The 144,179-nt window shown below is 40.2% G+C and overlaps 1 protein-coding gene across 3 annotated transcripts; it reads left to right on the plus strand.

The window, feature by feature from the left end:
* The first annotated feature begins 46,063 nt into the window (after window positions 1–46,063).
* fbxo38 (F-box protein 38) lies at window positions 46,064–118,907 on the plus strand. Of its 3 annotated transcripts, none has more exons than XM_072590919.1 (22): window positions 46,064–46,163; window positions 48,891–49,059; window positions 53,345–53,478; window positions 56,747–56,910; window positions 58,345–58,510; window positions 58,634–58,771; window positions 58,969–59,106; window positions 60,091–60,184; window positions 75,787–75,917; window positions 76,155–76,325; window positions 82,119–82,261; window positions 82,935–83,124; window positions 85,417–85,530; window positions 91,434–91,616; window positions 92,586–93,350; window positions 101,986–102,086; window positions 103,574–103,676; window positions 109,193–109,359; window positions 110,982–111,127; window positions 111,452–111,555; window positions 113,500–113,613; window positions 118,308–118,907. In XM_072590919.1, exons 2-22 carry the CDS (start codon window positions 48,932–48,934, stop codon window positions 118,484–118,486), a joined length of 3,573 nt encoding a protein of 1,190 aa, XP_072447020.1. In that variant the 5' UTR covers window positions 46,064–46,163; window positions 48,891–48,931; the 3' UTR covers window positions 118,487–118,907. The 3 variants fall into 3 exon arrangements, with proteins under 3 accessions (XP_072447020.1, XP_072447021.1, XP_072447022.1); XM_072590920.1 differs by having other exon boundaries at window positions 113,506–113,613; XM_072590921.1 differs by lacking the exons at window positions 46,064–46,163; window positions 48,891–49,059; window positions 53,345–53,478; window positions 58,345–58,510 and having other exon boundaries at window positions 56,793–56,910.
* The last annotated feature ends 25,272 nt before the right edge of the window (window positions 118,908–144,179 follow it).

Below are 144,179 nucleotides of genomic sequence, written 5' to 3' on the forward strand. Positions count from 1 at the left end.
GTACCTGACATGAAAGAGAGATGCAATGGCCAGCTTCCAATGTAAGGGGACAACAGGGAGGATGTACTTGGTGGTAAAAGTGTGTGCAACATGACATTCACAGTGTGGAGGGTGGGATAGGATCATTAAGATGGAAAGAACGTAAGGTGGGAAATGACTGTGCAGAATGTCAACTGTCAATCACTATGGCAATTTACTTCTTCCTTCTGTCAAAAATCCAATTTTTATCCTGCCTCTTGCTAATTTATTCTGTACCTGATATGACTTTGAGCTCATCTATGCAAATTAATAATTCCTGTCAGTAGTTAATTTTACAGTCTTTCAATCTGATTTGTTACAGATGTGGCTGTTTCCTTTGTTCACTCAGGTCTCAGATGCCCTGTGTCCCTTACCTGCTGCTTCTTATACTTACAAAAAATTTGCCATGCAATAAAAAATAAAAAGCTCGATGTTCATGACTAAGTCTAAGGAATGACTGTTTCAATTAGATGCCATATTACAGTACATTCTGGATCATTTAAAAGGGTTGTATACAGTGCACAGTTCCTATATGTATCACACATATTTAATATCTCCTTTAATTCAGAATAAACATGATTACGAAAATTGTTAGTATATAAAAAAAAGTAGCCCAATGAAGGAAAAGTTCCCACTTCAAGCACAATTTATCTCCTGTATGTAATCAACTGTTAAAGTAAAGAAAATGACTTTTTTAAAGAAAATTGGACAGAGCCGATTACTTACCATGTTGGGATATAATCATTAGTGTCCTATTCAGCCAAAAATGAATTCAGGCATCTTTTAAAACATGCCTACTAATAAAATTTAGGCCAGAAGATAAAAAATACATGTGTGGCCTCCTCCAAAGCCAAAATAAAATGGAGTACTTAGCAGTATATCCAAATGGTAATTAAAGCATCAGGAGGGTATGATAAGTAGATCATGGGCACGAGTAGTTTTCTTGCAGTAACCCAGCTGTTTCAATGACCAGAGTTGTGGAGAAGCACAGACTGGAGTTGCTTATTGAGAACATGTGGAATCCTCAGTACAGCACTCCATGGAAATTGCCTGGGAATTTGATGGGCAATTCCCCTGCAACTGGGACCTTCCCAGAGAAAATTATTTTTAAAACTAATGAAAATAATCATGGAAATCATGGAAATTTGTACTTAAATTAAGGTGATCTTTTGAGCAGGTTCTGTTGACAGGTTCTGGTGGTCCAGTTCGAGAAAATAAGTGCAAGTGAGTGGAAATGCAACCCAATATATTTTCAAGATTTAATTTCTTGTACATAACCCATCCAGAAAATAAGCATCTTTACTGCCACTTAAAATGATAACAGTCATGCCTCATTTGTCGTAAATTGTTTCTGACTAAATTTATTTTACTCTGCAAATGTAAACCAATTTCAGCCGAAAAATCATTTGTTTCGTGATCAAACCACGTGGACGTATATTTTGATAAATCATTATGTTGTTTGCTGCAGGATACTAGGAACATCTTTTAATAGAGAATTAGTACTTCATACAAATGACTTGCTTTTTTGTTCCACTTTTCTTAGTTTCCAAGTGTTGAGTAATCATCTGTGCAGAACCGGTGCTTTTTGAACCATTCAGACTCTGTGATTGATTGCTGTATGAGAACTAATAAACATAATAATATAAATCTTCTTGTCAGTGCAATCATTTGAGGTCAGAACATGTTGATGAAGAATTCAGCAACTAATTTATCTATCACTAAAATAAAATGGGAACTGTTGTTGAAACCAGTAATAAATGACACGGCTTCAGCAATGATCACTTGAGGTAACCTTGCTGTTTTTCTAGATGTTTTAATATCTAGAATGCCATGACCACAGCATAGTAGCTACATGGTGACTCAAAGGGCGACATGGTGGTTCAGTAATTAGCACTGCTGCCTCACAATGCCAGGGACCCGGGTTCAATTTCACCCTCGGGTGACTGCATGGAGTTAGCATGTTCTCCCAGTGTCTGCCTGGATTTCTTCCTGGTGCTCTGGTTTTCTCCCACAGTCCAAAGATGTGCAGGCAGATTGGTTATGGGTAATGCAGGATTACAAGGATAGGGTAGGGAATGGGTCTGAGTGAGATGCTCTTTGGAGGATCAGTGCAGACATAATGGGCTAAATGGTCTGCTTCTGCACTATAAGGTTTCTATGATTTTATATCTCTCTCAGTGCTCCATCTCCACCTCCACCTATCTACTCACTTCTCCCCACACCAATCCTTATTTTGTCTTCAACTTAAATAACAGTTTTCCTAACTACTGACAGTTCTGATGTAGAGTCACCAGACTTGAAACATTAACTTTGTTTGCTTCCCACAGATGCTGCCTGATCTACTCAGTTTCTCCAGCAATTCCTTTTTTTTGTTTCAGATTTCCAGTATCCACAGTTCTTTGTTTTATTTTACCTTTTTTGATAACACTGATATGCTTTAGAAACAGCAGTCAGCTCTGAAACCCCTTAATCCTGTTGCACCATGTACAGCTGACCTGTACCATCTCTGCTTTCCTAAAAGACCAGAAATAAGTTTTTGCTGCAGAAAATACATTCTATAACATATAATTCTGTTCAGTTAAGTGTAAATCTGAAAGTATCTACCATATTTCCCTGGTCTGGCAGTTTTGTGACTCCAAACCCACTGCAATGTGGTTGACTCTCAGCTGCCCACTGGGATAGGCAATAAGTGCTGACCTAACCAACAATGTCCTCATCTCATGAATGAATTAAAAATGAGGCACTGCACATGATCTATCAATGTTATTGGAGAAACTGCAACAAGATCGCCTACACATGAACAAAGCTGGAATCAACATTGATGAGAAGGCCAAAAGTAACATATATGACAATGTGGAAAGGAATTGAGCACTAGGTGGTGCCTTTTTCTTTGCTGATGACAGGGAATACACTGGCTAAGGCTATCAGCAGCAAATGGTGATGATGAGAGAATGGAGTGGACATGAGAGCTTGAGCAGTTCAGTAGTCTCTCTCTGGAGCCAAGGCCATCTTGGCAGACAGAGAACTGATGGAGAAATGGATTTCCCCAACTAAATATGAACTACAGGTTTAATTCAATGCAAATACTCTTTTCTTTCTTTTACCCTAATTTCTCTTCATGCTTTTAAAGACCTGATTATGGTAGAATGTCCCTGCTTTATAATCTTCAGACCTTCTTTGTGCTTAAATCTCACATTACCTTATCAGTACAGAAGGTAGATGTGGCCATACTTACTAATGATAGACTTTTCCTTTACTTGTTGAAAATACAGGGGATTAAAAAGCTTTACCAAAAAAGTTAATACTATGTGTGCTGGGCTGGGCTCCCATGGTAGCTGTCAATCTACCCATGGATGCTGGCAAACGGTTGTGTACATAGTTGCTCTCCTGCAGCCTCTGGGCAATGAGGGCCTTTGCACCCCATATACCTACCTGTCTCTCCTATGCCCCCCCTATGCTGCTGCAATGAGGTTTTCACCAGTTAATATCCCAAAATTTTGAAAGCTAACATTGTCACTACGTTGCCAACATCTGAGTGGGTGGGAGGTGCAGGTGGTAGTCTCGCTGGTGCTTCCTCTGAGGCCTTGGTACTCTCATGCCCAGTGGCATCTGGTGGACGTGGCCTTCTCTACACAGAGATGGTGAACTGGTCCTGCAAGACAAAAAAGAGACAAGGCAATGTGGCCAATGATTGGAAGTGGTGTGCAGTGAATGACACCTCTGATGGGTTTACCATGAGACATCTAGTGGAATGAAGAGTGGTACTTACTCAGTTGGTGGGACATTGATGTCTCAGCATTCCCATAGGTGCAGTCATGCTTTTCCCCTGCGAGGGACAGAACTGAGGAGTTTGATGTCAGGCAACCATTCTGCCCTGTTGTGGGCTAACTTCTCCTGGAATGAGAGAAAGAGAGGTATTGAGTGTGCCTAAATTGGGTGAAACAGCTGTTACTGCTGGTTCATGTGGTGAGGAGTCTCGGTGAGTAAGTAAGAAACACAGAGGACGTACAAGGTTAGTGTTGTGGAAGATTGGGCAGGTGAGAACAAGGAAGGGAAGATGTTGTATGCGGTAGTGAGAATGGCAGAGCATGTGCCTTTATGGGGGATGGGTGTATTTCACAGAGATAGAGTGAGCCACTTACCCTAGCAGAGCAGTAAAGGTCATTGAACTTCCTGCATCACTGCTGTCCCTCTATACTACTGAGGCAGCACTGGTTACCTTGGTAGCGGCTGCCAATGTCTGGTGTTTGTGACCTGTTCTGCCTGTCCTCAGGGAAGAGGTTGCTACCACGTCTAGCAGGACATCCAGTCCCTGTCAAGAATCACAATGCCACCTTCTCTTTCTCCGACAACTTTTGCAATGTGTGCATTACTGAATACTGCAGATTTGGAATGCCAGAGGTTGTCTAGATGGTACAGCAGCCTTTTCGATGTGATATGGAAGCCAGAGATAGAACATAGAACATTACAGTGCAGTACAGGACCTTCGGCCCTCGATGTTGCGCTGCCCTGTGAAACCAATCTGAAGACTATCTAATCTACACTTTTCCAGTCTCCTCCATGTGCCTATCCAATGGCTATTTAAATGCCTGTAAATTTGGCGAGTCTACAACTGTTGCAGGCAGTGTGTTCCAGGCCCCTACTACTCTCTGAGTAAAGAAATTATCTCTGACAGCTGTCCTATGTATCACCCCTCAATTTGAAGCTATGCCCCCTTGTGCTAGCCATTGCCATCCAAGGAAAAAGGCTCTCACTGTCCAACCTATCTAACCCTCTGATTATCTTATGTGTCTCAACTAAGTCACCTCTCAAACTTCCCTCTAATGAAAACAGCCTCAAGTCCCTCAACCATTCCTCGTAAGACCTTCCCTCCATACCAGGCAACATTCTAGTAAATCTTCTCTGAACCCTTTCCAAAGCTTCCACATCCTTCCTATAATGCAGTGACCAGAACTGCATGCAATACTCCAAGTGCTGCCACACCAGAGTTTTGTACAGCTGCAGTATGACCTCATGGTTCTGAAACTCGATCCCTCTACTAATAAAAGTTTACACACTATATACCTTCTTAACAGCCCTATCAACCTGGGTGGCAACTTTGAGGGATCTATGTACATGTACATCAACATCTCTCTGCTCATCTACACTACCAAGAATCTTTCCATTCGCCCAGTACTCTGTGTTCCTGATACTCCTTCCAAAGGAGTATCTTCTCTGACTCCACACACAACTTCCCACTACTCTCCTTGATTGGTCCTAATCTTACTCAAGTCATTCTTTTATCCCTTATGTACCTATAGAAAGCTTTAGGGTTTTCCCTGATCCTATCCGCCAACAACATCTCATGTCCCCTTCTCGCTCGTCATAGCTCTCTGTTTAGGTCTTTCCTGGCTACCTTGTAACTCTCAATTGCCCTGAGTCTTCACATCTCATCCTAATATAAGCCTTCTTCTTCCTCTTGACAAGAGATTCAACTTCCTTAGTAAACCACAGCTCCTGCGCTCGACAACTTCCTCCTTGTCTGACAGGTACTTACTTATCAAGGACACACAGTAGCTGTTCCTTGAATAAGTCTCACATTTGTATTGTGCCTATCACCTGCAGTTTGCTTCCCACCTTATGCATCCTAAATCTTATCTAATCGCATCGTAATTTCCTTTCGCCCGGCTGTAGCTCTTGCCCTCTGGTGTACACCTATCCTGTTCCATCGCTAAAGTAAACATAATTGAATTGTGGTCACTATAACCAAAGTGCTCACCTACCTCCAAATCTAACATCTAGCCTAACACTGGATTCATTACCCAGTACCAAATCTAACATGGCCTCACTCTTTGTTGGCCTGTCTACATGTGTCAGAAAACCCTCCTGCACACAATGGACAAAAACTGACCATCTAAAGTACTCGAACTATAGTATCCCCAGTCAATATTTGGGAAGTTGAAGTCCTCCATAACAACTTCCCTGTCACTCTCGGTCCTATTGAGAATCATCTTTGGTATTCTTTTCTCTAAATCTCTAGAACTATTCAGAGACCTATTGAAAACTCTCCTTCCCTGTTTCTAATCTTTGCCCAAACTACTTCAGTTGATGAGTCCTAAGAAGTCCTTTCTGCAGCCGTAATACTGTTCTTGACTAACAATGTCACACCCCCATCTTACCATCTTCTCTGTTCTTATTGAAATCTCTACATCCCGGAACCTGCAATGACTATTCCTGCCCCCGTTCTACCCATGTCTCTGAAATGGCCACAATATTGAAATCCCAGGTACCAGATATTGGCCTTTGGTTAATATCCAATGAGTGGTGATTTGTTCCAGGAATGGCATAAGGTAAGATGGGGATGGAATCAGATGTGAGAGATGCTATAAGAGTGGGTATACAGCTAATGAGGCGTGTTTATTCAGGTATGGTAAGAAATCGTTTTTGGCCTTGTTGTAAGAATCCAACAAAAGACTCAATACAATTCACCTGTAGCCAAATAGGCTAAGATTTAGCCCAAACATCTTTTTATAGAGTTCAGTATCAAATGTTATTTACCATGTTTCAATTAAGCACCTTGGGTTGTTTCATTAAGGTAATGACATAGATTTTTAAGGTGCTATTTGTCGACTGCTCCTGGTCGCCAAGCCACGAAAATTAATTTTAAAAATCTGATACAGAATCCTATTAAGTCATGGTGGCCTGATACCTATGAAACTCAGTCCTGTACATTATTTAAACTCAGCTTCTGTTGGATGATGTATCTTGTGGGTTTAAACTGAGCAACCAGCTTAAGATAAATCTGTGGCAAGCTTCCTCCCTTGTTTAATGCTTTGTATGTTTCTCCTGGTGGGTGAATGAAAGATTTCTATCAAATGGGAATTTTTTTCATGTTGTTGGAGCTGCAAGTGGAGAGAGTATTCCCATTACATTCCTGACTTGTGCCTTGTAGATGATAGAAAGGCTTTGGAAAGCCAGGAGATGAGAAAACAAGGCAAATCTTTTCATTCTTGGGAGCTTAAAAAGAAAGGAATTTTCAAATGTGAAATGAAACAATGTTCTTGCTGACTGGAATGTAATACTGAATTACAACAAATTGTTTTCTCTAGTATTCCTTCAGCCTCACGTGATCTAGAATTTTTGCTGAGAGCACAACGGCCACTTTGCAGCTGCCACATGCTTCCAAACTGGCGATTTGATGCAACTTAAGAATCCATCTTAATTACAAATCTAACTGCTAATAATATATGATGACCTTGCTCATCTAAATCATTGCTAACGATATACAACAAAAACCTCTTAACATAGATATATAAGAATCAAACTAATTCATCATCAAGAACCAAGAGAGACAGGAAGGAAATAGATCAGATAATGATGTCCAGATACTTTAACTATAAACTAGTTTAAAGTCATTGTTGTGTCTTTACAAAAACAAATTTTATTTATGAACCATAATATATAAATTAAGTATTATAGATTGCATTCATCAAATTGTAATTATTACTCTTAAAATTATGTTAATATGTTAAGATTATAACATTATATGTGATTAGTAAGTTTCATTTCTAGCTATTTCTTCTGCAGACTTTAGAAGGAAAACATGGAATGCACATTCTTAAACATGGCACATCGGATTAAGAGAGTGAATTCCAATGGGGCTTCACCCTTGCTTCCAAAAGTGCCTCAGGCTCCCAGAAAAAATGACAAACCTCATTTACTCTGATTTTCCCATGATTTCTACAGTTCTTTGAGCAGAGTTATGGTGGAAGAACAGATCTCCCACATAAATTCAAATACCAAATGTTAACTTGCTGTTTACCTTTTTCTCAGATATACTTGTAGTATTGTATTCTGTTGATGATTAAAGCCTGAATCTTCCATTGTCTAGAGTGATGATGTCTGAACTTAAGTGTTTTGCACATTGGGCTCCTCGCAGAGATTCTGATGTGTGCATGTGCACTATAAGGCTCTGGAAGTTTAAATTTCCAATAGGTTAACTTCTGCTGTCAAGGATACTCATGAGCATCTCCAACACTGAGCTCAGTGTCAAAGATTTGGGCCAATCACAGAGTTCTGACCTCCATAAAGATATATCCTGGCCATACCTGGTTTAAATCAGAGATTAACTCAGCTGAGCTTTGTAATGAAACAAAAGATAATACAAAAGATACTAACTTGGGATATGAATGCATGTGGCTATAAGCCTAGTTACAAAGACTAAGGAGTTTCTCAAATGAGGAAAATGCAGGAGAGAGGTTTACTGCTTCAGGGAAGGAATTACAAATTTACAGTCTGGTCAGCTGATGGCAGAGCAATTAAAATCAGGGATGTTTGTGTCACCAGAATTAGTGAAATGCAGCAAACACAAGGGGTTGTGATGTTGGATGAGATTACAGAAATAGGGAGTTTTAGGTTCTGATGACCTGAGACATCAAACTGCGTTCTCTCCACAGATGCTGCTAGGCTTGCTGAGTTTCTACAACAATTTCTGTTTTTGTTTCAGATTTCTAGCATCATATTAGGGAGGGAGAGTCATAAAGGGTTTTGACAATAAAACAGCATCAATCAATGAGCGCAGGTGTGATGGTGTGTGTTAGGACATAGGCCGAGAGTTTTGGAGGAACAAAAGGTATGAATGAGGGTTTTCTCAAAAGCTGAGCTAAGGCAGGGACAGAGTCAAGTGATGTTACATAGATAAAAGTAGGCGGTCTTTGTTGTGGCATGGACATGAGTGGGAGATCATCTCAGGGTCAAATACAGGCCTCAAGTTGCAAATAATCTTGTTCAGCCTCAGACTATAGTCAAGAAGTGGGAGAAAATGTTTGTTTGTGGCAGGAATTGAAAGTAGTGACTTAGTGCTTCCACGATTTGGCCGGAGGAAGTTGCCTGACAACCAATAGTGAATGAATAGAAATCAGTCTGACAAGAAAAAACCGGAGAAACTCAGTAGTTCTGGCAATATCCATGGAGAAAAAAAACAGAGTTAACATTTCACATCCCTCTGTGGAGAATGAGTTTCTCCAACACTTTCAGACCTCCAGCATTCATAGTACTTTGACTTTGAATCAGTCTGACAATTTGAAGACTGTAGGTGAGTTGGGAGAGATTGAGATACAGTGGACTTGAGTGTCATCAATGTGCATGTGTAAACTAATTTTTTTTCAGGTAAGGGGCATTATTTAGATAAGTAATCAAACACTGGTACACAACAATAGAAGATAAAAACATAAAATGTCTCTTTTCACTTCAAGAGAAGGATGCAATAATTGAATCATGCTAAAACAGATATTAACAGTATTTATCAATTAAGCTCTTAAATCATTGGCAAGAACTTGATCAATATATGTTGCCCTATAAGATCATTGTAGACAAATATACATTAGAACATTGCTCTTAAAGGCTTCACAAAACAGATAATTTTAAAACTGATATAGGAAGGAATTGTAAAGCTAAGATGGGAGATTTCCTTTAGAGTTTAGAAATTTTAAAAAATTACTTATTTATATTTTGAACTGACAGGCTAAGGAGCTATATAACATCAGTGTTCACAGAGGCTGCACAAAACAGCAAGATGCTTTAATGCCCAATTATAGTTACTTCAGTTCTCTAAAGATGTGATGTGCTATTGCAAATATACAATTAGTTTTAAAGTATCATGTGGATTGTTATTGGAATTCCAGGTTGAGGTAATTGTTTTTGTCTCAGTGAGATCATATTCAGAGATGACAACATAAGTAAAAAATACCAATTAATCCTAATAAAACTGCATATCTAGTCAAAGGGAAAGAAATATTTGTACTGAATGTTGACAAAATTACCAGTTTTAAAGAACAGAATGAAATGTACAATTCTCTGCTGCATGAAGCTTGCCAAGAACAAAAATCAATTACCTCAAGTTACAAACCATCTGGATGCACGTTGAACACAGTCATAGTGCTGAGAAGTAGTGTTTGTTAATTGTAATGACACTAAATTGTCCCTTTGTCACTGTTTGTCATAAAAACACAATTTGTGTTTTTAATTTAAGCAAAAGAGCTTTGATTTTGCTTTGAAAGACTGGGGAAGAATCAGGTCATTGAAATATCTCAAGTGGGAGAGTGAAACCAGTGAGAGCTTAAACCAGCTCCAATCTACCTCGTACTACGCCTCTGAATCACCTTTGGCTTCCTCTCCCTCATCAAGCATATTTAAATATAAATCCACTTATTTTTTTGCCTGACTTTGCATTTGCTAAAATTCTGTTCATCTCCACCACGTTAATTGACATGAAAGATCATTCATACTGGGGAGAATCCTGTTGTGGCACTGGCGGTCGTGCCTCCAGACTGAAGAGTCAGCAAAGGTCAAGAAATACCTCTTTCCCCAGTAAAGCCAGTCAGGCAGAAGCGAGGCCAGCAGCAGACACTCCCCTTGGAATCAAGCTCTGGCAGCTCTTGAGCTCAGTAGCATCAACAGGGAGGCTGTGACCAATACTAGAAGGACAGTTACCAGAGTCTCAAAATCACAGAGTAACCTGGGTCAAAGGGATGTAACGGGGTGGTTGAGATATGTTCAAGGGTGATAGGTATGGGTGGTGGGGTTGGGGTGGAGTCATGGGCACAATGGGAAATCTAGAGGGTAGCAAAGGCAGGAGGTGGACTCCCACTGAGTGCTTTTTATCAAGAGTCTGTCCCCCTCCCAATGGGAGAAGACAGGCTGATTGAATAGTTTTAGCTGCTGTGCATGTTACATCTTGAGCAGTACTCCAGGATTTATCCAAGTGGAAGCAAGATGAGGCCTTTAAGTAATCATTAATTGATCATTAAAACACCACAATTGGTAGTGGAGAAGGAAAGTCGATCCTAGTCCTCCTGTTTGGATCATAATTCTGGCAGAGGCAGGAAGGCAGTCAGGTTTAGGTACACCACCATCTTGCTTAACTGTACGGTCTTTCTGCCCTCAAGCAATCATGAGAGTAAAAGGTTCCACTCTATAACCCTATGCTTTGAGAGATTGTTAAGAGGGCAAAATAAATGCTAATTATTGTTGGTGATTCTCCACAAAGACTAATTGACCAGCTGAATATTTTCCAGCATTTCCAGTTGTCATTTTTCATCTTAGCTGAATTGTATTTCCAAAGGATGCAATGTTGAAGGCGTAGGTCACACTTGCAAAGGTTCAAATTATACACATTTCTGATAAACTCAAATGGAGGCAACAACTCAGCAAATCTGGCAGTGTCTGAGGAAAGAGAAAACCAGTTAACGTTTCAAATCCAAAATGATTGCACTTCAGACCCGGTACACTAAATGAGGATGCTCCAGAAGTACATTGTTGATGATTAATGAGTAGGATCAGAATATTTTACCTATGTTTTAATGTATAAGGAGGTAGAACATCTGTAGAAAGGTGGTTATGTGGGCTGTAAGATCAGTCACTTTGGCTCAAACTGCAACACTTGACCTGAGCTCCCAACTCATCACAATCCCAACTACTTCCTCTAACCAAAAACAAAACAAAAAACAGCAGATGCTATAAATTAGAAACAAGAACAGAAATTACTCAGCTGGTCTGGCTGGTTTTCAGAACTGAAGAAATGTGACTGGACCTGAAACGTTAACTCTGCTTTCTCTGCTGCCAGACCTGGTGAGGTTTTCCAGCAATTCCTTTTCTTGTTTCTACATCCTCTAACCATGCCAATCCCAAAACCACATCCTACCCAGAACTGAAACTTCAATCAATCCTAAACTCTTGTCCACTTTCCAGCCACCCTACCACCTCACCCACCTGGCATCCAACTTCTGTCACCTCACAAGGTTGATGGTCCCAGAATCCTATTTACAGGGCACCTGGATAGGCTTTCATTCCTTGCAGCCTTAGAGGATCAGTCAGGTTCTCTGAGTGCACTACACTGCAGCAAAACTTCCTGATCTTCCCTGACAGGATGCCGTCTGCTGCCACTTGCTGTTCAGGAGTATGTCATCTCTGAGACAATCAGTGGTCTGCAGGTTTCTTGATACCTAATTGCTGATTCTCCTCAGCGTTTCTGGGAAACGTGAGATGTCCCATTCCCAGCGTGGCAACAGGAGACCCTCCTGCCTGGCTGAGGTTGCAGCCCAGTTTAGCAACCCAATTACCTTCAACCTGCCATTCATCATCCTCAGTATGCATTCCATCATGACTAAGCTCCTCATAATTATACTCGAGTCTAGAGCTTTGCAAATAAGCTTTCTAGCATGGCCCTTGCTTCCCCCCTCAACCATCGAGCATCTATGGTCTTATGACATTGAAGTTCCCTGCATGATTTAGCATTCTTCCTCTGTCACCTAAGAAAAAGTCAGAGGACTACCAATTCCCTCTTTCCCTTGGACAGCCCTGTCTACACTGTTGTCTTTAGCTTGCTGCTGATCATTTGCAGTCATGGCCTATCATGAACAACTCTCCAGAAAAAAGCAGCGTTAGTCACTCCAACTCTGGCAAGTTGAATAACTTGCCTGCTGTGTGCCACTTAGGTGCAGTTGTGAATTTGAAGGCACATATTTCTTGCTTGCAGAGCACGTAGTATGAAAGGTGCACTTAATTCTGACAAGATTGTCTTTTAATGAACAAATGCATACATGCCAAAGGGTTTCTCACTACTTCCCATGAAGCCTTCCTTGTCATACAGTCATAGTAGAGAACCAGGCCATTCAGCCCATCGAGTCCACACCAATCCTCGAAAGAGCATCCCATCCAGACCTACTCCAACCCTGAATTTCCCATGGATAATTCACCTAAATGTACATCCGTGGACACCATGGACAATTTAGCATAGCCAATCCACCCAGCCTGCACATCTTTGGACTGTGGAAGGAAATCAGAGCACCCGGAGAAAACCCACGCAGACAGAGGGAGAATGTGCAAACTCCACACAGTGACCCAAGAGTGGAATCAAACCTGGGTCCCTGGCACTGTGGGCAGAAGTACCAATCACTGAGCCACCATGTCACCCCATCAAACCTCCAAATAATTGATCCATAGTATCCCCTTCACCGTCAGGACTGACCACCTGAAGGTGCTGGGTATTTGGTTCGGGGGGGCTGGGGCGTGCGCCAAGACCTGGGAGGAGCGGATCAGGAAGATGAGACAGAAACTAGGCAGATGGGGGCAACGGTCGCTCTCCATCGCGGGAAAAAACCTGGTCATCAGGTGTGAGGTACTCTCAGTATTGCTATATGTGGCACAGGTCTGGCCTATCCCCAGGACCTGTGCCGCCGCAGTCACCCGGGCCATCTTCCAATTCATTTGGAGATCAAAGATGGACCGGGTCCGAAGAGACTCAATGTACAAAGACCGGTGCAATGGGGGAAAAAACACGCCCAATGCCACCCTCACCCTGATGGCCACCTTTGTGTGTGGCTGCATCAAGCTGTGCGTGGATCCCCGGTACGCAAACACCAAGTGTCACTACGTACTGAGGTTCTACCTGTCCCCGGTGTTGCGAAGGATGGGCCTGGCCTCGCTGCCGCGGAACGCTCCGAGTAGTTGGACCGTTCCGTATCACCTGTCCTTCGTGGAGAAATTTATGAGGAAAAACACCTTTGACCACAAGTCCATCAGGAAGTGGTCAGCACGTAGCGTCCTTGAGACCCTTCGGGAAAAGGAGAGGGCGGATCCTGTCGAGCGGTTCCCTGAGCAGACTGTCAAAGCCATTTGGCAGAATGCCTCATCGCCAGAACTTTCCAACAAGCACCAAGACGTGGCTTGGCTGGTGGTGAGAAGGGCTCTGCCTGTGAGATCCTTTATGCACGCCCGGACTCTCTGCCGCACCGCACGCTGCCCTCGAAGTGGCTGCGGGGGGGACGAGACTGTCACACACCTCCTTCTGGAATGTGCCTATGCAGAGGAAGTCTGGAGAGGAATGCAGTGGTGCTTGTCGAGGTTCGTCCCGAGCAGCGCCGTGACGCGGGACTCCGTGCTCTACGGCCTGTTCCCCGGGACTCACACCGAGACGAACATTAACTGCGCCTGGAGGATCATCAACTCGGTGAAGGACGCTCTCTGGGCGGTCCGAAACCTGTTGATCTTCCAGCTGAAGGAGTTGACCCCGACCGAGTGTTGCAGACTGGCACATTCCAAGGTCCAAGACTACGTGTTGAGGGACGCGCTGAAGCTTGGGGCAGCTGCCGCCAAGGCGCGGTGGGGAAAGACCACTGTGTAAGATCGGCCTGCCGAAAGAAGAACAGGGGGCCCATACAGACGTTTTTTTGGGCTCTGCTGATGCCTCAGCCAAATATATGTATATATACAAGATTGAAAAAATGCACAGGATTGTAAAGGACAAGAATAAAGTCGAATCTGTGTTTGTAAATATGGACATATGTATGGCATGATCCAATGTACAGACCATCAAATCATTTATGAATAAAGTATATTTTTGAAATAAAAAAAAAAAAAAATAATTGATCCATAGTTGCACACTGCCATTGAGAAGCTGATTTTAAGCCTCCTTCACAATTAAGTTCCTCCAGGGGATAGCACCCAATAGTCAACCCAATACATTTTTGTAATATTGATTGAGGGGTAAGTATTGACCAGTACACCAGAGATAAACCCTTAGTTATTTTTTTGAAATAGCACCACACACACTTGAAGTGTAAACAGGGTCTCAGATTAACATCTCACTGACAGTTCAGCACTCCCAGGAATGTTAGCTTTGATTTTTCTGTTCAAATTCTGGAGTGAGAATTGAACCTACAACTTTCCAGTACAAAGGTGAGCACTGCCAGTGGAGCCACATGTCTAAAGTATGCTGTTCCATATGTATACCCCTTATCTAAGATCAATGCACAGCTTGCATCTTCAGTTAGTCATCTCTATCATATGTTAATCGAATTGATATCACATGGTCAATTATTTTGGGGGTAGGAAATAAACTTCAGTCTAAAAATGCAGCACAAAGTTCTGTTGTGCAAATGTCTGTTGCTTTTTAAATTAATTTTAATCCTTGTCATGTTTTTCTGCCATTTTAAAATCTATCTTTGGTCTGCTTATTTTATGATAACATTACAATTAAATGAAATAAATACTGTCACAACCATATCTTGTAGCACAATGCATTAAAATAAACACTCACCTGTGCCCAAACAGCGTACACATAGTTGCATAATGATGAAAAACAAACAATATGGTGGGAACTAAAGCTGTGAGGTTGGATGACTCTCCGAAATAGTTTACTATCCTTATTCCTTGTGACAGCATAGATGACAATATCTGTTCTTGTTTAAATAACTGCCTTGCTTTTCTGCCTTGTTGCAGCTTTCAATAATTGCATCTCAGGCTCAAACAATAATGGAAGACTTTCAACTGCCATTCAGATGCTGAAGTGGGAAAATAGTTGATTATTTATTGAAGCACTTCATGAAGACTTCCTCAATAAGATCTGACAGTCCTCAGTGGAGTTGAATGTGAAACATTTAGCTAGTTCAAATACTGGCTGAGTTGTTCAATAGATCACTACTGAGATTATGATGCAATATTGATGGACTATTTCCTTCAAGAGAGACAGTTGATACATGATCTACGATTTCCCTTCTGAGATTTGGTCACTGCAACATCTAGTGGCAAAATCAAGTACTGCAGAACATGTAATAGCACATCAGGAGTACATCCACTCTCTAAACATTAAAAATTTATAAGTGAGCACTTGTCGCAATGCAGTTCATAAGAAAACACTATTTTGATTCCCCAATTAATTGTGTTTTTTCAATTTAGAAGAGCTGTATTTTAAAATGGAAAATGGCAACTATGGATTTTCAGCTTGAGTTAATTTACTTCAGTGAGCAAAACTAATTATAAAGGAAATGAAAAAGTCTACATTTTAAGTTTTTTTATATAACACGGTCATTTATCAACTCACCTTATCTTCTGGTATTTAGTTTTTCTAAGCAAATGTTCAGTCTCTACAATCCTTTGATGGGCAGTTTGAGAGAACATAAATCAGGAATATTGAGAAGGCTATAATAAAAATCACTCTATTTATTTGATGATTCCAGAAATAATTTCAGCTAAAAGTATTTTATTGTAGTGAAACCTCAGTAAGGTGGGGGGGGGGGGGGGGGATTTTCATGAAGTTTTATTTGCAGGTGTTTTGGTATTAAATACAAATGATTGCCACATTTAAAAAAAGTCAAATGATATCGTGATTTAACATTTCAATCTGTTGATCTGCTGACGCACATAAATAAGCCAGTCAATGTATTGTCATAGGGATACGTGCTAATTAAACAGATTTGCACCCGCAAATTAATAATCTGCATTTAAAAAACTAATAAAAAGTTTGCAACCAGTGAAGAGTGACGAGACCACATTTAAGATATTTTGCAGCCATTTATGCAGTCTGTCTTTAACACAATACATTGCAAAAAATTTGGAGAGGCGATTAGTCAACTTTCAATATAAGAGGTAATTTAACATTGATGAGAGAGTGATTGAATTGAAGTAATTAACGCATTAATTGAATCATGTTGAAATACATTTACCATTCCTTTTATTTCTTGCGTTTCAATTTTGCTAATATGTGGTTTTCCACAAAACTCAATTTGAAACTCCAAACATAGCAACCTAGATGCATCCAATCTGGTCCAAATGTCTTATACCCAGCCTTTCCAGTATCTAATGTTCTGTCCAGCTAAGGAGAGATAAATTGCTTCTCCTCTTTTCAACCTCCACAGTTGGCCCCATCAAAAGAATATTGTTATTTTTAAGGCCATATCTGTTTTTTCAAAAAAAAGGTATAATTAACTAATTTTATTTGCACATTAAGAAGCCAATCACAAAGTTTTGAGTGGAAAGAAAAATGATGAAGACTTAAAGTCAAGCGTATAGCCTCTGTGAAATCAAGTGGGTTCTCACACTGATACAGTGTAAAAAGAGAATACTGTCCACTGTGAAGGAAAAGGTGGTTTAAGGTCCCTTAAGGTGCCCTTAACCTGAGACTATGGCTGTTTAATTAATGTCTTTGGCTATCAGCAGTTGTGAAGATTGAGAACTGATGGATAACTGCAATGTCCTAAATTTTCTTTTTAATCTGTATCATTCCTGAGCATTTTTTTTTCCTTGTGGAGCAATGGATAGGCAGTTCTCAGCCTGTGTTCAATGTTGTATCCTTTGCTTCAGTTCACGCTCTGCAAACAGCTTAATCTTGAAATACCAGTTTTTTTGTGTATTCCATGTCTGAAATAGGGGAGGCTCTATCAGATGGTTCATCATTTAAGCAAACAATTTGGATGAGAATATAAGAGGCATGATTGTAAGTTTGCAGATGACACCAGAATTAGGGCGGCACGGTGGCACAGTGGTTAGCACTGCTGCCTTACAGCACCAGAGACCTGGGTTCAATTCCCACCTCAGGCGACTGTCTGTGTGGAGTTTGCATGTTCTCCCCGTGTCTGCGTGGGTTTCCTCCGGGTGCTCCGGTTTCCTCCCACAGTCCAAAGATGTACAGGTCAGGTGAATTGGCCATGCTAAATTGCCCATAGTGTTAGGTAAGGGGTAAAGTAGGGGTCTGGGTGGGTTGCGCTTCGGCGGGGCGGTGTGGACTTGTTGGGCCGAAGGGCCTGTTTCCACACTGTAAGTAATCTAATCTAAGAATTGGTGATAATTTGGAGAGCGAAGAAGACTGTCCAAGAGTACAATAGGATCTTGATCAACTGTGCCAGCTGAGGAATGGCAGATGGAATTTAATGTGAGTAAATTTTGGTAAAACAAACCAGGGCAGGACTTACACAGTTAATATTAGGGCCCTGGGATGCATTGTCAAACAGAGACCTAGCAGTGCAGGTACATTGTTCCTTGAAAGTGATGTCAGAGGTTGACAGAGTGATGAAGAAGGCATTTGGCATGCTTGCCTTCGTCTGTCAGAGCAAGAGTTGGAACGTCATGTTTTGGCTGTACAGGAGGTTGGAAAGGCCACATTTGGAGTGCTGCACACAATTCTGATCGCCCTGCTACGGGGAGGTTGTTATTAAAATGGAAAGGATATTGAAAAGATTTACAAAACTGTAACCAAGACTAGGCAGTTTAAGTTATAAGGAGTGGCTGGTACTTCTTACCCTAGATCATAGGAGGCAGAGGGATGACCTTATAGAGGTTTATAAAATTATGAGAGGCAGAGATAAGGTGAATAGCCAAAGTCCTTTATCCAGGGTAGGGGAGTCCCCAGGGTAGGAAACTTGGTCAGCATAAACAAGTTAGGCCAAAGATTCTGTGTCTGTGCTGTATGATTATCTCTAATATATGAACACTTTCATGTAGGTGTAAATCAAAATGGGAATTGAGGTCCTCTTTGTGCCTCCAATGGGCAGCTTGCTGGTTAGTTTTACTGCCTTGGATAAAATATTAATTTTATTTTACCAACTTTTGCCTAACCACTTTGCTTTCCTGAAACTTGGTCACCTGTGTGGTCCAGTGATGACTGTTAACTGATGTGTCAGAATTGGTTGTCTCTCTTTTAATCCATTTGGGTCCATGGAAGTTCCTGGCATTAGATCAGATGATGGAATTCAAAAATCAATAATTCATATTTTATATCATTGTGACACTGCTCCTGATCTTTTTTAATCACACTGTAGTCGAGAGTGTGATGCTGGAAAAGCACAGCAAGTCAGGCAGCATCTGAGGAGCAGGAGAGTTGACATTGCGGGCATAAGCCTTTCCTAGGATGCTGCCTGACCTGTTGTGCTTTTCCAGCACCACACTCTCGACACTGATCTCAGGCATCTGCAGTCCTCACTTTCTTCTTCTTCTTGATCACACTGCATCCTGACAATCGTTTTGTTTACAGTAGCTTTGGTAAAGTCCTCATCCTTGTTAAAAGGTATTACAAAGTGTTCATTTAATCCCTCAGTGTTGCTTCTGCCTTCAACAGAAGGTTTCCATTTCAATCTCTACTTGGCTTTACAACTCCTTCAACAACTCTTTGACATTATTTAATTTGATTTATTAATGTCACGTGTACTGAGGTACAGTGAAAAGTGTTGTGTTACGTGCTATATCCAGCAGGTTATACTATACGAGTGCATTAAGGTAACAGAACAGAATGCAGGATATAGTGTTACAGCTGTGGAGAAAGTGCAGAGATCATTAACATTTAAAAGGTCCAATCAAAAGTCTGATAACAGCAGGGAAGAAGCTGTTCCTGAATCTGTTCATCTGTGTATTCAAACTTGCATATCTTCTGCCCAACAGAAGAGAGGTGGAAGAGAGTATTACCAGGATGGGAGGGGGCTTTGATTATGTTGTCGGTTTCCTGAGGCAGCAGGAAGTACAGATTAAGTCAATGGGTAGAAGGCTAGTTTGCGTGATGTATTGGGCTGTGTTTATAATTCTAGTTTCTTACGGACTTGGGAAGAGCAGTTGACATACCACGCTGTGATGCATGCTGATAGGATGTTTTCTATGATGCATCTATAAAAATTTGTAAGAGTTTTTATGGACATGTCGAACTGCAGGAGGCAGAGGCTATTTATTTATTATAAAGCTCAAGAATGACTAAGAATTTTCTTCCAAAACTATGAGATATCTCAACAAAATCAACAAATATCACATCAATGAATAGCCTGCTAATAATTTAACTGATTTCAGATGAAAGTTCATCGAGGGTAGTGACAATGTCATGTTTTTTTTTATTTTTGGGGGAGGTTCAGTAGGCAATAAACTTGATTTTTTGTTAACTTCAGAAAACCTTGCAATTTGCTCCTTATCGTTTCCAGTGAAGACAAACAGTAAATTACATTTTAATTGGGGAGAGGTGTAGCAATGTGCTGAGAAGAACAGAAATCTTTGTTAAAACCAACTGGGGAGGTGGACAAAAAGGGGCCCAATTCACCCATCTTCAGCAGTTCATAACAACAAACAACAAAACTCAGAATTCTCAAGTTCATGATGGCAATAATCAGCTAGATTCCCCTTTCTGATTACTATTCAGAGATGGATGGGGTATATTAATGTTAAACACAGAAATGTTCATGTTGGTGGTGGTTCTATCCCTTCCCGAAATAGATCAAAGTTCTGGCAATCTCAGTATTTTGGCTCACTCTTAAAGTGAGAATACTTGAATTTGTAGCAGATAATTATCTCAGCATTAAAGGTGGAAGAGGGAAAAATTGATGGAAAACAAAGAGATAATAAAATGAACAATCCAAAGGTAGTCACAAATTATTGCCACTCTGAGAAGATTATGCCCATTTCCTAACCTACATAATGTATAATGTTAAGTTAGAATATAATTACTGTACCTTGGACAACAAGAGATTGATACAGCCTTTTCTTTGGAAGCTGAATATCCTGGACACTGTCTGTAGCATAATGCATTACACAGGATCGGAGAATGGAATGAGAATGATGAATCCAATCACTTATTCACTGTTTTCTAACTATTAGCTTGATTTAATTATTAACACTCTTATCTCAGAGCCACAAGGTTGAACATTGAGAATCTGAGGATGGACTTGAACACACAGTCTGAATGAATAACCATAGCAGAATTATACATAGAAATTGTAACACAAGCATTGACCAGTTAGTTCAGGCAGACTTTATTGATGTTTTATTTAATATAAGCTCTTGTCTTGATCACAATTACCAAAGCTGCTTCTATGTTTCATTTGTTACTGTCTAATGTGGCCTGAAGGAATGCCTGAAACCTAATGGAATGAAGGAATACATGATGGATGTATTAATTAATGGTTAATTCTATATGTATTGGTTATATAAATAAGGGGTGCTGAAAATGTGTTGCTGGAAAAGCGCAGCAGGTCAGGCAGCATCCAAGGAGCAGGAGAATCGACATTTCAGGCATTAGCCCTTCTTCAGAAATGAGGAAAGTGTGCCAAGCAGGCTAAGATAAAAGGTAGGGAGGAGGGACTTGGGGGAGGGGCATTGGAAATGTGATAGGTGGAAGGAGGTTAAGGTGAGGGTGATAGGCCAAAGTGGGGGTGGGGGCGGAGAGGTCAGGAAGAAGATTGCAGGTTAGGAAGGTGGTGCTGGATTCAAGGGTTGGGACTGAGACTGGGGAAGGCCCCAAGGGATCCTTCCATATCCACCACAAATTCACCTGCACCTCCACACACATCATTTACTGCATCTGCTGCACCCTATGTGGCCTCCTCTATATTGGGGAGACAGGCCGCCTACTTGCGGAACGTTTCAGAGAACACCTCTGGGACACCCGGACCAACCAACCCAACCACCCCGTGGCTCAACACTTCAACTCCCCCTCCCACTTCACCAAGGACATGCAGGTCCTTGGACTCCTCCATCGCCAGACCATAGCAACACGACGGCTGGAGGAAGAACGCCTCATCTTCTGCCTAGGAACCCTCCAACCACAACGGATGAACTCAGATTTCTCCAGTTTTCCTTTCCCGCCGTACCAACCAGTACCCTTCCACTGCCTCATTTCCCCTCTTGTCTCAGTCCCAACCCTCGAACTCAGCACCACCTTCCTAACCTGCAATCTTCTTCCTGACTCTCCGCCCCCACCCCCACTCTGGCCTATCACCCTCACCTTAACCTCCTTCCACCTATCACATTTCCAACGCCCCTCCCACAAGTGCCTCCTCCCTACCTTTTATCTTAGCCTGCTTGGCACACTTTCCTCATTCCTGAAGAAGGGCTCATGCCTGAAATGTCGATTCTCCTGCTCCTTGGATGCTGCCTGACCTGCTGCGCTTTTCCAGCAACACATTTTCAGCTCTGATCTCCAGCATCTGCAGCCCTCACTTTCTCCTGTATAAATATGGGGAGCTAGTAATAAGTAGGATGTGAGATTTATGCAGTGTATGTAGTTAATTGAAATCAAACTGTCACTAAAAGTGGACTGGAGTTGTAGTAGAGGATGATTGAGTCAAGGTGAATATAATGGGACATAATTACCATCTTGTTCTTTGAAAATTAGTCATATAATCAGTAGAACAACGAAATTAAGATATGGAATTAGCTTAATTATTTACCAAAAACAAAATAAGGTATAGTATTAGCACATTGTTACAATACAGAGGGCAAACCCCTCTGCTAATTAAAACTAACACCCCAGAAAAGTTTGCCTCAATCTGCTAAAAGTGTGATTGTGTGAAAGAAAACCCCGAGTTCCACTGTTTAAAGAAAAAATAACAATTTATTTTTCTAACTCTAACAGTGAACACTAAATAATCTGATCCCAACTCTATTAAAATGCTGCTTCAATAACACAATTATTGAACATTAAATCAACTTAATCTCTCAAAGTCCACACAATCACTTATGTTGGCTTCTTTCCATTCATCCCTCCAATTGTATTGTCTTCTTAATTTTTTCTGCAAGTGTGGTTGTATACAATTTCTTGGTACCCTTAATAGATGATGCCTTCTGAGAGATTTCGTTTGAGAGCAAGATGTTTATTTCTTCAGGTGGCAGTTGGCTCTCAATAATTTTCAAAATGCCCTTCCTTTTTAAATCCCCAACATCGTACCCTCACATTGCTCTGATGTGGTCAATACAATTAGTTCAAATTTTTGGTATCCTGGACATAATATAAATTAATTGGTTAAATGCAAACCTGGTTGCCTTAACATCAAAACACAACCTCAAGGTGATTATTACATATTATCAATTCTCAGCACTCTCTGCGCCTGTCAGCTAACTATAACATATGTGCTATCCCAATCTCTCAGCTCAGAAAAAGCAAGTCTGCCTTAAAATTACCATACACTCTTTCAACATTGTAACAACTTTTATTACCATTCAGAAGCAAGATAAGAAGCAAAGTGTTTTTAGAACTGGAGGTTGATGATTTAAACATGGATGATGGTTGTTAAGATTGTGAACCGCACAAATAAAATTTATCAAAAAGGTGCTTATGAGATATGGTCAGAATTTGACAAATCTAGAAAGACTGCAGATAGTACTAATGAAGAATACGTAATGGAATTCAGGAGGTTCTTTGCAGAACTGCAGAAATTTCACTTGGAAATTCCCCAATCTAACATTTATGTTAAGACTGTGCCAAGGTATCAAGTATAGACCGACTTCTAGATTTGGGAATTAAAGTTGTAGATAAACATACATAACAGGAACAAATGTCAGAAGTACTAAAAAAAATTCTAGGAATGTATTCTGTTCTATGGGGTTCTGGTTTTAGATTACAGTGTGGAAACAGGCCTTCCAGCCCAACCAGTACACACCGACATTCCAAAGAGTAACCCACCCAGACCCATTTCCGTCTGACTAATGCACCTAACACTATAGGCAACTTAGCATGGTTAATTCACCTTTGTGCAGTGTGGGAGGAAACCGGAGCACCCAGACGAAACCCACACAGAGAGAACATACAGACTCCACACAGACAATCACCCAAGGCTAGAATCAAACCAAGGACCCCAGTGCTGTGAGGCAGCAGTGCTAACCACTGAGCCACCGAATCAGTAATTAGCTGATTTTTAAGTGGTTCAAATCACTCCAAGCTCTCTGGTTCTGGACACCAGACATATTTGGGAATGTGAAATGATGAGGCAGTAGACAGGAGTTTCAGGCCAAAAGAATCTCTGTGCTTATTTAAAATACAAAAGGTAAGTATAATACCAGAAAAATAGGTTAATGCAATAAACAAGGAAATTGTCACAATCAATTATACAGAGAAAATAGTACTATTAAATATGCTATTAGCTAGACTAATACTATTAGAACCTTATTCTACTGAAGTATAGGAAACAACAGTGTTTAATTTCAGACTCTTTAATCAGACTTCCTATCCTGTCACCACCTGCTTTCCCCTCTCTGCTGGCTAGGTCAGAACGTTAGAGTCTTGGGAGTTTATGCTCACCACTCAAAATGCGGCTTTGAAGTGCACCTGGCTGTTGAGGTTCTTGCTGTCAATTCTATTGGTTCCGGATAGAACCTTGTCTGGAAGCTCTTGTTTGGATAGTTCTCGGATTGTTTCTCTTGGGTCTTTCATCGGAAGCTGCTTGTTGGGGTGGAAGCCTGTGGCAAAGTTGTTCATACAGAAGCTTCTTTTGACAAAGGCACTTGGAGATTGGGACTAGCAGTTATACTGACTCTGAACCCTATTGTCTCCCTTCAAATCTGTAATTTTCTTTAAGCTTTAGATATTCTGTTCTGAAGTTAGTTGGCTTTCCAGTGGTTAGAGTTTGTGTGAATAGGTTTTGAATGAGGTTGAATGTCAAGTATCTCTGTAGGCCCCACACTGTCCTACCTGTCCACCTTCCTTCCCACCTATCCACTCCACCCTCCGCTCTAACCATCACCCCCCCCCCACCTTCATCTATCTATCGCATTCCCAGCTACCTTCTCCCTTGTCTCCCCCCCTCCCATTTGTCTCTCAGCCCCTTTGCCTCCCACCACAGTATTTTCAATATTGAAAGATTGTCCATAGTTCTGTCCAGTATTTTAGTTGCTGGAGATTTTTGCTTGATCCTACATTCCCAACTACATTCACAGCACATGGGGGCAATCAGTCATGCAGCAGAAAATGGAGGACGCAATATTAATAAATTGGTGAGGCTGCCTTGACACAGATTGCAAGCAACTGTACTAAAGGAGAACTGAAATGAGTTGAAATATTTACAGAAGTGCAGTTGATAATTTTTGAGAAGTGAAGAGAATTTTGGATTTACAATAAGAGAATGAACCCAAGAAACAAGAAGATAAATGGTGGATAGTGGAGAATCATGGCTGTGAGAACTGCTCTTGGTTTTGAGGATTTTTTCAGCACTCAGCTAGATTTACTCACTTCCTTGGGACAGAAATTGCTGTTTTTATTTTACAAGTTGTTGCATTGTTTTTGGAACTTTATGTATAAAAACACAAAGGTACCTTACAAGGAGGTAAGGAAAAAGAGTTTCAAGAGAGTGACCATCTGGCAAAGTCAGAGTCTGAGGAATTGCATATCACTCACAGATTGGCTTTTATGAAGCAGCCAATAAGTGTACAGGTCTTTCTGCTATAAGCGCATTTCGTCAATATGAATTTGCTGTAATGCAATTGACAAATTGTGGTACAGTTTTTAAAGTGCAAACTTTTTAACGTGTGTTGTTATCATGCTATAACATGATTACATCACCAGCACTTTAAGCGGTGTTTCTAGCTTAGATTGCCTACAGTATGGAAACAGGCCTTTTGGCCCAACAAGTTCACACCAACCCTCTGCAGAGTAACCCACCCAGAACCATTCCCCTACAGTTACCCCTGACTAACGCATCTAACATTATGAGCAATTCAGCATGGCCAATTCACCTGACCTGCACATCTTTTGGATTGTGGGAGGAAACCCACATAGCCACAGGGAGAATGTACAAACTCCACACAGACAGTCGCCCGAGGTGGTAATCGAGCCCAGGTCCCTGGTACTATGAGGCAGCAGTGCTAACCACTGAGCCACTGTGCTGCCCCAATGTGCAATTTTTCTATGACATGGGATTGCACAAGAATGCAATCATCGCTTTATGGAATATTAGATTAGATTCCCTACAGTGTGGAAACAGGCCCTTCGGCCCAACAAGTACACACCGACCGTCCGAAGAGTAACCCACCCAGTCCCATTTCCCTCTGACTAACGCACCTAACACTATGGGCAATTTAGTATGGCCAATACACCTTACCTGCACATCTTTGGACTGTGGGAGGAAACCCATGCAGACACAGGGAGAACGTGCAAACTCCACACAGACAGTCACCCGAGGCTGGAATCGACCCCGAGTCCCTGGTGCTGTGAGGTTGCAGTGCTAACCATTGCATCACCATGAACTGACTATAGATTCACAGCTGTCAGGATGAGACATTAAACAAGGGCTCTGGAAATCAGGTTTCACTAAAACAACAAACAAGCATTTACGTTTCATTGCTGATTTAGGAGGTCTGAATAAACAATCAGTGCCTGAAGCTACAGAAGAGGACAACCTTTGATTTTTTTTTAACCTAGTCAGCTTAGTGTTTGATTTTAAAATTTATAAGATTTCTAAATCTTAATCTGTTTTGTTTTTGTAAATCCGTAATAGTGAGTAAGGTGAGGGCATTTTTTTTATGTTTATACTGTGATCTGTCTCTTGAATGTCTTTTAATATTAAGGATAGGTATTAAGTGTTTTGGAGCAGTACGACTGTGCTAATGCTGCTTTTTGAACAAAATGTGTTGTGTTTGTTTTTGGTTGGACGTATTTGATTGAGAATCCTGTAGGATCACATGGATCGGCAGTTAGAGGCAATGTAGAGTGTACAAGAGCAAGGGGGTGTGATACCAGTTTCAGGAAGGTGGAGACACTGCAGAGACAGTCAGGTAGATGGTTGACCACTAGGAATGGTAGGAGAGGTAGCCAGGTAATGCAGGAGTCTTCTGTGGCTATCCCCATCTCAAACAGGTAGGCCATTTTGGATAATGTAGCGGGAATGACCTCTCAGGAGAGTGTAATACTGACAGCTAGGTTTCTGGTACGATGACTAATTCTACTGTAATGAGAGGTACATCAGGTTCCAAGGCTGCTTTCGAGTCTGGGGCACAGACAGTGTTTCTCTGGTCATCAGCGAGACAGCAGGATGGTATGTTGCCTTTGTGGTGCCAGTTTCAAGGATGTCTCGGAGAGGATGCAAAATATTCTGAAAGGAGAGAATGACCAGCATGTTGGTACCAATGGCTTAGGTAGGCAACGGAATGAGATTCTGCAGATAGAATATAGGAAACTAGGCAGGAGATTAAAAAGTAGGTCCTCAAGGGTGGTAACATCTGGACTACTACTGGTGTCAAATGCTAATGAGAGTAGGAGGATAAGGCTGTGTTGCTGAGGAGCTGGTGCAGAGGGAAAGGATTCACATATTTGGACCATTGGGACCTCTTTGGGGTAGAAATGCCTTCTATAAGAGTTCCACCTGAATTGGAAGGAGACTAATATTTTTGTGGGGAAATTTGGCAGTGCTACTTGGGAGAATTTAAACTAGTAAGGGGGTGCTGCGGGGGGAACCAAAGTGATAGTGAGTAAAGAGAAAAGGCTGAGGCTGATACAGTAGGTAAGGGGAGCAAGTTAAATAGTCAAGGCAGGCAAGAGCAAGGTAGAGAATGAGTTAAGACTGATAAATTAAACTGCATTTACTTCAGTGCAAGAAGCCTGACAGCTTATGGCATAGCTGGAACATGGGACTGGAATATCATAGATATTACAGAAACATGGCTCACAGATGGACAGGACGGGCAGCTTAATCTTCTGGAGCATAGATCCTCTAGGAAGTGTAGAAAGGGAGGCGAGAGAGAAGGGGGAGTAGTAGTTTTGGTTACGGAGAATAGTACAGCTGTATTTATGGAGGATATTCCTGGGAGATCATCATGTGGTTGGAACTCAAAAAGAAGAAAGGGATCATCACCTAGTTGAGATTATATTACAGCCTCCCCCCAGTAGTCAGCAGGAACTTGAAAAGTAGATCTGTAAGGAGATTGCAGAAAGCTGTAAGAAAAATAGGGTTGTAATGGTAAAGGATTTTGGAGTCGATAAACTGTGGAGCTGGAAATAGCATAGCAGGTCAAGTAGCATCAGAAGAGCAGGAGAATCAATATTTCGTGCACGATCCTTTCCAGTCCTGATGAAGGATCCTGTCAGAAATGTCAACTCTTCTGGTGCTGCTTGACAAGTGTTTTTTCCAGTACCACATTTTACCGACTCTGATTTTCCAGCATGTGCAGTCCTCACTATCACCATGGTAGAGGATTTTAACTTTTCAGACATAGACTAGAATTATGATAGTTTAAGGGCTTGGATGAGGAGAAATTTTTAAGTGTGTACAAGAAAACTTTCTCATTCAATATGTGTACGTATCTACTAGAGAAGGAGCATTACTTGATCTTCTGTTGGGAAATAAGGCAGGGTAAGTGAATGAGATACAAGTGGGAGAGCATTTTGGCGGAAGTGATGACAATTCTATTAGTTTCAAAATAGTTGTGGAAAAGAATAGAACCGATCAAAAAGTTAAAGTTCTAAATTGGAGTAAGGCCAATTTTGATGGTATTAAATGGGAACTTAGACAGAAAAGTTGATGGGAAAGGGGTTATTTGCAGGAATAGGAGCTGTCGGGAAGTGGGAGGCATTTAAGAAGGAGAGAACAAGAGTTCAAAGATAGTATGTTCCTGTAAGTGTGAAGGGCAAGGCTGGTAGGTGTAGGGAATGCTGGGTGACTGGAGAAATTGAGATTCTGGTCAAGAAAAAGGAGGCATATATCAGGTATAGAGAGTTGAGATTGAGTGAATCCTTAGAGTATAAAGGCAGTACATTTAAGTACACTTAAGAGAGAAATCAGGAGGGCAAAAAGGGAACATGAGATAGCTTTGGCAAGTAGAGTTAAGGACAATTCAAACTGATCCTACAAATGCATTAAAGGCAACAGACTAACTAGGGAGAGAATAGGGCCCTTTAAAGGCCATCTACGTGTGGAACCATAGGAGATGGGTGAGATACTGAATGAATATTTTGCATCAATGTTTACTGTGGAGAATTACATGGAAGCTAGGAAACTTAGGGAAATAAATAGTGATGTCTTGAAAAGAGTTCATATTCTAGAAGAGGATGTGCTGGAGGTCTTAAATGTAGATATATCCCCAGGACCTGATGAGGTGTTTCCCAGATCTTCATACAAAGCTTTGGAAGAGATTGCTGGGACCTTGCTGAGACATTTGTGTCATCGATAGTCATGGGTGAGGTGCTGGAGGAATGGAAGTTAGCTAATGCGGTGCCATTATTTAAGAAGGGTTGTAAGGAAAAGCCAGAGAACTGTAGACCTCTGAGTTTAATGTCAGTAGTGAGTAAGTTGTTGGAGGGGATTCTGAGGGACAGGAGTTACTTGCATTTAGAAAGACAAGGACTGATTAGGGATGGTCAGCATGGCATTGTGTATGGGAAGTCATGTCTCATGAACTTAATTGAAATTTGAAAGAGATTACAAAGAAGATTGATGAGGGCAGAGCCGTAGACATATGGATTTCAGCAAAGTGCTTGAAAAGAGTCTGATGGCAGACTGTTTAGTAAGAGTAGATTACATGGGATGAAGGGGGAGCTAGCCAGTTGGTTAGCTTGAAGGTAGGAGACAGAGGTTGGAGGTAGAGGGTTCATTTTTGGTCTGGAGGCCCGTGACCAGTGGGGTGGCACAAGGATCAGTGCTGGTTCACTGCTATTTGTAATTTATATAAACGATTTGGGTGAGAATGTAGGAAGGATGTTTGGTAAGTTTGCAGATGACAGTAAAATAGATGGTGCAGTCGTCAGTGAAGACGATTATCTCAGAATACAATGGGAACTTGATCAGGTGGGCCAATGAGTGGCAGATGGAGTTTAATTTAAATAAATGTGAGGAATTGTATTTTGGTAAGGCAAACCAGGGCAGAACTTATATAATTAATGATAAAGACCTGGGAAGCATTGCCAAACTCCATGAAAGTTGAGTCACGCATAGACAGAGTGCTGAAGGAGGCATTTGGCATGCTTGCCTTCATTGGTAATAATATTGAGTATAGGAGTTAGGATATTACATTAAGGTTGTAAAGGACATTGGTTAGACTGCTTTTGGAATAGGCTGCATGCAATTCTGGTCTCCCTCGTATAGGAAGGATGTTGTGAAACTTGAGAATTTGCAGAAAAGATTGACAAGGATGTTGCCAGGACTTGAGGATTTGAGCCACAGGGAGATGCTGAATAGGCTGGGGACTTTTTATCCTGGAGTGTCAGAGGCTGAGGGGGATATTATAGAGGTTTCTAAAATCACGAGGAGCATGGATCGGGTGATGGGCAAGGTATTTTCCCTTGGGTGGGGAGTCTAAAACTCAAGGCCATAGATTAGATTCCCACAGTGTGGAAACAGGCCATTTGGCCCAACAAGTCCACACCAACCCTCCGAAGAGTAACCCACACCGACCCATTCCCCTACCCTATAATTTACAACTGATTAATGGACCTAACACTATGGGCAATTTAGCATGGCCAATTCACCTAATCTGCACACCTTTGGACTGTGGGAGGAAACCCACGCAGGCATGGGGAGAATGTTCAAACTCCACACAAACAGTGGCCCAAGGTGGGAATCAAACCCAGGTCCCTGGTGCTGTGAGGCAGCAGTATTAACCACTGAGCCACCGTGTCATAGGTTTAAGGTGAAAGATTTAAAAAGAACCTGAGGGTAAAGTTTTCCACTCAGACGGTGGTGCATGTATGTAACAAGCTGCCAGAGGAAGTGGTGGAGGCAGGTACAATTACAACACTTAAAAGGCATCTAGATGGGTACTTGAATAGGAAAGGTTTAGAGGGATATGGCCAAACATTGGCAAATGGGACTAGGTCAGATTGGGATGTCTAGTCAGTGCGAATGAGTTGGACTGAAGGGCCAAGCCTCATTCCTGAAGAAGGGCTTATGCCCGAAATGTCGATTCTCCTGCTCCTCGGATGCTGCCTGGCCTGCTCCACCTTTCCAGCACCACACCTTTCAACTCTGGTCTCCAGCATCTGCAGTCGTCACTTTCTCCTCCCTGAAGGGCCTACTTCCATGCTGTATGACTCTGTCTCTATATGCTCAAGGTATAGTCAATCAATGTTTCAGGCATGATTCAGTGTATCATTAAGCCAGTATCTTAAAATATTTTAAACTAAACATGAAATGCAAGATTTGGAGAAAAAGGTTTGAGATAGAAATTAAAGAGAGAGCATTGTATTGGTCATAAGAAGTTTCAGTCCAGTGATGAACATGCTGGTGGCAGAGTCTTTCAATTGTGTATTAGATAGTGGATGCACATCTACAGGATGTGGAATAGACTAACACCTGAAATCCTACTTAGACATTGTGAGCAATAGCAATCAGAACAAAGCTCGGTCAGTTTCCAAATTGAGGATGATAAGACATTAGAATCTTTGAAAAGAGTGATTATTCCTTGTAAAGTAGCCAGAATCAATCATTTTATTAAATCAGAAGTCACACTATACCAAGTTATAGTCAACCAGGTTGGAGACACTGAATACTGCAAAGGCTACGGGCTTGACAACATTCCAGCAATTATACTGGAGACTTCTGTACCAGAACTTGCCACTGCCCTAGCCAAGCTCTTCCAGTAAAATTACAACACTGGTATCTACTTGACAATGTGGAAAATTGCCCATGTATGTCCTGCACATAAAAAGCAGGACAAATCCAACCCGGGCAATTTCCATCCTGTCAGTCTACTGTTGATCATCAGTAAAGTGATGGAAGTTGTTATCAACAGTGCTATCAAACAGCACCTCCTCAGCAGTAACCTGCTCAGTGACACCCAGTTTGGGTTCTGCCAGGGCCACTCAGCTCCGGATCTCATCACAGCCTTGGACCAAACATAGACAAGAGAACTGAATTCCAGAGGTGAGGTGAGAGTGACAGTCCTTGACATCAAGGCTGCATTCGAACGAGAAGGCATCAAGGAACTCTGGCAAAACTGGAAGCAATGGATTTCAGGTTGCAAAATCTCCAGTGGTTGGAATCATACCTTACAAATAGGAAGATGATTGTGGTTTGTTGGAGATCAGTCATCTCAGGTCCAGGACATATCTGTATGAGTTCCTCAGAGTAGAGTCCTTGGTTCAACCATCTTCAGCTGTTTCATCAATGATCTTCTCTCTATTATAAGGTCAGAAGTGGGGATGTTCGCCGATGATTGCACAACATTCAGCATCATTCACGACAACTCAGATATTGAAGCAGTCCAAGTTCAAATGCAACAAGATCTGGACAATATCCAAGCTTGGGTTGAAAAATGGCAAGTAATATGCGCTTATGCCCGAAACATCAATTCTCCTTCTCCTTTGATGCTGCCTGACCTGCTGCGCTTTTCCAGCAACACATTTTTAAGCTCCACACACATGCCTGGTTATGACCATCTACAATATGAGACAATTTAACCACTGCTCCTTGACATTCAATGGTGTTACCATCACTGAATCCCCCACTATCAACATCCTTGGAGTTAAACTCAACTGGACTCACCACATAAACACAGTGGCTGCAAGAACAGGTCAGAAGCTAGTGGTGAGTAACTCATCTCCTCAAAACCTGTCCACCATCCACAAGTCACAATGTGTGATGGAATACTCTCCACTTAACTAGATGAGTGCAGCCCCAGCAACACTCAAGAAGTTTGACACCATCCAAGACAAAGCAGCCAACTTGATTGGCAGAACATCCAAAAGCATCCACGCCCTCCACCGCTGACGCTCAGTATCCACAGTGTGTACCAACTGCAGAAGTTCACCAAACATCTTTGGAGGGCACCTTCCAAACCCACAACCACTTCCATTGAGAAAGACCAGAGCAGCACATAAATGGGAACACCATAACCTTCAAATTCCCCTCCAAGTCACGCACCATCCTGAGTAAGAAATATATTGGCGTTCCTTCACTGTTGCTGGGTCAAAATCATGGAATTCCCTCTCTAATGGTATTGTGGATCGATCGACAGCAGGTGGACTGCAGCAGTTCAAGAAGGCAGCTCACCACCACCTTCCCAAGGGCAACTAGGGATAGACAATAAATGCTGGCCCAGCCAGCAATGCCCACATCCCACAAAATGAATAAACTTTTTAAAAACACAGGTTTATTTGAAATCACGCAAGCTTTCAGAGCGCAGCCCCTTTGTCAGCTGCACCTGACGAAAGGCCAGTGCTCTGAAAGCTTGTATGATTTCAAATAAAGCTGTTGGATTATAGCCTGGTGTTGTGTGACTTCTGATTTTGTCCACCCCGGTCCAACACTGGCACCTCCACATCAAGGCAATCATTTTATTAGCACAGATGTAATGTCCAGAGAAATACTATTGTTCATAAATGCCATTAATCAAGGAAGCACAGATTAAACTGGAAAATGACAAAGCTATTTTATAGGGAAAATCTATGAAGTTTCCATGTACATAATTGGGACACTATTGTATTCCTTTAATGGAACATAATCTCTCCACTAAAGAAATTATTGACATCAGGGGTAGAAATTCAGAATACGAAAAGCCAGGTGTATTAAAGTTACATCGGCAATTTGCTTATTCATCTTCAAAAATGTTCAAATTTTAATAAAGGAAACAGGAATCAGGGATGGGAAGTATGATAAGTGATAGGCATGAGATTTGTTAGAAATATTGAAGGAGTCAAACAGGGCTTATAGTAACTCTGCCCTTTGCAACGAATTATTGGCTATGCAATTAAAAGTACAGAATAATTATTTTCATTTCACGGTTTGTTGCTTTAGCAACCAGATTTTGTCAATTAACAATAATACATAGCAAAGACAAGAAAGTAATTGTGAATAAGGTAATGGAAAAGTAGATAAGGACTGGACTTTGTTGCTGATCCAATGAAGAGTTTGGAGTAAATTCACCTTAACTATTCATGTTTCTTAAAAATGGGTTTGGTTAGCTCAGTCAGTTGGTTTTTAATGCTAAGTGACACCAAAAGTGTGGGCTCAGTTCCTGGATGAGCTGAGGTTACCATGAAGGATTCTCCTCAACCTCTCCCCTCAGCTGAGGCATGTATCCCTTCAGTTAAACCATCACCAGTTACCCATCTCGAAATGAGACAGCAGCAGCTCTTTCATTTAATGTCATCTGAAGGGATGTTAGATGCATAACAGAACAAGGGAATGGGTAATGGATACATTCACAAAGAGTTACTTGGGTTTAAATTGATTGCACAAATATGGGGAGCTAATAACCAATGAATATGAGTTTTATGGAGTGTGGTTAACTGAAATAAAGCTCTTACATAAAAGTATGCACTTGAATTCTGTTTACATCCAGCTATCCTTTGGAGTGTAATAGTTGCTAATGATGAATTGAGAGACAAGTATGCAAATATGAAAATAATATTATGAATACAGCAGCAGAAAGGCCTTTTAGCATTGGGGTACATGAAAGGAATGATGAAGTAATAGACAAATGCTTCATAAAATGTTGGCAGATCAACAAACACTGGTTTCTTGTCTTCATTAGTATGGGCTCTACATGCCAAGAATTTGTTGCAGATGCTTGGAGGATATTCATCCATATTGGTTGCATTTGGTAGGAGTTCCATCAGTAATATGATCAATCCCCAGCTTGGAAGGAAAAACAATTAGTTCTAATTTTTTTAGAGCATTTGAATACAAGGTTATGAGGCAGAAAGGCTTTCATTAAAGCCAAAGTCTCAAAGAATCTCGTGAGCGTTAAGATATAATGTAAGGCAATTGGAAGCAAGTGTTGATCAGAGAGATATGGTTTACTACAAGAGAGAAATGGACTTAAAAAATGGAGAGCAATGGAAAAGTTATTAGTTAAAATAGAAAATAATTATTGTGCAGTGTGCAACCAGACTGTACAGGTATTCTTCGAGGTTGCTTGGTATGGAAAACAAATTTGCAGCTTCTGAAGGAGTTATAGAAAATAATGAGCCAGGCAAGTCTCATACTGAAATGTTACACAGCTATAAGAATCAAACTAATACAACTGACATCAAAATAAAAGAAAGAACTGCAGATGCTGACTCATCATAATGGATAAAGTTCTCATGAAAAGTCACTGGTCACACAATGTTAATTCTGTTTCCTTTCGACAGATGCTGCCAGACCGACTGAGTTATTACAACTATGTCTGTTTTTGTAACAACAGTACCACCCTTGATTAAAAAGTTGGGTTGGATCTGACAGCACAGAGTGCAATCAATTCAAGGGAGATAGGTTCAAATGGGTGAGGGGGACAGAGAAATTAAGGCAATCGTTGCCATATTGACAGCTCTTAATGAACAAGTGGATTGCAGGTAAAAGGCCAGATGGAAGAGTCTGAATGGAAGGAGATTGTTGGATGTGGATGAAGGGGTTTGTGGGATGGGAAGAAGACTCTTTGTCAAAGAAATGGATATAGAGACAAAGATGACAAAAGGAAAGTTCAATGCCATGGCATGCCCAAAACACATTGAGGTGAGGATATGGAGGTAAAAGCTTTGCTGGGTACAGAACTTGCAGTATCATCAATGGTAGGTCAATAGTAAATACTGGACAAGATATGGGGTTAGGTGAAGGGATGGAAGCAGACGGAAGGTAAAGGGAGGAAGGTTGCAGAGGGACAAGAGAACCACTGAGTTGATTAAGCTTGTATACTTTAATGCCTGAAAGGAATGGAAAACGTTTCACATTAAAACAGCCAGAGAATGAAGTGGAGATGAGGAGGGGGCAGGGCAGTTCTGAGTCAGTGTGAGGTGGAGCTGATGGAGGGAGAAGTCAAGAGTGTGCACATGGTGGTGAATAGCACTGAGTGTGGATCTCAGAATGTGGCACAAAGGGCTTCCTAAAGAACATTATACCTCATGGACCAGTTTTTTTATTAGCATATTAAATGAGATTTACTGAAAGGAACAATCTATGGTGAATTTCTGCTGTGCATCTAGTAGATGGTACAGACAGCTAATATTCTGCATAGGTGGAGAGATTGAATGTTTGTGAATGTGCCAATCAAGTGGGCTGCTTTCTCCTGGATGCTATTGGAGCCGCATTCATTCAGGCAAGTGAAGCAGTCATACTTTTGACTTTTGCCAAGATTTGGGGAATTAGGTGAATTACTTGCTCCAGAATTCTAGGCCTCAGACTATATTGTATTGATTAAATATATTGACTAGTCGGTTTTGTCAGCTACGTGGAAAAGTCTTACTTCTGCAGTTACACTGGCACCACTCCCCACCTTTTCCTCCGCTACATTGATGACTGTATCGGCACCACCTCGTGCTCCCACGAGGAGGTTGAACTTCACCAACACATTCCACCCCGACCTTAAATTCACCTGGACCATCTCAGACACCTCCCTACCCTTTCTGGACCTCTCTGTATCCATCAGCAGTAACCTACTCAACACTGACATTTTCTACAAACTCACCATCTCCCACAGCTACCTGGATTACACCTCCTTCCACTTTACCTCCTGCAAAAATACTATCCCATATTCCCAATTCCTCCGCCTCCCAATTCCTTCCAGCTCAGCACCATTCTCATGACCTGTCCTATCTGTCCATCTTCCTTCCCACCTCTCTGCTCCACCCTCCCTACCCTCACCTCCATCTCCTTATCACACTCTCAGCTACCTTCCCCCCAGCCCCACCCCCATTCCATTTATCTCTCCAACGCCAGCGCCCCCCAAGGTTCCCAGCCTCATTCCTGATTAAGGGCTTTTGCCCGAAATGTTGATTTTCCTCCACCTCGGTACTGGAGGGATATGAGCTAAGCATCTGCTCCCAGGAGGACCAGTCCCACCACAGAACACGCCAGATGGCTCCTTCTTTAAAGACAACATATCCCCTCCCACGTGGTTGATGATGCCCTCCAGTACCATCCACATCCTGCACCTCTGCCTTCGAACCCCAACCCTTCAACCGCAACAAGTACAGAATCCCCCCCGGTCCTCACCTTCCACCCCACAAACCTCCGCATACATCATATCATCCTCCGCCATTTCCACCACCTACAAACAGACCTCACCACCAGATATATATTTCCCTCCCCTTTTTACTTTCCGTAAAGACCATTCCCTCTGCAACTACCTCGTCAGATGCACGTCCCCCAACAACCCACCGTCCCCTCCCAGCACCTTCCCTTGTCACTGCAGGAATTGCAATTTTTGCGCCCTCATCTCCCCACTCAGCTCTGTCAACAGCCCCAAAGGGGCCTTCCACATCCATCAAAGTTTCACCTTCACTTCCACACGTCATTTACGGTATCCGTTGCTCCCAACACAGTCTCCTCTACATTGGGGAGACAGGACACCTACTCACAGAGTGCTTCAGAGAACATCTCTGGGACACCCGCACCAACCAACCCCACTGCCCCGTGGGCGAACGCTTCAACTCCTCCTCCCACTCTGACAAGGACATGCTGGTCATGGGCCTCCTCCATCACCACTCCCTAATCAAATGACACCTGGAAGAAGAACATCTCATCTTCCACCTTGGGAGCCTACAACCCCATGGCATCAATGTGGATTTCATCAGTTTCCTCGTTTCCCCTCCCCCAACTTATCCTAGTTCCAACCTTCCAGCTCAGCACCATTCTTATGACCTGTCCTATCTGTCCACCTTCCTTCCCACCTCTCTGCTCCACCCTCCCCTCCGACCTATCACCATTACCCTCACCTCCATCTCCTTATCACACTCTCAGCTACCTTCCCACCAGCCCTACCCCCATTCCATTTATCTCTCCAATACCAGCCCCCAACCCCCCAAAGGTTCCCAGCCTCATTCCTGATGAAGGGCTTTTGCCCAAAATGTCGATTTTCCTGCACCTCGGATGCTGCCTGACCTGCTGTGCTTTTCCAGCACCACACTCTAGTCTAATACAATTTCTAGTTAATTATAATCTCAAGGATATTGATATTTGGGGCCAGCAATGCTAATGACATTGAATTCTAAGGGAGAGTTTGGAGGGATATGAGCTAAGCACCGGCAGGTGGGACTAGTTTAGTTTGGGATTATGGTCAGTGTGAACTGGTTGGACCAAAGGATCTGTTTCCATGCTGGATGACTCTATAAAGGGATTAATTGCAGGTTAAGCTGTGTTTAAAACAGTCAGCTAACCCCAAATGTAACAAAGAAGAAGGAAGCTACTTCTAATAAGAAGGCAAGCTAAATGTTTGAGGACACTAGAAGTATAATCAATGTTGGGATGAAAGAATCTAATAAATCATCAATAATGTTACATTACACACTTGAAAGAGAGAAAATTGTGTAAGAATCAAACACCACAACAATTCATGATTTTGAGACGCCAGTGTTGGACTGGGGTGTACAAAGTTAAAAACCACAAAACACCAGGTTATAGTTCAACAAGTTTATTTGGAAGCATTCGCTTTCGGAGCCCTGCTCCTTCAGCAGGTGGTTGTGGAGAATAAGATTGGAAGACACAGAATTTGTAGCAAACGTTTACAGTGTGATTTAACAATTGGTGTCATGTCAGCCCAGATAATGTATTGAAGATGCGAGCTTCCCTGTGTGAGGCTGTCTGTGCCACAATGGTCAGACTGATTTTAATCTGAAAAAATGGATTTACAGAAACTTACATGGATTCATGCAGTTTTTGAACAAAGTAAAATGTAATTCTGCAAGTACAAATTCATCCCACAAACTTATATGTATGTGTGAATGTGTATGTGTGTGTAGGGAAGGGTGGGTTATGAGTATCTGTGAAAGAGTGTGTGTATGTGTGTGAGTGTGAATGTAAAGGAGTATAAGTCTGTGAGAGGGCATGTGTGGGAGTGTATATGTGAGCGCATGAGAGAGAATCTGCCTGTGTGTGTATGTGTGTGTGTAGGAGTCTGTGTGTATGTCTGTCTGTCTGTGTGTGTATAATGCAATGGGGTCACCTGTAATGTGACATGAACCCAAGATCCCGGTTGAGGCCATCCCCATGGATACCGAACTTGGCTATCAGCCTCCTCTCAGCCACTTTTCGGTGTTGCCTGTCCCGAAGTCAACCTTGGAGGACTTGCAGTGTCTACCATGACAGGTTGAGGTTTGGTGGTTGTTTAAAGGTGAGAAGTGGAGGTGTGGGGAAGGTCTTAGCAAGGTGCTCATCCTCAGTGATAGTATGTTGCAGGCTGCAAAGAATATGCGTAGTTTTTCGGCTCCTGGGAAGTACTGGACAACAAAGGGTACCCTGTCGGTTGCAGCACCTGTCTGTCTCCTGAGGAGATCATTATGGTTCCTCGCTGTAGTATGTCGGAATTGGTGGTCGATGAGTTGAGCATCGTACCCCATCCTTATGAGGGCATCCCTGAGTACTTCCAAGTGCCTGTCACGTTCCTCCTCATCTGAACAGATCCTGTGTATGCATAGGCCTTGTCCAAAGGGGATGGCTGCTTTAATATGTTTTGGGTGGAAGCTGGAGAAGTGCAGCATCATGTGGTTATCCATGGGTTTGTGGTAGAGTGAGGTGCTGAGGTGTCCATCCTTGATGGAGATGCATGTGTCCAAGAATGAGACTGATAGTAGAGAGTAGTCCGTGGTGAGTTTGATGGTGGGAAGAAGCTTGTTGATATCACTGTGTAGTTTTTTCAGTGACTCCTCTCCATGGGTCCAGAGGAAGAAAATGTCAACAATGTACCTGGTGTATAGAGTTGGTTGGAGGCCCTGCATGGAGAAGAAGTCTGTGCATGAAGATGTTGGCATATTGGGGTGCAGATTTGGTCCCCATGACTGTTCCATGCATCTGGATGAATAACTGGTTGTCAAAGGTGAAGACGTTGTAATCGAGGACAAAGCAGATGAGTTGTAGTACAGTGCTCTGATATTGGCAGTTGTTGGTGTTGAGTACTGAGGCTGTTGTCGCGATGCCATCATTGTGAGGGATGCTGCTGTAGAGTGCTGAAATGTCCATTGTGATGAGGAATGTTCCCAGTTTGATTGGTCCGTGATTGCTGAGTTTCTGTAAGAAATCTGTAGTGTCGCAACAGAAGCTGGGGTCCCTCGTATAATGGGTTTCAACATGCCTTCGACATAGCCAGAGAGGTTCTTACACAGAGTCCCATTGCCTGATATGATGGGAGGTCCTGGTGTATTGGCTTTGTGTATCTTTGGAAGGCAGCCTACGCGAGAAGTACATGGGATGAGTGTGCATAGGGAAGTCTAAAGAACTGGATCCAAAGTCCTGATCAATGTATTTAGATCACGGGTGTGCTCTTTGGTCGAATCGGCTGGTGGTTGCCTGTAGTGTTCATGGTTGTTCAGTTGTTGGTACACTTCTTTGCAGTAGTATGTTCTATTCTGAATGACGATGGCTCCTCCTTTATCTGCTGGTTTGATGACAATGTTGTGATTCGTTTTGAGAGCATGGATGGCATTGCATTGTGATAGGTAATGTTCTGCTCTATCTTGTGGGTGCGGCTGATGAGTCTGACATTTATATATTTCCTGATAGTTTGAGCATACATGTCAAGCTCAGGGCAACAGCCCTCAGGTGGGGTCCAAGTTGACTCCCTCTTTGGTCGCTACTCTACAGATCCCTGTGATGACTGTTCAGGTTCATCCATGTGCTTATTGGGATCACTGCTGTTGAAATAATTCCTGGAGTCTCATTCATCTGATGAATTTCTCAGTGTCTGCTGCAAGCACCATGGGGTCCATTATAGGGGTGGGCACCCCACACGTGCAGACATGCACATATAAGTTTGTGGGGTGAATTTGTACTTGCAGAATTACATTTTACTTTGCTCAAAAACTGCATGAATCAATGTAAGATTCTGTAATTCAATTTTTTAGATTAAAATCAGTCTGACCATAGTGGCACAAATAGCATCACACAGGGAAGCTCACATCTTCAATACGTTATCTGGGCTGACACCAATTGTTAAAGTTCACTTGAGAGTGTAACTTTTAAAAAATCTTTTGCGATTTACATGTGAAAGAACTGAAACCAACATGGTCATCCTAAAAGATGAGAGACTTAACAATTCAGGTCTTTTTCAATCTATCATTTCAGTTACATCAAACTGTAAACATTTGCTACAAATTCTGTGTCTTACAATCTTATTCTCTACACCTGATAAAGGAGCAACGCTCTGAAAGCTAGTGCTTCTAAATAAACCTGTTGGACTATAACCTGGTGTTGTGTGATTTTTAGCTCAGAACAAGTCAGTGGAAGAGCTTTGAAGAACAGCAATGCACAAGGATCGAACCCTGGATACTTCCAGAATCATACACATTTGGTTGGAATCCTGGTTAAGTTCCAACATTCATCAGGTAATAGCCAAATTGAGTTTTTGGGCTTAACTTGCTTTCTTGAGGGGTTTTATTTTGGTTGCTACATGCAATAAAGTTTAAATTATTGTTTCAGTGCTAAATTGAGAATTTCTTAATAATGACCAAATTAAAGGCAATTTGTGGTAATTTACCCTCAACAGTATGAGGGTCAGCTTTCCCAAGGTCCTATACTCCCTGTGGGAGTCTGTGCCCCTCAAACTGAGCCACCTCAGGGGTTGCACATTTGGCTATTACCTGATTAATGTTGGAACCTAATGTTTGTCCCCTTTAGGGACGTAAAACGGCAGGCTATCCATTGATTGTTGCTGCAAGCACCATGGGGTCCATTAAAGGACCCCATCACCTCTTCTCCCTTAGCCACCGTCCACACACGCCTTGGCATGCCCATTTGCCACCAAGTGGTGGGGATCCCCAATGGAGGGCTCTCTAAGCAGGAATCCTCCCCCTTTCTCTCAGGGAACTCAGGTAGAGGGTGCTGCACATGGCAGTCTCCTGTAACCGCGGATTGTGGTGGTTCACGAACTCCCGGCCCAACTGCTTGTTCTATGGTGCTGCGGAGTCTATGGACCATGTATATATGGGGTTTGGGCATTTGCACTTCATTTTTAGTTTTCTGAATGACCTTCTCCTCAGCCCCACACTCCTGATCTTTGAGCACCTGGATCTCCTTGTGGGTCTGCTCCTGGGTTTGGCCAGGTTGGCCAGAAACAGGTTCAAGCATTGGGCTGTGGAGGGGGTCGTTAAGGCCAATTGCCTGCCCCACTTCTGCAATTACGTTCGGCCCGGTTGTCCCTGGAGAAGGAGCACACCGTGCCTACCAACACCTCAAAGTTTTCAGGGAGAGGTGGCTACCGCAGAGTGTGGAGTGTTTTATTTCCCCCTCGAACTCTATTTCGATTTAATCCCTTCCCTCCCTTTCACTTTTGTTTTGATCACTCAGTACTGCCCTTTGTTGAGAAGGCCACTGCTTGTCACTGGCCACTCGGGTGTTTTCCTTTTTTTCTGGTGACAGAATATAAATAAAGATTTATGGACTCATTCTTCTTCAGTGTCCTACTCCTGTACACACATGACATGCGTTCTGGGGAAAATAAGCACTACCGCTGTTAGGCAGTGGTGTGGGGGAAAGAGAAAAAAGCACAAGACAGCTGTTTATGTCAATACGCCCCACCAGAGCTGGCGCAATACTAGACGTAACCCTGGGAATAAAGCCAGATGGGTTTTCAAGGTAACAGTGGGGGAGCAACTTAGCGAAAGTAACCACAATACTGAACGTTTTAATTGTTTTACGGAAAAAATACATTTTTCAAAGAAGTATTTTGGATTTGTGTCACATAGATTCATTTAAAATAAGGAAAGATCTGGCCAAAATGGACTGGGAACAGCTACTTGAGGGTTGGAGGCATTCAAACAGGTACTTTTTAAAATTGACTTGTCGGACATGCATGTCACTGGCTGGCCTTATTGCCCACCTCTAGATGCCCTTGAGAAGGTGGTGGTGAGCTGCCTTCTTGAACCATTGAAGTCCATGTGCTGTAGGGTGACCTATGATGTTCTTACAGAGGGATTTTGATCCAGCAACTGTGAATGACTGGTGATATATTTCTAAGTCAGGATGTGGCTTAGAGGGGAACTTGCAGGTGGTGGCTTCCTTTGTCCTTCTAGATGGAAGTGTTCATGGATTTGGGAGGTCATGTCTAAGGATCTTTGGAAAATTTCTCCACTGCTTCTTATAGTACACACTGTAGCTACTGAGTATTGGTGGTTGAGAGAGTGATGTTTGTGGATATGGTGCCAATCAAGTGGGCTGCTTTTGCCTGGATGGTGTCTTGACTTGTTGAAGCTTCACCCACTCACCCACTGGACAGTATTCCATCACAATCCAAACTTGTGCCATGTAGATAGTGGTCAGACTTTGGAGAGTCAGGAGCTGAGTTACTTGTTCATAGCATTCCTAGCTTTTGTCCTACTCTTATGGCCAGTGTTTATGTGGTGAGTCCAGTTGAGTTTCTGGTCAATGGCAACCCCAAGGATGTTGATAGTGGGGGATTTAACACCATTGGTGATGGTTTAACATCATTGAACATCAAGGAAAGGTAATTAGATTGTATCTTATTAGAGATGACCATTGCAAATGAATGTTATTTGCCATTTGTTGTCCCAAGTCTGGATATTGCCAGGTCTGATTGCATTTGAACATGGGACTGCTTATTTATCTGGGGATAGTGCTGAATACTGTGCAATCATTGGTGAGCATCTGTATTTTTGATTTTACAATGGAAGGACGGTCATTGATGAAGCAGCCATTGATGGTTGGACCTGGGATACTACCTTGAGCAACTCCTGCAGAGATGTACTGGAGCTCAGATGACTAAATTCCAACAACAACGGTCATCTTTCTATGTGCCAGGTATGACTCCAACCACCATGGAGTTTGCCCCTGATACCCACTGATTGCAGTTTTGCTAGGGATCCTTGAGGCCATATTCTGTTGAAAGCTATCTTAATGTCATGGTCTATCTCTTTCATCTCACCTCTATGTGGAACTCAACTGTTTTTCCATGTTTGAACCAGTGCTGTAATGAGGTCAAGAGCTGAGTCGCCTGGCAGAACCCAAACTGGGTATCACTACGCAGATTATTACTGAGCAGGTGATGCTTGATAGCACTGTAGATAACACCTTTCATCACTTTACTAATGATCGAGAGCAGACCTATAGCGTGGTAATTGGCTGAGTTGGATTTGTCCTGCTTTTGTGTACAGGACATACCTAGGTAATTATCCACATTGTCAGGTAGATGCCACTGTTGTAACTGTCCTGGAACAGCTTGGCTAGGGGAACCGCAAGTCCTGGAGCACAAGTCTTTGGTACCAGTGCCAGAATGTTGTCAGGGCCATAGCTTTTGCAGTATTCAGTGTCTTGAACCTTTTCCTAGTATCACATAGAGTAAATCGATTTGGTATCTGTGATGCTGGGGACCACTGGAGGAAGCTGAGATGGATTATCCTATTGGTACTTCTAGCTGAAGATTACTGTAAATGCTTCAGCCTTATCGTTTGCACTGACGTGTTGGGCTCTTTCATTCCTCCCACTGACTTTTCCTTCTAGCCACAAACCAGATTCATTCCTCCCATCGATCAACCAGGTCATACCCTCTACCTGTCTTCACGTATCCCCACCTCACCACCCTGCCTCCCCCCACCTCATTTATCTGCAGCTCCCCTTACACCGACCCCAGTGCAAAAGAGTTACACCCAAAACATTAACTTCTCTACCTCCTGATACTGCCTGGCATGCTGTGTTCTTCCAGCCTCCTGCTTCTCTATGCTGTTTGGAATACAAGGAGTGCTGTTTGTTAGCTTCACCAGGCTGACACCTCGTTTGTAGGTATGCATGCTGCTGCTCCTGCTAGGCCTCTTACACTCTCCAGTAAATCAGAGTTGATCCCCTGGCTTTATGACGTATTATGTAGGGGATATGCTGAACAATGAGGTTGCAGATTGTGCTGGAGTACAGTTCTGCTGCTATCTATAGGCCCCAACATCTCATGGGTGTACAGTCTACAGTTGCTAATTCTGTTCAAAGTCTGTTCCATTTAGCACGGTGTTAATACCACACTACATGATGGAGGGTATTCTCAATGTGAAGGTGGGACTTTGTCTCCACAAGGACTGTGCGGTGGTCAGTCTTACCAATATTATCACGGACAGATGCATTTACAGCTGGCAGAAAGGATAAGGTCAAGCATGTTTTTCCTTTTTGTTGGTTCCTTCAACACCTGCTGCAGACCCAATCTAGCAGCCATACCCTTTAGGATCCATCCAGCTTGATCAGAGATCCTGCTGCCAAGGCACTCATGGTGGCAGACATTGAAATCTCCCCATCCAGAGTGTATTTTGTGCCCAGTTCTTCCTCCAAGTGTTGTTCAACATGTTAATAAGATTATAAGGAGGCAAGGACAGGGAGAATAGAAAGCAGCGATGTTCCCCTTAGTTGAGGAGTCAATAACAAGGGTGCATAATTTTAAAGTGAAAGATGGGGGTTTAGTGGAGTTTTGAAGAAAACAAGTTCACCCAGAGGGTGGTGCGGGTCCGGAATGTACTGACGAGGGTTGTTCAGTAGAAACCTCACAACCTTTAAACAGTACTTGGATGAGCCCTTGAAGTTGGGACAAAGACTTTCTTTACTCATTCATGGAATAAATGTGTCGCTAGCTAGGCCATCATCCATAGTTGCCCAGGGACAGTTCAGACTGAACCACTTTGCTAGGGTCTAGAGTCACATGTAGGTCATTTCCTTCCCTAAAGGACATTAGCTAACTAGATTTTTTTTTCTGACAATCTCATGGTCATCATTAGACTCTTAATTCCAGATTTTTATTGAATTCAAATTCCACCACCTGCCATGGTGGGTTTTGAACCTGGTTCCAGCAAAAAAAAACAGGCCATCACCTACCATAGACAGTAGTGTATTTTTGGCATTTTATACTTGATGGGTTGAAGGGCCTCTTCTGTACCCTATGATTCTGTGACCACCACGATCTAAATCCCATATAATCGGAAGTGTTGCTGGTCACAAGCGAAATAGAAAACAAGTTAACAAAAGATATCAAGAAATAAAAAGGAATACAAAGTAGGGGAATGGGTGGGGAGTGCAATGTCTTGAATAGTCCTGCCTGTCCTTACTTTTATGTGGGCCCAATCAAGCCTACTCATGTGACTGCCTCCCCTACTTGCACTTCCCCTCTAACTTGGCACTAACTTCTCTGTGATCCTGGTCTGGGTCACAGCTGCTACCGGCCCTACAGGCTTGTGGTGTGATGTTGACAGGAGACAACACACCAGGAGTGTCCACTTTCACCTGTCAAGAAGGCCACCAAGTACCACATTGACAACACAATAATAATGGAGCTAGGCAAAAGTGAGGACTGCAGATGCTGGAAACCAGAGTTTAGATCAGAGTGCTACTGGAAAAGCACAGCTAGTCAGGCGGCATCCAAGGAGCAGGAAAATCCGCAGCAATTTCTGTGAAGAGCAGAAGCGGACTAGGCCGGCAGTCACGCAAGCGCAATGGGGACACGGCCAGCTAACAGACAGGCGCAGTGAGGACGATGCCGGCAGGCGCAGTACGGACGGCTTCCTTTGGGGTGGGGAGAATGACGACACCGGCAAGAATGCATGCGCACTGGGAGGGGGGAATGGCGGACAGGCGCAGATGATGATGCCGGCAAATACGCAAGCGCAGTAAGAACGGGACGGCTAACGGATAGGCGCAATTGCGATGATGTCGGCAGGCACGCAGGCGCAGTGGAGAAGGGGCCGGTGCGGGGTCTTGTGGGTCAGCTGGCGGATGTTGATGTCGCCGGGCTTGAGATCCCGGTCTAGCGGCGGTGTGACTGCGGCGCAGGTGAGCGACGGGAGGAAGGGGAAGAGTATCCAACCTGGTTACGCTGTTTCAATCCCCGATAGTGAGGTGTCTGAGGAACTCTAGCTTCATTTATTGCCCTCTGTCGCTGGGCCTTATGAGGCCCGGCCTCTCCCGCAGCTCGATCGGTCTTCCGGGGGCAGGGAAACCGTCTCCAGAACAGCTTCTGGGGTTTGAGAATCAGAATAACCGCACACACTGGTCCCCTCCTCGGAGGAATGAACACCCGGGCCAGTTTTTATTTTGCGTGTGTTTTGTTTTGTTGTCGGAAGATTCTCGTCCATTTGTTTTCAAGGAATCTTATTATGTGATCTGACAATATAGTCCCGTCTGGAGGGTTTTCAATTAATATTTTTCCTGTTCCGTATAAAAATATCAAACGAACATTTCCTGCACTTTTGAGCACAATTTCTTTCGTGTCCTCCTACAGCCACCATTTCGGGTCTCCATTTGAAATTATTCTATTATGGAATGATCAAGTCAACATTTTGAATTATGCTGGGTTTGACTAGAGATATGACATAATAGATTCTTGACTGCCTTAGAGTTCGCATCTGGTTTGATTGAATGTACTGATTCCTTGGTTGCAATGTGAATTAACTCTGAGACAAGTCCCCAATCCATATTGTTGGAACAATTCCTTGTGTAGGAAGAGGAAATTTGAAGTGATTGGCTTCTGTGTGGATGTGATACTAAAATGAACTTGTCAACTTATATTAAAAAGGTAATTTTAAAAATTACAGTCTTTGCTCTTCTTGTAGCTTTCAAAGTGTAACTTGTTCACCTTATTTTCATTTCTCACTTAATTTCCAAGTGATCTGGTATACTGTTATTTCTAGGGAATTTCCTGGTGTGGAAATGCTGGTGTTGCAGTGGGGTAGAGAAAATCAGAATCTCACATCAGTAGATTATTGTTCAACAGGTTTATTTAAAATCACAAACCTTTGGAGTGCTGCAGCTGTATCACCAATGAAGAAGCAGTGCTCTGATAGCTTGTATTTTGAATAAACCTGTTGGAGGATAACCTGGTGTCATGTGACTTCTGAATTTCCTGGTGCCTTTATTCCGTTGTCTGAAATTTGCCTGTCACTCAAAGTGACAAGAATGTGCTGTAAGTCACCCAGTCTTGGTTTTTTGGTGCAGAACAGGTGGTCGGAATAACATGAACAAGTCTTCCTAGCCATCAGTTTTCACATATCTGCTGTATTTATTCTAAGCTCCACTCCCGAGCAATCTCTGGTGTCCCAACTCACAATCAACTACTATAGAAGCTGCCACCGTTCACGTTTATATGACCAGCTCAAGTTTCAAATATCATGTCAAAGTGTAAATCTATAGTATTAAAAATAATCTATTATATTTGAGGAAAAAACTCAGCAGGTCACATGCATGGAGAGAAACAGTTAATGTTTTGAGTCCAATGACCTCTTCAGAATTCTTAAGCTTTTTTTGTTGTAGACATCAGAAATTACTCCCAGGTTAACACATTCTGTTGTAGAACATAACCATTCATTCTGCTCAACAGCCTTAAACTTAAAAGAAAATGCTGGACTAACTGCCAACCAAAATACTTGGGCAGATTTTGTTAAATCGAAGAGAATGCTTCCAGCCAGCGGACAGAATAGTTTTATCATGCATAATGTAGAATGAGAGGTTTATATGTATTTTAATATCATTAATTTTTTATTTGAATTTTGAATTAGTGATATACAACTTTCTGTGTGTGTCTCAAGGGTTTAATGATAAACTTCTGAGTATTTCTGTAGCCATGATTACTTATTTTAAAACCGTATGGTCGAGAAGTAACCTCTAGGACTAATGATGTTTTTGTTTACATTTTGGAGAGTTTACGATTGATCAAGGTGAACAATTGGTGCCTCAAGGTTTCAGTTGGAAGCTTCTGGACTTGTTTTCCCTAAGCTTAAACCAAACCCAAAGTTTAAGAAAAAGAGTTTATCTTTTTTAGTTTGGGGCAGTTCTGCAAAATTTTGATGAAGATTGATTTGTAAAGCAGTGTTCCAGAGAAAGGGAAAAAATAGTAAAAATAAATTATCTTTAGAGCAAGGAGTTTAGTAGTAGTCGCTGATCAGAAGTGTTTGGTTAGTACCTGAAGAGATTATTTGAGCTAAGAATGTTTAGGCTCATGTGTATGACAGCTCTGGGAAAAGAAGGTTTTCCAGATTGGGACTTGCAGGCACAGTTAAATTCAACATATTGAGTTGTTAGAGAAAGTGTTTTTCTTTGGTGTGATTATTGTGCAAGGGGTGTCGTGAGGGTACTGATAGAACCATAAAGCAGTGTTGTTTGGGCCATTGATGTGATTATAATTTGTCTGTTTCAAAATTTTTAAATTTGTGTTATATGTAATTAGATTTGATCTACACTATTTTACCTTCACTTCTGGTGCTTAATAAACTTCTGTTTTATTGTTAAAACCAAATCTCCAACATTGTGCTTATGTTTCAGTATGCCTTGTTAAACAAAAACACAATGTGAATAAACCAGACTTCAGACATGGGATCTGACCTATCCAGTAATAATATTAGCTGGGATCATAATACATGTATAATGAAATTTGGGTTCTAGTTCCAAACATGTCAAACTAACATTGTACTATCTAATGACAAATTGAATTTAGAAATATTAGAATTCTTGAAGAAGCTAGTTGATTATTAATGAAAATATAATTTGATATATTTGAACTGCCAGTAACTTTACGAAGGCGTGCACTTCGTAAGCACGTGCTGAAGATGGGACCTCGACGGAAAAGCATCAAGAAGTGCTCAAGTGTGAATGAAGGAGGGGAAGCTGTAAAGGAAGATGAGCAGAGGGACTACATGAATCAGTTTTCACATGAAGTTTTATGTCATATATTCAGGTTTGTATATTTTAAATTATTCTTAAGCATATCACTGTAGTGGGGAAACCAATTCATATGTGTTTGACTTTATGTCTGTCTTTGTTTTCTTTGCACGCAATATCAATGGAATTTTTTTTTTGAAAATCTGGGAAGAAATCCTATAACTTCCACAAATAATTCCTTGATTTATTAAGTATGCCTTATAATGCAGAGCACTGAAGGGGATTGGAGAAGGAATGAAAGGAAAGCAGAATCTCCATTGTGCCTATGAAAATGTACTTCCCATTCATTTTTGTGCCAATGGTAAGGAAAATGCTGAAGATGTCGCACAGATTCTGCAGAGTGTTATAGACCAATTAAGTGAGTGAGCAAACCTTTGGAGTGTAATGTGGGATGTTGAGGTTATGTGCTTTGTTAGGAAGAATACAGGAGTCAAACATTGCTTAAATGGAGAAAGACTGCAAAAAACTCAGCAAATAATAGGAAGGCAAATGGAAAATTGAACTTTATTTCAAAGGGACTAGAATAGAGTCATAGAGATGTACAGCTTTGGTCCAACCCGTCCATGCTGAACACATATCCTAAATTAATTTAGACAAATTTGCCAGCATTTGGGCCATATCCCTCTAAACCCTTCCTATTCACATACCAACCCAGATGCCTTTTAAATGTTGTAATTGTACGAGCCTCCATGATCTCTTCTGGCAGTTCGCTCTATACAAGCAATGTCCTCTGCTTGAAAAAGCTGCCCTTGGAACCCTTTTAAATCTTTTCCTTCTCATCCTAAATCTAGTTTTGGACTCCCCTCCTTTGGAGAAAAAAATCTGTTCACCCTGTCCATGTCCCTTATGATTTTATAAACTTCTTTAAAGTCATCCCTCAGCCTTCAATGCTCCAGGGAAAATAGCCCCAGCCTTTTCAGCCTCTTCCTGTCATTCAAACCCTTCAACCCTGGCAATATTATTATAAATCTTTTCTAAACCCTTTCAAGTTTCACAATATTTTTCAATTTTCAATAATTTTGGGAGACCAAAATTAAACAGTGTTGTATAAATAGGGAATTCTTGCTAAGGGTATACAAACAAATTTGGAGCATAGAAGATAGGAATAGGAGGAGGCCATTTGAGCCTGCTATGCCATTCATCACAATCATGGCTGATCATCCAACTCAATAGCCTAATCCTGGTTTCTCCCCATAAGCTTTGATCCTGTTCACCTCAATTGCTATATCTCGCTGCCCCTTGAATGCATTCAATGGTTGGCATCAACTGGGTGAAGAAATAACTCCTCATCGCCATCCTAAATGGTCCAGCCCAAATCCTCAGACTGTGACCCCTGGTTCTGCCCTGTCTAGCTCTGTTACAATTTTATAAATGTCTGTGAGATAACCCTTCACTTGTTTGAACTCCAGCAAAAATAATCTTAACCTAGTCAATCTGTCCTCATATGTCAGGCCCTGGAATCAGCCTGGTGAACATTCAGAGCACTCTCTCAAGAGCAAGAGCATCCTTCCTCAGAAAAGGAGACCACAACTGCTCTCAATATTCTAGGTGTAGCCTTACCAAGGACCTCATCCTTGCTCCTGAAACCTCCTGCAATGAAGGCCAACATACCATTGACCTTCTTTACCGCCTGCTGCACCTGCATGCTTACCTTCAACGACTGATTTACAAGGAGACCCAGATCCCAATTTTCAATAATTTTGGGAGACGCCTCTCTGAATTTATAGCCATTCAAGTAGTAATCTGCTTTCTTGTTTTTGCTTCCAAACTGAATAACCTCAGACTTATCCAAATTATACTGCATCTGCCATTGATTTGCCCACTCACCCATCCTGTTCAGATCATGTTGAAGGACCTCTGTATCCTCATCACAGTTCAGCCTCCCACCCAACTTGATAGCATCTGCAAACTTTGAGATGTTACATTTTGTTCCTTCATCCAACTCATTAATATATATTGTGAATAGCTGGGGTCCTAGCACCGATCCCTGTGCCGTCCCACTAGATACTGCCTGCCAATTTGAAAAGGCCCCATTAATTCCTACTCTTTGTTTCCTCTCTGCCAACCATCTCAGTTTTCTATCCATCTCAGTACACTTCCCCTAATCCCATGCTTTTCACCTTACACAATAATCTGTTATGGGGGACTGCGTCAAGCATTTTCTGAAAGTTCAAATGCTTGAATACAAGGCTCTGGTTGGACATCAGCTGGAAAATTGTGAACAGTTTTGAGCTTTATATCTCAGGAAAGGTATCCTGTCATTGGAACCAGTCCAGAGAAGGTTTATTAGGTTGACCCTTGGTAAGGAGAGACCTTCTCATGGGGAGAGGTTGAGTAGGTTTGACCTACACATTGAAAATTAGAAGAATGAGAAATGTATGTTTCAGTAAGGACACGATTCTTGGGGAACTTGACAGGATAGCGGCAGAGACTTTGTTTCCCATTGTGAGAGGGTCTTGGACCAGAAAGGATATTCTCCGAGAAAGTGAAGCCCCTAAGAGTAGAGTCTTAGAGTAGGGAATTACTGTGCAATTCATTACCTCAGCAGGCTATAGAGACTGAGTTGTTAAGTTTACTTGAGGCCGAGGACAAATTTTTAATTGGAAAGAGAATTCCTAGTTGTAGATTATTAGATTAGCCATAATTTCACTGAATGCAGGAACAAACTCAACAGACTACTTCTGCTCCTATGCCTTATGGTCTGAAGGTATAGTATACGCAGCAGATTGAGTTTTGCTCAAGTGTGTGAATTGCGTTCTGTTTCTGTCTCTCTTGTTTTATAAAATGTAGGCATGTATTAAGTAAAATATGTTTTCAAATGAAGTGCCCAGCATTCCATCATTGTCGCTTCTGCTCTATTATTTATGCAACAGTAAACCAAAACCATGGAATTAGCTTTCTCATATGCTAATGACATGAGCTCACAATGCACCTCTTGATAATGTAGCTGTCTCAGCGACCAATGACCAGTCTGACATTAAGACCGGAATGTGATCAAGTTAATTGCAGCTAGACAAATATTTAAGATAGTGGAACATATTGTGTGGGGAAAAACCAGCAAAGGTACGATTTCCTCTTTGCAAATTCCAGAATTTTATAGTCTTTAATTTGATTGATATTAAGCTATGTCCTGTCAACACTACCGTGTTTCCCCAACCAGAATTTCACTTTTCAAGTGGATTACTTTAGTGTTCTTGTCAGCTTCCCCATTCCATTCAGTTATAAACTGGCAGTGCTCATCAGCTTCCCCTTATCAATATTCTTAATTAGCACCATTAACATCCTGTCTTCTCCCAAAAAGTTCGTTCTAAAATGTCTCCTTACTATAGCTTATTCTTGCCTCCAGTTCTGTGTCCTTCTACATATCGTATATCTTCCAACATTTTTCTTCACCTTTTTATAATAAAAGATGCTGTCTTCCTTTGTTTTCAAAAGCTAAGACCTTGATCTTCAGTTTTGCTTTCAAGATCAGAGATTTTCTTCACTCCCTCCTGGGCTTGGTTTCTACACAGCTAACTTCCTCTAAAGCATTCTGAGCTTATGTAACCTTTACTTAAGAAAGTTGTTCACTGATCAATAGTTTGGTTACTCACTCATTTGCCTTATCATTGAATTTGCTTGTTTGGCTTCAATCTTTCTCCATTCTCATCTTCCAATCATATTTGTTTTCCCAATATTCAAAGTCATTTGTCAATACTCCCTCTAGCTTACAACTGCTCGTTATAATAGTAACGCAATTATGAATCCCTACAGGCCATTCAGCCCATCAAGTCCGCACTGACTTTATGAAGAGCATCCCCCCCCCAAATAACCCTGCATTTCTCCTGACCAACCACCTAACCTACATATTGTTGGACACTATGGACAATTTAGCATGGTCACTCCACATCTTTGGAATGTGGGAGCAAACCAGAGCACCTGGAGGAACCCCACGCAACAATTGCAACATTTAAGAGGCATTTGGATGGTTATTTGAATAGGAAGGGTTTGGAGGGATATGGCCAGGTGCTGGCAGGTGGGACTAGATTGGGTTGGGATATCTGGTCAGCATGGACGGGTTGGACCAAAGGGTCTGTTTCCATACTGTACATCTCTATGACTCTATGTAGAGAATGTACAAATTCCACACAGTCACCTGAGACTGGAATTGAACCCAGATCCCTGGTGCAGTGAGGCAGCAGTGTTTACTACTGAGCCATTGTGCTGTCCCTAGAATCCACAATCTGATTTTTCTCAGAAACTGTGTTATTGATATTGACCATATAAACATTATTTTCTGTGTCCCAATATCTTGTTTGCAGGTATCTTCCCCTACAGGATATCATGTGTATGGAATGTTTGTCCCGAAAGCTGAAGGAGGCAGTTACCGTATATATGCGAGTAGTGAAGGTGGTTGACCTATGTGCTGGCTGCTGGTGGGAGTACATGCCATCAGGTTAGTAAAGTAGAAAGATGAGTGTCATATATTTTGCAGTAATAGTGTCACTACATATGCTCTGAATGTTCAAGTGTACTTTACTTTTGTAATCAAGTAGGAGGCCTGTGACCTGTGGAGTGCCACAAGGATCGTTGCTGGGTCCACTACTTTTCATCATTTATATAAATGATTTGGATGTGATCATAAGAGGTACAGTTAGTAAGTTTGCTGATGACACTAAAATTGGAGGTGTAGTGGACAGTGAAGAAGGTTACCTCAGATTACAACGGGATCTTGATCAGATGGGCCACTGGGCTGAGGAGTGGCAGATGGAGTTAAATTTAGATAAATGAGAGGTGCTGCATTTTGGGAAAGCAAATCTTAACAGGACTTATACACCTAATGGTAAGGTCCTGGGGACTGTTGCTGAAAGAAGAGACCTTGGAGTACAGGTTCATAGCTCCTTGAAAGTGGAGGTAGATAGGAGAGTGAAGAAGGCGTTTGGTATGCTTTCCTTTATTGGTCAAAGTATTGAGTACAGGAGTTGGGAGGTCATGATGCGGTTGTACAGGATATTGGTTAGGCCACTCTTGGAATATTGTGTACAATTCTGGTCTCCTTCCTATCTGAAAGATGTTGTGAAACTTGAAAAGGTTCACAAAAGATTTACAAGGATGTTGCCAGGGTTGGAGGATTTGAGCTATCGGGAGAGGTTGAATAGGCTAGGGCTGTTTTCCCTGGAGCGTCAGAGGCTGAGAGGTGACCTTATCAAGGTTTATAAAATCATGAGGGGGCATGGATAGGATAAATATAAAAGAGACTTCAGGGGTAACTGTTTCCCGCAGAGAGTGGTACGTGTATGGAATGAGCTGCCAGAGGAAGTGGTGGAGGCTGGTACAATTGCAATGTTTAAAAGGCATTTTGATGGGTATATGAATAGGAAGGGTTTGGAGGGATCTGGGCCAGGTGCAGACAGGTGGGACTAGGTTGGATTGGGATATCTGGTCGGCGTGGACGAGTTGGACCGAAAGGTCTGTTTCTGTGCTGTACATCTCTATGACTCTAAGTAAAAATATACATCAGACATTAAGAAAGAAGATCTATTAACCGTCAGCTTCTCCTTGAAAGTTGTTTCAGTAGTTAAGAATTTAAAGTTCAGATTTCAACTTTGTGTGTAAACAATATGTGCTAATTAAATGCTCGCTGCTGCAATGGTTGACCTAGTCTCAAATTTCTGTTTCAAGGCAAATATCTGGATGGTATTTTAATGGTGTTAGTCATATGGTACAAAATGAGACCATTTAGTCTATTGCACATTCACCGTTGGGTGTGGATAGATAGCACTGGAGTATTTTACCTGACCAAGACATCATGAAGATATAGTTCAATTCTGTAAAATGTGCCTTGGAAATCAGGTAATAGAAAAACCGGCACTTTTGATACCCATACAAGTATTGAAGCATAATTAATTGAGTGTTAGTAGATTGTGTAGGAGGATCATTACTATAATCAAAGGAAGAATGTTGGTGCACCTTCGCAGTTATAAACACAGATTTCCAGAAGCTATTTCTTGGAGGACAGTTACAAGTTTCTCCCTTGGAGGATAGTGCTGTAATGTTCGACAATGATCTCTGATATGGATCAGCGAATACCAGACTCCCTTCCCAAGTCTATTATTAAGATAACCTAAGCCCTAATTTTTATATATTCTTACAACTCAGTTGAAAGGAAGCAAAAAGAAGAATGGCATAATTTTACTGTATTGAAATACTTCACAAGATGATTTATTATTTAACCACTAGTCATCAACTGTCTCAATATAGGCAGCATCCCATCAACACATCCTTGACAAAACCAAGGTGCTGATTTGTCTATTATTCTGATGTACTGTCTCTCTAGTCCAGGAGAAAGAAGGCCAAAAAAAACAATCTGCCATTTTAATTTAAGAGGAAGCCTTTCTAAGTCTTCACTCGAGCAGCAGCGAACTCTGTCTTTCGGCTCAAGCAAAATCCACCAACTAACTGAAAATGAAACCAAAATGCTGTTGGGTCTGGTATGAGCCTGACCCCGCCCACTCATTCTTTTGTCTTGCTTTTAAAAACAAACCACATAGAACTCAAAGCTGTTTGCCTTCTACCTGTCAGAAGACGACATTTCAGCATGACTGTGAAAGCACCCCTCTGCTTGAGAAACAGCACGGTATCTTAAAGGCACAGTATAGTCACATCTCCAGAAGGAAATTCTTATTGCTGCAAAGTAAAAGTTAATTCAGAGAAAGCACTAATTTTAAGAAATTATTGTTTTGCACTGTTTTATTTGAAACAAAGGATGAAAATACTGAATCTGAAGCCATAATCAATGAATGTGGAATACACAACCTGTCCTTTTAGGAAAAGGACAACAAGGTCTTCAGTTAGAAGAAAATAAAATAACTATTTAATGTCTTATAATGGATGCATATATACCATCCGGTTTAAATGTACTGCGAAAGTAGTAATTTTGCCCAAAATGCAGGAGAACCCTTAAGTAAAAGCATAGTACTGTCAATGCTGAAGATCTGAAATAAAATTAATGCTGCCAAAACTCAGGTCTAGCAGCATCTGTGGAGAGAGAAATAAAGTTAGTGTATCAAGTCAAAAGACTCTTCTTTAGAACTCAGGAGAACAAGCAGGCAAGTACTGCAAATAAAAGACCATAATTATCATTGAACTTTCTTTAACAGAGTCCAAAGTAATCTTATGCCCAGATCGCTCGCTGTGCTGTGGAAATAGTACTATTGCCTGTTCATGGCGAAACAAAGAATATCCAGGTAGCCGTTGGTACAAGTAGAAGAATACCAAATACCTATTGAGCTTCCTACTACAAATTCTTCTTTAAAATCCAGTAGGATGGATGGGTGAACCCACAAATGGATGAGCCAGCAGCCATAGCCATGCATCGTATCTGATTCAAACTAAAAGAATTACACACAAATTAATTTTCTTAACAACAAAGTTTCTATTTATTGTATCCAAACTGATTTTCTTAGCATTTCTGTATCTTAATCAGTAGCACACACTAATGTTCAAGTGCAAAGTATCTTAATGAGTAGTGAAGACATTTCTTAATTAGATGCACAGTATAGATTACAGTGTTCTTGAGAAATGTTTCTTGAGAAAATTGTTTATCGTTAAAATGGTTATCATTAAGTGGAAAATTGTTTATCATTAAAGAATACTTGAAGAGTATTCTAGTTTATGTTTGTGTGCTGGATAAATATAATTTTTTTGTGTGTCTTTAATACCAGGTTTCATTGATGCCAGTTTTTTAACACTATTGAAAAAAATGCCTGACTTGGAACAGCTGTATGGATTGCATCCCCGACACTTGGAACGACGGCGAGTCAGAGGGCACGTTGCATTCAGCATTCCTGGTGTACTTGAAGCTTTGCAAGCCTGCCCAAATCTATTGGCAAGTGAAATAAACATTCAACACGCTACTTAAAGATTAATTGCTTTTCATGTAGAAAAGTGTTTTGTTTTGAGCTTGGTGTACCAAGGACAAACATTGGGTTTAGTGATAAATAGATATTTATAATTTGTTTAGAATAGACAAATAGAATAGAATAGGTATTTGTTTACAGTTGATGTTGCATTAATTCTAAATTAGTGGCACGTCCCTAAATACAATATAACCGGAACTCTTGTAGGCATTTTTAATCAACCTCTCAGAGATGCTGTGAGACCTGAAACCTCTCTGTACTCTCAGAGCAGGTGGGACCTGAAACCACGCCTTTTGACCGAGAGGTAGGAACCCTACCACTGCACCACAAGAGCCCAAACCTTATTAAGCAAGTTTTTTAAAAAAAACACCAAAAGTATTTTATGATCTAGTAATCACATGTACTACTTTCTCTTAGTGAGAATGTTTAATGCAATAAAAAAAATCCAAACACAACACCCCAATATTATGTGTGCTATTGCACCTACATCCAATGAAATTAGTAGCATTCTCGATGCATCTAGTTGTCTTATATACATTTAATGGAGCAGTAGTGTTTAGCTTATGGAAGATGAAACATTTTTAAACCTAGACTATGTTGGCAGTTGTTTTAGTATTGGAAGTAATATTACAAGTTCTTGAATCAAGATTATATGCTAGTTCCAGATTTCATTATTCAGAAATAAAAATGGCTGGAAATACTCAGGTCAAATAATATCTGATGAAAGGTCATCAACCTGAAAAATTAATCCCATTTCTCTTTCCTTAGATACTGCTTGATCTATGGAGCATTTTCAGCATGTGTTAAATTTCAAATTTCTAACATCTGCTTTGTTTTACACACATTATTACTCAAACAATACAATTGTAGCTGGTTTACATTTTAATTTTGATTCCAGGAGCCAACTTTTAATTTATGCTGATTGCTTTGGTCTGCTGTTGTGTAAAGATAACTAAAGCTGCCAAAATTCAGATGCATGCTGAAAACTAATATGACGAGGCTTTATCATTTAGTTTACTACTATTGTCAAGACAAGTATTTTGAATAAACCACATCTACATTTCAAGAATATATCTTAATAGTTGATTTTATATTTCAGTATTAAGTAGTAAGGTGTAATAAGTTAATTGTTAGGTTCAAAATAATCCCAGCTAGATTAGTTATAACAAAAAGAAATTAGAAAAAGCTCAGATTCTCCACTGCAAAAGTTCCTGAATGAACTTCCCAGAAATTTGGTGAGAAATTGCATTAATTTAAGTAAGTTCAATTGTATAATCTAGTTTCAAGAATTTTATATTTATATTTCGGGACTATGCAAATCTGTAAATTTAGTGAGCTCTCTGGCTGTTAAGTAAAATATGAAATTCTTGTTTCCTCAGTACCTTTATCATTTTTTTTGGTAGGGTGTAGAAACTTCCCATTTAGAATTAGTAGAAGCCATCTGGAATTACATGCCACAGGTCCAGATCTTGGGAAAGTTTCGAAATCGTAATGGTGCTTTCCCAATCCCTCCAGAAAACAAACTAACAATTCCAGTAGGAGTCAAGATACAAACACTCCATCTGGTTGGTAAGCAGAGTTTTATGCATTTGGTTTGCAGTGGAGAAAAAAGGGATTTTAGTTTCAAAATCTCTTGGCTGAAATGTTCCTGTTATTTTGAATTGATTTAGTTTAAATTTCTTTTTCTTTTAGGAGTGAATGTTCCTGAAATTCCTTGTGTCCCAATGTTGAGACACCTGTATTTGCAATGGGTTCGACTAACCAAACCTCAGCCTTTTAAAGACTTTCTGTGTGTCAGTTTACGCACTTTTGTAATGCGGAATTGTGCAGGTACAAAAGAAGAGTATTTTCAACATAGATGCTGTTATGCAAATAAATTGGTTATTTCTTTAAGCCATTTTTTCTTCATAAAATGCGCTATACTTGCACTTTTTTTAAACCACATGTAGTCAGAAATAGAGCATGATTTGTGCTTACAAAATGAGGAATATTTTTAACAAATACGTTTGATATGTTGCATTTTGTAGGTCCCACCAATTCCTTAAAGTATGTTCCACTAGTGACTGGGTTAGCTTCAGCCAGGAACTTGGAGCATTTGGAACTAGTTCGTGTACCTTTTCTTGGAGGATTGATTCAACATGTAGTTGAAGACAGCTCCAGATCAGGTATGTGACTTTTCATTATGCTTGAGAATAGGTTAATATGACAAGTTTTGATTTAGTGGCTGCATTTTTTTTCAATAAAAAGAAGTTATTGGATGTTGCCAGTCATTTCAAACCAAATTTTTGCACTGATCTTCTTTTTGAATGTGACGAGTTTGTAATAGTTGCCTGTCAATAACAGCTTTGAAGGGAAGTCTAGCACCAAACTTTCAAATCTGTACAAAATTCATGGTTGACCTATTTTTATTTGACAGTGCCTTTTTGAATTTTGTAAATCAATAAACTAAAAACCAGGAGGTCAGGCAAACTTTTGTGGAGTATAAAACAAGGGCAGTTATATTAGATTGAATAGTCAGAAAATCTTGAGTTTCAGGTTTGTAACTTGAAGAACTGTACTAATATTCTATAAAAACATTTGGCATGAATTACTTCAGGAGTAGTGCAGAATAGGTGACTGCCCATTATTACATCCTTTCCATTTTTCTTTGTTTGCATGGAATGTATTTTTTTAAAAGTTGATCTGTTGTTTATCTTTCTTTTGCATCTTTGATGTATTCCATTTTTCTTAAAATAAATCCTTTGAAATTTAACACTAGTCGCAATCTTGTATTTTTATCCAAGTTAGTAAGACTACTATAAATATACAATATTAATGTTAGATTATCTTCATTCTCCATTTACATAATAAATTCACTTTTGCATTAAATGAAGTCTCACATGATGCTCTACAGCTCTTGAAGATTGAAGTGAGATTTGTGGAGACGTAAGCTAGTCCAGTACATAAAAGCAACTACTCAGAAGGATCTGTTGTCCATTTATCCAGGTGCATAGATGGAATTTGACTGAGAGTGAACTAAGAACTAAAATGATCTAGGGTCGAAAGGTTAGAAAGACCTGATCAAAAAAAAAGAATATAAATAGCTGAACCGGTACTTATGCTTATGTTGAATTGGCCCTTTTTAAAAAAACAAAATTTTCTTAATATAGGTGGTTTCAGAAATCTACATACTATTGTATTTGGAGCATGCAAAAATGCACTAGAAGTGGACCTTGGCTACCTCATTATCACTGCTGCTCGTAGGTGAGTTTATGCAATGTATGTCATAAATGCCTTGTAGGTGTATTAAATGAATTAGTTTGAATAAGATGCACCTATGGAAGACAGTGCCAGAGAGTACAACACCATAACAAATTTATCTCTAATTCGAATTTAAAGGTTAGCAAATACGTCTTGGATACAATGAGGGCAAAGAATATTCAAGTGATTGGTAGTGGGAAATATGATTTGTGTAGGGTCAGTTCCCAACAATTTATTTCTGTTTCAGTGCTGTTCTGATGTTTTATGTATAATTTTTGTTACATGCTTATAACCTCAAAGTAACTGTTTAGTTAACATATTATTCCAGCAAGTTGAAAGATTTGTGGAGTTGCATAGGATTCTCTTTGTATTGTTTAATTTCCTTCAGAAAATTGTAGCGAATATGTGAAAGAAAGAAAGAACTGTTAGTTTGCTTTGTGAAAGAACAGAACAGGATAGGTCCTTGGATAGTAAACAGACAAAGAAAAATGAAAGCTGAATGCCTACGTCAAGTCGTAGCTTACAAAAACAGAGATTGGAAAGACTTTGAGTATTAGGGGGTAAGAAGTTTCTGTACATTTAATGTTCATAATAAAAACAGTTGGGAAGCAAAGATGAGATTGAGCCTTATTTTCTGTTAAATTAGTTTTAAGCATGACTTGATACATTCTAGGAATTAGGTAATGCTAACTCAAATGTTATCATTACAGATTATGGTAATAGAATAAAATTGTTTAGGCCTCACCAAACCACTGGAATTTTGTCTTGTGTTGCATTTTCTTCTCTTGTCCCCCTTTAATACCACCGTCAATTGATTATCTAGTTAACCCACTACGTTACCATTGCTATTTGGAGTAATTCACTTGCATTAAAATGATCTTTTACAAGAAAAGAAAATTGGAACATTTTACCCAAAATATCTACGAGTACTGATCCTGAAGTTATCATCCCATATTATTGATTTTTCATTGAGTAGAAAAATTATTACGATTAGTCTTTGAACACTCCATTATTGAATAAGCAGAAATTTTCTTGAGTTAAATATTGGGAAACCAAAGTCATTTATGTTTTAAAAATCCCACCGCAAACTTTGTTTCCTAGCCATTGACTACATCCCTTTCTTTGTCCTCTAAATTTCCAAGGTGTTTTAAATATTAATGCCCTATTGATCCTATGCTATGGCATTTCAAATATTCCTCTAAATGCTACTTAATTATTGTGATAGTTCTGGATGTGAGTTTGCTCGCTGAGCTGGAAGGTACGGTTTAAGACATTTTGTCACCATACTAGGTAACTTAATCTGTGAGCCTCTGGTGAAGCCCTGGTGTAACGTCCCGCTTTCTATTTATATTTTGGGTTGGTGATGTCATTTCTGTTCTTTTTCTTAGAGGATCGTAGATGGGGGTCCAACTCGATGTATTTCTTGATAGAGTTCCATGCTTCTAGGAATTTTCATGTATGTCTCTATTTGGCTTTTCCTAGGATTGATGTATTTTCACAGTCAGTGGTGTCCTTTATCATATGTATCTAAGGATACTAATGATAGTGAGTCATATATCTTTTTGTGGCTCGTTGATGTTCATGTATCCTGGTGGCTAGTTTTCTGCCTGTTTGTCCAATGTAGTGCTTAATACAGTCCTTGCAAGGTATTTAGTAAATGATGTTCATTTTGCTTGTTGTCTGTATAGGGTCTTTTTAAGTTCAATGGCTACTGTTTAAGTGTGTTGGTTGGTTTGTGGGCTACCATGGTGCCAAGAGGTCTGAGTAGTCTGGCAATCATTTCAGAGATGTCTTTGATGTAGGGTAAAATGGCGTTTTGTCCGCTTATTTGATTTTATTTGTTTATTGGGTACCCGTTCTTCTTGAATACACTGTATAGGTGATTTTCTTCTGCTCTTAGTTCCTCTGTGCTGCAGTGTGTGGTGGCTCATTGAAGTAATGTCCTAATGCAGCTTTGTTTGAGGATGTTTGGATGACTGCTTCTGTAGTTCAGCATTTGGTCCGAATATGTTGTTTTCCCATAGACGCTGGTTTGAAGTTCCCCGTTGATTGTTCACTACTGTGACATCTAGGAATGGCAGTTTGTTGTTGTTTTCATCCTCTTGTGAATTTTATGCCAGCAAGGATGTTATTGATAGTCTTGAAGATTTCCTCTAATTTGTTACTTTTAGTAATGACAAAGGTGTCATCCACATAGGGCATCCAAAGTTTGGGTTGGTTGGTTAGCAGAGCTATTTGTTACTGCTTCTGCTAGGAAGCCTGATATCGGTGATCTCATGGGTATTCTGTTGTTTTGCCTTTAGGTCTTGTTATTGAAAGTGAAGTGGGTGGTGAGGCTTGACGATGTTGTCTTTATTGAAGTTGGCAGTGTCTGGTGTTTATGTTTTTGGTTTTTCTAATGGTATAGTCAATGTTTCTTTTGGCCAGGTTGATGTTGATGGATGTGAACAGGGTTGTTTTTGTCAAAGGAGACCATTATTTCATCATCTTCTATCTTGGTGTCTTTGGCTTTCAGGAATTCTTGAGTGGAGTGAATGGAGTGATGTGAGTCCTCTAAGTGTTTTAGTCTTTTGTGGAGTTTCTTGGCTAGTCTGTACATAGGTGTTCCAGGTAGTGAGACTGAGTCTAGCGGGGGGGTCCTGGTTTGTGAATTTTGGATAGTCTGTAGAAGCATTGTGTGTTAGATCAGTCTGATTTTATTTGTGCTGAGAGTGTGGTGCTGGAAAAGCGCAGCAGGTCAGGCAGCATCCAACGAGAAGGAGAATCGACATTTCGGGCATAAGCCCTTCTTCAGGAATGAGGAAGATGTGCCAAGCAGGCTAAGATCAGCTCTGATCTCCAGCATCTGCAGTCCTCACCTTTCTCCTAGTTGATTTTATTTGTTGTAAGTCTGTCTTGTTTAATTCTCCTGATTTCTTAGCTGTTTTTGTGTAAGGCTGTGATTTGGTTCTCTAGTTATGGCGTTGGGTCTCTCACCACTTGTTGGTAAGTGTCAGTATCTGCAAACAGTGCATTCGCTTTCTCGCAGTAATCTGTTTTGTTTAAAATGCCTTTCAAGCATCCGTTTGTCTGCAGGTAGCATTACCTTTTTGAGTCCTTCAAGTGCTTTCCTTGTGTGTTATGTGTTTCCTTCCCTTTTCTTGCTTAATGTTGGTGCATCTGTCTGTCTCGTGGTTTGCTGAGTTTACTCTGAGAGTTTGTTGGCTTTCAATGTTCATTCTGATGCTGATAAGAAATCTTTTTTGTCCATATTGCTGAAGTTGTAATTTTAATCTTCTTACTAGGACAGCTTTTTCAGTGTCTATTAGGGGTTGGTCTGATAAGTTTTTTTATCCAGACTTCTGTGTTGTTCTCTTGTGAGTTTGTCTAGTTTTTTTCTGCAGGTTTAGTTTTCTTCATTTTCTGTTTGTCACTGTCTAATGCCTGTGGCTCGTTGTACTGTGGTGTACTAAAATCTACTTGCCAATATTCTGTCCATCTGTTGTCCTGTAGTCTGTTCATGGTATGTCACGTTGGTAAGTAAAGTTTTTCTTTGGCATGAAACTTCCTGGTTTTAGTTACAGAGGACTCAACCAACCAGAAACCCTAGCCACTCTCCCCTACATCAAATACATCTCTGAAATGACTGCCAGACTACCCAGACCCCTTGGCAACATGGTAGTCCACAAGCCCACCAACACACTAAAACAGCAGCTAATGAACTTAAAAGACCCTATACAAACAGCAAGCAAAATGAATATCATTTACAAAATACCTTGCAAGGACTGTATTAAATACTACATTGGACAAACAGGCAGAATACTAGCCACCAGGATACATGAACATCAACAAGCCACAAAAAGACACTATCCACTATCACTAGTATCCTTACATATAGATGAGGAAGGACACGAGTTTGACTGGGATAACACATCCATCCTAGGACAAGCCAAACAGACACGCATGAGAATTCCTAGAAGTAAGGCATTTCAATTGGAACTCTATCAAACAAACACATCGATTTGGACCCCATCTACCATCCTCTGAGAAAAAGAACTGGAAATTACATCACCAAACCAAAGAAACCTAAGCACATAAATAGAAAGTGGGACATGACACCAGCGCTTCAACGGAGACTCACTGACATTACCCAGTATGGTAACGAAACGTCTGAAACTGAATCTTCCAACTCAGTGAGCAAACTCACATACAGAACCTCAACCTGAGCTACAAATCTTTTCAAAACTCGCTAATATTGTGATTGTTCCTGCCTCTGCCACTTTTCAAACAGTGTTCCAGATTCTCACTGCCTTCTGAGTGGAAAGATTCTCCCTTAAATGCTTTTGAAACCCCCTATTGTCCCATTCCCACCGCAGTCAAAGCAAAACGCTCAGAGACGCAATATAGTTTTATCTCCTTCATCTTTATTCCAGGCCCTGGAGGGAGAGAGAATGATCGCCCATGTGCACGGGGACATGAATTCTCTGTTTTCTCTCGAACTACAGGTTGTTAATGAATTATATAGTCACTTGCAGGGAGGAGCATCCAGAGAAGGCAACATTCATGCAGCCTTCTTGACCAGTCTTGCATGTGACATCATGTCAGAAGCTTTACTGAAGTCTATGTAGATTACATCAACTGTACCAACCTTAATAAAAAAAAGTACACACCAAGCCACTTCTTTGTAAAAACTCAATCAAACTGTCAGACATGACTTTCCCCTGATGAAACCAGGCTGACTATCCTTGATTAATTCTTGCCTGTCCAAGTGAAGGTTGATTTGTTCCTCAGAGTGATACCACATTAGCTGTCTTCCCCTCCATTTGCACCTCTGCTGTGGCCAGGAAGGATTTGAAAACATCTCCTTACTGCTTCCCACAGCAGTTAGCAATATACCTAATCTGGGCCTGGACATGTATCCAGTTTTAAGTCTTCGAAAATCGCTAATATTGCCTCTTCTTTGATTGTGATTTGTTCAAGTATATCTTAAGTCCTCTTCCCTGATATCAAAACCTGATCACCTTTGGCAGATAGGATTAGTTTAGAATGGCATAGTGGTTGTCACAGACATGGTGGGCCAAAAGACCTTTTCCTGCACTTTACTGCTCTATATGCTATAGTTAAGGCAAACTACTCATTTTAAAACCTCACCTACATTTTCCAGTTCCCCGCACAGTTTGGCACTTTGCTCTCCAATGGACCCTGCTTATCTTCTCACCCCTAATATACTTATAGCATGCCTTTTAGATTTTCTTTTATTTTATCCACTAATATTTTCATGCTCCCATGCATCTTGACCATCGGTACCCACCAAAACTTCCCAGTTCACTTTGGCTATATAACGTAGCTTGCTAACTCTCCATGGATGCTGTCTGACCGCTGTGATCCTTATCATTTGTTGTTTTCATTGCTGATTCTAGCATCTGCAGTTATTTACTCCCTTACGTTAAAATTAGCCTGCCTCCCACTCACTTTTATTCCTGGTCCATCTTTGTCTTTTTTCCATGACTGCCTTTATTCTTATTGTGTTATGATCACTGTTACTGAAATGTTCCCTCAATGATACTTACTCCTACTTGCCTAGCTTTGTTCTCTAAAATCAGATCTAACACAGATCGGACTTTGTACACGTTGGCTTGAAAAGCTTTCCTGGATATTTTTAAGAGCTCCCCCACACCCCCAAACCTTTCATTCTTTGTCCATCCCAGTTAATAGTGGAAAAGTTGAAATCCCTTCTCACATCATTTACTTCTCTCTGGAATTTGCCTACATGTTTGCCCTTGCATTTCTCTCTGACTGTTTGGTGGTCTACAGTACACTCCAACCTTGTGATTGAGTCCTTTTTTTTAAAGTGGTACCTGTGTCTGTCTCAATAAGGGGGAGGCCATGTTGACTGAATTGAGAAGGAATTTCATCACTTGCCCAGAATACTTGGGAGAGTCAATTATTGAGTATGTTCAAGACTGATTATGATTTCTAATGTTCTTTAAGGGATACGGGAATAGTGTGGGAAAATAATTTTGAAATTACTCAGCCTTGATCTCAATGGTTGGAGCAGGCTCAAAGGGCTGGATGGCACATTCCTACTTCTGTTTTATGTCATTGTAAAGATAATGTCTTGTCTTTTCTATATTTTTGATTGTGGACTGAAATGAGAAAAGAACTATTTTTAAATAACCAGGATTGCTGGAGGTTTGCTGTATATTTTGGATGCAAGTAGCCTGATGCTGACTGAAAATTTTGCACTGCTGCTGCTTTTAGTAGTATTTTGAAGTGTAATTTGCAGATGAACTGGAGCTGGTACATGTCGCTGATTGGCCTGTGGACTAATAGCCAATTATTGTTGGCAAAGGTTTTCTGCCTGTTTGCAGCAATGTAATTGGTTCTCAGATAACTGAGTAGCTTGAGGCTGTGAACCAGATGCAGAAAAAACTTCTATTATCTCGAGTTTGTTTTTTCTCCAGCAGTTGCTGTAAGATTGGATTTTTAATTAATAAGTCAGAGGCGTTTTATGAATGAGACTGCCACAGTGTGCTGTTGCAAACCAGTGCAAGCAATTAGAAGGGGAAGGCCGCAAAGCACCATTCTGGTCAGCACAAGATCCTATGAACAGAGACAACTGAACTGTTTTCTCAGTTTTCCTTCTCATTACACCCTCCTTATTCTTGTGCATGTATGTATAAGGAGTTTATAAGGTGTTTAGTGTTTTAACTAATAGCTGTATGATAGTTCAGTTGTTTCACAATAGGTAGAATTTTATTACATGTAATAACTAGTAATTTTTAAGTACAGAAAATTGGTCCATGCTTTTTGTCAACCTGGAACTAAGATGACAGGTAACTTGGGGAAAGTTGCAAACGTTTCACAATCTTCAAATTTTCTGACAATGTTGAGAATAGCGGGGCTTGACTTCCAGCAAGCTGTCCCAGTAAGGCGTAGCATTATGAATGATGTAGACACCTGGTGATGTTCTTACCAAAAAAGGAAATAAGATAGGGTCTTGGTTTTGCATCTGGATGTCTGTCAATTAGACAGGAGTGAAGGCTTTTCCCTTTTTTGTTAAGAGTTCCAAGATGAAATTTGCAAGAAAGGTGATGGTTGGTACGTAGGGGAGATTCGGTAGTTGAGTGGAGGTGGTAAGAGATGGGCATTGAGTTGGGGTTATAGCTGCCTTTGTATGGTCAGTGTGAAAAGTTCCTCGTCATTAGCACATGGATTGTGGCATTGACTTCAGGTTCTGGACGTCACTGCCATGCATGGATCAGAGAGGCCTGTGCATCCAGAAAGAAAATGAGAGGGAATTCTAATTGGGGATCAGTTTTGTAGCTAGCCAATAGTTAAAGCAAATTTTAGTCCCATTGATATTTCCTAGGTAACTAATTGGAAGTTAGATTCAGAGACTGGTGGGTTCTAACTGAATTGTGAACTCATTGGAAGTTTCTACATGCTGGAAAATTAGCCTTCAGATGTTTAAATTTCATGAGTAATTGCAGTATAATCATTGCATTGGAACTTCCGAGAGGTCCCTGAATCTTTTGAGGTCTGATTTGACCTCCAGCTATTTGAAGATTTGGGTATACCCTTTAAATGTCTGTGAGGCATGGTTAAGCTTCATTAGGCTTCAGAGCAAAGATTGTCATTTTGGGAAGAACACTTCATGAAATAATTGTATAAAAGATTACCTTAATTTCATTTGGCGATCCTCTGATTAGTGCTTGCTCCAAGGCGTGCTTTATATGATCTGGCTTCTAAACCTAACTTGTATAGGTTCTTGAAGAAGGAGACTGTCTGCTTTCTTGGAAAATGTTCCTGCGACCATGATCGTTTCCCTCTTTTCATGGAAGCAATGGAATCATTCGTACTAGTGTAGAATAGAGGATTTGATGAAATTATGAAATTTCAAAATGCCCTGATGCTGTGTACATTGCGACAATGCAATGAAAAGATTAAAAACAGGCAGAGGATGAGGTCACCTTTTTAGTGGATCTTTAAAGTAGGAAGCAAAATTGAAACAGTAATGACAGACAAACATGTCCCAGGAATGTCTAATGAACAAACTTAAAAGTATCATCAGTAAACATTGCAAAACAGAATAGTCAGGACCTCAGAACTAATCAATAACAGAATAAAGATAGTGATAATTCTGAAAATATTGTACTGCTCACAGGAAATTTAATGCTTTGATGAATCGGTTGTTTGTGGACTCTTGTCTGGTGCTGCACTTGATCTTTGACAGTACATGGAATACATTTTTTTTATTCCTCCATGGAATGTGGGCATCACTGCTAGGCCGGCATTTATTGCCCATTCTCAAGTTGTCCTTGTGGTGGTGAACTGTCATCTTGAACCACTATAATCCATTTGGTGTAGGCAAACCCACAATGATTGATTAAATTTGTTACCTTGATGTATTAAGTGTTAAGATTGATGTGACATTTAAAAAAAAGTATCCCTTAGTTTTTGGCAATGGCAACATATTGAGGCCACTGAAGTGTTGTATTTCCATGTAAGTTAGCTGGAGTAAGTAAGTACTGATATAGATTCTTGCTAATGTTATACCTTGCCTTTGAATAAATCCTTGATTGAAAAAGACACAAATTAAACTGAGATCACAAGGCAACTGATTTAGAAAGGCAGTGGTTTTGCAGTTTACCTAATCAGGGTATCTCCTTAACAAAACCTCAGTTTCTTTTCATTGGTTCAGTGGTTAGCAATGCTGCCTCATAGTGCCAGGGACCTGGGTTTGATTCCAGCCTCAGGTGACTGTGCAAGCTCCACAAAGACATTCTCTCCGTGTCTGTTTGGGTTTCCTCCGAATGCTCCGGTTTCCTCCCAAAGTCCACAGATGTGCAAAATAGGTGATTTGGCCAAACTAAATTGCCCATAGTATCTAGGGATGTGCAGGTTAGTTGCATTAGCTCGGGGAAATGTAGAGCAATAGGGTAGGGGAATTTGTGGGATAATCTTAGGGTTGGTGTGGACTTGTAGGGCTAAAATGGCCTATTTCCACACTGTAGGGATCCTAACCAAAAGTAGTAATGACATCAGGTAATAAGAACAAGAAAGGAAAAAGAGCCATCATATTGAAGTTGTGTAGGAATTTCCTTGCCCTACTTGGCAAACAGCAAGCAAAGTAGCAGGTTAGTGACAAGTACACCAAGCTGTCGAGCTGTTGTGCGAATAGGGGATGAAAAGAAGGAAGTGACTACATTCTCTACAATCTTTCTATGATGATAGATCTCAAGGACGAGATCATTATTAGGGAGAAAGTCATGGAAAAACAGAGTGCAGATCTAGGCGACCCAGTGAGAAATTTTGAAGCAGAATTTGCAGTGATTTGAGAGCCATGTGAAATATGTATGTCATGAATATTCTTTTCAGGAATAGACTCACTATGATTGATAAAATTGTGAAAACTCATCTAAGCCGTAATCTGCAAGTTGACAACTTCCTTAGTATAGGCAATTCATGCAAAAAGTTCACTCCAAATGTTTGAAAGATATAGCTCCCATCAGTTAGTCTATACAAAACCCAAATTGCCTCCTGGACTATGTGGTAGCCTTTCAGTTTTAAAAGGTATCATTTTCTGATTAGTACCACCCTTTCTGAATGTTTGAATGTTTACTGTGCAGAGAGATGGGCTTTCATCAAAGCTGAGGTATGTGATAATACTGAGAGCTTTGAGACATCGTATAAGCTTGACTGAAACAGAATGTAATTAGTGAGATTTGGTGTATTACAAAATGTTCATAGGAAGTGGAAAAGCCTCTGGATGAGGTAGTGGATCATTATGGTAAAACTGTACTTGTTAAATATTGCGATCAAATTGTTCAACTTTGTTCATCATGATTAAGCGGAATTAATTCTGTGCAGCTGACAAGTGAACAAAGTCCCCTGTACCTGCTGAATGGCTATTTAGTGTAAGATAAGTGATTTATGATGCACAGGGCCAAGCTATCACATCCGCAGGCCAGTTACCCAATAGAGTCAAGTTAGTGGCGATGTGCAACAATTGTGGAACCTGCAGGAAAAAGTGCTGACAAGTTTAAACATTGAATGCTCAACTTGATGGCTCAAAACTGAGGTCCATAAACAACCAGAATAAGTTGAGAGTGCAGAGTAAGATAATGTACTGTGTGTGGAGAAAGTGGGTATGGAAGTGCTTTTTGCATCAGAAACCATCATGTACCAGAGAAGAAACTCCAATAAAGTTTTACCATCTAGACTTTACACACGCAATTAGACTTGAATGTGAAAAGAATTGTGTAAATGGTGCTTAAGGTTAATGTGAAGTTAACTGCTGAAAGATTTGAAGGGCGACTGGATTGTGCCTCATTTCATAGTTGCATAGATCAGATAACAAAGGCTGTGTTTCTCCTGAGTAATATTTTTCAGAGAGCTATTTCTGCAACCACCCAAAGAAGCAAATGGAAAGCTAGCACAAATGTCCAAGAATTAAACAATGATTCCAGTGCATTTTTTTATTATTGGAGAGATCGGTTTTGCTGAAAATGGGTGGTGTTGAACTAAAGGTGTTTCTTATTTTGGCATTCTGTCAAATGTTTTTGGCAAACTTTTAGATCTCTTCACGATGCATGACTTCTGGAAGTACTGCTGAATGAGAAATGTTATTGTTTAATTTAAAATTAGGTATCATGCTCATAATTTATTTAAATATGTTGGTTTAGATGATTAACAGAGGAAATCTGGGATAACTTTAAATGGATATTCTGATTTACTGTTACTTCCATCCTGATTGATCATACTATGGTGTCAAAGATGATAACTCAAAGAAAAAGTAGAAACCTAAAGCTTAATTGATTTGTGTAATCAGGTTTGAACATGGCTTCCCATAGTAGAGATTGGGAGCCCAATTGGGTTTGCAGGCTGAAAGTTTGAATTTGGAGGCTCCAAGGCAACCATGCACCCCTGAACTCTCACCGGTTGCAACCGTTCTGGAACCTTGAAGTGGGGTCATGGCAGAAAATGATTTGGCATGGAGTAGGCCAAATGCCCCATTACCCTCCCTATGACTTATAAGTATCTTGCCTCGCATTGAAGAAATCTGGTACAAACTTGAACCAGGACCTAATCAAAAGATTAAAAAAACTGAAATGAAAGCACATGTTTTTGGAAAAGCTGAGCAGGTCTGGCAACATCCGTGAAGAGAAATCAAAGTTAACGTTTCTGGTCTGATACCCTTCCTCAGAACTGATAGTAGGTAGGAAAATGCCAGTTTATGTGCAGGAGATAGGGGGATAAGGATTAAACATTAGGGAGGGATAGAGCCCAAAGGGAGAGAAGAACAGTTGGACAGATAAAGGAGTCAATAATCTAGCGAGGAGGGTGAATAGCTGTTAATGGAGATTATTAGACGCTAACAATAATGTGGAGGTGTTGGATTGGGGTAGGAAAGTTTAAAAATCACACACCAGGTTATAGTCAAACCGGTTTATTTGGAAGTACAGAGGAACCTTGATTATCTGAAGGACATGAGTGGACAGTATTTCATTCGGTTAATCGGAGTGCTGCTCCTTCATCAGGTAGCTAGTAGCTACCTGACAAAGGAGCAGTGGTTCGAAAGCTTGCACTTCCAAATAAACCTGTTAGACCATAACCTGGCATTGAGTGGTTTTTAACTTGGCTAGCAATAGGTGGTGTGTAATGACAGATTATGTAATAACAAGACCTGGTGTGTATAGTGTGGGGCTAGGACAAGGGGGAGTTGACGCCCTAAAATTTATTGAATTTGATAGAGTCCAGAGGGCTGCAGGATCACCAAATGGAAAATGAGGTGTTGGTCTTTCACTGTGCGCTGGCTTCGCTGAAGCACTGCAGCAAATATGAGGCACAGATGTTTTCCAGGGAACAAGGTGGTATGTTAAAGTGGCAAGCTCTCGGGGTTTATTTTGTGGGCAGAACCTGGATGTTCTGCAAAGTGGTCACCCAGTCTCTGCTTTGTTTTCTCTAATGTAGAGGAAACCACATTGTGGGTAGCAAATGCAGTAGATTAGTTTGGGAGAAGTACAGGTAAAGTGCTGCTTCACCTGCAAGGTATATTTGGGACCTTGGATACTGAGGAGGGAGGAGGTAAATGGAATATAGTCAGGCCTACTGGCCTGATCAAAGGATACTGGTTGCTTTTGTCCTCTGTCTATATTTATAAATGCAAGGAACCTACTTTTTTTTTAGAATCTTTAATTTGGCCTGCCATGTTTTAAAGGCTTGCGAACATAGATCCCAGGTGTCTGTATCCTCCACCTTGTCTTTAAATTTTTACAAGTTTAAATTGTCTCATTCTTGCCATCAAATTAATCACTTCACACATTTTATCTGCCACATTGGTCTTCCTGACACATGTCTATGTATCACCATTTGTTACATTGAGTTTTGTTTCATCAAACTTTTAAAGTTTTATATCCTGTATGCTCAAGTATACTTCATAAATATCAGAAAAGGCAGTGGACTTGCACAAATTACCCAGGAGAGACAGCACAACACATTTTCTGAATAGCAATTTGTTTGCTTTCTGTTCTTGAGCTAATTTTGTTTCATGCAGCAACTGCTCCTTTAATCTCAAGGCTACATCTATTATAGAACATAGAACAATACAGCACAGAACAGGCCCTTCGGCCCACGATGTTGTGCCGAACTTCTATCCTAGATTAAGCACCCATCCATGTACCTATCCAAATGCCGCTTAAAGGTCGCCAATCAATCTGACTCTACCACTCCCTCGGGCAGCGCATTCCATGCCCCCACCACTCTCTGGGTAAAGAACCCACCCCTGACATCTCCCCTATACCTTCCACCCTTCACCTTAAATTTATGTCCCCTTGTAACACTCTGTTGTACCCGGGGAAAAAGTTTCTGACTGTCTACTCTATCTATTCCTCTGATCATCTTATAAACCTCGATCAAGTCACCCCTCATCCTTCGCCGTTCCAACGAGAAAAGGCCGAGAACTCTCAACCTATCCTCGTACGACCTACTCTCCATTCCAGGCAACATCCTGGTAAATCTTCTCTGCACCCTCTCCAAAGCTTCCACATCTTTCCTAAAGTGAGGCGACCAGAACTGCACACAGTACTCCAAATGTGGCCTAACCAAAGTCCTGTACAGCTGCAACATCACCTCACGACTCTTGAATTCAATCCCTCTGCTAATGAACGATAATACTCCATAGGCCTTCTTACAAACTCTATCCACCTGAGTGGCAACCTTCAAAGATCTATGTACATAGACCCCAAGATCCCTCTGTTCCTCCACCTGACCAAGAACCCTACCATTAACCCTGTATTCCGCATTCTTATTTGTTCTTCCAAAATGGACAACCTCACACTTGGCAGGGTTGAACTCCATCTGCCACTCCTCAGCCCAGCTCTGCATCATATCTAAGTCCCTCTGCAGCCGACAACAGCCCTCCTCACTGTCCACAACTCCACCTATCTTTGTATCATCTGCAAATTTACTGACCCACCCTTCGACTCCCTCCTCTAAGTCATTAATAAAAATTACAAACAGCAGAGGACCCAGAACTGATCCCTGCGGAACTCCACTTGTAACTGGACTCCATGCTGAATATTTACCATCTACCACCACTCTCTGACTTCGACCGGTTAGCCAGTTTTCTATCCAATTGGCCAAATTTCCCTCTATCCCATGCCTCCTGACTTTCCGCATAAGCCTACCATGGGGAACCTTATCAAATGCCTTACTAAAATCCATGTACACTACATCCACTGCTCTACCCTCATCCACATGCTTGGTCACCTCCTCAAAGAATTCAATAAGACTTGTAAGGCAAGACCTACCCTTCACAAATCCGTGCTGGCTGTCCCTAATCAAGCAGTGTCTTTCCAGATACTCGTAAATCCTATCCCTCAGTACCCTTTCCATTACTTTGCCTACCACAGAAGTAAGACTAACTGGCCTGTAATTCCCGGGGTTATCCCTATTCCCTTTTTTGAACAGGGGCACAACATTCGCTACTCTCCAGTCCCCTGGTACCACCCCAGTTGCCAGTGAAGACGAGAAGATCATTGCCAACGGTACTGCAATTTCCTCTCTTGCTTCCCACATAATCCTAGGATATATCCCGTCAGGCCCGGGGGACTTGTCTATCCTCAAGTTGTTCAAAATGTCCAACACATCTTCCTTCCTAACAGGTATCTCTTCTAGCTTATCAGTCTGTTTCACACTCTCCTCTTCAACAATACGGTCCCTCTCGTTCGTAAATACTGAAGAGAAGTACTTGTTCAAGACCTCTCCTATCTCTTCCGACTCAATACACAGTCTCCCACCACTGTCCTTGATCGGACCTACCCTCGTTCTCGTCATTCTCAGGTTTCTCACATACGCATAGAATGCCTTGGGGTTATCCTTGATCCTATCCGCCAGGGATTTTTCATGCCCTCTCTTAGCTCTCCTAATCCCTTTCTTCAGGTCCCTTCTGGCTATCCTGTATCCCTCCACTGCTCTGTCTGAACCTTGTTTCCTCAACCTTATGTAAGCCTCCTTCTTCCTCTTTACTAGACATTCAACCTCCCTCGTCAACCAAGGCTCCCTCACACGACCATTTCTTTCCTGCCTGATAGGTACATACATATCAAGGACACGTCGTATCTACTCCTTGAAAAAGTCCCACATTTCCACCACATCCTTCCCTGACAGCCTATGCTCCCAACGTATGCTCCTCAAATCCTGTCTTACAGCATCGTAATTTCCCTTCCCCCAAAATTATGTACTACTTTATTATAGTGGTTCTCAAATTATCCATCAGTACCCTCAAGTGTAGGCTCATGGCTGGTCCAAAATGTCAGTCACTGACAATGAAGTGCTGTTGCTGAGGCCATATAGGGAACCAGACAAGAACCCCCATTCTCTCTACTGCGGTAGAGGCATACTTTGACAGGCTCCCCCTGTGCATGGCAAGACTTGTAATAAGTGCAAGCAACAACACTGTAGTTTTATAAATAATGTTATTGTTAGTTTTATTAAATTAATATGAATGCACAATAATTGTTTATCAGAATTATTTTCTAATTTTATTACATTTTTAGAATATTTCAAGTAAGTGCGCCTCTAATGAGATTTTACCCAGTAGAGAGTAAAGGCAGGTGAGAGAGGATTTGTAGGGTCTTTTGCTCAAGTGCTTTATTGGCAACTTGGTTTTGAGAGCTGCTGCTTTAGTAAAAATTTTGATGGTATTGTGCACAATTTAAATCTCTCTGAAGCCTTTCAACATTTTGAACATTTGAGAATATTTCCAAAATGAATGAAAGAGCTTAAATGCTCATTTTGTAGCTTTGTACATCAGTGAAAACAATGAGGTTTTTGTTTAATATGCAAGATTGCATATTTAAGGGAATTACAATGAGGACTGGCATAATCAAGACTCCCCAAATATTGGATATATGCAGCAACATGAAAGGAAAATGATGGCAGTAGGAAGAGTGTATAATTTTATCTCAGGACAGGAAGACAAATAAGCATGGCAATGTTTGTGACCTTTGTCCTTTTGAAAATCTGGTAGATTCTTATTTGTAGAAATGGGAGTATGCAAGTATATTTTTAAGAAGTCAGTAACCTGACAATTTTGAGCTGTTCTGTTCTACTTGCTTTAGGTTACATGAAGTTCGTATTCAACCTTCGCTAACCAAAGATGGTGTTTTCTCAGCACTAAAAATGGCAGAGCTGGAATTTCCCCAGTTTGAAACCCTGCACCTTGGATATGTTGATGAATTTCTATTGCAATGTAAGAATCTGAAATTATCTACTTTTTAAAACTGGCACTTCAATGGTGTGATTCAGAACAGAGCTGTTCACCAATGGTGCATAATTCAGTTAAATTGACTATCGTGCCAATGGTTCTTTTATGGGTTTTCGGTTTAACATAATAAACATGGATATTAAACACATGGAAGTAAAAAAAAAATTGATTTCCAACTATGCTAGTTTACGATTTACTAATGCATATTTTCTCTATTTCCAGGTAAGATGACAAATGCTGAATTAGTGAAGCATGGTTTGGCAGATGTGGTTGAGAATCCTGGTATTATTACAGACATTGGGATGAAAGCCGTAAATGAAGTATTTCCTTGTATCAAATACCTAGTTATTTATAACTGTCCCCATTTGCACAATGCACATAACTGGATAACAGGTACAGCAGTTTTTTTTGTCTTTAGTTAAGTGTTAAATAGAAATATTTGTTTTTGTATATGTTACTTAGGCTGCAATAGTTTGAACTCATGGAAGATTATGCAGTAGAACTTGCAAGAGGTGATCGGTGATATGGAATAGAGTTGTTACTCAGTTCAGTCATTTTGACGCATGTTTATTGCTAAATTTAAGATAGTTCCCAAATAATATGCATATCTATTTGAAGCTGTTTGCAAAATTATGATTTTAAAATTGAATGATGATGAATTCCATGAAGAGAGGCTTTCATTCCTGTTATACCCCCTTGTGTTTCAAATATTACAGCTTTTTAAAAAAAAGCAAGTTGTGCATTTATTTTGAAGTGTGGTGACTAATGTTGGCAAACATTTAATGATCATAACAAAGAAATATGGTTTCCTTCCTCAGCATTTTGAAAAAAAGCAAATCATAGTTATTTATTGCATAATCTCTGTATAGATCAAAATTCAAACTGTAGTGCCAGTAATGCAAGAATGAGAGTTGAAGTTCATTGTAGATGTGCATGATGTCAATTAAGTTTATTTGTGGATTTAAATCAGGTGCTTAACCTTGAGATCCTTAAGTATTTGTAGGGGATTCCAAACATGGCCAATAACAGCTTTTCTTTCATCCGTCATCCCCTGACCAATATTTACCAACTTATCACTTCAGGATTAGATGGAACCAATTTTTTTTGGGCTGCTTAGCTGGCCATTTCTTTATCCCTGTTGCTGCTACTTCAGCCTCATTCTTCAGTAATCCAAAGTTCACACCTGCCTTTCTCTCAGCTTTTTATATGTGTAATCAAAATCTTTAATATTACTAGCTATCTTACCCTGCGATGTCATTGACCCCCCCCCCCCCCCCGCCATTGTTTTTTTTTAGTTATTATCTGCTGATTTGTAAAGGCTTCCCAACCTTCTGGCTTCCTACTGATCTTCACATTATACATCACCAAATCCAGAATAGCTTGTTCCCTCATGGGTTTTGCTATAAGCTACTCCAAAAAAATCTCATAGACATTCCACAAATTTCTTTTCTTGAGATTTGCAACCAGCCTGATTTTCCCAGTCCAGCTTAATGTTGAAGTCCCTCATAATTATTGTAATAGTGCATTTCATGCATGCCTTCTGATCTGCTGATTTATTCCCCACATCTTGGCTACTGGGGTATGGCGGTAAACACTTCTGCTAATTAAACCAAACACAGAAAAGCTCACCTTTCTTCTTACTCTGTTAAAGTGTGAGTGACAGAGAGCCTTCGCTACCAAAATTCCACTATTAAAGAAAAAATATCAATTTTATTCTTTAACTCTTAAAGTGAATATTAACCAACAACTATTTACAAATCTACGCCTCCTTTTCTCTGAAAGGTTTGTTATCTACTTCCCACTCTAATACTATGCTGATCCAATAAAAGCCCCAATTAAAATTACAGCTACTTAATTTTCAGACAGTGGCTGTTGTCTCCAGTGTCTGCCTTCCTCTGTTTGTAGATCTCCCTGCATTGTCTTTGGTCTTCTGCTGCAAAGATGTTTTTAATTCATTCACTGGATGAGGGTGTCAGTGGCTAGGTCAACATTTATTGCCCATTCCTAATTGCCCAGGAGGCAGTTAAAGCTCGACAGCATTGCTATGCATTGGAGTCACAGGTTGGTCAACCTAGGCAAAAGTAAGGACTGCAGATGCTGGAAATCAGTCTAGATTAAAGTGGTGCTGGAAAAGCACAGCCAGTCAGGCAGCATCCGAGGAACAGGAAAATCGACGTTTTGGGCCAAAGCCCTTCATCAGGACTGAAGGCAGGGAGACTCCAGGGTGGAAAGATACATGAAAGGGGGGTGGGGTTGGGGAGAAGGTAGCAAAGAGTACAATAGTTGGATGAGGGTGGGGATGAAAGTGATATGTCAGAGAGGAGGATGGAGCGGATAAGTGGGAAGGAAGATTGGCAGGTAGGACCTGTCATGAGGATGGTGCTGAGCTGGAAGGTTGGAACTGGGGTAAGGTAGGGGGAGGGGAGTTAAAGAAACTGGTGAAGTCCACATTGATGTCCTGGGTTGGAAAATGAAGCGTTCTTCCTCCAGACGTCAGGTGGTGAGGGAATGGCTGTGGAGGAGGCTCAGGACCTGTATGATCTCGGCCGAGGGGGAGTTGAAATGTTGGGCCACAGGGCAGTGGGGTTGATTGGTGCGGGTGTCCTGGAGGTGTTCCCTAAAGCGCTGTACGCGAAGACGTCCAGTCTCCCAATGTAGAGGAGACCGCATCGGGAGCAATGGATACAATAAATGACATTGATGGATGTGGAAGGCTCCTTTGGGGCCTTGGATGGAGGTGAGGGAGGAGGTGTGGGTGCAGGTTTTGCAATTCCTGCGGTGCCAGGAGGGGAGGGTGGGTTGCTGAGGGGCGTGGACCTGACCAGGTAGTCACGGAGGGAACGGTCTCTGTGGAAAGCGGAAAAGGGTGGGGAGGGAAATATATCTCTGGTGGTGAGGTCCATTTGGAGGTGGCAGAAATGTTGGCAAATGATGCGATTTATGCGAAGGTCGGTAGGGTGGACGATGAGGACCGGTGGGGGGGATCTGTCCTTGTTACGGTTGGCGGGGTGGGGTTTGAGTGTGGAAATGCAGGATGTGAATGAGACGTGTTGGAGGGCATTTTCAACCACGTGGGAAGGGAAATTGCAGTCTCTAAAGAAGGAGGACATCTGGAGTGTTCTGTGAACGAGTCCTCCTGGGAGCAGAAACAGCAGAGGTGGAGGAATTAGGAATACAGGATAGCATTTTTGCAGGAGTTAGGGTGGGAAGAGGTGTAATCCAGGTAGCTGTGGGAGTCAGTGGGTTTGTCAAAAATGTCAGTGTTCAGTCAGTCTTCATTGATGGAGATGAAAAGGCCCAGGAAGGGGAGGGAGGTGTCAGAGAATCTAAGGTTGGGGTGGAATGTGTTAGTGAAGTTAATGAACTGCTCAACCTCCCCTCAGGAGCATGAGGTGGCGCCGATGCAATAATCAGTGTAGCGGAGGAAGAGGTGGAGAGTGGTGCTGGCGTAACTACGGGCGATGGACTGTTCTATGTAGCTGACAAAGAGACAGGCATAGCTGGGGCCCATATGGGTGCCCGTGGCCATGCCTTTGGTCTAAAGGAAGTGGGAGGATTCAAAAGAGAAATTGTTCAGGGTGAGGACCAGTTCAACCAAACGAATGAGTGTCGGTGGAAGGGTACTTTTGAGGACGTCGGGAGAGGAAGAAACTGAGGCCTGGAGGCCCTGTTCATGGCGGATGGAGGTGTAGAGGGATTCGAAGTCCATGGTGAAGATGAGGCGTTGGAGAAGTCTTGGAAGCAGAAGTCTTGGAGGAGGTAGAAGGCGTGGGTGGTGTCCCGAACGTATGTGGGGAGTTTCTGGAATGGGGGGATAGGACAGTATCGAGGCAAGTCGAGATGAATTTGGTGGGGCAGAAGCATGCTGAGACAATGGGTCGGCCAGGGTGGTCAAGCTTGTGAATCATGAAAAAGGGGGTAGAATCGGGCGGTGCAGGGTTCCCAGACTCTGAGGTTGGAAACTGGGTGGGAGATCTCCTCGTGAGGTGATGAGGCTGTGTGCTTTCCACATCCATCAAAGTTTCACCTGCACATCAACCAATATCATTTATTGTATCCAGTGTGGCTACCTCTACATTGGGGAGACTGGATGCCTTCTCGCAGAGCGCTTTAGGGAACATCTCCGAGACACCCGCACCAATCAACCTCCCATCCTGTGGCCCAACATTTCAACTCCCCCTCCCATTCAGCCGAGGACATGCAGGTCCTGGGCCACCTCCACCGCCATTCCATCACCACCCGACGCCTGGAGGAAGAACGCCTCATCTTCCGCCTCGGGACACTTCAACCCCAGGGCATCAATGTGGACTTCACCAGTTTCCTCATTTCCCCTCCCCCCACCTTACCCTAGTTTCAATCTTCCAGCTCAGCACCATCCCCATGACCAGTCCTACCTGCCAATCTCCCTTCCCACCTATCCGTTCCACCCTCCTCTCTGATTTATCACCTTCATCCCCACCCCCATCCACCTATTGTACTCTTTACAACCTTCTCCCCTGCCCCATCCCCCTCCCATTTATCTCTCCACCCTGGAGGCTCCCTGTCTTCAGCCCTGACGAAGGGCTTTTGCCCAAAACGTCGATTTTCCTGCTCCTCGAATGCAGCCTGACTTGCTGTGCTTTTCCAGCACCACTCTAATCTAGACTCTGTTGGCTAAATTAGTTCAGGATGTCAGTTTCCTTCCCGAAAGGACATTAGTGAACCAGATGGGTTTTTATTGACAATCAACAATGGATTTATGGTTATCATTAAACTGTTACTTACAGGTTTTCTTGATTAATTCAAATTCAATCATCTGTTGTGATGGGACTTATCCCAGGGTCTCCAAAGCATTACCTGGGTCTCTGGGTTAGTAATCCAATGATAATAGCACTAGGTTGTCACCCCTCTATTTTGGATCCAGTTTGTCAAATTGCCTTGAATTCCGTGGGCTTCTACCTTTTCAGCCAATTTTCCATTCAAGTCATTGTCAAAACCTAACTGAAGTCCATGTAGATTGCATTAACTGCACCACCCTCCTTTACATAACTGGTTACCTCACATCTGTTAGGTCTGATCTTCCCCTAACAAACCCATGTTGACTATAATTGAATCCTTACCTGTCCAAGTGAAGAATAATTCTGCCCTCAGAAATTTCCCCAATACTTTCCTATCACAGATGTTGGACTGACTGCTCTGTAGTTGCCTGGTGTATCCTTATCACACTCCTATACATGAAGGTACACCATTAACTGTTCTCCTGTGTCCAGATTATTTGAAAATTAATTTCAGAGCTCCTGCAATCTTCTCCCTTCCCTCTGACAACAGCCTGGGGTACATCTTATCAGGGCCTGGGGATTTATCACTTTAAGGCCTGCTAAAACCGCTAATACCCTCTCGCTCTTGCATGCACTCTTTCTTTTGCACTTTTGCTGTCTGACTCTAGCTTTGCTAATTCATTGAACTATATCTTAGCATGCCTACATTATCCTTTTCTACAGTGAGTTCTCATTTAAAACCTCAGCAATGTCTTGGCTCTGCACACATTGCCATTTGCCCAATAATGGACCTTCCTGTTTCCCTGGTTGTCTCTTGGCCCTAATACACTTAGATTTTCATTAATTTCCCATCAATTTTTTTACGTCTGTTCTTCGCTTTTCTGATTTATTTTTCAGGAACTTCCTGCAGTTTCTGTAGTTCTGTAGAGCATCTGTTGCTCCAGCATCACCCCCACAGCCCAGTCCCCACCCAAATCTTTCTTGTAGGACTTTTTAACCTGCTGGGACAGGAGGGAAGTACTTTTGCATTTGAACCAATGGTGTCAAAAGTAGTGAATTTCAGCAACTTGTATTTGACGAGATGTAGTGGACATTATTAATAAATAAGCGGCTTGACAAGTTGCTTTTACAACTTCTCTGACAGAACAGCTCATCATTCACTGCGGCGCTCTCATATCCATGCTTTCTCAATGCTGTACTGCCACATTACTGCATCGTAAATTGCAAACAATGTTTTAATCCTATTACATAAAACAATGTTTTCAATAACTTTTCAGTGCAGAAGAGGATATATGAATTATAGCAAGTTCATGGGGTTTTCAGAATTCATTGTGAGGGGAAGCTCAAAGCAAATTGAGACTCCTGATTTTAAATTAGGAGAATGAATATATTCTAAATATAATGTGATCTTATTCATATACTTTTATAGACCATTCACGATGGAGTCGCTTGGTGGATCTTACACTTGTTCGTTGTCACGCAATCAAGCTAGAGTCATTCAGTCAGTTTGTAGAAATGCTGCCAAGCTTGGAGTTCATTTCATTGGACCAGATGTTCCGGGAACCTCCAAAGGTGTGATTTGGACTTTGCAAAAACAAACAAATTTTGACAATACCTACAAATTTCTGGCATTATTATTAACAACCTTGATGCCCTTTTTTGGATTGAAACTCCTCTCTGATGCAATGCTTGGGTGTCTTAACTTTTAAGAAACATTGTGCTAACACATTAAGAAATTGAGGCATAGATTTTCCACAGTTTTATGTACTGAATAACCAATAGTTTCACAAGTCCTCAGCCATGCTTTTTGGTGGAATATCTTGAGGAAGAATGATTCACCCAAGCAGATTTTTGCAGGGTGGGGATAGAAAAGAGAAAAGTAATAATTGCATTAAGCTCCAAGGTCACTACGGTGTCATTATTCACTTTCATTATGAGGTATCTGAAGTGATGGATATTTTATTTCATCGGAAGAAATGAGAAAGAAAGGATTTTGCCAATAAATTGAATAATTTGAACTTCATTAAAATCCTTTCTTCTGATGTGGGGACTGCTTTTCAATCTTTTGAGTTGCATTTTGTGGTAGCTACAATGTGTGCTAGGTGAAAAATGTTTGATTTGCAATGAATTATAATCAGTGAAACCTACTACTGACAGATGTTACTGTGGCGCTTTTGTAAACTGCAATGATGCAACCTTAAACTATTGATAGTAAAATCAATGTCATGCTTATCTATCACATCAGGGCTGTGCTCGTGTAGGGTTGAGTGCTGGCACAGGAATTGGTGTTTCTTCTGCTCTTGTTAGCAATCAGAATTCCAACAATGATAATGATAATAATCAAAATAATCACGGCAATATCAATAATAACAATAACGAGGAGAATGATGCCCGACAAGAGAGAGCAGTTCCTGACTTACCAAACCCAGTGAATGGTAAGTTTTTAATGTCTTTAAAGATATTCAGAGTTCTCTATTTATAATACCTGTGGTGTTCACTCTTTAATCAACAGTCTTATTGTATGTTAGCTTCATGTTGTGAAACTTACTTTCATTTAAAGAAGTTATTTAGCACCTGACAAACTGTCAACTTTCTACACAAAGTCCAAACTGCCAGTCATTTGTTATGGAGTTTCCCACTACAAAAAAATTGAGAAACTAAATGAAGAGCTATGAGAATTGATTAGACAAATGAGCACACTGGTAATATGTTTGACGATATTCTTAAAGTTGGCAAGGACCAAATGAGATACTGGAAGTCTTTATTGCATTGCAGATAGTTACTCCACTGAGTTATAGTTTGAAATGTTTTTCTCTGTCTTTTTTCATCTTGCCAAATTCTGAAAATTAGTCAGTTAGTGACCCCTTCTTCCAGGCCTCTTTGCCTGGTCTATAAAGTTTGTCTGCTGTTGGCACAGTATTTCTTCCGTTTGTATAATTTAGATTACCAATACATGTAAAAGAAGTTTTGAATTGGAGGTAAATGAGGGATTGCCTTATTTGAGTATTGCAATGGGGAAATAAAAGCGTATTTCTTCAAAGCTTTTCATCTTGCATTCAGCAGGACCATTTTCAGGGTATATCAAAGTAAAGGGCAAGTGATATTTATACTATGAGAGAAGAGTGCTTAATTGGTTGGCACGTTGTTTCTGATTAGTAGGTGTGTTGCCATGAAGACTGAACCTGTACCAGAGCAGTTTGGCACTGCTGCCTCAGTTCCATGGACTAGAGTTTGATTCCAGCCTTGGACAACTATCTGTGTGGCTGTTATCTGTATGTCTGTGTTGGCCTTCTCCCCTCCAGGTGCACCAGTATCCTTCGAGTTCAGAAATTGCGTTAAGTGATCAACCATGCTAAGAAATGCCCCGTAGTGTCCAGGGATGTTCAGGTTAGGTCGGTTAGCCATGGTATAAACACAATGCGAGGGATGGGTCTGGATGGGGTGGTCTTCTAATGGTCATTGCAGACTTGAACCGAATGACCCCTTTCTGTATTACAGGGTTCTATGATTCTAAAATGCTGATTGACAGTTAACTGACAAGCTTTGTTAAACTTTTTAGCAAGGTAGGTTGACTGGTCAAGGCATTGACTTGAGGAATGAACCAGACAATAGCTGTCACCAATTTTGTTACATTGAAATGGGCACTGTGCACTTCACCTATCTGTCTGGAAAGGCCCTGTGTATTAATATACATTGAGTTCACCACAATTGAGTGCATCACACATCAAGCCGAATGATCATAATTTGGTTACTGTTTTTCGCCCAAACAGGAGTCTGTAGGAAATAATGTCAAGTTGCAGAAGTATATCTAATGTTGGACCCTGTGTTGTGAGATGTGTAAGAACAGTATAGTTGGATATGGTTAGTACCTTGCTTGCTGTGACCTGCCAAACCATCTGCTGTTTGAAATGCCTACCTATTTAGCATCACACTGGCAATGAAATTCATATACTGCATGTGTGATAGGCAGAATGCCTTTATGATTTGATGGCTGCATTCTGTTAATGGCAAATATCATTGTACTGTTACTGCATAGAAGCAGCATCAAGCTAGCTTCGCATGTTTCTGAAACCTCTGGGGTGCCTTATCCCTCCAAGGTAGTCTGATGTAAGTTGAGTACTTCTCAGGACCAAAAGAGATGACCATAGGCCTAACCCATTTGTGATACACAGTGAAGATTGATCTGATCAGCATAGCCATTATCCCACCTGTTATTTCAGCATTGTGCTTATATGGCGAGCAAATTACTTTTATCTGTTCCTATTTACAAGATTGTAATAAGGTCAGTTTTCTGTCGCATGGAACTGTAGGAAACCTAGCGTGCATGTTGATTTGTGAAAGTAGGTTTTTGATGAGTTGGTGTGTTCTTCATGAGAATACTTCTACCAATGAGCCAACCAATCTTTTCTCATACAGTATGAATGTTGGTTTCTCTTAACGTTGTTACTGTGAGTTGTCCTGATGAGTGCAAGACAAATTCCTTGACAAAATGCCTGTCTTCATTAGTATTCAGGTTCTGTACAACAAAACAAAAATATTGTTGTTTCGGGGGTGACGTATTAGCAACACCAGACAAGGCTTAATGTTAACTATGATGTAAATAAACTGCTGTTTTATTTTCACTGAAATTTTCAAATAGTGCGGTGGAGTTTTATTCATGATGCTTGTTCATTCCATGATTTTATTTTTAGATGTCTTAATCATTTGTAGGTATTTTGCTGTTTCAGATCAAGGACTCCAGGAGGCTGTCCAAGAAAGTAGACCAAATGGAGCTGAATGTAACTCTGACCAGAATAGTGGGCATTCTGTGACACCCATGGATATAGATGAAGAACAAGCAGGTAAAGTGTGCTGTAATAATGTTGGATTTATTGATAAAAGCCTTATCTTATTACTATATTGAGTTGTATAATTGGGATTACATTGTCGATCTTGGCTTGTATGATCTTAAGGTTCCATAAGGCAGAAGTTTATATTTTTGAGGAAGCACAGTAATACTAATATCTGGCTATCCTTTGCTTACTTGAAGGTTATTTATTTAAACCATAGCTTCATTAAGAATAGAAGAGAATAAATGAAATGACAGTCAGTGGATTAGTTACTTTGTTTTCGTGTGATTTTTGTTTTGGTTGTTCTTGTGATGTAGGCATCACTAATAAAGTGGACATTTTATTGTCCATTAGTTGTCATTGAGAAAATAATGGTGATGGGAATGATGCAGTCTTTGTAATGAAGATGTTTCCTTAATGATGCTAGTTGGGGAGTTCCAAGATTTTGATCATGACTAAAGAAATATATGTCCAAGTAACAGTCTGACTTGATATTGATCCTCATGCACCTGCCTTGTCTGTTAAATAGTATTCATAGGTATGGGTTTGTTATTTTAAAAATTCGCAGTGAGTTCCTGTAGTTCATTGCTCTTCCATGGTGGAGAAAATCCTTAACTTGATAACTTAAGCAATTGACTTTCCAAGAAATAGTGTATTTTCATGGTGATCCAGTTAAAACAGGTATATATTTTGTTCTTGAATGGTGATGTACTACTAGTGTTGTTGGAACTGTACCCACTTATATTTTGTGCCATCTGTTGACTGAACGTGTATAAAATTTAACATCAACAGATTTCAGATAGTGAAGATGTTTTGGGATTCCTAACTGCCATTACTGAGGATCCATGGTAAACTTATATTAAAAGTGTAACTGCTGGGGTAAGCTTACTGCAGAAAAAAAGTAATTTCCCAGGATAGAAGGGTTCAAAGAATAGAGATTAGAGTTTGTGGTATGTTTGAAACAATATGATCTGCATGCTTATTGCCAGGTTTAGCAGGTGGATTCTGCTGTGGAGTTACTCAAATTGATTGGAGGTGAGGTCATTTGCAAAAAAAAAGAATTAAAGGGAGAGGCAGTTTGACACTAGGCTGAAAAATGCATTGGTTCGATTTCTGTTGGCTAGTTAAAATTAATTCTGAAAACATAGATAAGCCAATCTACCAGTGTAAAATAATTTAGTTTGTTACTTTGAGAGGAAGTGAAACAGAATGATGAAAATAAATTACCCTTCAATGATGTGTTTTTAAAAAAAGGATTGTTGTTATTCAGGCAGAATTAAAACTCCTGTTTGTATTCAAAGTAAAACAGAGATTGTTGCTGATATCCTACCAAATGCTCTTTCCTGTATTCAAAGGGTAATCAATCTTATTGCTCTTTGTCAACCTAGTTTCCATGACAACCAACCCTCTTAATTAAAATTCCACAAACAAATTAAGTCGCAGAAGTACATAGCACGAAAACAGACCCTTTGGTCCAACTCGGTCACTATGTAAATCTAGTCCCATTTGCCAGCATTTGGCTCCTATCCTTCTAATTCCTTCCTATTCGCATACCCATCCAGGTGCCTTTGAAATGTTGGAATCGTGCCAGCCTCCACCACTTCCTCTGGCAGCTCATTCCATACACGCACACCTGCTGCATGAAAAGGTTGCCCCTTGGATCACTTTTTGTATCTTTATCATCTCACCTTAAACCTATGCCCTCTAGTTATGGATTCCCCTATCCCAGGGAAAAGACCTTGCCTATTTATCCTATCCATGCCCCTCATGATTTTATAAACCTCTATAAGGTCACCCCTCAGCCTCCGACACACCAGGGAAAATAACCCCAGTCTGGTCAGCCTTTCCTTATAGCTCAAACTCTCCAACCCTGGCAACATCCTCCAAACTTCTTCTGAGCCTTTCTTATTTCACAAAATCCCTCCTATTGCACACAATACTCCAAAAGAGGCCAACCAATATCCCATACAGCTGCAACATGACCTCTCAATGCACTGACCAACAAAGGCAAGCATACAAATGCCTTCTTCACTATCCTATCTATCTGCGATTCCACTTTCAGGGAACAATGAATCTGCACTCCCAGGTCTCTTTGTTCAGCAACAGTCCCCAGCACCTAACCATTAAGTGTTTAAGTCACACCCTGATTTGCCATTCAGAAATGCAGCACCTCACATTTATCTCAATTAAACTCCATCTGCCACCCATTGGCCCATGTGATCAAGATCCTGTTGTACTCAAAGATAACCTTTTTCGCTGTCTTCTATACCTCAGATTTTAGTGTCATCTGAAAACTTACTAATGATACCTCCTACGTTCATATCCAAATCATTTGAATAATGACAAAGCTTGAAAGATATCTATTGGAAGCTTAAAAATGGATGGACCATTCAATATCAGCATGGGCGCTGGAGAAGACAAAGGCATTTCTATCCAATCAACCCTACAACATCATCCTCACTAATACTTTGGAGCTTGTTTCAAAATTAGGAAAGTTGTTTCTCAAACTAGTCAAGTAACAACCAGATATAGTCTCACTCAGAAAATTGTATCTGATAGGAAATGTGCCAGTCACCTCCATTACCAGCATCTTCCCACCAGCAAGGCATACTCATCACTGGTAATACAGTGCATATTAATGATCTGGATTTGTTGTGTGGAGAACAATTTTAAAGTTTGCAAATTGCATGAAACTTGGAAGAATTGTAAATTGTGAGGAGGACTGTGTTGAACTCCAAATGAACATTTTCAGGTTGGAGTGGCCAGAGAGGTTCAATGCAGAGAGATGAGATGGTGCATTTTGGTAGGAAGAACATTGGAAGACAGTGTAAAATAGGGGATACAATTTTAAAAGGGATGGAGGAGAATATTGCATCCAGCTGTGGGTGCCACATTATTGAAAAGATGTGAATACACTGGAGAAAGTGCAGAAACAATTTACAAGAGTGGTGCCAGGAATGAGAAACGTCATTAATGAGGATCTATTGAAGCAGTTGTGACTGCTGTCCTTAGACAAGTATTCGACAAGGTTCCCTGTGGGAGACTGGTTAGCAAGGTTAGATCTCGTGGAATACAGGGAGAACCAGCCATGTAGATACAGAACTGGCTCAAAGGTAGAAGACAGAGGGTGGTGGTGGAGGGTTGTTTTTCAGACTGGAGGCCTGTGACCAGTGGAGTATCATAAGGATCTGTGCTGGGTCCACTACTTTTCATCATTTATATAAACGATTTGGATATGGACATAGGAGGTATAGTTAGTAAGTTTGCAGATGACACCAAAATTGGAGGTGTAGTGGACAGTGAAGAAGGTTACCTCAGATTACAATGGGATCTTGATCAGATGGGCCAATGGGCTGAGGAGTGGCAGGTAGAGTTTAATTCATATAAATGTGAGGTGCTGCATTTTGGGAAAGCAAATCTTAGCAGGACTTATACATATATTGCTAAGGTCCTAGGGCGTGTTGCTGAACAAAGAGACCTTGGAGTGCAGGTTCATAGCTCTTTGAAAGTAAAGTCGCAAATAGATAGGATAGTGAAGAAAGTGTTTGGTATGTTTTCCTTTATTGGTCAGAGCGCTGAGTATAAGAGTTGGGAGGTTATATTGCGGCTGTATAGGAAGCTGGTTAGGCCACCTTTGGAATGTTGCATGCATTCTGGTCTCTTTCCTATCAGAAAGATGTTGTGAAACTTGAAAGAGTTCAGAAAAGATTTACAAGGATGTTGCCAGGATTGGAGGATTTGAGCTATAGGGAGAGGCTGAAACAGCTGGGGTTGTTTTCCTTGGAGCATCGAAGGCTGAGAGGGTGACCTCATAGAGGGTTATAAAACCATGAGAGGCATGGATAGGATAAATAGATAAAGTATTTTCCCTGGGGTGGGGGAGAATCCAGAGCTAGAGGGCATAGGTTTAGGGTGAGCGGAGAAAGAAAAAAAGGGGCCTAACAGGCAACATTTGCACACAGAAGGTGGTGCGTGTATGGAATGAGCTGCCAGAGAAAATGGTGGAGGCTGGTACAATTGCAGCATTTAAAAAGACATCTGGATGGGTATCTGAATAGGAAGGGTTTAAAGGGATATGGGCCAAGTGCTGGCAATTGGGGCTAGATTAGGTTGGGATATCTGGTCGACATGGACGAGTTGGACATTCTGTACATCTCTATGACTGTGACTCGAAGAGAGGCATCAATAGGGTGAATGCACTCGGTCTCTTTCCCAGGGATCAGGAATCGAGGACTAGAGCACATCAATTTAAGGTTAGATGGGAAAGAATAAAAGGAAACCTGAGGGGCAACCTGAGGCGGTATGCATATGAATGAGCTGCCAGCAGAATTGTTTGAGGTGGGTACATTTAACAACATTTATAAGGCATTTGGGCAAATACATAAATAGTAAAGGATTAGAAGGATGTGGGCGAAGTGCAGGGAAATGAGGTTAGCGTAGATGTGGTCGACATGGACCAGTTTGGGCTAAAGGACCTGTCTCCATGCTGTAGCACTCTAACTCTATAAGTTGCTTAGGCCTGACGCACTTCCTTCATTGATGTCCTGGAGTTGCAATGATTGACCTTATTTCTTTGTTAGATATGACTCTCACCAGCAGAGATTTTTTTTTGTTCCCCAATACCTGTTGACTCAAATTTTGCTTAGGCTCCTCAGTGCAACTGAAACTCTGATTTGTCGCAGAAACTTACTAAGATTCCTTTGGTAGCAGTTTTCAAAGCTGTTACCTCTAATTAGCTAAAGGTCAAGTTGCCATTGTTATGATGGACCATAAGACTGGTGTCCTGTTTGAGAGAGGCAACTTATCGTGAGTTTAACCTGAGGGTTACCACTCCTCTGATAAGGGACAAAGTTGAGAAGCTAGGACCTCTATGATGACCTCATAGGATTTGACCCTACATTGTTATCATCACTCTGCATCACAAACCAGCCATCCAACCAACTGAGCTAACGAACTTAAAAGTACAATGGCAGCAGATGGATGTGAATGCCACCAACAGCAAGTTCCCTGCCAATTTGAACATCATTTTAACTTGAAAGATAATTGTTCTATCATCATTGAAACATTGAAAATAAGAGTAGGCCATTTTGGCTCTTTGAGCCTGCTCTGCCATTTAATATGATCGGCCAACTTGGTATCCTGTTCCTGCTTTCACCCTATGCCCTTTGAGCTTTCAGCCCTAAGAAATGTACCTAACTCCTCTTGAAAGTATTGTGTTTTAGCCTCCTCTGCTTTCTGTGGCAGGGAATTCCAGGTTGATTAAAAAAAATCCAGGAAGTCTCCTGAACAACACTGAGCATGTCCTCACTGGAATGCAGCAGTTCATAAAGCAGGCTGACCACTGCTTTTTCAGAAAATTATGACCAACAAATGCTAGTTCTACAATTAATGTTATCACCAGATATTAAGTAAAGGAGATGTGTGTGTGATTTATGTTTTTGTGCATTTTCATTTTAGCTACTGGTCCAGCAATGCCTACATTCTAATTGTAATTTCCATTTTTAAATACGTGCAGCTGACTCTTGTCCACTTACTCCCGCCCTCCCTTCCCCTTTACGTCTACACCCCCTCCCACCCCAATTTCTGCCCAACAACTCCAGTTTATTTTACTTTAATTGTTTCACTGCTATCGCCCCATTCTAAAACTTTGATTCTCTCTGCCCTTCAAGACAAACTTTTCAATCACCCTTTATAAATGTTTGATAATGCTTGAGATGATTTCGGCTATATAAAACTATATTATCAATGCAAGTTAGTACTTACAACATTTTATTTCTATGAAGCACTTTGAGAGATGCAGTTAAGGTGCTATGTAAGTGAGAACTGTATTGTTAACACAGGAATTAACCTAAATATTTTGAAATTGGTCTATATTTGTGAACTTCTGTCGTGAGCAGTGTATGTCATTTGTTTAGGACCAAGTGGACTTCAACCAACTGTGAAAGTAAATCCAGTGATGGTGCATGATTCAGATAGTGAAGACGAGGATGAATATAGCATGGATACTTCTGGAACTCTGAATGGGAATGATACTGGGGATATTTATTCAGATGGTGAGGAGAAAAAGAAAGCTACACCTATGCTTTGTGAAAGTTCTGGTGAGTCCTAGGGTTGATACACAGTGCAATAAGCAGATGCTAATTTTTTATTATCATTTCCAAATTACTTTATTTTAAACATCAAGATGTCATTTGAAAATTGAAAGAAAAGTTGAAGGGAGCAACTGTGAAGTAAGTAAACTTAATTTATTTCATATCGCAAACTAAAAATTAAAGGTGAAAGCTGTTTGGTAAGTCTCTTGTGGCACAGTGGTAGTGTCCCTACCCCTGGACCAGGAGGCCTGGGTTCAAGTCCCACCTGATCTAAAGGTGTGTAATAACATCCCTGAACAGGTTGATCAAAAAAATAATAAATCTGATCTGAATGGATGTTCTGTTTCGTGAGAAACACCTACGTAACCATTCACTTGTTATGCATCTGAATAGAAAAAACTTGAATTAAAAAGATTACTGGTCTGAAGTCAAAATCTGCTTAGCTTTAAATGTATAATACTGCATAGGTCAGTATTTCATCTCAATTTCATAGAAAACTGCTGTTACCATTTGGCATATGTTTGTACTGTTCCACTTCAAAATCCAGCTTTTCATTGACCTAATTATCTGATAATGATCACTTACAAAACATTTCTGGTAATAGTCTTTGATTAGCTTAAAAGGGCATTCCACCAAATTAGAAAGATCTTTTTAAATGATACAAGAGCCTAACAACCAGCTGGAGTTCAATTTACCCACTTTTCTTCACTGTGAACCTTCGGTATTTTGTCCCAAATTTATTTTTCCAAAATGCATTTGGAGATTTATTTCAATTTCAGGGTAAGTCTCTTAATTGAGTTTAAAAATGATTTGCGCTTTCACTCATTTGGATGGATATTGGCTGGTTTTGCTCTGTACATGTCAATTTTACTAACATAAAGATCTGTATATACAAGATTTGGAATAAGTTTGACAAGATGTTCATATGATTCATTTTGTTTCTCAATGCTAGACTAATGCTATTTTATTTGACAGGCATTTGTGGTAAAGGCAAGGCTCCACTACGGAAGAAGAGCCCAATTGATCAACCAGGTCTACTAGCACCATTGCACGCAGAGGAAAGCAGTTGTGAGAAAGGTTGTCAGGTGACCAGTGAACAGATAAAGGCTGATATGAAAGCAGCAAGTGATATCCCAGAAAGGAACAGGAGCAAAGATGTTCCTTCTGGAACAGGAACCTGTTCTGCTCCTTCAAGAACAACCAACTCGAGCACTGATGAAACTCCTCCGTACATAGAACCTAATAAAACATCTACTGTAAATGGAGGGTGCAGGCATTGCAGTCCAACATATTCATCCCAATCTGGTAGTGGGATTCATGCCTGTTCGTGTACTTCAAATACAGTTGGAGGTTCCTCTGGCAGTAATGAGAGAAGCTCGAGGAATAGTTCAGTTCATGCTGGCTGTGTATGCAACACTTCTCAGCTAAATGAAAACAGGACAGGTGAATGCTCTGAACTGGATAAACCTTCCACAAGCAGGTCAGCTGAAAACTGTGATTTAAATGGACATTGCAACACAGATTCAACTATATCAGAGTTTTCACAAAGGACATCTTCCACTTGTGCACAAGGACAAGTAAATGTTGATAATGGGAGGACTTGCATTGATGATGCCAGAGATGCAGAGGATTCTAATCATCCTACGTGCTTTAAAGGGGCCCAGCATGAAGGCTATCCACGCAGACCAGTGACAAGAGCGAGTAGTAAATATAGCCAGGTTCCATTGATCACAGAGCCAGGTAAACAGCATGTGATTGTAAATAATTTGCAGTACGTAGCGTGAACAATACCTGCAGTAGTGTATGGTATTAAATGTAAGGGAAGGTAGATAAAGAAGGCATTGTTCTCCACTACACAGACTGTGTGGTTAACCCACTTGTTCACTGATTTTCACCACCATTGTACCCATGTGTCTGGTTTAGATTTTGATCTTGTGTGCACAACTCCTAACTTTACTGTTTTGATTTTGTCCCTCCTAATCCTGCTTTTGCAATTTAGTTTTGAAATTATTTTTGGACCCACTCCTCAGTCTTATTTTATTTGTCTTGCATCTGCTTTTCTCTTTCAAGATTAAAAATTTAGTTTTATCTCACAGTGAGACTTTGAAGCACTTCTCTGAGGCAACATTTGGGCTGAATAGTTTTTCTTTTCTGATGACTGGAACTGAGCTCAAAGTCTGATCAGTGCAATAATATGTAGGCATCAATTCTACAGTTTATCATTTCATTAATAGGAATCAGCATTCATTCATCTACATTTGTTGTTGCTGTGCAGTAATTAAATGTTTTAAGTCTTCTGTCAGTTTCAGACAATGGATGGCTTTCACTAGTAGCTTAGCTATTCCAATATTTATAAGTTGCGTATTTAGTGATTTTCTCTTGTGTCCAGTTATGTGCACTTATAATTTTGAACAGCCATATTGGAATTTATCATGTTGCTTTATTAATAATCGGGATCACTTTATCATCTGCAAACTTGACCAATTTACATTGGGTTTCTGAACTCAAGTTCTTCTAAAGTAGAAGCCACAACATAGGAGGTATAAGTTTGCAGATGACACCAAAATTGGAGGTGTAGTGGACAGTGAAGAAGGTGACCTCCGATCACAACGGGATCTTGATCAAATGGGCCAATGGGCTGAGGAGTGGCAGATGGAGTTTAATTTAGATAAATGTGAGGTGCTGTATTTTGGAAAAGCAAATCAGAGCAGGACTTACACAATATTAAGGTCCTAGGGAGTGTTGCTGAACAAAGAGACCTTGGAGGACAGGTTCATAGTTCCTTGAAAGTGGAGTCGCAGGTAAATAGGATGGTGAAGAAGGCATTTGGTATGCTTTCCTTTATTGGTCAGAGCATTGAGATTAGGAGTTGGGAGGTCTTGTTGCAGCTGTTCAGGACATTGGTTAGGCTACTTTTGGAATATTGAGCGCTATTCTGGTCTCCTTTTTATCGGAAGCATGTTGTGAAACATGAAAGGGTTCCAAAACAATCTACAAGGATGTTGCCAGGGTTAGAAGATTTAAGCTGTTGGGAGACATTGTACAGGCTGGGGCTGTTTTCCCTGGAGCATCGGAGGCTGAGGGGTGACCTCATAGAGGTTTATAAAATCATGAGGGACATGGATAGGTAAACAGGCAAGGTCTTTTCCCTGGGGTGAGGGAGTCCAGAACTTGAAGGCATAGGTTCAGGGTGAGAGAGGAAAGATATAAAAGGGACCGAAGGAGCAACCTTTTTACACAGAAGGTGGTACGTGTATGAAATGAGCTGCCAGAGGTGGTGACTGGTACAATTGCAAGACATTTAAAAGGCATCTGGATGGGTATATGAATAGGTATGGTTTAGAGGGATATGGACCAAGTGCTGGCAAATGGGATTAAATTAGTTTAGGATAACTGGTTGGCATGGACGAGTTGGACTGAAGGGTCTGTTTTTGTGCTGTACATCTCTATGTTGCCCAAGTATTGACTACTGGGGCATCTCAATCAGCTTGATTTTTATCTGCTCCATCTTCTAAAGTACTTGTTCTAATTAGTTATGAAATGCTATTCTTCAGTAAGTTTCTAATCCCTTTCAAAGCTTTACCATGTATTCCCATCATTTTGTTGATGTCAATTTAGAGGTATGTGGAACACTTGAGGCTATCTAGTCATGTAGCCATAGTTGTCTTGTTTAAAGGAAGTGAAAAATTGTTTTAGGGTGGCTAAGATTCAAGTTAGTTGTCTACTAATTACAATTATACTGATTTTTAAGATTTATTATGAATTCATTTAATTGGGATGCTACTGAAGTAAGAATAATTAATCTATACTAAAAACAAAGATATTGGAAATGCTCAACAGGTCTGGCACCATCACTAGACAGAGAACAATTGACTCTTTTCAGTTTTTAAAACAAAGGGCAGCACGATGGCTCAGTGGTTAGCACTGCTGCCACACAGGACCAGGGAACCGGGTTCGATTCCTACCTCTGGCGACTGTCTGTGCATTTTCACATTCTTCCTGTGTCTGCCTGGGTTTCCTCCCACAATCTAAAGATGTGCAGGTCAGGTGAATTGGCTATGTTGAATTGCCCATAGCGTTAGGTGCATTAGTCTGGGGTAAATATGGGTCTGGGTGGGTTACTCTTCAGAGAGTTGGTGTGGACTTGTTGGGCCGAAGAGCCTGTTTCCATACTTTAGGGAATCTAATCTAATCAAAGGAAAACCAATGGATGTAGTATATTTAGATTTTTAGCAGACTTTTAATGCCCCCCCACAGAAAGATAGTAAGAAAAATTAAAGTGTATGGGGTAAGAAATAATGTACTGACATTGATTAATTAGACAGACAGGATCAGCACTTAGATCCCAGCTCCTCATAATAAATAGCCAAGGCTTGGAGTTGGGGACCACATAGATTATTTCCAATTTTGTAAATGATGCAAAACTAAGTGAGAATGTGTGTTGAGGAAGATGTAAACCACCTTCAATGATTTGTGTCAGCTTACTGAATGAACAAGAACTTGACAGATATGATATAATGTGGAAAATTTGAGATTATCCCCTTTGGTAGGAGGAACAGATGAGTACAGTATTTCTTAAGTGGTAACAGGTTGAAAAGTTTAGATGTGCAAAGGGTCCCAGATGGCTTTGTTGATAAGTTACTGTAGCAACCTATTAGGAAGGCTAATGAAATGTTAAATGTTGTTTTGAAAACTAATTTGTGGACAGGAGTAGCAAAGCCTGTCATCAATTGTTGAGGACTTGGTCAGACCTCATCTGGAATACTGTATGCAGTTTTGATCTCTTTATCTCAGGCAAATATTATTTCCATGAAAGAAATGCAATGAAGGATCACCAGGCTTGTTCTCAGGATAGCAGTACACTCCGATGAAGAGAGATTGTATATTCTAGAGTTTCAAAGAATGAGAAGTGATGCAATTGAAACCAAGAAAATACTTCAAAGCATAGGCAGGATAGATACAGGTAAAATATTTCCCTGGTTTGAGGGGATGTGGCTGATGATCTAGGTCTAGAGCCAGGGGGCACAATTTAAAAATAAGTAAGATGTCACTTACATCTGAAAGGAGGATAATTTTTCCCTTTACTAGATGTTAGTGAGCCTTTGAAATTCTCCATCAAAGGAGACTAGTTTAGTCAAAGTTTAGTGTCTCAATATGCTTAAGCTAATGATTGAGCTTTCTGATTCCTAGTAGTGTATGGAGTTACGGAGATGGGTGGGTAAAAAATGTTTGTTTGATCCTCCATGATCCTTTGAATGGTGAGACAGGCTCATTGTGCTGAATGGCCTGTGCCTATTCCTATGTTCCTTAATTCTACTTTTTTCAAGCCCAGCTGATTGTGGCTTCTCTTGTGTATACATTGAAATATAAATTGAAAATAATCATCCAAATTATTCAGTATCTGTGGTCAGTGATCATCATTAAGTTCTTGCCTTGATTTTCCTCTTAAAATGCAGTTTTCCCAGTTCTTTATTCCTCTGATCATAGTTAACATCTTAGTATGAACCTTATTTCCTTGCAAGTGTAAAAATAAATAGTGTGGTCTTCTATGTATTCAAAAACTTAAAACTGAAGGGACGTGATGGCATCGCGGTAATATTACTGGACTAATAATCCAGGACCCCAGATTGATATTCTAAGGACATGAATTCAAATGGTGGGATTTGAATTTAATAAAATCTGCCGTAGAGGCAACTGAAGATGAGCAACAAATGCTAGCCTAGACAATGAGGCCCACAATGCATGAACAAATGAGGAAAAAGTTCATTTCGAAAGTACGTTCACTCAGCAAGCAAGTATGACAATTTTTTTTCATATAATATTACCAATAAATGATTTAAGTGGTCAAGTATACTTGAAGTGGCTGAGATATTGAAAAAAAATCCTACATTGCATTAGTTGTGTCCAGTGAAGCAAGCAAGACTAAGCCTCAGTAATTCTCTCATACATAAAACAACATGTCTGTTAAGACTTGAGTCTTGCATATTATTTTCAAACTTCAAACAGGCTTGAGTTTACAATTTAACTTGAAAATGAAAGCCAACCTTGTTTTTATTTTCTGTTTATTTCACTTCTGATTAGTTTGTTAATACTCTGCCTGTTTATGCTGATAAATAGATTTGTGTTTATGCGCCCCTTTATTCAGATGGTAGTGAATCTTTGCAGCTCTCTGCCTAAGAGGACTTAGAGGCTCAATTATTAAGTATGTTCTAAACTCAGATCAATATATTTTTAAATTTTGAAAATATCAACTAAGTTTTCAGGAAAACAATGCTGATGCAAGTCAACTATAATGTTGAATGGAAAAATAGACAAGATCATTTGCCTGCAGTAGGGAACAGGAGAATTGACGTTTCGGGCATAAGCCCTTCTTCAGGAATCAGGATTCAGGATTCCTGAAGAAGGGCTTATGCCCGAAACGTCGATTCTCCTGTTCCTTGGATGCTGCCTGACCTGCTGCGCTTTTCCAGCAACACATTTTCAGCTCTGATCTCCAGTATCTGCAGTCCTCACTTTCTCCCTGTTGATTGGTAGAGTACGTTTGAAGGACTGAGAAGGCGTACCCTTCTATTATGTTCTTATCGTTAAACAAATGGCTGTAAAGGTGTTCTCTGACTTCTAGTTTCTAGTTATCAGAGGCTGTACTCCGCACCCTCAACCCTTCCCAACCCCATGAAAATCCAATTTGCTTCTGACAATTGATAAATTGTGTTGTTATTATAAGCAATTTTCACTTTAATTGCCACACTCATTCAGTAATTCTCTGTTGCTGCTCCACGTAATGTGAGGACATTTTGATTCAGTCAAAATGTTATCAAAATGAATTTCTATAATTACAACTTGTAGCGTTTTAGATTCTCTTAAAATCCAACTTCTTGCTAAAGATGATTTCTTGACTCGACGCCTTAAATTTCATTCGATAATGTTCAGATAATCAAGAGTACTAATAATACTCTTTAGAATAAAAAGTTTTGAATAAAAGGTAGCATATTAACTTCTAATCTAATTAAGCTTGGCTAATTACATTTAGTTGCAGTTTCCTCAGTTGTAACTCAGGCCAAAGGAATATCCTCTACATATACATTATAATCTGGTCTTGTTTGTTTATCCCATCATCTGAACTGTAATAACAAAAAATTAATAATATCGTTCCCATTTCGTGGTCTTGCCGTCTGAAATTAAATATTTCACAGTTTTAGTTTTGTTTCTAATAATGTTGTCCTTTGCAGAGTTGTGCAAGTTTGGATTAAAATGTTTTTAAAGAATTGTTTTAGCCAAGAGGTATTTCATATTTCAAGGGAAAATGTAGAAAATGTTCACCTCATCACTAGTGACTTGTAAAATTTAAAAGCTTTGGTATATAAAAATAACTGTTCAAATAGTAAATGCAGTAATTGCTGAGTTAGGTGGTTTCTTAAGACCCTGGGTTTTCTGTGGAAGTATTAAATGTTCCCATCTTGAGTATTTTGTGTTAGCCCAAAGGGAGTTCTATTGAAAACTGTCTTCAGATGCCCCAAGTGATAAATAAATAGATAGATAGACAGACAGACACACACACACACAGATCAACATTTTGCTTTCAGTTTGTTTGAGCATCAGTAGATTTCATTGTTACTAGCAGTTCTTGTATTTTTCAGTCTGAGCCAATTTCTTTTCACGGACAACAAACAGTACAGGGATTAAGGGGCCTGACATTTTCCTCTATTGTTGTGACAGGATGTGGAAATCTTAATAGCTGATTGGCGTTTATTTTTCTGTGCTGCATTCTATTTATCAAAACATTAGTGGGAGTGGGGGGGGGGGGGGGGGGGGGGGGAAGTCATTAGAGGTTCTCTCATTGTTAATTGACGATGCTGGTAGTTCTCTTGAAAAATTCACTTGGAATGTAAGGTTTAGATGTTGTGGTTTTGGGGCCCACATGAGCAGCTTGTATCAAATTGTCAGTCATAGCGTGAGTTTTATTTATTTTCAGCTTGCTATTTTCAGTCCACATCATCTTTGGTGGAAGGGATGATTAATATTCCTTATGGTAATTCAGTAGCATCAGTGCTTGAGTCAGGTTCTGTGAATTAAGAGTATCTCTCAAATAATTGTGATTTGAGTACCCACATTTCTTCAAAAATGTGGATGCTGTTTTTATTCGAGGCGATGTGGAAATCGTTGGCTTGGCCAGCATTTATTGACCACCCCTAGGTGCCATGTAGTGTAGGTACATTCCCTGATATGCAGCAGAGAAATATACAGCATGGAAACAGATCCTTCGATCTAAATCATCCATGCCAACCAGATAACCTAAATAAATCTAGTCCCATTTGGCCTATATCCCTCTTAAACCCTTCATAATCCATCTAGATGCCTTTTAAAAGTTGTAATTGTACCAGCAACCAGCACTTCCCCTGGCAGCTCATTCCATACACGCACCTCCCTCTGCATGGAAAAAGTTGCCCCTTAGATCCCTTTTAAGTCTTCCCCTCTCACCTTCAACCTATACCGTCTAGATTTAGACTCCCCTACTGCAGGCAAATAATCTTGTCTATTTACCCTATCCATGCCCTTCATAATTTTTTTAAAGGTCACCCCTCAGCCTCTGACACTCTGGGGAAAAAGCCCCAGTCTATTCAGCCTCTCCCTATAGCTCAAACTCTCCAACCCTGGCAACACCTTTGTAGATCCTTTCTAAACCCTTTAAAGTTTCACAATATCCTTCGTAAAGGAGAGAGACCAGATTTGCACACAGTATTCCAGCTTTGACCTGATCAATGTGCTGCACAGGCCCAACATGGCTTCCTAACTCCTGTATTCAATGCACTGATCAATAAAGGCAAAAATGCCAAATGCTGCCTTTACTATCCTATCTATCTGCAACTCCACTTTCAATGAACTATGAACCTGCACTCCAACGTCTCTTTGTTCAGCAACCCTGCCCAGGATCTTACCATTAAGTGTATAAGTCCTGCTCTGATTTGCGTTTCCAAAATGCAGAACCTCACATTTATCTAAATTAAACTCCATCTGCCACTCCAACGGCCCATCTGACCAAGACCCCACTACTCTGAGGTAAACTTCTTTGCTGTCCACTACACCTTCAACTTTGGTGTCATCTGCAAACTTACTAATTATACCTCCTATGTTCACCTCCAAATCGTTTATATAAATGACGAAAAGCAGTGAACCCAACACCAACTCTTATGGCTCACCACTGGTCACAGGCCTGTAGTCTGAAAAACAACCCTCCACCACCAACTGTGACTTCTACCTTGGAGCAAGTTCTCTATCCAAATGGCTAGTTCTCCCCACATTCCATGTGGTCTAATCTTGCTAACCAGCCTATCATGAGGAACCTTGTTGACCGCCTTGCTATCATCCATACAGTTCACATTCACCACTCTGCTCTCATCAATCCTCTTCATTGCTTCTCAAAAAACTCAATCAAGTTAGTGAGACATGATTTCCCATGCTCAAAGACATTTTGACTATCTCTTATCAGTCCTTACTTATCCAAAAACATATAGGTCCTGTCCTTCCGGATTCCCTCCAGCAGCTTGTCCACCACCGATGTCAGGCTCACCAGTCTACAGTCCCCTGGCTTTTCCTAACCACCTTTCTTAAATAGTGGAACTACGTTAGCCAACCTCTAGTACCTCACCTGTGACCGTTGATGATACAAATATCTCAGCAAGGGGCCCAGCAATTACTTCCCTAGCTCCTCAGCGTTCTGGGGTACACCTGATCAGATCCAGGGGATTTATTCAATTTATGCATTTTGAGACATCCAGCACCACCTGCTCTGTAATATGGACATTTTTCAAGATGTCGCTATCTATTTCCCCACATTCTCGATCTTTCAAATCCTTTTCCACAGTGAACACTGATGCAAATACTCGTTTCTTCCCCCATCTCCTGTGGTTCCATGCATAGGTGGCCTTGCTGATCTATAAGGGGCCCTATTCTCTTCCTAGTTACCCTTTTATCCTTGTGTATTTGTAGAATCCCTTTGGATTATTCTTAACCCTATTTGCCAAAGCTATCTCACGTCCCCTTTTTGCATTCCTGATTTCCCTCTTAAATATACTCTTGTCAAAGCCTATAGCATTTATAGTATCCATGGTTCAAATACATTAAAAACCAGTGCATTATTGAAGAAAATGGAGACCTGTTTGCTTTAAAGTAGGAAACCTCTGGAAGAGCATTTCGTCTTATATTGTTGAAATTTTAATTGACAGTATATTGATTAAGTGATAAGTTGGATTGTACAACACTAGCTAAAAACTGTTTTGATACTTCCCCAAAATGCTATGTCATGTTGTTTTTATCCAGATTTTATTTAATTTATAAATATTAATTTGTTTCCTTCTATAAATTCATTCTTTCCCAGATATTTCCAAACCCAAGCCCAGGCAATCTGTCAAGCGGAAACGAACTGCAGATAAATCCACAAGTACTAGTGATCCTGTCATTGAAGATGACCATGTCCAGGTGAAGCATGAGATTTCTAGGGCAATTTCTTTCTTTCAACATTGCTATTAACACAGTGGGGAAAAATTAACACGTGAAACATCATACACTGCAAGTTACTTTCATTTTGGTTGAATAAATCACTTTCATTGACATAATTTTCTAACTACAGTCAAAATTTAATTCCTGTGTTTTTTAATAGTTTTTTTTCTGTTCATACAATCTTCACAGCTCATTTGCATGCATTGTCTCTTTGCTGAATTTCAGGGCGTGCCCTCTGACATTATAGCTATATGGCCCTTTTTAATCATAGAACATGATAGCACTCACCAGTTTTCATCCTGTTTCAACCAGATGTGTTGAATTATAATGAGAAGTAAGAGCCAGTTTTTTTTTCTTTTCCCTTTTCGACCTTGTACCAAAGCAATAAGGGCATTTTTAATATCCATGCAATTGCTTTAGAAGAATTTGGCTGATTCATCAGAGGTCTGAAATCTTACTACATCAGCTAACTCAGCTTTTCCTGCTGCTGGACAAATTTATAAGTTGCTCAAAATTGACATTTTTATTTGTAGTCTATGTCATGACTGTGATATAGTGCTATGACTGTGATCGTAGGGCTGCGATTCCTGTTTCTAGTCCAATTACACAATCAGTTCAACATTAAATTTTACTGTTATACTCAGGTACCCTTATGGACATTTATTCTGAATCAAATCTCAAGAATGTAAATAAAAAGACCCATAAATCAGTTTTCTTTTATTAAACAATAAAGTTAGTGTTTATTTTAAAAATATTGACCAAGACATAAAACTGAACAGTATTTCAAATTGTGTTAAAGTACAATTATTTACCCTTCTAAATAGCCTCGTGTGCACATCCACTAGGTAATGGAAAAAATTAGGACTTTTCTTCAAAAATTAACCTTTGAAGAGAACATTCACCATGATCAATAATGGCTAGTTCTTGAAGAACAAGCGGATATTGTATTAAAGGTGTATTTCATCCAGCATCCTATAGATGGGTGTCATGAAACATAGATCCTCAAACAGAGAGTTCAAAAGCATCAGTTATTTTTCCAGGAGAATGGTTAGATCAGTGCTTCACTTATCACACAACTCAGATAAGTGTTTTCTTAGAAAGTCAAGAGGATGAGCTGGGTAACTTTTGTGTCTCTCTCAGCAAGCTGTGCTTCACCTGAACTCAATAATATATGGAATTAAATGTATAAACTGATATGCGGTACCCAGTAAACAAAGTCTAGCAGTTAACTTAAGCCATGTGATCTCTTAGTGTTTTTTAAATATCCTAATGCCCTTTTAAGCAATAACCTTTTTAAAAAGAAACTCCAGTTCAATTGTACCTGCTGTCCACAATCCATTAACATGAATCCTTAAAACAAAGCTAATCACTAAGTTTCTTCCTAATATTAACCTTCACAGTAATAGCTTTAGAGAATAATATTCTGATATTTCCTTCCTAAATAATTAGCCTGAACTGTGTTCCAGGTTCTTAATCTGAAGTCCAAAAATTTGGTTGGGATTACGCTTGCTAATTGTGGAATTACTGATTTGGTACTCAGAGATTGTCCGAAAATGATGTTTATCCATGGTGAGTTGGTGAATTATTTTTGGCAGATTCGTTATATCAACACATTGGAAAAGTTTGTATATCATATGCACAAAATGTGTCTTTTACATAGTGAAAATCTTGACGTGAGTATTATTCAGAGGACAGAAGTGGAAGGTAACTCAAAGCATGGTAGCTAGGAAACTGTCGGTTTATATACAGTAGATATGGTAAGGGTAAGGATTTACCAACAGGTGGGGATAGAGCTCAAAGAGAGAGAAGAACAGTTAGACACACAGGAATGGATAACGATCTGGCTAGGAGGGTGAATAGCTATTAATGAAGACTGTTAGTGGCTAATAATAGGTAGTGTGTAATGACAGACTATGTGATGACAAACCAGTGTGTGGGGTAAGGGGCTAGGACATGATAGAGATCAGGCCCTAAAGTAGTGGCACTTGATATTGAGTCCAGAGGGCTGCAGGAGCCCCAAGTGGAAAATGAGGTGTTCTTCATCCAGCTTGCATTGAGCTTTGCTGGAGCACTGCAGCAAACCTGAGACAGAGATGTTGCCCAGGGAATTGGGTGGTGTGTTAAAGTGGCAGGCAACTGAAAGCTCAGGGCTTTTTTTGCGGGCAGAAGTAAATGTTCTATGAAGTGGTCACTGAGTCTGCACTTCATTTCTCCAATGTAGAGGAGACCACATTGTGAGTAGTGAATGCAATATATTAGGTTTAGAGAAGTGTAGGTAAAGTCCTGCTTCATCTGGAACCTGGGACACACTGATCCACTGTTGCACTCGCTTGCAGAGATTTTAAACTCTGGTTCATAATTTAGGTTTGTGTTTAAACTTAAATTTGGGTCTTTACAGTACATACAACAGTTCTGAACTTAGTATACTAATCTTGGCTGAAAACAAAACATGCTGGAACATACAGCGGGTCAGGCAGCATCCGTGGAGAGAGAGCAAGCTAACGTTTCGAGTCTAGATGACACTATCATAGCTATACTAACCTTAGTATTGTTGTGCTGCTAAAGACGATTTAAAGTATGTGACATAAAGGCAGTAATTTTATTTAAGATGCATCTTACAGAGGCCAAATCTTGCCATGAGGCTATGAGACATTGTGACATTGCATTACTTCCTGTGATTATGTTAGTACAATCAGAGCAAAAATGGATTAATATTCAACTTTCAACATTTGACTTTGTAAGAGACTTCCATGACCTTAAGTAGTTTAAAAATATAAAAACGTTGCTGATCTTGGGGATTGGTTAGCTCATGTGGCTGGATGGCTGGTTTGCCATACAGCGTGATTCCAGTAGTATGGGTTGAATTCGCATACCAGCTAAGGTCACTGGAATCCCTACTCTCTCAACTCTCCTCTTAACTGAGGTATGTCAGCTTTCCAGTTAAATGCATGGCAATGCTTTCTAGTGACAGAGCAACTTATAGACCTTTGAAAATAATAGTCCTTTGGTGACTTTCAGTTCTTCACTACTAACCTAAAATGGCTACTATGATCGCCTGGCAAATCCAGACAACCCATGTGGAATATGCAAAAACTGACAGCATTGGACTTAATATTATAATCGAGGAGCACTAAAAGTTGATGAGCTATCAAGAGTTTTGCAACCTTTGTTTTACTCATATTTGCATAATAACTTTATATATTGATAATGCAAGGATACCTAAGGAATATTCAATTTGGAAAAGCCAGTGGGGCTCAACTGGAGATGTTCAAATGAATGAGATAGCAATAGTTTGCTTTGAATAGCAATAGATAAACAAAAAGTAAGACACACTGCAGGGTATAGATAGCTCCGCTCTTCCACTTTTCTATCCAATTTCCTACTCCATCTCTGCCCCCCCCTCACCTCCCCATCTAAGTAAATGAGTGTTAGTGAAAAGTACATGTTTTCTTTCTCATTGAATCCTATGGATTCTGAACTATCTCATTAAATGTTTGGTACTACATCTAGAGTTATATACAGTAACCTGGCTGGCTGCACAACGGCATCGGATCCCCCAGAGAGACTTGTTCAACATATACTGGATGTTGGATTGTCTTTTGACTGGGCACACAGCCCAGTGAAACCTGCAAAGTACAAACTCACTACTCTTCATGTAGGGACTTGTCAACAAAAGTCTAACATAGGCGCAGTGTTACAACCAGATGAGGGGGAGAACTAGCTTGGTTCTTAGTTGCAACAAAACATTTTATTTCATTTTTTAATCGTGTGCTTCAGTTAATGCATCATTAATTGAGTCAAAGTGAAAGAATTACAAGATTTCCTTGAATGAAGTGGAGCAGTTTTATTAGTGCCCTGAAAAAATCATGAAAATGTGACATCAAGCATAGGTAATAAGCTTAAAAACAAGACGTTGTCCACTACAGATAAGAAAGTGAAGGAAATTGTAGTTTAAAGTCATTGACTTATGAGACTGACCTACCTCTGTAAAGGTACTCTGACGTTATTTTGCCTTCGAGTATTATGAATGTTTCATTGTAATAGCAATATGAAATAAGATACAAAAATTCATATGGCTACACATGCATTCACGACGGCATGGTGGCTCAGTGGTTAGTACTGCTGCCTCACAGCACCAGAGTCCCAGGCTTGATTTCAGCCTCTGGCAACTGTTTGTGTGGAGTTTGCATGTTCTCCCTGTGTCTGCGTAAGTTTCCTCCGGGTGCTCCGGTTTCCTCTCTCAGTCCAAAGATGTGCAGGTTAGGTGAATTGGCCACGCTAAATTGCCCATAGTGTTAGGTGCATTAGTCAGAGGGAAATGGGTCTGGGTGGGTTACTCTCCGGAGGGTCAGTATGGACTTGTTGGGCCGAAGGGCCTGTTTCCACACCGTGGGGAATTTAATCTACTCATTCGCTTTGTCCCAACCTGCATTGAAAACCTCTTTGGGGCTTGCAATCTGACTAGCTTACAGTGCTGTGCCACAATTTCACATACTCCTTGTTTGCCCATTTCTATAATCCATGATCTAGATTTAGGCCTTTTCACAAATTAATTTTCTAGAAAGTTGATGAATGGTAACCTGAGGTTTGCTGCCTGCAGGATGTCTGAATTTACATCCTGCACCTCATTTAACTTCTTCGACCTGAGTGGATTTGCTCAGGTTTGAAACTTGTTTCTGTCCCTTTGGATCTCCCAGTGTGTTTCATGCACTGATATGCCCCTATTGGCATTACCAAGGGGTATGTTCTCTTTCTTTTTCCCTTTATTTCATGAATGGGTTTTCTGTAATCTGTTCCAGTTTTTTTTGGAACACCACTGTCATCAAGTGGAAGTTCAACTTCTGCTGTACTCCTCTGTGGCTCCTCAACTAAGTTAGGATTCCTATTCACTTTCTTGTGATCTGTTTGAGAATTGCATTGATTCCCTGTAATTTTCCCATAAAAGTTTCTGTGAACTATATCTCTTGCTCTGGGCTGTCACCTTTTTGGATCCTTCCTGACTTTCCTTTGTGGCTATTATCCTTTTTTTAGAGCTCCTTTAACCCTCCGGAATCTGTTCTGACTGTTTCTGACACTTCTGATTGGACTTCATTCCTGTATAAAACAAGTGACTGTTCCTCTGCCCCCCTAAACCTAGGCTTTTGCAGCTTGTCTAGGGCATCGGGGCCATATGTATAAAATTCTAACAGGCTACTAACTAGATGAATGGAGGATGTAGTTGGGGAGTCTAGAGACTAGGTCATGACCTCAGGATACAGAGTAGGCCATTAAGGACAGAATGAGGAAACATTTAACCCAGGACGGTCAATCCATGGATTTTGCTACCACGAAAGGCTGTGGAGGCCTGCTCACTGAGTATATTCAATAACAAGGTTAATGCATTTTTAGATATTAAAGGGTATTAGATGATACGGAGAGAAAGCAGGGTTATCTCATTGAGATTGAGAATCAGTCATGATCATGCTGAATGGCTGAGCAGGCTTGAAGTACCTATTGTAATCCTAATTTCTATGTTTAAGCAAATATCATTCTAGCATCATGCCTGACTGAGCCTTTCCCATTGCAGGATAAGTCCATCAATTTGGTGGCACAATGGGAGAGAACTGTCAAGGAGAGTAGCATTCTAAGTCCTTGATGTTGGTGTAGGTCCCATTGCATCATATAATGGCAAGGAAACCTACTGCTGATGACCATCTACTGCCATTCCAAACAGATGACTCAGTACTGTGCCATGTTGCACCATGTTGTACTCTTGTTTGAGGAGCTGGGGAGAAGGGGACGGTTGCTCAGTATCCATCACTGAGTGACTCCATGGCACCACTGTCTACAGTCAACATCCGCATCTATCCATGAATGGCCACTGCCTAGTCCTTGTGAAGACAATGTCCTACCTTCACTCCTGTATGCCATCTATCATGTGGGGCACGATTACTGTATGAAAGACTGCCAATTCTGATGTTTTCTTGAGTGAAAGAGTAGAATTTCATTTCCTGCTACCCCCAAGAAATAACAAAACAGATCAAATGCGCATGCGAGCACATACGCATGTTCATAAGTGCATGTTAAGAAGTGCAAAGGGGAGGAGAGAAGATGGATTCATGTCAGACAGGAAAGTGAAGGCATATGCACTTATGGGTCTTAGGAGATCCTTGAGTTATGCAAATTAAATGACCCAACTCCATCTGTTTAGCTGTTACCCTATGTCTTTAGCAGTGAAGTTTGCAGATACTGTTCTCTGAAAAGTGATATTCTTCCAAGTTGCTTTTTAACCAATGCTGATTTCTGTGATTGAGGGGGGCAGATAGAGAAAATCTTCGAGCATCATCCTCGTTACCTGTCCTCATTATTTCTCCTGTGCACTTGATCAGAGGATGGTTGAGATGTGTTCCTTTGCAAATTCTAGGGTCTTTGGCTTTTTCATTTCAAGCTAGATTGTTGTAAGCAACCTTTCATCTGTCAATATGTGCAGATGCCAACTTCTTGATGCTTCTGTCAGTTTCAGAACCTTTTGACTAAAAATGGTAATTTTAAAGCAATTGGTTTTGTATATATCCCATGTGGGCTATATCACTATTAAAATGTACTTTTTAAAACCACTTTCATCCATGAAAGTCTCGATTACAGTCAAATGCTAAAAGTTGAAGATTGATCGTCCATTTTCACTATAGGCATAAAAGTACTTTTGCCCATTAGTGGTGCTTGTACTTTCCATTATATAATACCTTGCACATGAATTCCTTCCCAGCCTCCTTTGCCTCTGTAGCTCCTTTCCATCTTTAAGGTCATCCTTAAACAACATCATTCATTATTTTAAATACCTAACTTTAGTTTTGTATTAAGTTTTATCTCATGGTCTCTGATATGTCTTAGACCTTTTTAACATGACATGCCAGCTAATAAATATTAAAACTGATGAAAATAAAAGCTTCAAAAATTATTGTTGCTTCAGTACACTAAATTAAGCTGTGTTTTTGTATTCACTTTCATGGTATTTGGCCTGAATATTAATTTCAATCTATTTCATAAAATCTTTAGACAGCAAGCATGATTTAATAAGTAAATGTTGGTGTACGTTCATTTTTAAGCTACTCGATGTCGGGTGCTAAAGCACCTAAAGGTTGAGAATACACCAATTGTAAACCGCTTTGACTATGTGCAGTGTCGGAAGCTCAATATTGAACAAGTGCTTGACCAGATTTTACAAATGCCTCCTGAACGGAACCGTATCATTTATCTGCGACCAATGCAACAGGTGAGTGAATGTAGTTATTTTAAATACAATTGACTTTATTTGTAATGTCTATTTAAAAAGTTATCTTTAATTTCTATTGTCATTTTCAATAGATCAGAGACAGTTTAATTGATTTGTATATGTCCCATTAAAACAACATGTACCAGATTTTCATGGAAGAATAAATTGTTTGATTCTTGATAGTGATATGCCGTGTTTGCCAAGCCATTACTTCTCTGATAATGTTTCAAACAGTTAATTTCTGAAGTGTGAGCTTTCCCAATTAGTGATATTTGAATCTGTCTATAGATGTGCTTTACACCTTTGTCAATTATAATTTGCCTTACATATTGGGATTGGTGATATGTGGGAACTGAAAAGAATTTCCAGCATTACTTTCTTTGCCCCGCTATCAGCTGAGAAGCATTGTCATTGGAGCTACAACATTGAGATATTATACCTGTGTCATGCCTTTAGATGAACTGTTCATTTAGTTCTAGTCCCTGCTCTTTGAGCATTGATATGTTCATTTTTGCTTTCCAAAGTAGCAGTTATGAAGCTGTTAATTAATTTGAATTATTTAATTTTTTTTTAATTAAAAAGCAGCTGTTGTATTCTAGAAACTTCTGGTGGTCAACATTGGCTATAAACTTAATTGGTCTGAACATATAAATTGTAGATACAGGAACAGCATTTTGTGGTGCCTGGTTGATGTCCCACCTGGTTCAAGTGTGGAGTGTGCCAAAATGCTTTGGATTTGCTTATGGGAGTGAAGTTCTAACATCACTTGAACCTTGATACCAGAACTAACCATCCACTTGATTGGCACTCTATCCACCACTTTAAACTTTCACCAGTCCATGGCAAGGATACTGTGTTCACTGTGTATGCCATCCAGAGATGCACTTACAGCAACTTATTGATACTACTTCAGCAATGCTTCCTTGATCTGCGATCAGCCAGTTGGAAGGATGAGCATAGGCGTATAGAAAGACCTCTCCAAGTTGTACACCATTCTGTGTTGGAAAGATATTGTCATTCTTTCATCATTGATGCCTTAGAACTTTTATTAATAGCAGTTTTAGACTACTGTCACCAGATGGATTTCTGTAGATTAAATGGGTGGCTAACCATCCCCTGTTAAGAGTATTTACAGATTGGCAATAGCTGCCAATAAACTCACATTTTGTGAATAAGTAAATTAAAAATGCTCTGGAAAATAAGTAAAATACAAATGCTCTGGAAATCTGACACAAAATTAGAATACTATTGGAGATACTGAATAGGTCAGGCGCATCATTCGACACTGCTAAGTGTTTCCATTAATTTAGATATTTAGTGATGAATTCTCCAGTGAAGTAAAAATAATTCTGCTAATAAATCAAGTATTTTTATTGTTTTATTAATTTATGAAAATGTAAATTTTGTCAACAGCAGATGTCATTCTTTTGCTTTATCAGGCTCCCTTAAATAGGTTGTGTTCAAGATATTCTAAAACTTAGTGGAACATATACAAATGACCAGAATTCGTGTTTTTAAAATTAAACATACCTGTTTCATAAGGAAGAATGAAGACTGTAATTGCATTTTTTAAATTTGGAAGTTGTTTTAAAGAATTTCAATTTCTTTTCATATTGTTGCAGATTGATACTTTAAAATTGGAGCGGATGATATTTAGTGGACCTTATCCCTATCACATCTGTATTATTCATGAGTTTAGCAATCCTCCAAATGTGCGAAACAAGGTTCGCATTCGTAGCTGGATGGACACAATAGCAAATATTAATCAGTAAGTGTTTTAAGTTGTAAAATGTTGAAATTACCTTAATGAAATCATAGAATTTACAATTAAAAATAGTAATATTATTACTCGTAATTTCTGGATGAATTATCAAGTACAGACTGATTTAAACAGAAATCTAATGAGTCAAAGAAATTGAGTAGAGGATGGATAAGCAGTATAGAAATTGTTAACTGTAATATTATGATTTTGGATGAGTGCCAAATTTAGTAAATTTATTAGATAATCAAATAGTAAATTGGTTGAGTAAATTATACTTGCATATACTAAAGTTGCTGATCTTAATTGATTTTTTTGATTTTCTTCTTAAAGAGAATTGATCAAGTATGAGTTCTTCCCTGAAGCTACTCGCACTGAAGAAGATGTGAAAAAATATCTCAAGTACCCTTGGGGGAGGGATATTTATAGTTTGGAAGGTTGGTGCCAGTATATGATTTAGCAGTTATCAAACTGGAGTTTTCAGACTTTGGGTAGCTACAAAATCACAAGCGCAACTAGTTTTTAGACACAGACCTTAAAAGTATTAAGCTCAGGTACCAAGGTCTTCATTTTACCATTGAGCTTTAATCAGCAGACTGGTAGTGAAGAGCAGGTTGCTACCTTCAAAGGAAAACATCAAACATCAAGTGACTGCTGTTTATCCCATCTCACATTCTCAATGGTAGCTTTATCTTTATTTGCTTTTTTTCTGATGGTCTCTAATTTAGCAGTCACTTCTGCCAACTTCCTTACCTGCTTATTGCTGATCCTCATTGTATATTAGTTCTTTTCTCTAGTGCGCCAAGCAGTGTTTTGGAAAACATGCCCCAAAGGACATGATCTTATGCCTTAATAGTAATATCTCTGACTGACTGAAAGTCCAGTTTTATGCAGTGCAGAGTTAGAGAAAGAGTTATCTATACTGTAGTGATGCTAATTGAGAGGAAAACCAAAGTTTTGGACAAGTGTTAACACTCCAAAATCCTGCTAGAAGTGTTTGCCTGAAGCTAGCTGTTCTGTGCAGAGTTTGCTCTTTGTTCTGACTCCTGAGTACTTGACTTTTTGTATTGGACGGAGTAACTTGTTCTCAGAACATCCCTGATATCTGTCCTTAAATTTGGACTTTTCAGCAATAACTTTTTTTTTCATTTGGGATGTGTTGCTAGTTGGTCCAGCATTTACTACTACAGCAAGTGTAAGCGTACACACAGTGCTGTTAGGACAAGGGTTCTGAGGTTTTGACCTAACAACAGTGAAGTCTTGGCAATCTGGATTCCAAGTCAGATATGAGAAGCTACACGTGGTACCTGCATGTTGTTCCTATGCATCAGATGCCTTCATCCTTATAAAGGTCACAGTGTAGGTAGATATTGTTGAAGGAGTCTTGGTGAGTTGCCACATTGCATCTAGCAGATGATAAACACTGCTGTCGCTGCATTAGTGGTGAATGTTGGAAATGGAGCTGCATTTATCTAAGCAATGTTCTAAGATCCCTGATTTGTGTCTTGTAGATGTTCAACAGGCTTTAGGGAGTTGGGAGGTGAGCTACTCCAAGTTCCCTGTTTTTGTTTAGTCAGTATACTAAGCTAGCTATTGAGTAGAGATCAGAGTGGTGCTGGAAAAGCACGGCGAGGGCGGGAGGGGGGAGAGGGCAAACTAGCTATTGAACTAACTGAACCAACTATTTACATAGTTCAGTTCAGTCCAGTCTTTGGACAGTGGTAACTGCTAAGATATTGATAATGAGAGATTTGGTTATGGTGATACCATTGAATAGCTCACTGATGGTTAGATTAAATATGATTCTTTACTTGAAAGATGATGAGAATGCTGAACTCCGTGTTCAATGCAAAGCACATATATGTTAAGGGAAAACTAGATGCATACATGAGGGCAAAAGAAATACACTTTTTGATGAGAAGAGGTGAAGTACAAAGAAAAAAAGGCTGAGATAGTAAATAAATACCAGCATAGACATGCCTTGCTTTTCCTGTGCTATAATTGTTTTACTTTGGAATTTTGTTGTAATAATGCATTTTTCAAGTTCCTTTGTTGCTCTGAATTGGTATTAGCAAATTTATTTTTGTGGAATGCAACATTCATTCTGACAATTAACATTACATCTATGAGAGAGATTATGGTTTATGGTCATTCTCCCAAATTCCTTCCATCCCAGCCACTGAAGTATTGAGGTTTATTGTACTATTATTAAAATTTATGTTATGCACATATCAAGGCCGATATGTATTGTGCATATAGGTTTAGGAATTAGTATTTTACTTATTCAATGAGTTTTTTTTTAATGTCTTCTGCTTGAGCAGGGGAGAAAAATATAACTTTCTCAATTGTTAGATGTTCTACTCAGGATTTTCTTTTGATAGGAACAGTAGATGGAGCTCCCTACTTCATGATCACTGACTTTCCTTGGCTTCGTTCACTACGCACTGCAGAACCGAACAGCTATGCAAGATATGACTTTGAAGATGATGAGAGAAGTAAGTACTCTTTCAATCATTAGGTATCTAGGCCATGGTTTTAAAACCAGGGTTTAAGCTTTTGGAAGGTGCATGGAATGATTTTTGGTTTCTTCATTGCGGGTCTGCATATATTTTTTTCAACCCAGTATTTGTTATCCCTCTTTTGCTGGTTCATTGTGACACTTCATGTGATGCATTGAAGTTTAGAACAGAAAAAGTTCAGCAGTAACATTGCGCCACAACCAAAACGACAAATTTGGGATGCTGATGCCAATTGTGACATTCATAATGCCATCTTGACTATGCTAGGGTAATTTAGGACAAATTATGAATTGAAATTGGAAATTATCCAGTCCTTAGAAACAGAACTCAGAATGTTGAATCTGTGGAACTCAGTACCACAGAAAATGGTTGATGCCAAAACATTGTATTTTCAAGAAAGAGATAGATTTACCTCTTTTAGCTAAAGGGATCAAGGGATATGAGAGGAGGGCAGGATTAGGATCATTGAACCCAATAATCAACTATGACCATATTGAAAGTGGAGCAGGCTCATGGGGTCAATTGGCTGACTGCTGTTCCTGTCTTCTACATTCTACATTTCTGTGCAACTCAAAAAGGCATGCTATCTGTTGAAGCTCATCTGCCTAATACCTCAAAAAACTGAGCTTACAATCCAATCATGTCCTGTTAAGTATGTATTTCCAATATGCTTGCTGATTTTGACATGAAGTTGTTTTAAAATCTTTACTTTTTTTCACTAGCTTATCTTAATAGCACACAGTCTTATTATCCTTAATTTAATATTCAGGCTTTATCATATACGTTTCTGTGGAATCAAGCTTTATTTCACATTTGTGTGAAAGGAAGAGGGCACAAGGAGCAAATATTTATTTTGAACAGTAATGTCTTCATGGGGGGGGAATGATTAAAAGATAAAGAATAATAAAAAACTTGTAGTTAGATTTCCTTTCATTATATGTCTTGAGGGCAAGTTTTCAAAATACGCCCACTTATATGGAGTTAAAATTGGGCCCATGTGATCAGAGCAGCATCACTGCAGTGAAGTGAGCAAGAGCCAAAGTTCTTCCTCATTTCACGATCCAAGCCGTATTTGTGCTATTATGACCAGATGAAGAGTCGTTGTAGCTCCCCTCTTTTTTAAATTTATCCCTGCTTTCGGTTAGTCTTTATGCATTATTCTTAAAATAATTTAATCAGAAAGTCAGTTTTAAGCCTGTCCTGAGTGGAGTTTTATTTTACCCTCGCGAATAAAAAGTGACAACAATAACATTCAATTAATAAGCTTACAAAGAAAGTTAAGTGGGGTACAAAGATGAATATCTGGTACATGCAGGAAGTCAGTTGCAATTTAGTTATATTTTCTAAGAGTCTTTCAGTTGTGCTTCCGAAAAGACCTGAATCCAAATGTTTAGGTGTTTTGTTTTCCTCCATAATGGTGAAATTGTATATGTCCTGGAGTTTTCAGTGAATTGTTATTGTTGTTCCAATTAACTTTTCTTCAGATAGAATCCTTAAATTCAAAAACTATGAGAGAGAAGAACTTCCAATATCCTTGATGTTCTCAGCCTATGTTGTTTGGCTCTGCTTTGTTGTTCAGTTAAAGTATGGGGTTCCTTTGTATATTCCAACACTAGCTCCATTATCGTTTTCAAATTGAACCCTCCGCAGGTGTCTTTTTTTTCTTTAATATGTGAAGTTACCATCTAAATGTAAATAAAGCAAGAGATGTGAATTTCCTAGCCCGAACCCTGACTGTGTTTCAGGACCTCATGATTAAAATTGTAATTCCATTTGTATATTCTTTGTGGGATTTCTGGGCTTGTCAGGTGATGACTGTAGCCATTTTAAGCAAGCAATATCTATTTTAAAATGATTTATGGTCCATGAAAGCCTTGTGTATTGAAATCAAATGATGGATGTTGAATATTGCCGTCAGTCATAATAGTAGACATCTTTATTTATGGCAAATTAATTGTTATTTTTCTAGATGATGTAGTTTTAAAAATCTCTATAATTCAATTGAACTAAATTGAATATTCTTAAACCCTGCAATATGTTCCAGGGTTCAGATGCTACAGCCAGGGAAGAAAGGGAAGCAAGAGAGGAGGGAGAACAGTGTTTTTAATTAGAAGATACTGCTGTACTTAGGGTAATCCTGGGCGGTGGTCCAGAGAAACTATATGGGTAGAACTTAGAAATAAGACTGGGGTGATCACTTTGGGATTACACAAACCCCCCCCCCCCCCCCCCAGTAATCAGTAAATATATAGAGTGATCTCAAATGTGTAAGTGGGGGATTTCAACTTTCCAAACATAGACTGGGATGGAAAGTGACATGCTAGAGATCACAGCAGGGTGGTCTGTGTTAAAGACTTGGGTGGAGAGGAATTTGTTAAATGTGTTCAAGAAAATTTTCTTTATCAATATGTGGATTTATCTACTCGAGAAGGAACAAATCTTGACTTCTCTTTGGGAAATAATGCAGAGTAAGTGACTGCAGTATTACTGGGGGAACACTTTGGGACCAGTGATTGTAATTTTATTAGTTTTAAAATAGTTGTGGAAAAGGGTGGGCCTTGTATAAAAGTTAAAGTTCTAAATTGGAGTAAAGCCAATTTTGACAGTGAGATAGGAACTTTCATGAGTTAATTCGGGTAGACTATTTGCAGGTAAAAAGATGGCTGGCAAATGGGAGGCTTTCAAAAGTGAAACAACAAGAGTTCGGGTTGGTATGTTTCTTTCAGAGTGAAGGGTACAGCTGATAGAAGTAGGGAGCAATGGATGAATAGAAATATTGAGGCTGTGGTCAAGAATAAGGAAGAGGCATATGTCAAGTGCAGATAAATGTTGGTCAATTGAATCTTTTAAGGAGTATAAGGAAAGTGAGGCATTCTGAAGAGGGAAATCAGGAGGGTAAAAGGGAAAATAAGATAACCCTTTCTGCCAAAGCTAAGGATAATCCAAAGAGATTCTACAAGTATATTAAGGGCAAAAGTCCAATTTGGGAGAGAATGGGGTCCCTTAAAGATCAACAAGGTTGTCTGTGTGGAACCACATGACATGGGAGAGATACTAAACATTTATATAGCTTCAACATTTACTGTGAAGAAAGACATGGAAGGTAGGGAGCTTATAAGTAAATATTGATGTCTTGAAACAGCTCACATTATAGAAAAGAAGGTGCTGGAGGTCTTAAAAAGCACAAAGGTGGACAAATCTCCAGGACCTGATAAAGTGTATCCCAGGACCTTGTGGGAATCTAGGGCAGTCATTGTGGAGTGCATAGCAGAGATATTTCTATCAACTATAGCCACAGATGAAGTGCTGGAAGACTGAAAAGTAGCAAATATTATGCCATTATTCAAGAAAGCCTGGGAATTATAGACCAGTGAGTCTGACATCCATGGTGGTTAGGAGAAAGTGAGGACTGCAGATGCTGGAGAGAGATCCCAGCATGGTGGTTACATTGTTGGAGTGATTCTGAAAGGCAGGATTACATGTATTTGGAAAAGCAAGGGCTGATTAGGGGTAGTTGGCATGGCTTTGTGCATGGGAAATAGTGTCTGTCAAACTTAATGGTTTTTTTTTTGAGGATGTGACCAAGAAAATAGATCAGGGCAGTATGTTAGACATTGTCTACGTGGGTTTTGGTAACTCCTTTGACACGTTTCCGCGTGGTAGACTGGTTAGCAAAGTTAGATCGCATGGGATTCAGAGAGAGCTTGCTAGTTGGAGATACAATTGGCTTGATGGTGGTGGTGGAGGGTTGTTTTTCAGACCGGAGGCCTCTGAGCAGCGATGTTTTGTAGGGTTAGTGCTGAGTCATTTGTATAAACTATTTGGATGAGAATATAGGAAACATAATTAGTAAGTTTATGGATGACACTAACTGTGGTATTGTGGACAGTGATGAAGGTTATCTAAGATTACAAAGGGTTCTTGATTAATTGGGTCAATAGGCAGAGGAGTGGCAGATGGAGTTTAATTTAGATAAATGTGAAGTGTTGCATTTTGGACAAACGAATAAGGGCAGGTATTGACAGTAAATGGTAGAGCCCCAGACATTCTTGTAGAACATAGAGAACTTGGTACATAGCTCCTTGAACATTGCTTCACAGGTAGACAGAGTGGTAAAAAGGCATTTGGAATGCTTACCTTTATTGCTCAGACCGTTGTACTTAAGAGTTGGTATGTCATGTTGAGGTTTTACAGGCCTTTGGACCATGTTTGGCATTCTCTTGCCCTGCCATAGGAACGCTATTATTAAATTGGTGAGGGTGTAGAAAAACGTTGCAAGGATATTACTGTGATTGGAGGGTTTGAGTTAAGGAGAGGATAGATAAGCAGGGACATTTTACCACTGGAGCATAGGAGGCTGAGTAGTGGCATTCTAGAAGTTCTTAAAATCATGAAGGGTATAGACAAGGTGAATAGCAAAGGTATTTTCCCCAGGGTAACTTTTTCACATAGTGGTTTGCACATAGAGTGAACTGCCAGACAAAGTGGTAGATGTAGGTAGAGTTACAACATTTGGATATGTACATGAAATAAAGGTTTAGAAGAATATGGGTCAAGTGCAGGAAAAATGGGGCTAATTTAATTTAGAATACTTGGTTGGTGTGGGCAAGTTAGGCCAAAGGGTCTGTTTCTATGCTGTGTGACACTGATTCCTGTTTTCTTTCCCCCAGCTACAATCTATGCTCCACGAAGAAAAGGGCAGTTGTCAGCTGACATTTGCATGGAAACAATTGGTGAGGAAATCTCTGAGAGAAGACAGATGAAGAGTGGTGTGTTTCAGCGAGTTGTAGCTATTTTCATACATTACTGTGATGTCAGTGGAGAGCCTGTTCACGATGATTATATCTGACTATGCTTTTCTTGCTCATGACTGTCCAAAGGCCAGAGACTACAGCCTGCAAGATTTGATTTATCAGCACTATGTAGCTGAATTATACCCCAAATACTTTTGGAACAAATTATATAATTGTGTATAAAATATTTGTGTACAAATGATTTCTGTATAGAAATGCTCTTAAAATTAATTGGCTTCCGGAAGCAGTATCATTTCATATGTTTATACAATTTAATTCACTCAAATGTTATTGAAAGGGAAATAAATAGGTTTTAAGAAGAGGCTATTTATATCCCCAATTATATAGTTACTAAGATGAACATTTTCTGATATTTTGTTACAATATTGTTAGGTAGAAAAATATGTATTAAAAATCAAGGCCATGTTTTTTGGCAGACTACAAAGCTTAATAAAAGATATGACTTAGTTCTTTGAATATTCTTTGGTACTGATGTGCCTTTTTTTTGAGTTACATTTTGTAAATGAAGACTTGAAGAAAAAACACAAACTTTGTCTTGTCTTTTTTTATATATACACGTATCTAATTTGAACATTATATTGATCCATCATTGTGAGGCAATTAACCGAGAAAGGAATCATGAACCAGTAACTGAAAATAGTATTTCATTACACAGTGGCATGCATTTTGTTATGCACTGCTTCCAAGGAATGAAGTGGCAGGGAAATTGCATTATAATAAAGTATTTAAGTATGAAAAGCATTTTCTGAAAACTTATTTCTCTGGACCTTCCCCCCCAATATTTTTTTCCAAATTCTGCTTTGATTTCTCACCAATTTCTGTAGAATACATGCAAAAAGGCATTATTTCACGTTGTGCTTTATATTTTTTGACACTGTATCTGTAAGTAACTGATTTTTTCTAATTTAATGAAATGCACTCAGTTTGATTTCAGTTTGATCTTTTTCACCTTGGGTCCTTGTCACTTTTAAACTGTCACTTTTCCTGACTAGTGATTCAACTTTTATTGAATATTTGAAGGAGCAGTTTAATAGTTTCAGATCCAACTTGGAGTAATCATGGGCTGACAGGAAGGTTGAGGTAAGTCAAATCCCTTGGAACTGACTGTTTATCGCTGTTTTATGCAACCAGACTAGTACAGTGGATGTCAGTTTTGAATACAAATTATACAAGCACAAAACTTTTTTCTGTTCAGACGTGTTAGATTTATTTCTGTTAACTCATTTTCAGTTCATGCAAGTTTTATGTAGTTTGTGCTCTGATTGAGCATCTACATATTTGCCACAATATGTGTTTTTAAATTTGTTTCAAAGTTTAACAAATTACAAGTTAGAACTGATGTGCAACAGCTTATATTTTTGACATGATTGAGCATGATAAGTAATAGCACGTAAAGCAGTTGATCCTGTGTGTAATTTGCCAATCTCCTCTCCGTACCTTCCAAACTCAAACTTAATGTGGCAAACTTGCTGCTGCAGAATTAAGTTTTGCACCGCACAGTTTTTGTTTGAGTCCAGTATAATTGCAGGCTTGGGGTGATGTTGACAAGAGGAGATATGTTCTTTCAAGAACTTTGTGATCGTTAGCATTAAAATTTTCATTCTTGTTTTCGAATTCCTTGTCTGCTTTCTCTATTTTGGTAACCTCCAGACTAGTGTACAGTATTTTGATACTTTCCTGGTTAACCACACCATTTTTTTTGTTCATTCTTTGGGTATGAATGTACAGGCAAGGCCAGCATTTATTAACCATTGCATGATACTTGAGAAGGTGCTGCTGAACCACTGCCTCATAACTTTTCCCTTCATATTGTGTTTGTATGCCCACAGTGTTGTTAGAATGTTCCAGGTTTTTGACCTTGTGACAGTGAAAATACAGATATATTTCTAAGTCAAGATGATTATCTGCAAGGGACTTGAAGGCAGTGGTGATCCTTTACGTGTACTTTTTTTTATTCTGGATGGCAGAAGTCACCGATTTGGTAGGTGCTGTTGAAGAAACCCTGGAGAGTTGCTGCAGGACATTTTATAATGTTCCTGTATTGTATGGAGTGAATGAGTAATGTGATGGATCAGACATTGATTAGGTAAACAACTTTTGTCCTGGATGTGGTTACATTTTTTGGAGTATTGGAACTGCACTCATCCAGCCGAGTGGAGAAGTCCTGATTTATCTCCCCACCCCCACCTCTCATTTATCTCTCCACCCTGCAGGCACTCTGCCTCTATTCCTGATGAAGGGCTTTTGCCCGAAACGTCGATTTTACTGCTCCTTGGATGGTACCTGAACTGCTGTGCTTTTCCAGCACCACTAGAATCTAGAATCTAAGTCCTGATTTATGCCTTTCTGGACACGTTTTGAGAAGCCAGGAAATGAGACACTTGCCACTGAATTCTCAGCCTCTGACCTTAATTATCTGTGGTGGTAACACTGGAAATGATCACTGAAATTAGCAAGCATTTTCACTTTAGTCAAGCTTACTGAGTTACATTGCCTCAATTTTAAGTCTTATTCTTGTGTTCAAATCCTTCCATGGCTTTACCTCTCCCTATCTCTAATCTCCTACTTCTCTCTTCATGTCAGATGTCTGCACTCTAAATTCTGACCTTTTGATTTTAATTGCTCCTGGTCTATCTACTTTCCTCCATAAACCTTGTTTCCACATTGTCTCATTTTAAGGCTCTAGCTAAAGCCTACCACTTTGGCCAAGTGGCCATTTATCCTTATGTGGCAGAGCATTGTATTTTGTTTGCTTTCACTCCTGTAAAATTACTACACTAAAGGTACTATATACACGGGTAAATTGAAGTTGTTATACAAGAGCCCTGCCCTATGTAAAATTGTTGTCCTCTCATTTTGTTTTGCTGCTGCTCCAGTAATGAAAAGTTCTCCAACTCTTCAGTTGGTTTGAAGTCCTGTATTCATGGTTTTACGGGTTAGTTTACGATCTTAAAGTAATCTCAGCAACGAGATGGTGAGAGCACACTGCATGTGTATCCTCATCACTGGAATTTCCTTTGTTACATGAGAATTCACCTAAGGACTCTTCTAGTCTTTTAAAACTAATTGGAAATAAAGATATGCAAAAGAGCTATGCATTAGTGTTCTGGGAGCAGCTGACAGGGGACTAAAAGTTACCTCCAGAAACATAAAACATTGTAAACAACCATGAAACACTGGGTTGACAAGCAGGGAGATGAGGTGTTAGTGTTATTGTCTTTACAGAATGAGCTGTTGAGTATATGGTTCAGTGCTCTATATAGGCTAGTCTAAAGGATTGATAAAGTAAATTATCTGATTGACACTCTAGATCACCAGAAGAATTTACTTTCATATTGATATGTTGAAATAATATCATTCGTGGGAAGGTAAGCAAGTGCAGGTATGTCAGATAGCAAATGGTGGTGATGAGATAGAGGGATACCAAGACAATTTCTCAACTGGAACATCTACTATTTGCTTACCTAATGCTGGCTTTTAGGAAAGTTATATACCATAGTTTCATACTTAGAAACAAGAGGAATGAAAATGCCTAAACTGCCCATAATGGGCTTTGCTTATAAATTCATCAATTGGAAAACACGAGTGATAGATTAAAAATATCACAAGTAATTTGGTGATGGGGGGAATGTTCAGTTTTCTGTAAGAGCACTTCTGGATATAAGAAGAAAAACAAAAATACCTAACAAGAATACTCCAAAAACAAAAAAAAAACAGAAATTGTGAAAAACTCAGCAGGAACCTGAAGATGGGTGAATGGACATCAACCTCTAAGATGAGCAGGAGTGTACAACTTTAGCCATAGATGATATGTTGTAGGAGAATCCTTTTCTATCAAACAGCACCCCGATTGATCCAAAAAAAAACAGGCTCAGGTGAAAGCAAAGAAATTCAGTACACATTGCAAAAAACATCTAATTCTCAACCTAGTCAACCAAACTGAAGTTGAGCCTGATTGTTCAAACATATAATGCATAGGTTACAGAAAGGGGAGTGAAGTAATAAGGACAGACCCCCTACTCAATTCCTTTCCTGGAAGACTCTGATGATGGAGTTTGCAATGCCAGATTTCTTACCAAAGTAGATTTGTTAAAGGGATACTGTTAAATTAATTTATCATGCAGAGCTAAAGAAATACCAACTTTAGTCATGCAATTTTAAAAAAAAATTGCTCCTGAAACTTTCTGCCTGATTAATCAAATTGTGGCTGGTGTTCCAAATTGGGCAGTTTACCTTTTTTGTACTTGCATATTAGTGACATTTGAAATGACCACTTAGAGAGTCAGAGTTACACAGCATGGAAACACCCTTCAGTCCGACTGGTCCTTGCTGACCAGACGTTCCAATCTGACCAAATCCCATTTGTCAGCATTTGGCCCATGTTCCTCTAAACCTGCATCCTGTCACAATACTATGGCTTTAAGAGGTGTATTTTGTCCTATTTTCTTTTTCACCTCCTCATACTCCCCAGATGTGTCCTCTATAATTATTGCAAATGTCTCACTAGCTCTACCTCCCAACTTTGTTTGAATAAATAATACCCACATGGTTATCAGCTATTTCACTTGTTTAGCTACTTTCTCAAATGAAATGAAAAAGACTGCTACATTCTTCTTGTTGAACTCAGGCAACGCTTGTACAAATTTAAAGCCTTCGGCTACATTGGGATTGCTCAGTTCTAACCTCTGAAGATCAAAAACTGTGTCTTTCTCCCTTTCTGCTCTCATTCTTCTGCTAGGGCCATATTCTTTTTTTTTCCTCTGCTTTTCATTGTTCGTCAAACTTTTTCATTTGCTATTGAATTTTAGTTATTTCCAAAGATTCTGATGGTGTCACTGGCAATTGTAAATGCTGTACAGTTACTGCAATTTCCTCACAGTTACCCCTTTCCTCACAGAGGCAGGCAACCCCAACTCTGAAAGCTTTGCCTTGCTCATTATAGAATCCCTCCAGTGTGGAAACAGGCCACTTGGCCTAACAAGTCCACACCAACCCTCTGAAGAGTAACCTTACCTAGAGCCATTCCTCTACCATTTCTTGCACTTACCCCTAACTAATGCACCTAACCTACACAGCACTGAACACTATGGGCAATTTAGCATAGCCAATACACCTAACCTGCACATCTTTGGATGGTGGGAGGAAACTGGAGCACCCAGAGGAAACCCACACAGACACTGGGAGAACATACAAACTCCACACAGATAATCGCCTGAGGCTAGAATCGAACTCTGGTCCCAGGAGCTGTGAGGTAGCAGTGCTAACAACTGAGCAACTGTGCTATCCTTTCTGTAAAACACGTGAAGTGACTTCTTCCACTCACAGGAAACTTAGTCACTGAAACAGCTATCATTATACAGGAAACACCTAATTCAAATGAACCAAAGCAACACAAAATAATAAAGATCAATACTTATCACTCTCTGCCTTTGAGTCCAACAATCCTAAACACAACCTTGAATTAGAGGTTTTGATCCCGACAAGTGCCCCCAATTTGTTATTGACCAGATAGACCCCCTCAAAATATAGTCATAAGGACCCTAATTTTTTCTTACTTTAAAGGTAAGTGTAAGGTGTTGCATTTCAAATGCAATTCCTTTGATCAAACTACTCGATAATAAGCAAAACACATTTTATTTTTACCTCAAAAAACAGACAAAATAAAAGAATTGGCTCAACTGTAACTCTCTCAAGATGTTTAACAAAATAATATTAACTATTACCAATTAACTATTCCAATATTGTAACATCCCATAAACAAACCCATGGCAAAAGCAAATTCAGTAAAACTGTTTGTCTCACATGCAATTCTAGTAGCAGGAACAGAATCCCCAGCTTTTAGTTGTAACAGAGAGTAAAAACAGCTTCTACGCCCAGTTTCAAGATCCTAGCAACTGCTACTGGAAAAACAAAAACTAAAAAATCCATTCGGGTTGCTTCTATTGTTCCAACTTATTTTTAAAAAAGCAAAGCTTCTCGAGCTGTTTATGGATTCAAGAAGACAACTCCACCTAGGTAAAAACTAGGACTGCAGATGCTGGAAACCAGAGTCTGGATTAGAGTGATGCTGGAAAAGCACAGCAGGTCAGGTAGCATCCAAGGAGCAGGAAAATCAATGTTTCAGGCATCAGCTCACTACCTACATAAGAGCCTCACTTCAAAAAGAAACCAGGACAAAGTATAACCCCTAAAACCATTGTATCGTCACAAACCATACAGCTGTCTAACTGTTGTAAGTGTTCCACCTCCATCAATTCCTCTGGCAACTCAATCCATACACACACCACTATCCATGAAAAAGATGCCTCTCCTCTCCTTTTTAAATCTTTTCCCTCTCCCCCTAAACCTATGCCGTCTAGTTTTGGACTCTCCTGCTGTCAGAAAATAGCTTTGGCCCCTATCCATGCCCCTCATGATTTTATAAACTTCTCCAATCCTCCAGGGAAGAAAGCTCCAACCTATTCAGCTTCTCCCTATAACTCAAACCCTCCAGTGCCAGCAACATCCCTTGTAAATCTTTTCTACACCCTCTCAAGTTTAACAACAATTTTCATATAGAAGGATGACCAGAATTAGCATTATTTTGGAAATGACAGCTGGCTGATTTGATTGTAAGCCTTGCCAAAAGTAAATCTGCAAAGGCAGAAGCACTAAGAGCACATCAAAGGGCAAGGACATGTGCTTCCAAGAATAGTAAAAAATACAAGCATTAGTGGAGTTACTTGTCCCTAAAACTGAATTGGAAGTCATGAGGCTTTTGGGGATGCATAGTTTTCTGTGTGTAGTTAGTGCTAAAATCCACGAACATTTCTCCAATAATGAACTTACCTCAAAAGAAAGCCAAGGTAGTTGATTAAGGGAGTGCCAGGAGTCATTTGAAAGTTGAATACCACCTTGATCAATGATCTAGCTGCTCCAAATTCCACAAAACTCCTTAAATAGCAATTGGCGCTAGCTACTCAGTGGCAGGTGCAATCCTATTACAAGATGAGTTAAGCATGGAAAAATAAAAAGCTATATCAGCACCAAAGGAAATACTGCACAATGGAAAAATGATTCCTTGGGATTTCTACTAGTTATTAAACATTTTAAAATGTTTGTCTTTCATGTGTACAAAGCAACACCCTTCTAGATCTCCAGCATTCTTTGATTTCAATACAAGTTCTCGAGACTGCAGTAATTTGCTCCTACACTAGCATAGACTGTTCATGATCCTCTAAACTTCGTGGAAAAATTCAAACATGAAATGCCAGACTCTTTTGATTATGGTGTTTGCTTTCACAACCTCAATGTTCAAAGATTGTGGTTTATTTTTCTTAATGTGAAAAATGTAGTTTCTGATGGTTCTTCAAGAATGTAATTTTGTGTGAATTATCAAAGTACTAATGTGTACATAAGTGCATCACTACAGGTAAAAAGTAAAATGTGAACAGACATGTTAACATAATTTAATCTTTTTATTTATTCTTGTCTACACATTGCAATGAAATGCATGTCAAAATTGCATTTCATTTTTACAAGAGTGCAGGTTATGAAGATTCTTTTTGAATGAGAATCCTTACAGTGTGGAAACAGGCCCTTTGGCCCAACAAGTTCACACCGACCTTCCGAAGAGTAACCCACCCAGACCCATTCCCCCACCCTATGTTTACCCCTGACTAATGTAACTAACCTATACATCCCTGAACACTATGGGCAATTAAGCATAGCTAATTCAGCATGGCCAATTCACCTAACCTGCACATCTTTGAATTGTGGGAGGAAACCCACGCAAACACAGGGAGAATGTACAAACTCCATACAGGCAGTTGCCCAAGGCTGGAATTGAACTTGGGTCCCTAGCACTGTGAGGCGGCAATGCTAACCACTGAGCCACATTTCATGTTTAATATTTTTGGGGAACATGGTGACATTTCTGGATTGTTTGTTTTAAGTTCAATTGAGCTTACTTTTTAAACAACGTTTCTTGTAAAGCAAATAGTTTCAGATAATAGGTGGTCTTAATTGTTTGAACTCACTTTAGAGAAAGTATCTTTTATGGTAGGATTTTATGGTATGAACAGTATTTTCAGGGCTGTAACTTGTGTTTGGATTTTTCAGTTAAAGTCTGCTGTAGAACAATTTGTTCAACTCTTATTTCTGAAGACCTTTGTGATGAATTCAGTGTGACACTAGATTATTATTCTAGAAGAATGATTGAAAGAACTTCACAACATTTTATATCTTGATAAAGCTATGTCTGCCAAAAGTCCAGATCCTAGCATGCATGGTCAGCGACTTTGTCAAATGTACAAGAATACCAGATTAATGGACTTCAGAACATCCTATGCGTTTCTGTTATATTTACTTAAAAGATTAACCACCATTGAATTTTTGCAAGGATAAGCATATATATCCCATTTAGTTGAAGTGTGTTAAGTTTGTGCGTGTGTGGGTTTTGGGTTTTTTAGAGAAATAAACTTTTGTGTTTTCAGATTATAGAGTGTGTGTGTGTTAACAAATCTTGTATTTTTATGAAATGGGTTTTGTTTTGAGGAGAATCAAAAATTGAATTCAGAGCAGTTTTCTTTTGTTTCATTTCTCTCCCAACAGGTTCAGTTCAATTCTGTGCAACCCAGTAACTGCACAGCAATTTTCCTTCCTAGTTTGTGAAGTTTCCAATCTGGGAGATTTTGGGTTAGAAATCCTCAGATTGTAAGAATTGGAAAAGGTTTAAACAATCAGAATTGTGAAAGGTTTGTGCTGTCAGACCCATAGAGGAATTGCAAAATTATTTCTCCAGTTCAAGTGAAAAATACTAGAAAGATCCAATAAAGTAGAAACATGAAAAGCTGAGGCAGGAGTATAATATGCCGCGACTTGTTGCTGTAATTGATATTATTTGTAAACAGGTTGAAACTTCTTTAATGTTTGAACTAAAACCTTTCTAAATGTAAAAAAACCTTGGTTTACTTTTTTCTTTAAATTTTGTTAATAAATGTATGTTGTGGTGTTCAAGAACATTTGTTTCTTCATGTAATAATGTGATGGACAGTTGCTGAAACATAAATAACTAAACAAATAAATTAGGCATATAATTTATATCAAGTCAGATTTTGATCTGGGACAGTCGTACCCTCACCTGTGATCATAATGTATGGAGTGAATGTCTAAAATCTGATCTGGTGTCAATGGTGCACAAAAATAACAACTTTTAATACAATTGTACTAATTCATTTGGCAAGAGACTATTTGAGGTAATTCTGTTTACTGACTGGATGGAACTCCTCCATTCTCCCTCTGAATCTCCGGCCACTGATAAACTTCACTATCAGCTAGTATTGACTCAATTCTAGTGTATGATGAGTTTGCAGCCTTGTGTTAAAGACTTAACTAATGTGAGCAGAAGCCTGAGTAAGAACACAGAGTTCACTATGACTGCTAAAACATCTTAATATTAACATTTTAAACAGCATAAGCTGCAATATTTAACTGTCTGAAAGTATCGGAATTAAAAGCAGAAAGACATTGGAAATCCTCAAGAATTTTGGTGCCTACCACACGACCACTTTGACAGAGCAATATAGCACTCTTGCACTAAAATGTAAATCTATTTTTGAAAGTATTTGTAGGTCAATGATTGCTTTAAAAAAAAACTGCATTTTGCAGTCAGCAGTGAATGAGAAATATTCGCCATCCATCTTTGCTTAAAAGCTGTTCACAGACTCTATGGGGCTTTGAGTGACAGCTCATGCTCCTCTAACTGAAAAGCCACTTTGTTGCAGTGCTGTCTGCATGGAATCTTGATCTGTTTGTGCAAAGTAAATGTATGTCTCTTCAAGCGATCAGGTTAAAGGATGTTTATTACAACATGGAGTATAAACCTCACCATCAACATCTGAAGGACAGCTAAGGATGGGCAATAAATGCTGGCCAGTCAGTGATGCCTACAACCACAAGGAGATTTGTTTTTAAATTGTAATTGAGAATACTTCCTTCAATGTAAAATTATGTAAGGAAATCAATACAGAGGGCAAGAAAGATTGGGCAATAGAGACAAATTTGAATTATTTGCAATTTGTTTTAATTTCTCAAGGAGTAATTATAATCTAAGTAGTAAGTCTCCATGCTTACATTTCAGTAACAGAAATTTTGTTTAATGTTGATTAAGTAATATTTTTAGCAGTTTTAGATGGTACCTCACATAAATGCTGCAATTTTGTATGCTTCAAGTGTTTTAACATCAAGTCCTTTAGTAAGATTCTTGTGTCACAAATCTTCTGGGGCAGCAATTAGACAGCAATATCGGATTTCCACATTTAATTGTATATGTGAATGACAAAAGCTGCTGCCCAGAGTATTGCTTCATGAGGCTGAGTGCTGAGAGCATCGTATTTTTTTACAAAACATGGGTAATTATGATGTCATTCCTATAACATAAGGGGAAAAGTAAGTGAGAATGGAGAGTGGATGGAGACATGGCCAATTGCAGAGAGCAATGTATGATGTAAACTGAAGAAACAGTGGTACCAAGCAGAGTTATTCTTGTGATTTAGTCACACAAAAGAAGCAGTTGTGAATAGTCACAAGATAGATGGGAAGGAATTGAAACATAAACATAAATTAATGTGCGTCAGCTTCCCTGCAAGGAATTCTGTTCTCTCTCCTAGCTGTTTTTCAATCCAGTCCCTTGCCTTGTTATTTTCCTTCTGTCAACCACATCTCCCTGTCACCTATCAACTTCAATGTCCCACGTCATTGCAAGTGACTTCCAGGATTATGATTTTCCCATTTGTTTCTTTCCCATTATCTCTCAACCTCCCTTTTCTGTATCACATTGTCATTTACTGTACAACTTACCCCATAATCACAGCTTGAGTTCATGTTATGAGCACAAAACCAAGTGTGACCTCCATTCCAACAAAGTATGATAGGGCATGCTGCTATTTAGGTAAAAACAATGACTGCAGATGCTGAAAATCAAATACTGGATTAGTGGTGCTGGAAGAGCACAGCAGTTCAGGCAGCATCCAATGAGCATCCAACTATTTAGTTAATTCTGCAAAGTACATTAGGGGCTTTTGTGTCCAGGTACCTGTGTTCCTAGCTTCAGTATAGGCTGTCATTAAATTCTAAACTGTCATTGCAATCTGCTGTAGAGTTCTACTGTTCAGCAGCCAAAAGGAGGAAAATTTACAAATTTTCAATGAATGCTGAGAATGCCTGTTACTTTCCTGTCATGAATTCTGGATGATCCAAGTTTAAAAATGAGAAGGATATTAGGAAACTAATTATGTAGTAGGGGTGTGTACTTGATGTGCATGTATGGTATAAGTAATAAGATACATGTAGTGCAGAGACTACTATTCGGACATAGGCAAAAGTGAGGACTGCAAATGCTGGGAACCAGAGTTTAGATCAGAGTGGTGCTGGAAAAACACAGCAGGTCAGGCAGCATCCAAGGAGCAGGAAAATCAATGTTTCGGACAAAAGCCCTTCATTAGGAATAGAGGCAGGAAGCCTCCAGGGTGGAGAGATAAATTGGATGGGGGGGGGGGAGCTGGGGAGAAGGTAGCAAAGAGTACAATAGGTGAATGGGGTGTGGGGGAATGGAGGTGATAGGGTAGAGCAGATAGGTGGGAAGGGAGATTGGCAGGTAGGACAGGTCATGAGGATGGTGCTGAGCTGGAAGGTTGGAACTGAGGTAAGGTGGGGGGAGGAGAAATGAGGAAACTGGTGAAGTCCACATTGATGCCCTGGGGTTAAAGTGTTCCGAGGTGGAAGAATGAGGCGTTCTTCCTCCAGGCGTCGGGTGGTAAGGGAGCGGTGGTGGAGGAGGCCCAGGATCTGTGTGTCCTCAGCAGAGTGGGAGGGTGAGTTGAAATGTTGGGCTAAGGGTGGTGGGATTGATTGGTGCAGGTGTCCCGGAGATGTTCCCTGAAGCGCTCTGCGAGGAGGTGTCCAGTCTCCCCAATGTAGACGAGATTGCATGGGGAGCAACAGAGACAATAAATGACATTGGTGGATGTGCAGGTGAAACTTTGGATGTGGAAGGCTCCTTTGGGGCCTTGGATGGTGGTGAGGGAGGAGGTGTGGGCACAGGTTTTGCAATTCCTGCAGTGGCAGGGGAGGGTACCAGGATAGGAGGGTGGATTGTTGGGGGGCATGAACCTGACCAGGTAGTCATGGATTGAACAGTCTTTGCGGAAAGCGGAAAGGGATGGGGAGGGAAATATATCTCTGGTGGTGAGGTCTATTTGGGGGTGGCGGAAATGTCGGCGGATGATATGGTTAATGCGAAGGTTGGTAGGGTGGAAAGTGAGGACCACTGGTGGTCTATGGTTGGAGGGGTGGGGTCTGACGGCGGAGGTGGGGGATGTGGATGAGATGTGTTGGAGGGCATCTTCAACCATGTGAGAAGGGAAATTGTGATCTCTAAAAAACAGGAGGCCATCTGGTGTGTTCTACTATTAGGACGTCATGAGCCCTGTGAGATCCAACTACATCTTCTTTGGATATTGCGGTGTGGAGGTCTTCAATTAATTGCTGTTTGACAGTCAAGTAGAACCGCTGTTACTTCATTTCAAGTTGCTACAAATTTCAAGGCAAAGTGGTGGTTGGAAATCACTTACGAAATTCTAAGGGAGAGCAAACTGCAAAGCAATTGGAATTCTTATTATGTATGACTGTTTAAAATTAGTGTGGACCCAGGTTGATAGGTTAAAATAGGAGTATTCTTCTTTGCTGTCATAAAATTCATCCCTAGTCTCTCACTGCACAAATTTTCAATTCAGAAAAACATCATGCAAATTATGACAACTACATTGCAGTCTCCAGACAATCAGGAGATTAGTTTGTAAGACTGATTGATTTATTTTTAGACACAGTTTTCACAATGTATTAAGAAGTGACAGTACTCACTGCTGACTTCAAAGAAAGCTTCCCACAAAGATCTAGCAATCTTTGTAGCCTGGAACACTTCTTTCTCAATTCATCCTTGAATTTGGCACCCAGTCAGAGGAATCTCCATGTGTCCAATAACAGTGATGTCATCAAGCAGGTAGGCAATCAATTACATTGAAGTATTCACAAACAGTACAATGCATTAATTATCCTTCATTTATAATTCAATTTGAGATGAAAATAAATGGAATATGCAAATGTATCTAAGAAGCTAAATATTAAACTTTTTTGAAATTAAAATAGAAATTTATTCTATTTTGCTATTTCAGTTATTCAGAGCTAATAAGGCTACTCAAAATAAATAGTGAATAGAGCACAATATTAAAAGTTTATTAATTCAATAAAGTATAATTTTTATAAGAGTTTTACGCTAAGCTAATAGTGCAGGAAATCAGTAATTTCTAATTGATTGCCAACTGGGGTCACTTCAATAATTTTCTATGGAAATGCAAAAAGTCACCAGCAACAGTTTCTGGATTTTGATTTGGAGATGCAGGTGTTGGACTGGGGTGTACAAAGTTAACAATCACAACACCAGGTTATAGTCCAACAGGTTTAATTGGAAGCACTAGCTTTCAGAGCACTGCTCCTTCATCAGGTGGTTGTGGAGGGCACATTGCAATTGTGTCCTCCACAACCACCTGATGAAGGAGCAGCTCTCCGAAAGCTAGTGCTTCCAATTAAACCTGTTGGACTATAACCTGGTGTTGTGATTGTTAACTTTGGATTTTGATGTTGAGAATGCAGACTCTGGAACTTGCTATCCATTTCAGAGGATTAATGACGGTGCCATTATTAACAAAGGTAAACCTGCCCCCTTGTCCTTCTCAACCTGTCAATAGTGTTTGACGGAGTTGATCACAATTTTCTTTTTCTAGCTCTGTCCACTGTTGTCCACCTTCTTCCATGTTTTTTCATTACTATCCATCTAATTACAGCCAGAAGACTACTTGCAATGGCTTTTCCTCCTGCTCTCACACCATTGCCACTGGTGTCACCCAAGCATCAATCCTAGCCCCTTCTATTTCTCCTCTACACCAGCAACACCATTGACACTACATTAGATTGCACTTATTTGTTAATGGCACCCAGCTCCAGCTCACCATCACCTCTCATGACTCCTCCGCTGTTATTAAAGTGTCAAATTGTGTATCCAAGACCCAGTGCTGGCTGAGCAGAAATTTCCTCAAATTAAATACTGGGACAACAGAAACCATTGTTTCTGGTTGTCACTCTAAACTCCCTCCCAAACTGCTCAATCCATCCCTCTCCCTGGCAACAGTGTGAGATAAAGTCAGTTCACAACATTGATGCCACATTTGATCTTGAGATGAGCCTCTGACCTCACTCTTGTACCAGGTCTAAAACATTTCTCCACCTAAGTAACTCAGCTGTCATTTCAGTTTTCTCAACTAAACAGCTGTCAGCACTCATTCATATCTTTGTTATCCGAAAACTTAATTATCTCAAACCACTCCTGACTGGTTGCCCACATTCTAAGCTCCCCAGATTGTTGTTAGTGCCCTAAACTCTGTTACCTGTGTCTTAACTCCAACAAGTTCCTTTCCTCTACCATTCTTGTGCTTGCTGCATTTGCTCAGAATCAAGCCACATCTCAATGTTGAAACAGCCATCCTGGTTTTGAAATTCCTCCATAATATTGCCTCTCAATGTCTTTAGCATTTTTTTAACTAATCCACTGAATTATCTGTACTCTTCATATATTCAATTCTAATTGCTCCATCATTGGTAGTTATACCTTCAGTTTCTTAATCTCCAGGCTCTGAGATTTCTCACCCCCCACCTCTACCTGTGGTAGCTGGGATCTGAAAGTAATTTTTTTATACACAGCCACCATTGTTAACCTAGATCTGTTCAACCCCACATTCTCCTATTGATGCACTGATATGCTTTTTACTTTCAGCAGGGTATTTGTGGTGATGTCATGGTTATGTTAGCTCTCCTAAATAATTTTGAGATGTAATGTTGAAGGATTCAATAGACCTTTATTCCAGTTTGTGGTATCTACATATATTACAATCATAGGTGTGTCTGGGCTAAATCTAAACAATTCAGAGATAAACTTTAGCTCACTTACCTCAGCATGTCATGCTGCAAGAAGACTCAGTGAGATGGAGGCTGAGACCTTTACATCATCAAGTCCCATACTATTACACTGTGATAATATCATGAGCATGTCCCTTAAAGGCATATTGCATTCTAGATATGTGACATAGCACAGTGCTTCTCTCTCCCTTTTTCCTTCCCTTTGCTTCTTATGATATTTCTCGAAAGTTTCCTCCTTGACCAAGCTTTTGATAATCTGTCTTAGTATCTCTATGTGACTAGATGCTATACTTTCTTTCTTAAATGTTCCTGTGAGGTATCTTATGACATATAAATACAAGTAACTGTTGCATTTTGGAAGTAATCTCCAAGCCATAATTTTAAAAAAAGCTGAATCATTGTCCACTGTTTCAAGTTACCATCAATGCCATCAATAAATGAATATTGATATGGGAACCAAAATATCTCCAGATACAAGATTAGCTTCTGTTCATAAACCTAGTGCTCCCTTCACAGAAACTCCTTTCTTACATTAAAATGGAGTCTTAAAAACTGATCAAAGAATTTGAAAATTAATTGTTTATTTTATTGTTTTCTTCAGTTAGTTTTAGTAACTCAAGCAAGCTTTGATTGAGTTAATGTCAAGTTGGTTTTCAGTTAGCTTCAGGTTAAAATAAACTAACGCAATATGACTCAGAACCTGAAACCTTCGCAATTCTTCAAAGGTTGTGAAATCATTTATAACTATTGATCTGAAGTATTATGACATTATTAACTGAAAAATGCACATTTTCACATTCATGCTAAATAGTTTAATAGTTTAATAGATTCTGCAAAGAAAAACTAAGTTATACTCCTGAAAATTAGCCATTTAATAAAGGAAGACAGTCAACTGATAGGTAAACAATCTGCTTGAATAATATTTTATCAAATTGAACCAGTCTCAAAATAGCAGTAATGTTGTAGCACGTGGATTAAGACTGTTCTTAATCCTACCTAGTTAGTGAAAATTGTGTAGGAACTGGAGAGAAAAAAAAATTGGTTACATTCTTAGAAACATCCTTTTTTTTAAAGACTTAACGTATAACTTTTTAATCAATCTGTTCATGGGTGTTATTACACACCTCTGGAGCAGGTGGGATTTGAACCAAGGCCTCCTGGTCACTGTGCCACAAGAGAGCTCCTAAAACTCAGCCTTTTCCTGTCATCCCTGTTATTAACTACCTGCAGATGGTTGCCTCATGAAATTATTAAACTGAGATATGATCCTTCTCAACAGGCTGAAACACATCAGTATCCCATGAGCAAGAATAATGAAACCCTCCAGCCAAATCAAAACCTATTGTGGAACCAGGCAAAGGTAGTGGTGGTATCCCTTGCAGGAGATTCTCCTTTGGATTGAAGCACCGTCCTACAGAGCCAGCCAAGAATCACCTCATCCTTCTAGACTGCAGCTATTCTGCACCAACATTAGGTTCTGAATCCAGGGAATTAATTACCTTAGACTGTATTGGATTCCAGGGCACTGAATAAATTTAAGGAGGAAATGGACAGATGTTTAATTAGTAATGGGTTGAAGGGCTATGGAGAGCAGTCAGGAAAGTGGAGTTGAGGCCAAGATGAGATCAGCCATGATTGTATTAAATGGCAGAGCATGCTCAAGGGGCTGAATTGCTTATGTACTTATGTTCTTATCATCTCTCCCCACCGTTCCTCATTCGAGCTAGGAAGTGGGCCAGCAATTAAGATTGCTGCAACCTCCTGTCAACTTTCAAATAAAGTTTTTTTTTCTGGAGAAAATTTGTTCTAAGATCCACTCCAGTCTCCATTGATCAAAGGATATTTAAACTATAACTATGGATAATATATTCCAGAAATTCCAAGCAACTCAGTCAAGTAGTTTTTATTTCTCTCTGCTGATTTGTTGTGTTTGAAATTCGTGGCCCTATAGGTTCAAAAAGGAACGTTAAGTTGTGTTGCCTCATTTAGGGAATAAAATCCTCAAGCAGAACATCAAAATCTGCAACAAATTAGTACACAAATAAATTAATGATAACATTGATATACATTTACATATGGAATTTGTGTTGCAGACGTTTCGTCCCCTGTCTAGGTGACATTCTCAGTGCTTGGGAGCCTCCTGTGAAGCGCTTCTGTGATATTTCCTCCAGCATTTATAGTGGTTTGAATCTGCCGCTTCCGGTTGTCAGTTCCAGCTGTCCGCTGCAGTGGCCAGTATATTGGGTCCAGATCGATATGCTTATTGATTGAATCTGTGGATGAGTGCCATACCTCTGTCCACGGAATGAGGACAAGCCACAACCCAAAGGACTAGCCACACTACCATACATAAGAGCATTTCCGAACTGACAGCCAGACTACTACGACCACTAGGACTCATAACAGCACACAAACCAACAGCCACTCTCAGACAACATCTCACCAGAACGAAGGACCCGATACCCAGCATGAGCAAAACCAACGTAGTGTACAAAATCCCATGCAAGGACTGCACAAAACACTACATAGGACAAACAGGAAGACAGCTAACGATCCGCATCCATGAACACCAACTAGCCACGAAACGACACGACCAGCTATCCTTAGTAGCCACACACACAGATGACAAGCAACATGAATTCGACTGGGACAACACTACTATTATAGGACAAGCCAAACAGAACAGCCAGGGAATTCCTAGAGTCATGGCACTCATCCACAGATTCAATCAATAAGCACATCGACCTGGACCCAATATACCGGCCACTGCAACAGACAGCTGGAACTGACAACCAGAAGCAGCAGATTCAAACCACTACAAATGCCGGAGGAAAGATCACAGAAGCGCTTCACAGGAGACTCCCAAGCACTGAGGATGTCACCTAGACAGGGGATGAAACGTCTGCAACACAAATTCCCAGCTCAGCGAACAGAACCACAACAACGAGCACCCGAGCTACAAATCTTTTCACAAACTTTGAATTTACATCTGGATTCCATAGCTCAAATGGTTACATGGATAAAATGTTTCCACCTTTGCCATATATGGAAGCTTGTTTACCACAAAATCCTGTAACTCTGTTCGTAGTTACACAATGTGAGATCACAATTACATAGTGTCTGGAGTATTTCCTGTTACATCTCCTACATGGAATACTTACCACAATCTGCCATTCTGCTTGTGGTATATTGCAGACTTACTGCAAAGTCAAACCTCAAAGCGAATAGCCAGAAATATTTCCTTCAGATTGATCAATTATCATAAGGGAACATGAACTACAGTTTTTTTTCCCCCTCAAACATTTGCATTTTTTAAAAGTAGTAAGAGGAATGCAGAGTACTGGGCTAATGGTAAAATTCTTGGCAGTGTGAATGAACAGAGAGATCTTGGTGTCCAGGTGCTTAAATCCCTGAAAATTGCCACATAGGTTGAAGGATAGTTAAGAAGGCAAATGGTGTGTTGGCATTTATTGATGGGGGGTTTGAGTTTCAGTCACGAGGTCATGCTTCACAGGTCAGCACAACATCGAGGGCTGAAGGGCCTATACTCCACTCTAACGTTATATCTGCAAATACAAATTCACCCCATAGACTAATGTGTGTGTTCCTGTATGTGGGAGAGAGTGAGAGAGTGTGTGTGAACAAGTGTGTGTATGTGTACCTGTGAGAGAGTGTACAGTGTAGTGGGGTCACCTGCAGTGTGAAATGAACCCAAGATCCCAGTTGAGGCTGTCCTCATGGGTACTAAACTTAGCTATCAGCCTCTGCTCAGTGATTCTGCATTGTTGCGTATCCTGAAGTCTGCCTTGGAGGATGGTCACTCAAAGATCCCAGGCTGAATGTCCCTGACTGCTGAAGTGTTTCCAGACTGGGAGGGAACATCCCTGACAGGCAATTGTTGTGTGGTTACATGACACAGTGATCTTTTACTATAAATTATGTGACCTATGATCCAGCCCCACTAGCTGACTGGGTGACACGGTGGTACAGTGGTACAGTAGTTAGCGGTTAGCACTGCTGCCTCACAGTGCCAGAGACCTGGGTTCAATTCCCACCTTAAGCAACTGTCTGTGTGGAGTTTGCACATTCTTCCCGTGTCTGAGAGTTTCTTCTGGGTGCTCTGGTTTTCTCCTACAATCCAAAAATGTGCTGGTCAGGTGAATTGGCCATGCTAAATTGCCCATAGTGTTAGACGCATTAGTCAGAGGGAAATGGGTCTGGGTGGTTTACTCTTAGGTGAAGGGGTGAATGTAGGGGAATGGGTCCGGGTGGGTTGCTCTTTGGAGGGTTGGTGTGGACTTGTTGGGCTAAAGGGCCTGTTTCCACACTGTAAGTAGTCTAATCTCTGACAAAGGAGCAGTGCTCTGAAAGCTTTTACTTCTAAATAAACTTGTTGGACTATAATCTGGTATTATGTGATTTTTTAAACTTTGTCCACCCCAGTCTAACACTGGCAACTCCACATCATACATTTGAAAGTTCTTGTCTAATACCCATCAGAATTGGCCTTTCCTGAGGGATTGTTCAGTGAAGCTATATGGATGGAAATACAAAGGAGTTGATCACTTTGATAGGATTGTACTATAGGCCTCCCAATAGTCAGCAGGAAATTGAGGAGCAAATATGTAGGGAGATCACAGATCAATACGGTTGTAATAATAGGGAATTTTAACTTTCCAAATATAGACAGAAAATGGTCTAGAGTTAGAGGCTTGGATGGGAAAGAATTTAAGTGTGTTCAGAAAAACCTTCATGATCAATATGTAGACAACCCTACTAGAGAAGGGGCAAAACTCAACCTCCTGTTGGGTAATAAGGCAGGGCCAACGACTGAAGTATTACGTTGGAGAGCACTTTGGGACCAGTGACCATAATTCTGTTCATTTTAAATGAATTATGGAAAAGGATAGTTCTTTTCCACAAGTTAAAATTTTAAATTGGGGCATGGCAAGGCCAATTTTGATGGCATTGGATGGGAACTTTCAAACGTTGACTGGGGGAGGCTGTTCACAGGGAAAAGGACATTTGGCAAGTGAGACACTTTCAAAAGCAAGATAACAAGTGTTGAAGGCTAACATGTTCCGTGAGATATTGAGGCTCTGGTCAAGAGTAAGAAGGTGGCTTATGACAGGGATAGACAGCTTGAGATCAAGTGAACCCCTTGAAGATTAGATGGGGTGTGGGAGTGCACCTTAAAAAAAGGGAAAAAGGGACATGGGATAGCTTAGGTAAATAAGGTAGAGGAGAATCCATAGAGATTCTACAAGAATATTAAGGGAAAAGGAATAAGTAGAGAGAATAGGGGCCTTTAAAGCTCAATGTGGCTATCTATGTGTGAAGCCACAGGAGATGGGTGAGATCCTAAACAAATATTTTGCATCAGTATTTACTATGGAGAAAGACATGGAAGTTAGGGAACTCGGAAATAAATAGTGATGAGTTAAAAAGAGTACATATTACAGAAAAGAGGAGATCAAGGTCCTCAGATACACAAATGTAGATAAATCCCCGGGACCTGATCAAATGTATCCCAGGACATTGTGAAAAACTAGGAAAGAAATTACAAGGCTCTTGGTGGAGATACTTATGCCATCGTCAGCGCAGGTGAGGTGCTGGAAGACAGGAGGGTGGCTAATGCAATGCCATAATTCAAGAAAGAGTTCAAGGAAAAGCCAGGAAACTAGCCTATTGTCGGTGGTGGGTAAGTTGTTGGAAGGGATTCTGAGAGATAGGATCTACATGCATTTGGAATGGCAAAGACTGATAAGAGAAAGTCCTCATGGTTTTGCAGATAACAAGTTATATCTGTCAAATTTGAATGAGGAGGTGACTAAAAAGAAAGATGAAGGCAGAATGCAAGATGTTGACTACATGGAGTTTTGGCAAGGCCTTTGACGAAGTTTCATTTGATAGACTGGTTATAAGGTTAGATAACATGGGATCCAGGGAGAGCTAGCCAATTAGATACGAAAATGGCTTAATGGTAGGAGACAAAGGGTGGTGGTAGAGGGTTGTTGTTCGTACTGGAGGCTTGTGATCACCAATGTGCCACAAGGATTGGTGCTGGGCCCATTGCTGTTTGTCATTTATAAAGGAGACATGGTTTATAAATTTGCAGTTGACAGCAAAATTGTTGGTATAGTGGACAGTGAAGGTTATCTAAGAGTACATGTGATTTTGATCAACTGGGCCAGTTGACCGAGGAATGACAGATGGAGTTTAATCCAGACAAATGTGAGGTGATGCATTATGGTAAGACAAATCAGGGCAGTTAATGGTAGGACCCTGGGACATGTTGTGAAACAGAGAGACCTAGGGGTGACAGGTGGACAGAGTGGTGAAGGTGGTTTGGCATGCTTGCCTTCATCAGTCAGAGCGTTGAGTCTAGGATTTGGGAGGTCATGCCGCAGGTGTACAGAACATTGCTGAGGCCACTTTTAGAATACTGGGTTCAATTCTGTACAAGAATTTGTTAAGGCCACATTTAGAATATTACATACACTTCTGGTCGCCCTGCTGTCGGAAGGATGTTAGTAGACTGGAAAGGGCGCAAAAAAGATTTAGAAGGATGTTACTGAGACTGAAAAGTTTGAGGTATAAGGAGAGGCTGGGTAATCTCAGATTTTATTTCCTGGAACATAGGAAGCTAAGGGGTGACCTTACAGAGGTTTATAAAATCATGAGGGGCAGAGATAAGGTGAATAGCAACGGTCTTTTCCCCAGGGTAGGAGAATCCAAAATGAAAGGCAGAGGATTAAAGTGAAAGGGAAAAAGAGTTAAAAGAGACCTGCAATCCAACTTTTCATAAAGAAGGTGGTGCATGTATAGAAGAAGCTGCCAGAGGAAGTGGTAGAACGGAGTACAATTACAACATTTAAAAGACCTTTGACAGGTACATGGATAGGAAAGGTTTAGAGAGATAGCAAATGCAGGCAAATGATTTGATCTATTTGATTTATTATTGTCATGTACCAAGATACAGTAAAAAGTATTGCATTGTATGCTAACCAGACAAATAATACCTTACATAAATACATAGGGGTATGAGAACACAATGCAGAATATAATTGTTACGGCTACAGAGAAAGTGCAGAGAAAGATCAACTCTAATATATGAGAGGTCCATTGGGAGTAATTCAGTTTAGGAAACCTGGTCAGCATGGAGTTGGGCCAAACAGTCGGTTTCCATGTTGTTTGACTCTATGACTATTTACTTATCTTCATACATTTGAGTACCAAGGTTGCTAATACCGTATTCACTTTCCTGAATCAGGCTAATCTCAATGAATGAAGTGCTTGAAAAGATCTAATTAATTTAATGTTACAATAAACTGCACTTAAAGCACAAGCTTGGAACAGGAAATTTCCCCATAAAGTAAATTTGCCACAACTAATTAAATTACTTTTGTCAAAATAAATTAGAATTTATGACAATTTACCATAGATGTAAGAATAAAGATTTATGATGCAGAATTTTGAATTGAGTAATTTAACTCAATAGTCTTTATCTTTACTATCAGCAGGATTAAACTGCTGGTCAGACAACTTCCCCAGGCGATCTAATGTAAACAATTGCTCCCTTCTCAAATAATATTTGGCCTCGCTTTCTCATTACATTTTGTCCCCTTTTTCCTTGACTATGCTTCAACCTCCTTTTTCTTGAGAAGTCATTTTACGGGCTATTGCCACAAATGCCTGTCCATCTTTCTCACAATTCTATGTTTGAAAATATACAATCATTTTATCTTGTTACATCACTAAAAATGCAAGAGTTACCATTATGATAGTATATAATGTGAATGAGCTTGGCTCACTCTGTATGCTTTGCAACCTTTAATCACAACATGTTCCATTGAGAGAGTGGTTGAACTCAGGAAACAGTGCTATGCTGAATGAGTGCTGGAATAATGTACTAAAAGCATCAGAAGAGTGATGCACTTTGTAAGCTGATGGCACAGAGATCTTTGGAATGGCATATTAGCTCAGTGCTGGTACCATCTATTATTATGCGAGGGCACAATAAAATGACTGGGACAGTTGATGAGGCTAATGAAAGAGGCTCCACAGGCCCTGTGAAGTGGGCCTTTGCAATGATGCAGACACAACAGTTTATAGACAAGCCATCATTGTGGTGTGACTTGGCAAACTACTAGGAGTCTGCTTTTCCAGCACCACTCTAATCTGGACTATAACTTACTGGTGTCTATTCAAGCAGATGAAAGGTGAGCTAGTCTTAGGCAGTCTATGACAATACTCTGCAAAGCCTTAAGTACTCATACTTTATATACACCTGAAGTCACATACACATTCTCAATTCTAGTCTTGTCAACTTAAAAGTCATACGTCAAACAAATGTTTCAGCATCAATTTCTCAATTAGACATTTCTTTTATTCATTCAACACCCCTCTCCTTTCAATGAGGATGCAGACCAGGCCACATGTTTGATTCAATCACCAATTCCTTGGCTTGACCCTTTGCCCAAATCTCATTATTTAGCCTATCTAGTGTATATCTGCTAATCTTCTGTTTTGTCTTATTTTGCTTACAGCTTATTTCACAAAGTCATTTTTAAAATCAACTGTAATCCTTTCAGTGCACCTTTTTGAACTTTGGCCTAGCCCAAGGCAGCCAGTATCAAGGTATTTCCCCTTTCCCCTTATGTGCACAGAGGGGGCAGATATTGAGATTTGGGTTGCATAGACACATGGTTATACCACCCATACAGGTTGAACCTTCAATACAGACTCTTGCCTCATCTATCCAGCCACTGAATTCCTCCAAATCCTATATTCCTTGCCACATCTTTTGCATTCTGGAATTGCAGTACACCAAATATGATGAGTACAAAGAACCAATACTATAGAGTTGTTGAGTCATAGAGATATACAGCACAGAAACAGATCCTTTGGTCCAACTCAAGCATGCTGATCAGATATCCGAAATAAATCTAGTCCTATTTGCAAGTACTTGGCCCATATCCCTCCAAACCATTCCTATGCATATACCTATCCAGATGCCTTTTAAATGTTGTAATTGTACTAGTCTCCCACCAACTGGGCAAGAACCAAAACAAAGGAAATTATCCCCATCCATAGGGGTAGCTATACATTTGATCTCCAATTCCAAAGATCCTTCCACAGTAGTGATATGTATTTTCCTCATTTAATCAAGCAGTCTCCTGGTTTGCTGCTGCAGTATCCACCATGTAGTATGCAATCTCTGGGTCTCATATTGATTAACTGTAAGGTATTCAGGCAGCATTAGGTGTTCATAATAGAACTAGCTGAGATACTGTGTCAACTTTATGAGCTTGGATAGGTGACTGGCTGATGGACAGAAGACAGACAGTCAGGATAAAGGGAAATGTTTCTGGATGGCAAGATGTAACTAGTGGGCTGCCATAGGATTCGGTCCTTGGGCTCCAGCTGTTTACAATCTACATTAATGACTTAGATACAGGGATAGATGGCTCTATAGCCAAATTTGCAGATGACACAAAACTTCCAGAGAGTATGGGCCTAAACTGTCCAATCTTTCTTCTTACAACAAACACTTCATCTCTGGCATCAATCTAGTGAACCTAGATTGGTAAATTGCAATGAGGAAATAAGAACCTTACAGATGGATATAGATAGGTTAGAAGAGTGGGCCAAAATGTAGCAGATGGAGTTTAACGTGGATAATTGTGAGGTCATGCAACTTGTCTGGAAAAAATGGGAAGGAGACATTTTATCTAAATGGGGAGAGACTTCGGGATACTCCACCACAGATCTGGGCGGCCTCATTCATGAGTCACAGAAAAATAGTATGCAGGAAAAGCAGAGGATAAAGAAAGTGAATGGAATGTTGGCTTTTATAGCTAAAGGAATAGAATATGAAAGGTAAGGAACCATTGTTGCAACTATACAAAGTATTGGTGAGATGGCACCTGGAGTATTATGCATAGTTTTGGTTCACCTATTTGAGGAAAGATGGAGTGGCAGTTCAGAGGAGCTTCACTAGATTGATCCCAGAGATGGGTTTGTCATAAGAAGAAAGAATAAACAGTTAGGCCTATACTCTCTGGAATTTAGAAGAATGGGGAGAGATCAAGGGGTACTCAAGATGATAAAAGATTTGGATAAAATAGATGTGGAGCAGATGTTTCTTGTGGGACATTCTAGGATGAGAGGTCATAGTCTCAGGATAACGGTAACAAATTTTAAACAGAGTTGAGGAGAAACTACTTAGTGTCATAGAGTTGAAGACAGTTGAACTAAAGAAGAAATACTTACAGAATACAACATCGTAGTACGCCACTTCCAGAAACAGCGATCTCTGCTTCCACAGAGCACAAGAAACAGTCTTTTGCAGGCTTTTGTTGTACACGTCATCCAGGTTATAAAAACTGTTGTACCTGTTGTTCTGGGAGAGACAGCATGGTCAAGTCCCGTGGTTAGGATCAGAATCACACTGCCCCTCCCTCTCAATTTAGGTAAAAGGGCAGTACAAAGAGATCTGGGTGTTCTTGTACACCAGTCAATGAAGATAAGCATAAGGTAGTGAAGAAGGCTAATAGCATGCTGGCCTTCATAACAGGAGGGATTGAGTATAGAAGCAAAGAAGATCTTCTGCAGCTGTACAGGGCCCTGGTGAGACCACACCTGGAGTATTGTGTGCAGTTCTGGTCTCCAAATTTAAGGAAAGACATTCTGGCTATTGAGTGAGTGCAGCGTAGG

The sequence above is a fragment of the Chiloscyllium punctatum genome, chromosome 20 (genome assembly GCF_047496795.1).
Source record: "Chiloscyllium punctatum isolate Juve2018m chromosome 20, sChiPun1.3, whole genome shotgun sequence".
NCBI classification, from domain to species: Eukaryota; Metazoa; Chordata; class Chondrichthyes; order Orectolobiformes; family Hemiscylliidae; genus Chiloscyllium; species Chiloscyllium punctatum.

Bases quoted from the DNA above. Each gene is read 5' to 3' on its own strand.
- fbxo38 (XM_072590919.1), top strand. From the start codon at position 48,932: ATGGGACCTCGACGGAAAAGCATCAAGAAGTGCTCAAGTGTGAATGAA. The intron at 109,360-110,981 runs GTGAGTGAATGT...ATATTGTTGCAG, and splicing joins ATCTGCGACCAATGCAACAG to ATTGATACTTTAAAATTGGA. The intron at 111,128-111,451 runs GTAAGTGTTTTA...TTCTTCTTAAAG, and splicing joins ACAATAGCAAATATTAATCA to AGAATTGATCAAGTATGAGT.